Source organism: Elgaria multicarinata, chromosome 20 (genome assembly GCF_023053635.1).
Source record: "Elgaria multicarinata webbii isolate HBS135686 ecotype San Diego chromosome 20, rElgMul1.1.pri, whole genome shotgun sequence".
NCBI lineage: Eukaryota > Metazoa > Chordata > Lepidosauria > Squamata > Anguidae > Elgaria > Elgaria multicarinata.
This window is the reverse complement of record NC_086190.1, coordinates 10,149,608-10,293,786: the sequence shown is the minus strand read 5'-3', so window position 1 is coordinate 10,293,786 and position 144,179 is coordinate 10,149,608. Positions and strand designations below refer to the sequence as shown.

Below are 144,179 nucleotides of genomic sequence, written 5' to 3'. Positions count from 1 at the left end.
GACCCCCATGCTTTCCAACATCTACATGAAATCGCCGGGACACGTTAACCAGGGGTGTGGGCTGAGGCATCACCAATGACACGTAGCTCCACCTCTCCTTCTCAGCTAAACAGAGGTGAGGCAGTTGAAGCTCTGAACCAGCGCATGGGCAGAGGAGTGGGCTGGATGAGGGCCCAATAAACTGAGATTCAATCGAGACAAGACAGAAATACTGTTTGTGGGTGGCTCATCTATCCGGTTAAGTGACAGTCACCCTGTTCTGGAAGGGGGCTTCAGACTTCCTAAAGAGTGAGGTCTGCAAGTTGGGGACGATGATGGATCCGTCATTGTCCGCAGAGGCACAGGCTCCCTCGGGGGCTCAGAGCACCACCTTTTAAAGGGATGTTTTTACTTCTTCTTAGTTATTTTAAATATTATTAGACACTCAGTGATTTTAGTGATTTTCTCTCCTGCTGGTTTTAGTTTAGTATATTTATTTCTGTTGTTTGAATCTTGGCTAGTTTTATTCTGTTTTAATTTCTTATTATTTTAAATGCTTGAAGAACTTTGGGATTGGGTCCAGTAAAAAAGGAAAAAAATGAACTAAAGTAAAATAAAAGACAACTAAAATAAAATGGAAATAAAAAAAAATGATGACCTCAGTTGTTTTGGACTACAATCCCCATCAGCTCCAGCCAGCATCGCCGATGACAGGGGATCATGGGAGTTTTAGGCCAAAACAACTGCAGCTGTTCCTCCCTGGCCTAAGCTAATGAGAAGCTACTCTGAGCCACGGAGGGAGCCTGTGCCTCTACGGGCAACGATGGATCCATGACCATCCCCAAACTACAGACGTCACCGATTGGGAAGTCTGAAACCCCCCGCCAGAACAGGGTCAATGTCACTAAGCCGGAATGATGAACCACCTGCAAACAGTATGTCTGTCTTGGCTGGATTGAATCTCAGTTTATTGGCCCTCATCCAGTCCATTCTCCTGCCCGTGCGCTGGTTCAGGGCTCCAACTGCCCCACCTCTGTTAGCTGAGAAGGAGAGGCGAAGCTGGGCGCCATTCGTGATGCCTCAGCCCACACCCCTGGTAAACGTCTCCTGGTGGTTTCGTGTAGATGCTGAAAAGCTTGGGGGTCAAATAAAGCCCTGAGACACTCCGTAGTAAGACTGCCATAGGACAGATCCATCATCCCCTACCAGCACCTTCAAAATTCTTGGCAGGAGCGGGACCATCACAATAATGACTTCACATCCCAACTCAAGGCAGCCTTCCCAGAAGGATGGCATGAGAGGTCCAAGGGAGTCCACAGGGTTGCAGGTCCTCTGTCCTTCTCCTGGCACAGGTCCACCCAAGAGTGACCCACCCTCCTCTCAAACAGGAATTGCTGAACACCTGGACCCAGCCGTACATCCTCTCGTTAGATGAACGCTTCTTGGCTAGGGATGTGCGTTATCAGGAAATCCAGTCCTTTAAGGGCTCGTGGGATTTCCAATAGGAATCCGGGACATATGCTAAGAATTTAGGAATTTAGGCACATCCTCAGTAGAGGAATCAAGCGTGATCAAGATCACAAGTGTGCTCACATGTAATTTCACACAAGAATACCACTCTTAGTACTCCCCACAGTCAGCCATGAAATAAAACTTAGTACACAACAACGAAAACCCTCAAAACGCATGAAAGAGGGGCTGGCTCTGCTTCCTAGGGCACCTTCACTGACCTGGGATATCTCCATAAAGGGGACATGTACCTGTGTGTAACACAGTTCTAAGTCCAGGTCTGGCTCAATGTATTTTGCTGCGTGAAGCAATCCCAAAAACTGTGCCACCCCACACAACCCCCCCCCCGACTAGGTAATGCAACGATTACCAGTAATGCAGCAAGAGAACCAACAATGTCTTACCTTCCCAGACATGATGGGAGCAGGCCTGGTCCTCAAAGTCTGCAAGCATGGAAGCTAGGAAGGAATCTTGGTAAGGGGTGTTTAACCCTATCACTGCCAGCCATTGCTCCTCTAAACCACCCTTCCCCAACCTGGTGCCCTCCCATTTCCCAGTCAAACACATTAGCATTTACTTCTAATTAAACACACATAGGATTGTGTGATAAACCCTAAAAAAGGGCACAAACCAACTCTTTGCAATGAAGCACTTTGGGCAATTCACAACAATTAAAACCACAAAATGCATGAATGCTGGCCATGCCTGCTAGGGCATCTTCACTTAACCTGAGACATTCCCATGAAGGGAACGCTGCCTGTGTGTAACACAGTCCCAAGTCAGCGGTCCTCGAGAAGAGGAGGCAAAGAAGTCCACCAAGTTCCAGCACTTAGACCATAACGCTCTCCGTGAAGGAGGGTCCTTGGAAGGGCACCATAGCTAACCTGAGACATCCCATAAAGGGATGCAAGCTGTGTCTAACACAGTTCTAAGTCCAGGTCTGGCCCAAGGTGTTTTGCTCCCTGAACCAATACAAAAAATTGCACCACCCCACACAACCCAATAAAACATGACTAGGCAATATAACTATTACGAGTAAAGAAGCAACAGAACAATGTCTCTGATAAGTTGAGTTTTTAAGATTCTGCTTTCACACATGTAGAAATTATACACTTACCTTGTCAGAAGAGATGGGAGCAGGCCTGGTCCTCAAAGTCTTCAACTGATGTTAATGATCCTGTTTGGACGCGTCATTCCTATGCACAATTACCTTGCAGAAAGCCTGATTGGGAACTGAACACTGTTAAGCTTTATCACAAAGTTGGCACAAACAAACTCTTACAACCAAGCCCTTAGGTCTCTATGGGCCCTTCCACACGTCGTCCCCAGAGCGCATCTATTCGACCCCAGTGCACTCTGAGGACGATCGTGAAACTTGCCTATAAAAGAAACAACGAAAAGACGTCCTCCGCGCCCGCGCCGGCACCGGCGCTACCCAGCTTCCTGCTTCCCGCCCGGGACAGATAACTCGGCGGAAGAAGGCAGAGGAGAGAGCAGAAGCAGCTATCTCTTTAACCTTCTTCAAAAAAAGCTCTCCGAGCCGGCCGGGGAGCAGGAAGCTGGGCGGCGGCGGCAATGGCGCCGAGGACGTCTTTTCGTCGTTTCTTTTATAGGCAAGTTTCACGATCGTCCTCAGACTGCACTGGGGTTGAATAGATGCGCTCTGGGGACGACGTGTGGAAGGGCCCTATGTCTGAGAACTTCAAGCATAACTTTCTTCAGGATTGCAAGTCAGGATTGCTAACCTGAGATATCCCCATGTAGGGGGATGCAGGCTGTAACCCAGTTCTAAATCCAGGTCTGGCCCAAGGTATTTTGCTGCCTGAAACAATCCCCCAAACTGTGCCACCCCACACAACCTAATGAAACATGACTAGGTAATGAAACTATTACCAATAAAGCAGTAAGCGAACTAACAATGTCTCTGAGAAAAGATGTACATAGGACTAAGCTGAGTTTTTATAATTCTGCTCTCACACATGTACAAATTACACACTTACCTTGACAGAAGTAATGGGATGTGTCATTCCTAACTGAACACTGTTAGGATTTATCACAAAGTGGGCACAAACTCTTTGGTCTACTGACAACAATTAAAGGCACAAAATGCATTTTGAAATAAAATGCAGATAGCCAAATGTTGGAAGGGCGCAAAAGGTTTAAACTAAGGACGACGGTACAATACAGTATGGGAAAGAACATTTGCCAACTGTTGGAAGGATGCAAAAGGGTTTAAACCTAAGACGACGGTACAGTACAGTATGGGAAATAGCACTTACAGAGAAACATACTCAACATTTTAGACTATTAAGAAAGCAAAGGAAGGAGACGCTTATGCAACAGAATGCCGGTGTTTTATTATATTCACACAAACAAAATAAAAGTACCAACACAGGTTTCAGATGCTTTTATTAGGTTATGGTTTCTTAGGAGAGAAAAATTAAAGTACATAATAATAAAAAACAGTCTTCCTTTCTATTTGATACCTATCCTCCCATTAATTTATCTTATTTTAAACCTGCCTAATAATTAATGTTAAATTCCTACTGGGTATTTATAGTGTCGGATTCTTTCTTTTAAAGATATATAGCAATTTATTACTTATTCCTTGCTTTTAAGATTTCTGTATTATGGTGATATTTAAGTTTTATAATAAAATAATAAAATTCAATACAAAACAATAAAAACGTGCAATTAGGAAACTTGGTAAGGTGTATTTAACCCAATCACTGCCAACAGTTCCTCTAAAACACCTTTAACCAAGCTGGTCCCTCACCCACCATTTCACAGTTAAACACATTGCGATTTTCTTCTGTCCACTTTGCAATAAACCCTTAAAAAATGACACAAACTAACTCTTACAACAATGCTCTTCGGGCAATTCACAATAATTAAAACCTCAAAACACATTGCAAAATAAAATGCAATACACAAGAATTAAAACCATAAAATGTTTTGCAATATAAAATGTAAAAGCGCAGTCCTGGTAAGGGGTGTGTAACCCTATCACTGACAACCACTCAAATTCTAAACCAAACTTCACCAATCTGGAGTCCTCGCATTCCACAGTTAAATGCATTGGGATTTACCTCTGAATAAACACAAATACGACCTTGCGATAAACCTTAAAAAAAATGACACAAACCAACTCTTACAACTAATTTCTTTGGGCAGTTCTCAACAATTAAAACCACAAAATACTTTGTAAAATAAAATGCAGATAGCCAAATGCACATAAACAAATTTTGGAAGGATGCAAAACATTTCAACATAAGATGATACATTATAGCATGAAAAATGGCACTTTCAGAGAAACTTAATAAACTTTTTAGAGTAATGTGACAAAAGGAAAATGACACTTTTGCAACAGAATGCTTTTATTACATATACACAAGCAAAATAAATGCACACAGACAAAATAAATACACCAACTCAGGTTTCAGATGCCTTTATTAGATTGTTACATTAATATCTCAGGAGAAAAATAAAATAGAATTCATAATAAAAACATTTCTTTTGATTTAATATCCTCTCATTAATTTATATTTTAAATCTGCCTAATGACTAATGTTAAATGTGTACAGTAAATGCAATACACAACAATTAAAACCTCCATAATCCACGAAGACCATTGCTAACCTGTGACGTCCCCTTAAAGGGAACGCTACCTGTGTGTAACACAGCACTTAGTCAGCCAACCCATGAAGAGGAGGCAAGTAGACTGCTAAGTCCTTACACTTAGCGCATAACGTTCTCCATGGATGAAGGCCAGCCTTGCTTGCAAGTGACCATTGCTAACCTGTTTCGTCCCCATAAAGGGAACGCTACCTGTGTGTAACACAGCACTTAGTCAGCCAACCCATGAAGAGGTGGCAAGTAGACTGCTAAGTCCTTACACTTAGCACATAACGTTCTCCATGGATGAAGGCCAGCCTTGCTTGCAAGTGACCATTGCTAACCTGTTTCGTCCCCATAAAGGGAACGCTACCTGTGTGTAACACAGCACTTAGTCAGCCAACCCATGAAGAGGTGGCAAGTAGACTGCTAAGTCCTTACACTTAGCACATAACGTTCTCCATGGATGAAGGCCAGCCTTGCTTGCAAGTGACCATTGCTAACCTGTTTCGTCCCCATAAAGGGAACGCTACCTGTGTGTAACACAGCACTTAGTCAGCCAACCCATGAAGAGGTGGCAAGTAGACTGCTAAGTCCTTACACTTAGCGCATAACGTTCTCCATGGAGGGCCAGCCATGCTTGCAAGCGACCATTGCTAAACTGACACATCCCCATAAGGGGACATTACTTGTGTATAACACAATCCGAAGTCCAGGTCTGGCCCAAGGTATTTTGCTGCCTGAAGCAATCCCAAAAACTGTGCCACCCCACACAACCCAATAAAACCTGACTAGATATTTAAACAATTGCTAGTAAAGAAGCAACAGAACTAACAGTGTCTGAGAAAAGATGTACATAGGACTAAGCTAAGCTGAGTTTTTATAATTCTACTCTAACACATGTACAGTCTTGCACTCACCTTGTCAGAAGTCTTCAACTGATGTTAATGATCCTGATGAGATGCGTCATTCCTATGAACACTTACCTTGCAAAAAGCCTGTGGGCACAAACTCTTACAACCAGGCTCTTTGGGAAATTCACAACAATTAACCCCCCATGCATAATTATGTCGAATACATCGACACCTCTGGCAATTAAGCCAATTAACACCAGCTGTATGATTGTATCCTGGTGTCAATGCGATGGTGTTATCATTTACCTTGTTTACTGATAATGCAGTTGCAGCTTTTTGCAGTTAAATTTATTTTGACCTCACTGTTTACAATTATCCCACTATCTGTATTGTTCTATGTTGTTCCTCGCCTCGATCCAGAGGGAGAGGCGGTTAAGAAATAAAATTATTATTATTATTATCATTATTATTATATGGATTCCTGCATTGAGCAGGGGGTTGGACTTGATGGCCTTATAGGCACCTTCCAACTCTACTATTCTATCATTCTATGAGCCTGGAGTTATTTTTTTGTGAACTTCCCAGAGAGCCCCGGCTATGGGACAGTATAAAAACTTAAGAAATGAAATAAAACACAATAAATTGCAACACACAACAATTAACCCCCCAATTTGAATAGTAAAATCAACACAATACATAACAATTAAATCCCCAAATTGCATAGTAAAATAAAAAACAATACACAATAATTAACCCCTCAAATTGCATAGTAAAATCAAACACAATACACAACAATTAACCCCTCAAATTGCATAATAAAATCAAACACAATACACAATTAAACCATCAAAATGCATACTAAAACACAACACACAACAATTAAAACCACAAAATTTGTAATAAAATGCGCTTTTGCATATTATATTGCAATTAGGAGGCAAGGAAAGAATCTTGAGTTTACATTTTATATTGCAATTAGGAACCAATCTTGCGGTGTCCAGCCCTGTCTCTGCCAATGACGCCCTTTGAGGAACTCACAACAATCAAAACCACACAACAATTGAACCTCCAAAATGCATGTTTAAATAACACGCAATACACAGTTAAAACCACAAAATCCATAACAAAAAATGCAATAAAAACCACAAAATGCTTTATGAAATAAAATGTGCTTTTACATTTTATATTGTAATTAGGAAGCCAGGAAGGAATCTTGGTAAGGGGAGTTTAACCGTATCACTGCCAGCCATTGCTCCTCTAAACCACTCTTCCCCAACCTGGTGCCCTCCCATTTCACAGTTAAACACATTGGGATTTACTTCTAATTAAACACACATAGGATTGTGTGATAAACCCTAAAAAAGGGCACAAACCAACTCTTTGCAGTGAAGCACTTTGGGCAATTCACAACAATTAAAACCACAAAATGCATGAATGCTGGCCATGCCTGCTAGGGCATCTTCACTTAACCTGAGACATTCCCATGAAGGGAAAGCTGCCTGTGTGTAATACAGTCCCAAGTCAGCGGTCCTCGTGAAGAGGAGGCAAAGAAGTCCGCCAAGTTCCAGCACTTAGACCATAACGCTCTCCGTGAAGGAGGGTCCTTGGAAGGGCACCATAGCTAACCTGAGACATCCCATAAAGGGATGCAAGCTGTGTTTAACACAGTTCTAAGTCCGGGTCTGGCCCAAGGAGTTTTGCTGCCTGAAGCAATCCCAAAAACTGTGCCACCCCACACAACCTAATAAAACATGACTAGGTAATGAAACAATTGCTAGTAAAGAAGTAAGAGAACCCACAATGTCTTACCTTGTCAGACGTGATGGGAGCGGGCCTGGTCCTCGAAGTCTGCAAGCGAGGAAGCTAGGAAGCAATCCCAACCCCATCATCGCTGCTCTAAACCACCCTTGCCCTGGTGCCCTTCCATTTCGCAGTTAAACACATTGGGATTTACTTCCAATTAAACACACATAGGATTGTGTGATAAATCCTAAAAATGGCGCTAACCAACTTTTACAATTGAGCTCTGTGGGCAATTCACAACAATTCAAACCACAAAATGCATCATTAAATAAAATGAAATATACAACAATTCAAACCACAAAATGCATCATTAAATAAAATGAAATACACAACAATTCAAACCACAGAACGCATCATCAAATAAAACACAATATAAAATGTGAAAGCACATTTAGGAAACCAGGAAGGAATCTTGGTAAGGGGTTTAAGTTTAACCCTATCAGTACCAATCATTCTTCCTCCAAACCACCCTTCCCCAACGTGGTGCCCTCCCATTTCACAGTTGAAGACCCTATTGGCCCTGTTCAGAAGGCTTCTTAAACCACAGTGGTTCAGACTTTTTTGTTAACAAAAAAGCCTGAACCACCGTAGTTTAAGGCACCTCCTGAACAGCGTCATTGGGGTTTACTTCTGATTAAACACACGTAGGATTGCGTGATAAACGCTAAAAAAGTTACACAACCCAACTCTCACAATAATAACCATTCAAACCACAAAATTCATTACAAAATAAAATGCAACCCACAACAATTCCAACCCCAAATGCATCAGAAAATAAAATGCAACCCACAACAATTCCAACCCCAAATGCATCAGAAAATAAAATGCAACCCACAACAATGCAAAACACAAGAAACATTATAAAATGAAATCCCAGGCACTTAGCTCTCTTTGATGCAAGTAGATCAAGCAGACAGACAAGCTGAGAAGAGAAGTGAAAACGTACAATTACACACAAGAACAAATAAAACACTTAAGACTAATGCAAACTAAAACTTACTAATTGCAATATCCAAAGAGACACCTTTAGTTTTCAGATGTCCCTCAAACAGAAGCTGCATTTCAATAGGGCTTGTTGGCTCATTTGCTGTTCAGTACAACCAGGAGGAGAAGGGGAGCAAAGCCAGTGGCTCAAGTAACTCTCTGACCACCCCGGCCATAACTACAGCAGACTAGCCAAGAGAGCAGAACCCTATTTTATTCCTTTATTATATATTTATACTGCCCAACAGCCAAGGCTCTCTGGGCAGCTCAAATCATAATACACAAAATCAAGAATAACGATTTTAAAATGTCATATAAAACCAATGCAAGTTATAGTCCAGGGAAAGCTTGTCTAAACAGGTATGTCTTCAGGAGGCGTTTGAAGGAAGTTATATTTTCCGCCTCCCAAACTGCACGAGGGAAGGGTTTTCCAGAGGGTGGGAGCCGCTACAGAGAAGACCCTGCAGTTGAGGATCTTCATGATGACAGTCTGTTCTTCTTGGAATGAGAAGCAGGGCCCCCCTCTGATGATCGTAAATGTCACCTGTGTGTTGAGGCTTGCCCCCAAATGACAGCTTGCCCCCAAGTGGCAGGGCTGGTGGTGTTTTTTTAAATGAGCCTCTTCCAGGTGAGGCTCCGGCCCAATCCCCCCACCACACAGTCCCCAGAGGCAAACCCTTACCAGCCAAGCTGCAGATTGAAGCTGTCCAGGTCAGCAGGCAGGCCAAGCGAGAAGGCACTCTTGCTAGCAGGTAAAACACAGCTGAGGCAGAGGGCTGGGTGTCTCACGCTGCCAGTTGGGCCTTTGTGCTGCTCCCAGGAAGGAAGGACACGGCAGGGCTAGCTCTTTTATGAGCCACTTCCAGGTGAGGCTCTGGGCCAATCCAGCCACCACAGAGTCCCCAACAGCAAACCCTTAGTGGCCAGCTGCAGGTTGAAACAGTCCTGGTAAGCAGGCAGGCCAAGCAAGAAGGCGCTATGCCATGTGGTGGCTGTGCTCGGCTATGCCCCCTCGTGGTGACTGTGCCCGGCTATGCCCCCTCGCGGCGACTGTGCCCCCTCATGGTGGCTGTGCTCAGCTGTGCCCCTCGTGGCGGCTGTGCTCGGCTGTGCTCCCTTGTGGCAACGTGGCAGCTGTGCCCCCCCACAAGGCGGCTATGCCCAGCTATGCTCCCACGAGGCGGCTATGCCCCTAAGAGGCGGCTATGCCCGGCTATGCCCGGCTATGCCCCCACGAAGCGGCTATGCCCCCACGAGGCAGCTATGCCCGGCTATGCCCCTATGAGGCGGCTATGCTCCTACGAGGCGGCTATGCCCGGCTATGCCCCTACGAGGCGGCTATGCCCGGCTATGCCCCCACGAGGTGGCTATGCCCCCACGAGGTGGCTATGCCCGGCTATGCCCCCACGAGGCGGCTATGCCCCCATGAGGCGGCTATGCCTGGCTATGCCCCTACAAGGTGCCTATGCCCAGCTATGCCCCCACAAGGCAGCTATGCCCAGCTATGCCCCCATGAGGCGGCTATGCCCCCACGAGGCGGCTATGCCCAGCTATGCCCCCACGAGGCAGCTCTGGTTTTTTTTAAATGAGCCACTTACAGGTGAGACTCTGGCCCCACATGGCCAGTTGGGCCTTTGTGCTGCTGGCCACGGCAGGGCTGGTTCTTCGTTTAAGTCTCTCCCCTGCGCAAACTCTCCACGTAACTGAGGTCCTGGGGGAGACGGAGAGATTATGCGCACGCTGGCTCTGTTGCTGCAGCTGAACGGAATCTGGCTCGTTGGCATTCACAGCTGGCCCTTCCTTCTCTTGAGTAGACCCCTTCAGTCTCCGCCCATTCGATGCTTTGCAGCACTGAAAGCAGCTATTAAAAAAAGAAGGGGAAAAGAAACTTTAAAAGGACTGGTTCTTTCTCCTCATGAGCAGGCTTTTGCTCCTGAATAGAAATTTTCAGCCTCGAGCCTTTGTGTAGTCTGTAATGCTACAAAGTGGCATTAATATATAATATATATAGTGGCGAACTAGTTCTTCCAAAGCTGATTTGGAAGCGCTTTATGACAGTTTTGACAACTGTTGGGGCCCAGGACACACTGCATGTACAGGTTTCAAAACGTTTTCAAAGCGCTTTAAAAGCAATAGTGTAGATCCCCCCCTTTCTCACACAAACTAGGTGCTTTTCCTACTGAAGCAATGCCCCAGTCCTTAAACCCCTTTACCTCTTGTGTTTGGGAAAGGGGGAGGATTGGGCCCCTTCTGTAGCTGAAAGCTCTAGATTGAGGGAAACCAGGACTTGTGCTCCTTTTCTGTTAACTTTATTATTTTATTATATTTATATACTGCCCCATAGCCAAAGCTCTCTGGGCGGCTTACAAAAGTTATAAACAATGAACATTAAAAACAAATATACAAAATTTAAAATCACCAAAAGTTAAAAAAAAATACTCTGGAGCGCATGATTTTGACTGGGTGATTTATCTTAAAAGGGGACATGGAAGTTTTGGGGGTGGTGTGTGTGGGGGTCCCTGAGAGAGATTAAGGACTGAAAGTGTGGGGTGCAGGAGACAGCAAGAACTCCAGACCTGAGGGGACCCTAATATTTACTTTAGGATTTTCAAGATTGCTTGGTGGCAACTCTGAAGGACTACAAGCAGCAACAGTGCTTTTTTAAAATCACTGATTAAATCACTGATTAAAAATCCATGATTTAAAAAAAAATCCAAAAAAATGGATTTTTTAAATTTAAATTTGATGCTTTTGATATGTTTTTTGAGGAAAAATCTATCTAAAGATAGTTTTCTATTTAAGATACATTATAGTTCAAATAACCTTTGAACTATAATGTATCTTAAATAAGGATTAGTTTTTAACTACATAGCATGAGGCATTTTTAATTTTTTGGTAAATGTATTCCATGAATCCATTCACAATGTCAAGCTCTTCCAGAGGTTTCTGTAAGATTATTTTTCACCTTCCAATAAAGTACAGCAGAAAAGTGGTCAAATATGAATGATTAACCTATTAAACTGGAGACAGTTTACCTCACAATAATGTCATAATTATCTCTCTATGATGTGTTTCTAATAGTATCACCAAATATGATACTATTAGAAACTATTAGATACTATTTTTTTATATAACTGTAAAACAATTCTGAAAAGTTGCTATTCTAAAAATGAAACCTTCATCTGGTTGTAAATATTAAGCTTATACCAGCAAGAATTAGTCTTTGGTAACTCTGAGTTGTGTAAAATTTAGCAAGGAAGAGTGCACTTTTTTTTTGGGGGGGGGTCACCTCAAAGTCTTTCTGAGTAGTGATTTAAATCACCTACAAGCCTCTTAATAAATACTTTTTTCCCTTTCTTTTTTCTTTTTACCTCAGGCCATATTCCCTAAACCCTCACCCAGGTCCACCTAGCCTTCCTCTGGCTCCCAGCAATTGTGAGACTGAAGCCAGCTGTTATTAATTGCATTAATAACATTAATGGTTTCTTATTCATGGCAAATGCCTCTTATTTAGGGTGCCCATATGAAAAGGAGGACAGAGCATCTTTAACAGTTGCATAGAAAAAGCAATTTCAGCAGGTGTCCTTTGTATATATGGAGAACCTGGTGAAATTCCCTCTTCATCACCACAGTTAAAGCTGCAGGAGCTATACTAGGGTGACCAGATTTAAAAGTGGTCAGGGCTCCTGCAGCTTTAACTGGTGTGATGAAGAGGGAATTGCACCAGGTTCTCCATGTATACAAAGGACACCTGCTGAAATTCCCTTTTCAATACAACTGTTAAAGATACAGGGGCCCAGTCCTCCTTTTCATAGGGTCACCCTACTCTTATTTCAGGGCTTAAGGAACTCTCTTGTTCCAAAGCAGCTCTTTTGCCAGTGAGAAGTAGCGGCTCCATTTTGAGCCAGCCCAAAAAGCGAAGGCCTCTCCGTCCCCCCTTGGGAGAAAAGCCCAGGGAACAGGGCTGAGAGGAATCAGCAAAGGCTGGACCAAGCAATTCAGTCCCTAACAGACCTCTTACAAATGTATTCCCCAAAGGCAAAAGTGTGTTGTTTTATTTTAAATTTGAGCAGAATATGAATGCTGTAGAGCCAGAGTGATTGTTAGTGACACACCTGGTCAGTCTGCACACCTGTCTTTTAAGGCAGCCATGAGCATGTGAGGTCATCTTTCGTTAAAAGGAGGTTTCTGGCACCTACAGCTATTTTTCCCTTTGGTTAGATGGGATGGAAAGGCAGCTCAGTCTTTCTCCCATATCAAGTAGCATCGTTTCCAGGGCTTAGGACCCATGGCACTGCACTCCTCTGAAATGTATAAGTACCCTCAGGTTTGGGAGAGTCCAGACTCCCCTTCTTCCCAGAGGCATTTTATTTGTTTATTAAAACATTTACATCCCACCCTATATCACGAGGATCTCAGGGCAGCGTACAGATAAAATCATACATATAAAATAGAATAAACATACAATCCTAAAACAAATTAAAACATTAACATGTTAAAACCAATATGAAATTTTAAAATCCAATTAAAAGAAGACAGTGTGCCTTACCACCACCCCCCACTCCCTAGGGCAAGGTGCAACACTGCTGCTGAAGTCACCGAGACTCTCTTCCCAGAGGAAAGGCTCCTGCTGAAAGCACTAGGCTTCTTGCTTGCTAGAGCAAAATGCCATTGGTGGGTGTCTTGCCTCTTCTAGACAGGTCACACACACACACACACACACACATTTTCCTTCCTCTTCACTGGCCTGGCTCAGACAACACGCTAAACCATGCTGCTTAACCACAAAATGGTTAACGGAATGCATGCATTCCATTAGCCATTTTGTGGTTAAGCAGCATGGTTTAGCGTGTTGTCTGAGCCAGGCCACTGAGCTGCAACACACACTAGTTGCAGTCTATAGGAAAGGGCTTCAGCAAAGGGAAAGGTGTCTTGCCCTTTGGGGTTCCCTCCCCTCTTCCCCCTACATGGTGTGTGCATGAGTGTATGCTCTAAAAGCTCCATCACACCAGTTTGTGTTTGTTAACAAAGGACAGTACTTGCCCATAGAGAAAACATATTTGCCCATAAGGATCCAATGCAAACCACTTGCCCAAAGAAAACAATGGGACAGAATTCTCCATAGAGAAACCATACTTGCCCATAGGGATCCATTGCAAATTCTGTCCTATGTTTCCCTACGGGCAAGCATGGCTTCTCTATGGAGAATTCTGCCCTATGTTTCCCTATGGGCAAGTGCTTTTCCATGGATCCCTATGGGCAAGCATGGCTTCTCTATGGAGAATTCTGTCCTATGTTTCCCTATGGGCAAGTGCTTTTCCATGGATCCCTATGGGCAAGCATGGTTTCTCTATGGATATTTCTGTCCTATGGATCCCTATGGGCAAGTGCTTTTCCATGGATCCCTATGGGCAAGCATGGCTTCTCTAAGGAGAATTCTGTCCCATGTTTCCCTATGGGCAAGTGCTTTTCAATGGATCCCTATGGGCAAGCATGGCTTCTCTATGGAGAATTCTGTCCTATGGATCCCTATGGGCAAGTGCTTCTCAAAGGATCGCTATGGGCAAGCATGGCTTCTCTATGGACAATTCTGTCCTATGGATCCCTATGGGCAAGTGCTTTTCCATGGATCCCTATGGGCAAGCATGGCTTCTCTATGGAGAATTCTGTCCTATGGATCCCTATGGGCAAGTGCTTTTCCATGGATCCCTATGGGCAAGCATGGCTTCTCTATGGAGAATTCTGTCCTATGTTTCCCTATGGGCAAGTGCTTCTCAAAGGATCCCTATGGGCAAGCATGGCTTCTCTATGGAGAATTCTGTCCTATGTTTACCTATGGGCAAGAGCTTTTCCATGGATCCCTATGGGCAAGCATGGCTTCTCTATGGACATTTCTGTCCTATGGATCCCTATGGGCAAGTGCTTCTCAATGGATCCCTATGGGCAAGCATGGCTTCTCTATGGAGAATTCTGTCCCATGTTTCCCTATGGGCTAGTGCTTTTCAATGGATCCCTATGGGCAAGTATGGTTTCCCTATGGGCAAGTACTGTCCTTTGTTTTAGTACATCCCTTTGTTAATTAGCTCTTGCTTCCTAATCAACTGCCTTTAGATAGAGGAAGGACTACAAAAGTAGAGCCTCCAACTGCAGGAAGTGTTTACCTGAGACCTGAAATAAGTTTAAACATTAACACTGTTCTGCCTCTAAACCAGCAAGTAATATCAGCTTACAGTCACCAGAGAGTAGACAAAGAATTGGAAGCCCAGAATCCTGCGCAAGCTGCCTGTGTGAAGCCAAATATTGGTACCACTGAACTTTTATTTTTAAATGCACCTTTGGCTTCTCAACATCACAGGTGAAACAAACCCAGACAAATCCAAACAAATCAGTTTGCAGACAGAATGCTCACCCATGCCAACGCCCTAGGAGGCAGTGAGACAGATATATTTTTGTGCTTTAATAACCTTCCTTTGTTTAGAAAGCCTTGCAGACAGACTCAAGACTAGAAAGGTGTAAATCCTATTGATCTTAGTGGGGCTTACTTCTGAGTAGACATATTTAGGATTGTGCTGCAGCTCTGTTTTTAAGGTGACACAAGATATACACACACATACCCCATGTTTACCAAAAGAACAGTTTGCTGGTTACTGCATCATTTCTGCTTGAAAGAAAGGGGGGGGGGTTTAGACACCCTAATATAAGAAGGGGCAGATAGGAATTGTTTTAGGAAGCCCTCTGGAAAAGGTGCTACTGAATCCTTTTTAGCCAGGAAGGACCTAGGGCATTGCAATTTTCTCCTGATCCTGCTGGAGCCCAGATTTTGGGTGTGTGTGTGTGTGAGGAGAGAACACACAGGGGCCTGGTTCAGACAACCCGCTAAACCATGCTGCAGCCAGAGACACACAGTATCTCTCTCTTTAACATTTGATTTTAGCAGTCCTGTGTTGGTAGCAGTCTTAGTTATAGGGCTGATGGAAGGGACAAGTAATAACCCAGGCCAATGTTCCAGAAGACAAGTTTCAGAAGCTCTGGCAAATGCAGGAGGGATCTAGATAACAGGCACAGGGTCAACACACAGGCAAGGAAGCCAAGATAATGGCCCTGTTCAGAAGACATGTTAAACCATGGCTTTAACCACAGTGCTTAAACCTGTGGTTTAAGGTATCTTCTGAACAGGGCCATAGAGTCAGGCAAAGCAGAAGTAGTCCAACAGAGTTAGGCAGCCCAATACATACACAATCCAATAGCAGGGTCAAGCAGGAGTCTGAGTTGGGTTCAAGATGGGCGAAGAAACCAGGAGAAGTTGGGGAGAAGTTGTTTCCAGCAGCTAGCAAATGCTGAGTGCTGGGCTTTTCCTAATAACGGCTGATGAGCCACACCCAGACTCAGCTGCTGCTGAAATTCCCTCTTCATCCCAACAGTTAAAGCTGCAGGAGCTATACTAGAGTGGCCAGATTTAAAAGAGGGCAGGGCTCCTGCAGCTTTAACTATTGTGATGAAGAAGAAATTTCACCACGTTCTCCATATAAACAAATGACACCTGCTAAAATTCTGTCCTATGTTTCCCTATGGGCAAGTGCTTTTCCATGGATCCCTATGGGCAAGCATGGCTTCTCTATGGGGAATTCTGTCCTATCTTTCCCTATGGGCAAGTGCTTCTCAATGGATCTCTATGGGCAAGCATGGCTTCTCTATGGAGAATTCTGCCCTATGTTTCCCTATGGGCAAGTGCTTTTCCATGGATCCCTATGGGCAAGCATGGCTTCTCTATGGAGAATTCTGCCCTATGTTTCCCTATGGGCAAGCATGGCTTCTCTATGGAGAATTCTGCCCTATGTTTCCCTATGGGCAAGTGCTTTTCAATGGATCCCTATGGGCAAGCATGGCTTCTCTATGGAGAATTCTGCCCTATGTTTCCCTATGGGCAAGCATGGGTTCTCTATGAAGAATTCTGCCCTATGTTTCCCTATGGGCAAGTGCTTCTCAATGGATCTCTATGGGCAAGCATGGCTTCTCTATGGAGAATTCTGCCCTATGTTTCCCTATGGGCAAGTGCTTTTCAATGGATCCCTATGGGCAAGCATGGGTTCTCTATGGAGAAATCTGTCCTATGTTTCCCTATGGGCAAGTGCTTTTCCATGGATCCCCATGGGCAAGCATGGCTTCTCTATGGAGAATTCTGCCCTATGTTTCCCTATGGGCAAGTGCTTTTCCATGGATCCCTATGGGCAAGCATGGCTTCTCTATGGAGAATTCTGTCCTATGTTTCCCTATGGGCAAGTGCTTCTCAATGGATCTCTATGGGCAAGCATGGCTTCTCTATGGAGAATTCTGCCCTATGTTTCCCTATGGGCAAGTGCTTTTCCATGGATCCCTATGGGCAAGCATGGCTTCTCTATGGAGAATTCTGCCCTATGTTTCCCTATGGGCAAGTGCTTCTCAATGGATCTCTATGGGCAAGCATGGCTTCTCTATGGAGAATTCTGCCCTATGTTTCCCTATGGGCAAGTAGGGGTTCTCTATGGAGAATTCTGCCCTATGTTTCCCTATGGGCAAGTGCTTTTCAATGGATCCCTATGGGCAAGCATGGCTTCTCTATGGAGAATTCTGCCCTATGTTTCCCTATGGGCAAGCATGGGTTCTCTATGAAGAATTCTGTCCTATGTTTCCCTATGGGCAAGTGCTTTTCCATGGATCCCTATGGGCAAGCATGGCTTCTCTATGGAGAATTCTGTCCTATGTTTCCCTATGGGCAAGTGCTTCTCAATGGATCTCTATGGGCAAGCATGGCTTCTCTATGGAGAATTCTGCCCTATGTTTCCCTATGGGCAAGTGCTTTTCAATGGATCCCTATGGGCAAGCATGGCTTCACTATGGAGAATTCTGCCCTATGTTTCCCTATGGGCAAGTGCTTCTCAATGCATCCCTATGGGCAAGCATGGCTTCTCTATGGAGAATTCTGACCTATGTTTCCCTATGGGCAAGTGCTTTTCAATGGATCCCTATGGGCAAGTAGGGGTTCTCTATGGAGAATTCTGCCCTATGTTTCCCTATGGGCAAGCATGGCTTCTCTATGGAGAATTCTGCCCTATGTTTCCCTATGGGCAAGTGCTTTTCAATGGATCCCTATGGGCAAGCATGGCTTCTCTATGGAGAATTCTGCCCTATGTTTCCCTATGGGCAAGCATGGGTTCTCTATGAAGAATTCTGCCCTATGTTTCCCTATGGGCAAGTGCTTCTCAATGGATCTCTATGGGCAAGCATGGCTTCTCTATGGAGAATTCTGCCCTATGTTTCCCTCTGGGCAAGCATGGCTTCTCTATGGAGAATTCTGCCCTATGTTTCCCTATGGGCAAGTGCTTTTCAATGGATCCCTATGGGCAAGCATGGGTTCTCTATGGAGAATTCTGCCCTATGTTTCCCTATGGGCAAGTGCTTCTCAATGGATCTCTATGGGCAAGTATGGCTTCTCTATGGAGAATTCTGCCCTATGTTTCCCTATGGGCAAGTGCTTTTCCATGGATCCCTATGGGCAAGCATGGCTTCTCTATGGAGAATTCTGCTCTATGTTTCCCTATGGGCAAGTGCTTCTCAATGGATCTCTATGGGCAAGCATGGCTTCTCTATGGAGAATTCTGCCCTATGTTTCCCTATGGGCAAGCATGGCTTCTCTATGGAGAATTCTGCCCTATGTTTCCCTATGGGCAAGTGCTTTTCAATGGATCCCTATGGGCAAGCATGGCTTCTCTATGGAGAATTCTGCCCTATGTTTCCCTATGGGCAAGCATGGGTTCTCTATGAAGAATTCTGCCCTATGTTTCCCTATGGGCAAGTTCTTCTCAATGGATCTCTATGGGCAAGCATGGCTTCTCTATGGAGAATTCTGCCCTATGTTTCCCTCTGGGCAAGCATGGCTTCTCTATGGAGAATTCTGCCCTATGTTTCCCTATGGGCAAGTGCTTTTCAATGGATCCCTATGGGCAAGCATGGGTTCTCTATGGAGAATTCTGCCCTATGTTTCCCTATGGGCAAGAGCTTCTCAATGGATCTCTATGGGCAAGCATGGCTTCTCTATGGAGAATTCTGCCCTATGTTTCCCTATGGGCAAGTGCTTTTCCATGGATCCCTATGGGCAAGCATGGCTTCTCTATGGAGAATTCTGCCCTATGTTTCCCTATGGGCAAGTGCTTCTCAATGGATCTCTATGGGCAAGCATGGCTTCTCTATGGAGAATTCTGCCCTATGTTTCCCTATGGGCAAGCATGGCTTCTCTATGGAGAATTCTGCCCTATGTTTCCCTATGGGCAAGTGCTTTTCAATGGATCCCTATGGGCAAGTAGGGGTTCTCTATGGAGAATTCTGCCCTATGTTTCCCTATGGGCAAGCATGGCTTCTCTATGGAGAATTCTGCCCTATGTTTCCCTATGGGCAAGCATGGCTTCTCTATGGAGAATTCTGCCCTATGTTTCCCTATGGGCAAGTGCTTTTCAATGGATCCCTATGGGCAAGCATGGCTTCTCTATGGAGAATTCTGCCCTATGTTTCCCTATGGGCAAGCATGGGTTCTCTATGAAGAATTCTGCCCTATGTTTCCCTATGGGCAAGTGCTTCTCAATGGATCTCTATGGGCAAGCATGGCTTCTCTATGGAGAATTCTGCCCTATGTTTCCCTCTGGGCAAGCATGGCTTCTCTATGGAGAATTCTGCCCTATGTTTCCCTATGGGCAAGTGCTTTTCAATGGATCCCTATGGGCAAGCATGGCTTCTCTATGGAGAATTCTGCCCTATGTTTCCCTATGGGCAAGTGCTTCTCAATGGATCTCTATGGGCAAGCATGGCTTCTCTATGGAGAATTCTGCCCTATGTTTCCCTATGGGCAAGTGCTTCTCAATGGATCTCTATGGGCAAGCATGGCTTCTCTATGGAGAATTCTGCCCTATGTTTCCCTATGGGCAAGTGCTTTTTACTGGATCCCTATGGGCAAGCATGGCTTCTCTATGGAGAATTCTGCCCTATGTTTCCCTATGGGCAAGTGCTTCTCAATGGATCCCTATGGGCAAACATGGCTTCTCTATGGAGAATTCTGTCCCATGTTTCCCTATGGGCAAGTGCTTTTCCATGGATCCCTATGGGCAAGCATGGCTTCTCTATGGAGAATTCTGCCCTATGTTTCCCTATGGGCAAGTGCTTTTCCATGGATCCCTATGGGCAAGCATGGCTTCTCTATGGAGAATTCTGCCCTATGTTTCCCTATGGGCAAGTGTTTCTCAATGGATCCCTATGGGCAAGCATGGCTTCTCTATGGAGAATTCTGCCCTATGTTTCCCTATGGGCAAGTGCTTCTCAATGGATCTCTATGGGCAAGCATGGCTTCTCTATGGAGAATTCTGCCCTATGTTTCCCTATGGGCAAGTGCTTCTCAGTGGATCCCTATGGGCAAGCATGGCTTCTCTATGGAGAATTCTGTCCTATGTTTCCCTATGGGCAAGTGCTTTTCCATGGATCCCTATGGGCAAGCATGGCTTCTCTATGGAGAATTCTGTCCCATGTTTCCCTATGGGCAAGTGCTTTTCCATGGATCCCTATGGGCAAGCATGGCTTCTCTATGGAGAATTCTGTCCTATGGATCCCTATGGGCAAGTGCTTTTCCATGGATCCCTATGGGCAAGCATGGCTTCTCTAAGGAGAATTCTGTCCCATGTCTCCCTATGGGCAAGTGCTTTTCAATGGATCCCTATGGGCAAGCATGGCTTCTCTATGGAGAATTCTGTCCCATGTTTCCTTATGGGCAAGTGCTTCTCAAAGGATCCCTATGGGCAAGCATGGCTTCTCTATGGAGAATTCTGTCCTATGGATCCCTATGGGCAAGTGCTTCTCAATGGATCCCTATGGGCAAGCATAGCTTCTCTATGGAGAATTCTGTCCAATGGATCCCTATGGGCAAGTGCTTTTCCATGGATCCCTATGGACAAGCATGGCTTCTCTATGGAGAATTCTGTCCTATGTTTCCCTATGGGCAAGTGCTTCTCAAAGGATCCCTATGGGCAAGCATGGCTTCTCTATGGAGAATTCTGTCCCCTGTTTCCCTATGGGCAAGTGCTTCTCAATGGATCCCTATGGGCAAGCATGGCTTCTCTATGAAGAATTCTGTCCTATGGATCCCTATGGGCAAGTGCTTTTCCATGGATCCCTATGGGCAAGCATGGCTTCTCTATGGACATTTCTGTCCTATGGATCCCTATGGGCAAGTGCTTCTCAATGGATCCCTATGGGCAAGTATGGTTTCCCTATGGGCAAGTACTGTCCTTTGTTTTAGTACATCCCTTTGTTAACCAGCTCTTGCTTCCTAATCAACTGCCTTTAGATAGAGGAAGGACTACAAAAGTAGAGCCTCCAACTGCAGGAAGTGTTTACCTGAGACCTGAATTAAGTTTAAACATTAACATTGTTCTGCCTCTAAACCAGCAAGTAATATCAGCTTACAGTCACCAGAGAGTAGACAAAGAATTGGAAGCCCAGAATCCTGCGCAAGCTGCCTGTGTGAAGCCAAATATTGGTACCACTGAACTTTTATTTTTAAATGCACCTTTGGCTTCTCAACATCACAGGTGAAACAAATCCAGACCAATCAGTTAGCAGACAGAATGCTCACCCATGCCAACGCCCTAGGACGCAGTGAGACAGTCATATTTTTGTGCTTTAATAACCTTCCTTTGTTTAGAAAGCCTTGCAGACAGACTCAAGACTAGAAAGGTGTAAATCCTACTGATCTTAGTGGGGCTTACTTCTGAGTAGACATATTTAGGATTGTGCTGCAGCTCTGTTTTTAAGGTGACACAAGATATACACACATATACCCCATGTTTACCAAAAGAACAGTTTGCTGGTTACTGCATCATTTCTGCTTGAAAGAAAGGGGGGGTTTAGACACCCTAATATAAGAAGGGGCAGATAGGAATTGTTTTAGGAAGCCCTCTGGAAAAGGTGCTACTGAATCCTTTTTAGCCAGGAAGGACCTAGGGCATTGCAATTTTCTCCTGATCCCGCTGGAGCCCAGATTTTGGGTGTTTGTGTGTGTGAGGAGAGAACACACAGAGGCCTGGTTCAGACAACCCGCTAAACCATGCTGCAGCCAGAGACACACAGTATCTCTCTCTTTAACATTTGATTTTAGCAGTCCTGTGTTGGTAGCAGTCTTAGTTATAGGGCTGATGGAAGGGACAAGTAATAACCCAGGCCAATGTTCCAGTAGACAAGTTTCAGAAGCTCTGGCAAATGCAGGAGGGATCTAGATAACAGGCACAGGGTCAACACACAGGCAAGGAAGCCAAGATAATGGCCCTGTTCAGAAGACATGTTAAACCATGGCTTTAACCACAGTGCTTAAACCTGTGGTTTAAGGTATCTTCTGAACAGGGCCATAGAGTCAGGCAAAGCAGAAGTAGTCCAACAGAGTTAAGCAGCCCAATACATACACAATCCAATAGCAGGGTCAAGCAGGAGTCCGAGTTGGGTTCAAGATGGGCGAAGAAACCAGGAGAAGTTGGGGAGAAGTTGTTTCCAGCAGCTAGCAAATGCTGACTGCTGGGCTTTCCCTAATAAAGGCTGATGAGCCACACCCAGACTCAGCTGCTGCTGAAATTCCCTCTTCATCCCAACAGTTAAAGCTGCAGGAGCTATACTAGAGTGGCCAGATTTAAAAGAGGGCAGGGCTCCTGCAGCTTTAACTGTTGTGATGAAGAAGAAATTTCACCACGTTCTCCATACATACAAATGACACCTGCTAAAATTCTGTCCTATGTTTCCCTATGGGCAAGTGCTTTTCCATGGATCCCTATGGGCAAGCATGGCTTCTCCATGGAGAATTCTGTCCTATGTTTCCCTATGGGCAAGTGCTTTTCAATGGATCCCTATGGGCAAGTAGGGGTTCCCTATGGAGAATTCTGCCCTATGTTTCCCTATGGGCAAGTGCTTTTCCATGGATCCCTATGGGCAAGCATGGCTTCTCTATGGAGAATTCTGTCCTATGTTTCCCTATGGGCAAGTGCTTCTCAATGGATCTCTATGGGCAAGCATGGCTTCTCTATGGAGAATTCTGCCCTATGTTTCCCTATGGGCAAGTGTTTTTCCATGGATCCCTATGGGCAAGCATGGCTTCTCTATGAAGAATTCTGCCCTATGTTTCCCTATGGGCAAGTGCTTCTCAATGGATCCCTATGGGCAAGCATGGCTTCTTTATGGAGAATTCTGCCCTATGTTTCCCTATGGGCAAGTGCTTCTCAATGGATCCCTAAGGGGCAAGTAGGGGTTCTCTATGGAGAATTCTGCCCTATGTTTCCCTATGGGCAAGTGCTTTTCAATGGATCCCTATGGGCAAGCATGGCTTCTCCATGGAGAATTCCGCCCTATGTTTCCCTATGGGCAAGTGCTTCTTAATGGATCCCTATGGGCAAGCATGGCTTCTCTATGGAGAATTTCCCTATGGGCAAGTGCTTCTCAATGGATCTCTATGGGCAAGCATGGCTTCTCTATGGAGAATTCTGCCCTATGTTTCCCTATGGGCAAGTGCTTTTCCATGGATCCCTATGGGCAAGCATGGCTTCTCTATAGAGAATTCTGCCCTATGTTTCCCTATGGGCAAGTGCTTTTCCATGGATCCCTATGGGCAAGCATGGCTTCTCTATAGAGAATTCTGCCCTATGTTTCCCTATGGGCAAGTGCTTTTCCATGGATCCCTATGGGCAAGCATGGCTTCTCTATAGAGAATTCTGCCCTATGTTTCCCTATGGGCAAGTACTGTCCTTTGTTTTAGTACATCCCTTTGTTAACCAGCTCTTGCTTCCTAATCAACTGCCTTTAGATAGAGGAAGGACTACAAAAGTAGAGCCTCCAACTGCAGGAAGTGTTTACCTGAGACCTGAATTAAGTTTAATACATACATACACAATCCAATATTCTGTTCTGCCTATATTAAACATTAACACTGTTCTGCCCTATATTTCCCTATGGTCAAGTGCTTCTCAATGGATCCCTATGGGCAAGCATGACTTCTCTATGGAGAATTCTGCCCTATGTTTCCCTATGGGTAAGTGCTTTTCATTGGATCCCTATGGGCAAGCATGGCTTCTCTATGGAGAATTCTGCCCTATGTTTCTCTATGGGCAGGTGCTTCTCAATGGATCCCTATGGGCAAGCATGGCTTCTCTATGGAGAATTCTGCCCTATGTTTCCCTACGGGCGTGTTTCTCAATGGATCCCTATGGGCAAGCATGGCTTCTCTATGGAGAATTCTGCCCTATGTTTCCCTATGGGCAAGTGCTTCTCAATGGATCCCTATGGGCAAGCATGGCTTCTCTATGGAGAATTTTGCCCTATGTTTCCCTATGGGCAAGTGCTTCTCAATGGATCCCTATGGGCAAGCATGGCTTCTCTATGGAGAATTCTGCCCTATGTTTCCCTATGGGCAAGTGCTTCTCAATGGATCCCTATGGGCAAGCATGGCTTCTCTATGGAGAATTCTGCCCTATGTTTCCCTATGGGCATGTGCTTCTCAATGGATCTCTATGGGCAAGCATGACTTCTCTATGGAGAATTCTGCCCTATGTTTCCCTATGGGCAAGTGCTTTTCATTGGATCCCTATGGGCAAGCATGGCTTCTCTATGGAGAATTCTGCCCTATGTTTCTCTATGGGCAGGTGCTTCTCAATGGATCTCTATGGGCAAGCATGGCTTCTCTATGGAGAATTCTGCCCTATGTTTCCCTATGGGCGTGCTTTTCAATGGATCCCTATGGGCAAGCATGGCTTCTCTATGGAGAATTCTGCCCTATGTTTCCCTATGGGCAAGTGCTTCTCAATGGATCTCTATGGGCAAGCATGGCTTCTCTATGGAGAATTCTGCCCTATGTTTCCCTATGGGCAAGTGCTTCTCAATGGATCTCTAGTGGCAAGCATGGCTTCTCTATGGAGAATTCTGCCCTATGTTTCCCTATGGGCAAGTGCTTTTCAGTGGATCCCTATGGGCAAGCATGGCTTCTCTATGGAAAATTCTGCCCTATGTTTCCCTATGGGCAAGTGCTTTACAGTGGATCCCTATGGGCAAGCATGGCTTCTCTATGGAGAATTCTGTCCTATGGATCCCTATGGGCAAGTGCTTTTCCATGGATCCCTATGGGCAAGCATGGCTTCTCTGTGGAGAATTCTGTCCGATGGATCCCTACGGGCAAGTGCTTTTCCATGGATCCCTATGGACAAGCATGGCTTCTCTATGGAGAATTCTGTCCTATGTTTCCCTATGGGCAAGTGCTTCTCAAAGGATCCCTCTGGGCAAGCATGGCTTCTCTATGGAGAATTCTGTCCCATGTTTCCCTATGGGCAAGTGCTTCTCAATGGATCCCTATGGGCAAGCATGGCTTCTCTATGAAGAATTCTGTCCTATGGATCCCTATGGGCAAGTGCTTTTCCATGGATCCCTATGGGCAAGCATGGCTTCTCTATGGACATTTCTGTCCTATGGATCCCTATGGGCAAGTGCTTCTCAATGGATCCCTATGGGCAAGTATGGTTTCCCTATGGGCAAGTACTGTCCTTTGTTTTAGTACATCCCTTTGTTAACCAGCTCTTGCTTCCTAATCAACTGCCTTTAGATAGAGGAAGGACTACAAAAGTAGAGCCTCCAACTGCAGGAAGTGTTTACCTGAGACCTGAATTAAGTTTAAACATTAACATTGTTCTGCCTCTAAACCAGCAAGTAATATCAGCTTACAGTCACCAGAGAGTAGACAAAGAATTGGAAGCCCAGAATCCTGCGCAAGCTGCCTGTGTGAAGCCAAATATTTGTACCACTGAACTTTTATTTTTAAATGCACCTTTGGCTTCTCAATATCACAGGTGAAACAAATCCAGACCAATCAGTTTGCAGGCAGAATGCTCACCCATACCAACGCCCTAGGAGGCAGTGAGACAGTTATATTTCAGACAACCCGCTAAACCATGCTGCAGCCAGAGACACACAGTATCTCTCTCTTTAACATTTGATTTTAGCAGTCCTGTGTTGGTAGCAGTCTTAGTTATAGGGCTGATGGAATGGACAAGTAATAACCCAGGCCAATGTTCCAGAAGACAAGTTTCAGAAGCTCTGGCAAATGCAGGAGGGATCTAGATAACAGGCACAGGGTCAACACACAGGCAAGGAAGCCAAGATAATGGCCCTGTTCAGAAGACATGTTAAACCATGGCTTTAACCACAGTGCTTAAACCTGTGGTTTAAGGTATCTTCTGAACAGGGCCATAGAGTCAGGCAAAGCAGAAGTAGTCCAACAGAGTTAGGCAGCCCAATACATACACAATCCAATAGCAGGGTCAAGCAGGAGTCCGAGTTGGGTTCAAGATGGGCGAAGAAACCAGGAGAAGTTGGGGAGAAGTTGTTTCCAGCAGCTAGCAAATGCTGAGTGCTGGGCTTTTCCTAATAAAGGCTGATGAGCCACACCCAGACTCAGCTGCTGCTGAAATTCCCTCTTCATCCCAACAGTTAAAGCTGCAGGAACTATACTAGAGTGGACAGATTTAAAAGAGGGCAGAGCTCCTGCAGCTTTAAGTTTTGTGATGAAGAAGAAATTTCACCACGTTCTCCATATATACAAATGACACCTGCTAAAATTCTGTCCTATGTTTCCCTATGGGCAAGTGCTTTTCCATTGATCCCTATGGGCAAGCATGGCTTCTCTATGGGGAATTCTGTCCTATGTTTCCCTATGGGCAAGTGCTTTTCAATGGATCCCTATGGGCAAGTAGGGGTTCTCTATGGAGAATTCTGCCCTATGTTTCCCTATGGGCAAGTGCTTTTCCATGGATCCCTATGGGAAAGCATGGCTTCTCTATGGAGAATTCTGTCCTATGTTTCCCTATGGGCAAGTGCTTCTCAATGGATCTCTATGGGCAAGCATGGCTTCTCTATGGAGAATTCTGCCCTATGTTTCCCTATGGGCAAGTGCTTTTCAATGGATCCCTATGGGCAAGTAGGGGTTCTCTATGGAGAATTCTGCCCTATGTTTCCCTATGGGCAAGTGCTTTTCAATGGATCCCTATGGGCAAGCATGGCTTCTCTATGGAGAATTCTGCCCTATGTTTCCCTATGGGCAAGTGCTTCTCCATGGATCTCTATGGGCAAGCATGGCTTCTCTATGGAGAATTCTGCCCTATGTTTCCCTATGGGCAAGCATGGCTTCTCTATGGAGAATTCTGCCCTATGTTTCCCTATGGACAAGTGCTTTTTAATGGATCTCTATGGGCAAGCATGGCTTCTCTATGGAGAATTCTGCCCTATGTTTCCCTATGGGCAAGTGCTTCTCAATGGATCTCTATGGGCAAGCATGGCTTCTCTATGGAGAATTCTGCCCTATGTTTCCCTATGGGCCAGTATGGTTTCCCTATGGGCAAGTGCTGTCCTTTGTTTTAGTACATCCCTTTGTTAACCAGCTCTTGCTTCCTAATCAACTGCCTTTAGATAGAGGAAGGACTACAAAAGTAGAGCCTCCAACTGCAGGAAGTGTTTACCTGAGACCTGAATTAAGTTTAAACAGTAACACTGTTCTGTCTCTAAACCAGCAAGTAATATCAGATAACAGTCACCAGAGAGTAGACACTTCTTAGTAGACATATTTAGGATTGTGCTGCAGCTGTTTTTAAGGTGACACAAGATATACACACACATACCCCATGTTTACCAAAAGAACAGTTTGCTGGTTACTGCATCATTTTTGCTTGAAAAAAAGGGGGGGGGGGAGTTAGACACCCTAATATAAGCAGGGGCAGATAGGAATTGTTTTAGGAAGCCCTCTGGAAAAGGTGCTACTGAATCCTTTTTAGCCAGGAAGGAACTAGGGCATTGCAATTTTCTCCTGATCCTGCTGGAGCCCAGATTTTGTTTGTGTGTGTGTGTGTGTGTGTGTGTGTGTGTGTGTGTGTGTGTGTGTGAGAGAGAGAGAGAGAGAGAGAGAGAGAGAGAGAGAGAGAGAGAGAATGAACACACAGGGGCCTGGTTCAGACAACACGCTAAACCATGCTGCAGCCAGAGACACACAGTATCTCTCTCTTTAACATTTGATTTTAGCAGCCCTGTGTTAGTAGCAGGGCTGATGGAAGGGACAAGTAAAAACCCAGGCCAATGTTCCAGAAGACAAGTTTCAGAAGCTCTGGCAAATGCAGGAGGGATCCAGGTAACAGGCACAGGGTCAACACACAGGCAAGCAAGCCAAGATAATGTCCCTGTTCAGAAGACATGTTAAACCATGGCTTTGACCACAGTGCTTAAACCTGTGGTTTAAGGTATCTTCTGAACAGGGCCATAGAGTCAGGCAAAGCAGAAGTAGTCCAACAGAGTTAGGCAGCCCAATACATACACAATCCAATAGCAGGGTCAAGCAGGAGTCCGAGTTGGGTTCAAGATGGGCGAAGAAACCAGGAGAAGTTGGGGAGAGGTGGTTTCCAGCAGCTAGCAAATGCCGACTGCTGGGCTTTTCCTAATAAAGGCTGATGAGCCACACCCAGACTCAGCTGCTGCCTATTAGAGCTGTTAAGGTGGGTCAAAAGACCCCCACCAAAGACCCCCTTTCTGGGGAAAAGTGTACACCAAGCCCTCCTTGCTCATCCCTCCCTCTTCCCCGTTCCCTTCCCAAGAGTCATTGGAAACGCAGTCAGCAAGTTGCCCTGTACTTCTCAAGAACACAAAGAAAAGCCTAATCTGCCTGGTCAAATGCGGCAACTTACAAGTTACAACACCACAGCTTCTGAGGCTTGGACCCTGGATCCAAGTTGTCTTTTACTCAGACACCCTGGCGCACATGTGCTTGTTAGCAAAAACTCCTGGGATGCTTAGGGACTTATTACAAACCTCCATTAGAATTTTGGGGCTCCCCTTTTTTTTCTGGGGCTGCCCGACCGCCCAGTGCTTCCTATGGCCATTCTGAAGGAACCTAATGTGACCATGCGAAAAGTGCGGACCATTCCAATGGAGCACGCCTCCAGCAAAAACTCTTAGGATGCTTAGGGTCTTATTACAAACCTCCATTAGAATTTTGGGGCTCCCCTTTATTTTCTGGGTTTGCCTGACCATCCAGTGCTTTCTATGGCCATTCTGAATAAACATAATGTGACCATGCACAACCATTCCAATGGAGCACGCCTCCAGCAAAAACTCTTAGGATGCTTAGGGTCTTATTACAATCTCCATGAGAATTTTGGGGGTCCCCTTTATTTCTGGGGCTTCCTGTCTGCCCAGTGTTTTCCTATGGCCATTCTGAAGGAACCTAAAGTGCCTCTGTGCAATGTGGGGGCCATTCCAATGGAGCGTGCGTTCAACAGGGACTCTTATGGTGCTTACAGTCTTAGTACTAACCTCCACAAACATTTTGGGGGCTCCCCCTCTTTTTTGTGGGTCTGCCTGACAGCCCAATGTTTTCCTATGGCCGTTTTGAAACCAGCCTTTTGTAAGGTGTGGTCACTGTGGCAGGGCATATAGAAACATTTAAATAATGTTTGGCATGTTGCGACAAAAATCCTTTCTCATATTTGAGTGTTTTATAACTGGTGCTTATAAAGCAGTGTATAAAACTGTCATTACCCTCTTTTTATTGCATTCTGATTTCTCCTTGAAGTTGGGGATGATACCTAGAATCACAGTGTTGGGGGTCATAGTAGTTTTTCCCTAAAACCACTCTGTTAGTTTGTGTTTTGATTCTGTGTGGTTTTCTATGAAAACTAAATGTTTAACTCCTTTAGGTATTTTGATTTGTAGATGATCCCTAAACTCCTCCAATTATTTCCTTATTATTATTATTATTATTATTATTATTATTATTTATTTATATAGCACCATCAATGTACATGGTGCTGTACAGATTACACAGTAAATAGCAAGACCCTGCCGCATAGGCTTACAATCTAATAAAGTTGTAGTAAACAATAAGGAGGGAAAGAGAATGCAAACAGGCACAGGGAAGTGTAAACAGGCACTGGGTAGGGTGAAGCTAAACAGTATAGAGTCAGAACAAACTCAATATTTCAAAGCTATAGGGAACAGAAAAGTTTTTAGCTGAGTTTTAAAAGCTGTGATTGAGTTTGTAGTTCTCAAGTGTTCTGGAAGAGCGTTCCAGGCGTAAGGGGCAGCATAAGAAAAAGGACGAAGCCGAGTAAGGGAAGTAGAGAAGCATGGCATCAGAGGAGCGGAGAGCACGAGCGGGGCAATAGTGTGAGATGAGAGAGGAGAGATAGGCAGGAGCTAGGCCGTGAAAAGCTTTGAAGGTCAACAGGAGAAGTTTATATGAAAAGTTTCCTATGGCCATTCGGAATGAACCAATGCATTTCAATGGCCATTCGGTGTCCTTCGGTTTAGTATGTCCCTATAAAAGGCAGGAACCACACCAAGCAGTATATCGCACTATGAAAGTGGTATATGGGATGTGTCAATGGGCCCCAACAGTTGTCAGTGCACTTCAATTAGGGAGACCCTAGGAAAAGGAGGACAGGGCTCCTGTCTCTTTAACTGTTGTATTGAAAAGGGAATTTCAGCAGGTGTCATTTGTATATATGGAGAACCTGGTGAAATTCCCTCTTCATCACAACAGTTAAAGCTGCCCTCTTTTAAATCTGGTCACTCTAGTATAACTCCTGCACTTTAACTGTTGTGATTAGAGGGAATTTCACCAGGTTCTCCATATATACAAATGACCCCTGCTGAAATTCCCTTTTCTTTGCAACTGTTAAAGATACAGGAGCCCTGACCTCCTTTTCATAGGGTCACCCTAATTCAGTACCGCTTTAAAGCCGTCGTGTGGCTCCTGCCTTTTATATACTGCTTTCATACAGCTTTCATAGTGCAATATCCTGCTTGGTGTAGATTAGCCCCCCCCTCTCTCTCTCTGCAGTGGGAGGGGCACCGCTAAGGCCACAACTACACAGCTGCAGTAAAGAGTGATTGAGCCCGTGGGTCCATCTAGACCAAGCAGGATATTCCACTGTGAAAGCAGTATATGAAAGGCAGGAGCCACACGACTGCTTTATAGCGGTATTGAAGTGCACTGACAATTGTTGGGGCCCATTGACACATACTACCACATATCGCTTTCATACTGCTTTCATAGTGGTATATCCTGCTTAGTGGAGATGTGTCATGGGCCCCAATGATGGTCAGTGCACTTCAGTACCACTATAAAGCAGTCGTGTGGCTGCTGCCTTTTATATACCACTTTCATACCTCTTTCATAATGGAATATCCACATGGTGTAGAAGAGCCCCATGCCCGCAACAGCGCAGTTTCACAGTAGCAGGGCTGGCTCCCCTCCCCACCCTTGTACTCGGCAAAGTGCAACGGGAGGCCATGTTTAGTCCTCTGTTCTCATTACGCCCCATGCAACTTTCGCTTCAGCCAATCAGCGCTGCTTCCACCAGCACGCATAGAGGTCGCAAGAACTCCCAAACTGCACTGAATCCGCAACGACAGGAAAATGCATCCCAAAATGAGTTTGGGGTGGGGGGAATGGATTTAAGGGAAGAAACGGTAGCTACGGAGAGGGGTGTGCGTCATCTGACACGTGGGGGCGTCTATAACACGATTGACACGGGGGCATCTGTGTAGATATTCTCCCCAGATTTTGCATGTTTTTCCCCATTTTAAAAGGCTGCAATGCCTCTCCTAAACTTAGGGCCTTGCTAGACCTACTGTATTTCTTCGATTCTAAGACGCACTTTTCTTCCCATATAAACATCTCTAAAAACGGGGTGCGTCTTAGAATCGCGGGTGTGTTTATTATTTCTTGGAATCAAAGCTTTTTTTTTCTGTTGGTGGTACTGAAATTAGTGTGCGTCTTACAATCGATGGCGTCTTAGAATCGAAGAAATACGGTACCTGCAAATCCGTGCGGGAGGAGGGGCCAGCCTGAGCTAAAAGTAGTGCAGGCCGTCACCCCTGTCTACACGTAAGACGCGACGGGCTGCAGGAAGGACCCGTCGCATCCGCCATTTTTTTTTTTTTTAGTTCAAAGGGGCCATGTGCACAGGAACACACCAACGAGAAAGGTAGGGGTTGTTTTTTTAAAAGGGTTCCCTGCTCCCCCCTGATTCCACCCCCCCGGCGATCTCTGATCCACCCCACCCTCCCGCGATCTCTGATCCCCATCCCCCCCGGCTCCGTTTCCCCCCATCTTCTCACCCTGCCTTGATGGCCGCAGCATTCCTGTGGAGCGCTGTGCACCGTCCGCCGCTTTTCCTGGCTACTCGTGAGTAAATGTGGTAGCCAAGAAAAGCGGCAGAACAGGCTACACGCCCACGAGATCTCTGGAAATACCGGGCCAGAAGCAGTGCCGGTTATCCCGGGCCAAGGGAGGGTTTCCCCTGCCTGAGCCCGGGATCCCCTGTGCGTCATCTGGGCGCACAGGGGCCAGCCCAGGGCTCATACCGGGCTACCTCATTGTTATTATTATTATTATTATTATTATTATTATTATTATTATCATCATTATTATTATTATTTATTTATATAGCACCATCAATGTACATGGTGCTGTACAGAGTAAAACAGTAAATAGCAAGACCCTATTAGGCTTACATTCTAATAAAATCATAATAAAACAATAAGGAGGGGAAGAGAATGCAAACAGGCACAGGGTAGGGTAAACAGGCACTGGGTAGGGTAAAACTAACAGTATAAACTAACAGTATACTATATAACAGTATAACAGTATTGTCTAGCAAAGCCCTCAGTGTAAGAAAACAAAAAAACAAAACAAAAAACCACTCCCCGCATGTAGAAATCTAACATGCCAGGGAAAGGGCTAGGCCAGGGCCATTTCCCTTCTGGCTTTGTGATCGGCTGTGTTCATCAGGCCTCTCTGAACTGCAGAATGGTGCTTTAACGTAGCCTAAGTGTGGTTCTCATTGACTGGGAGAGTAACAAACAATGCACAATGTTCTCCCAGCTAGGAACTGGGGCGGGGGACTCTCTTCCTTTTGGAAACATCCTCCCCCCCACAGCTCCTCCTCCTCTAAGTCTGAATTGGGCAAGAGGGTCTGAGCAGTTGATTTATGCGCTCATTTCGCAGAAGCTCTTTGCTGGGCCGTCGGGGCGTCTGCTTCTGCTTCTGCTGCCGCTGCTGAAGAGCTGCTGAGACCAGACGAGTCACTGACCGTAAGTGTGATCCCCTAGGCTGCTTCCCTGCCACCCCACTCCCTGCCTCACCATCCTCAACCAATAATTGCTACTTCAATTTCATTCTTTTCTGGACTCAATTCCCTTCCAGTGCTATATTTGGAAGGAGATGTTGTGGGCTTAGATGGAGCGCGAACTTTTCTATCTGGCAAATCCCCCAAGGGCGGCATCCGCTCTTTCTCCAGTCATAGAAAAGGAGAGTTCATTTGTCTTCTCCGCGCTTTCTTAATCCCCGCGTTATGAAAGGAGAGGTTTCCATTTAAAAGGTACATCCTTGGCAGGGAGTTTGGATGAGCATCCAATGACATCCTTCTCCCCCAGATGTGACATGGATTCATCTATTTGGGGGCCTTGATGGAGCCCAACGGCGCAGGGAGATGGCAAATCTGCAGGGCTGGTGCAGCGTGTAAGGTCCTGCTAAGCTGACTTCCAGGTATCCGTGTAAGGTGGTAACGCTGCTCCTAAAGTTTGCTGAGTGTGGAATGTCAAGGGTTCCATTCTGAAGGATTTTGAGGGAGGCCAAACAGAATTTGGAGAAGGCTTGCGAAATTTCTCTGGGAACTCCCGCGCACCACTGGGGATGTGTGAATTAGCTGAACGTGATCGAATCACGTTTCTCTGATTCCACCGTATCAGACTATGTGCTCTGTTTTTTTTTCTTTCCACACATACATTCGCACATATTTTTGTGTACAATTTTCCAAATGTAGCATCGATTGTGCGCGTCTCTGAAACGTACGCAGTTTTCTCCCGTTGATTAAGTTGTGCTTATCGTCATTTTTCAAAAGTTTGCATTTTGCAGACATCGATCTTTTCTTCTGTGAATCACTTTGCACACTTGGAATTGTACAGGCTTCAACTACATTTGGGTTCTCTTTCGGTTGTAAGAGGTGCGAACTGGGTAAAATTGTTGTAAACCGCCCAGAGAGCTTCGGCTGGGGGGCGGTATATAAATGTAATAAAATAAATAAATAAATAAATAAATAAATAAATAAATAATAAAATCCTGGAAACAAATTTCTCACGCATCCTTAATTTCTGGCATGTCCCAGGAAAAGACATGTTGACTCTTCTGAGGATGCTTCCTCTCATTCTTGTGGCTTAGCCCATGATGGCCAACTGCTCATTCACGAGATCATTTTGACTGACTGCTGATGAACTGGTCTCACACACACACACACACACACACACACACACACACACACACGGCACAGGCGTGGAAGCATTCAGAAAGCTGATAATAAGCTTTGTTTGATGTATGATTTTTTTTTAAAAAAAAGACTTCTAAATTTTTAGCTTCAATTTTAATCTTTTCAATTCTATTCCTATTTGTTTGCTTTTTATTGTTTTTCTGGAGTTTGCACATGTGCCTAGCAGATGTTTTCTTATTAATTAAAGGCCTATGAAATTTAATAAGCAGGATAGGATTTCCCCTATTACTTTCCTTGCTTCCGTTCCAACCCCCTCTTCCACACAGCACCCCATATGACCTCCTCAATTCTGGCACCAGCCCTGGGAGTTGTGCGTCTGTATGTATGAGCACACAAACCATTAGAAGGATATTGCCTCCCCCCCATCCCCCCCCATCCCCACTCCTCAATTCAGGACATGGATTTGGGAGGGGAGCAATGTGTAACTTTTTCAATGCTGAGCTATTTCTTGTTCTGAATAAGCCCATCTGCTGGGACGGTTGCCCATTACTAACGCACACAATCAGAAATAGCGTGTGCTACAGTCCTGCTGCAGTTGCATCACTTCAGAATGCTTTCAGGTGCATGACTGAACACTTTCCCATTTAAAAACCAACCAACCTGCAAGTAGAAATCTAGCGTGTCAGGGTGAAAAACTAGTGAAGACCCATTCTCCTCGGTGATAGCTTTCCACAACATGGAGGAGGATTTTTTCTCTCTCTCCATGTGGGGGGGGGGGGGGATATTCCACATGACTGAAATGTGATAAGCGGAAGTGGTACAATTCCCAAGATTTTTTTCTGACGGAATAGATGTGAAATAAATCCCAACTACCTGCTTTGCATTTTACTCCAACAGGTGCTCCCCTACTGGCAGTGGCAACTCCTGCACCGATGGACAAAGTTCTCCAAGCCGCCTTTTGTGTATCTGCTGCTTTGCTTTTGCTTGGGGAACCTAACTGGGCAGGTGAGAAAAGAAAGCTCGCTCTCATCATGATGTGCTCTGTATTTTTATGACAGTGGGCCATAGCTCAGTCAGTGAGCCCATGCTTTATTAAGTATAAGGTCCGTCCAGGCTCAATGCCTGGCATCTGCAGCTGAAAGAATCCTGGGAAACAGGGCTTGGAGTATGTATCCCGCAGTCTGGGTCCTCCCAGAACTGCTACCGGTCAGAGAAAACCCTAGGCTTGGGCTAGAGGGAGCAGGTATGGAGCAGCCCCATCTAGTTGGAGAAGGGAGGGGGCCGTAGTTCTGTGGCAGAGTGTGGCGTTACACCCCACAAGTCAGTTCCCAAATGTATGTCTGCAGTTTGTAAGTCTGTGGTGAGTTTAGAATGTTGGTCTGAGTGGGCGGAGTTAGAATGTCTTGGGACGGGGAGGAGTGATATATAAGGGAAGGACGGAGGGGATTGGGGGAGACTTTTTAGGTACTCTTAAAGTCTTTCGTGCTCTCTGTGTTGAGGGTACTTAAGTTCTGGGAAATTGGAGGTTCAGGGTAGAGAGTGGTGTCTTTGGAGTGTGGTGTGCACATAGTTGATGTATATTAAACTAGGGGTGTGCACGGACCCCCCGCTCCGCTTCACTTCCAGATCTGCGATTTGCAGATCAGGCCACTTCACTCCGCCCCCGCTCCGCTCTGCTGCAGAGCTCCGGATCCGGATCGGAGCTCCGTTTCCCCCCCCCCCCATAGGCTTGCATTAAGCTTAAAAAGTATACAACTTTTTTTCTGTGAAAGTTAGAAACCTCACGTTTGGCACCATGACACCTCATGGAGGTATACACACGCATGCCAAGACTCAAGGCAATCCCATCATCCCCTGAATTTTGGGGAATTTATGAAAATCGGGCACCCCATTCACACCCCTTTCGATAGCTCCGTCAATTTGCACGTTAAAACCTCAAACTCGCCACCATGATAGCTTATCCAGGGACACACACGCACGCCCAGACTCAAGGCAGTCCCATCATCCCCTGATTTTTGGGGAATTTATGAAAATCCAACACCCCATTCACACCCCTTTCGATAGCTCCGTCAATTTGCACGTCAATACTGACAATAAAGAAAGCTCAAGAGTGATTGTGTGAGAGAAAGGAAAGCGTGTATGTGAATGGGTAGAAGGATTGGATGAAAGGTTTCAAAAAGGGGTTTTAAAAGTTTTATTTTGAAACAAAGCTTGTGAACTTTTTAAAAGAAATGTCAATTATTTTTTTATAACTACCACAAAAATCCCACGTGTCTGTTTGGCATATATTATCTGAAGTTTATACATTTAGCACGCACTCTGACAATAATTCACCTCCACACATATAACTCACAGTGTTTTATTTTATATATTAAAATCCTTCTCCATTTTAAAACCCCTTTCTCCACCTAGTTTGGAGGAAGGTGGTTTTTATCCCTTGCCTCAGGCGTATCAAGCGGTGGTGCTTGGCTTGAGCAGGGAGCAGCCACGGCCAGGCCAGGTGTTCAGAGCCTGTGTCGTGGCACACAGCCCCTGCTTTGCATGCCCAAGGTCACAGGTTTGATCCCCGCAAACGCCAGGGCTAGAAAAAAAATCCCGCCTGCGACCTTGGAGAGCCGTTGCTGCCAGTCAGTGTCGACAACACTGGGCTAGATGGACCAAAAGTCTGCTTCCGTATAAGACCGCTTCCTATGTTGCTGTGAGAAGCCATCACTCAGCTATAGAGCAGAAAGGTAGTCATAGGTTCAATCCCTGATATCTTGAGTAAAAAGGATCAGGTAACAGCTGATGGAAAAGACCCTTTCTTTTTTCTTTGTCTTTATTTGCTGGAAAACTGCTGACAGCCAAAGGAGACTATACTGAACTTGATAGGACAATGTGATTTTTATAGAAAATCACACATCTTATAATGGGTTTCTGAATGGCTACCAATTTTTAAAAAATGTTTGTCATGATGCATTTTATGCTGTCTTTTGTTGAGTATTCAGCTGTAAACTACTCTAATTACAAAAATAGAAGATTTGGATGGTCTTGATGTTGACGGTGATCTTGATGTTGATATCACACAGTTAACGTAGGAGAGGATCAAATGTAATCTTTGGATGAGAAAGTTGCTCGCTTTGACAGCCATGTGTTTCATCTTTTTACAAAAGAAGTGTGCTTTTATTTTATTCTTTGATTTGGGCATATTTTTCTTCTAGGAAATTAAATTCGCTAATTAATCAGTCAAAACTCATTCAGTCTAAGGTTTAGTTAATTGGATGACAGCCGTGCACCATGGACTGCAAAAAGGCTGAACTGGTTTGCCGTTTGGTGTGAACAGTCCGAGGTGTAACCTGAAACCTGTATGAGGCCAAATAGACTCCAACCCATTTACACCTGTGCCTCTTCCTCCACTCCGCCTTAAGAATCTGACCATGCAAACCTCCCCCCTCCCAGCTCTATTTCTAATATCTTGCCTGATGATTGTTTAGCCTGGAGAAGAGAAGATTGAGGGGAGACATGATAACACTCTTCAAATACTTAAAAGGTTGTCACACAGAGGAGGGCCGGGATCTCTTCTCGATCCTCCCAGAGTGCAGGACACGGAATAACGGGCTCAAGTTAAAGGAAGCCAGATTCCAGCTGGACATCAGGAAAAACTTCTTGACTGTTAGAGCAGTACGACAATGGAATCAGTTATCTAGGGAGGTTGTGGGCTCTCCCACACTGGAGGCATTCAAGAGGCAGCTGGACAACCATTTGTTAGAGATGCTTTAGGGTGGATTCCTGCATTGAGCAGGGGTTGGACTCGATGGCCTTGTAGGCCCCTTCCAACACTGCTATTCTATGATTCTATGATTCTATGAAGAGATCTGGTTATCTCAAAAGCTTGCCCACAGTTTGGATTGATCCTAATAACAGTATTGTGTAAGTAGATTTTGGATTTCTTTTTCTCAAGGACCAACATGGCTTACAAATGGTGTCCAGTTGTCCCTGAACCTGTCACCAATGTACCTCTCCCTCTTCCTTTTGCAATGGAACTTGAGGTTACCCAATTAAAATGATTGGCAGTGAATTTCAGGCATACTTAATGTACAGAACTTTACTGCCACAAGTTGTGGTGATAGCTACTAGTTTAAGCCCAGACGGGGCAGCTGTTGTTGTTTGTTCACATGCCTGCTCTGTTCAGGTACAGGACAGGAATAGGTATATAGGTGTCCAGGTATAGGACAGCACATAATCAAAGTAGCACATGAATTCACTATCACATGATGTAGTGATGGGCACCCATTTGGACGGCTTTAAAAAGGGATTAGTCAAATTCTGGAGGAGGCTACTAGTCCTGAAGGTTCTATACTACCTCCAGTATCAGAGGCAGTAAACCTAGGTACACCAGTTGCTGGGGAACATGGGTGAGAGGGGTTTTACCATGTCCTACTTGTGGGACATGGCTGTTTGGCCATTGTGTGAAGATAATGCTGGACTAGATCCAACAAGGCTCTTCTTATGTTCTCGTGGGTTTGTGTGTAGCCTTCCATCTTCACTCTTTGTCAGTTTAGCCCAGCTCATTTCTGGGTTTAGATGCTAGGTGGGAAGAAGAAGAAGAAGAAGGAGGAGGAGGAGGAGGAGGAGGAGGAGGAGGAATGAATTCCTGAAGTATTAAGGGTCTGTCAAAAAGTAAGATACCTACATGGAGCCCCTAAGCTAGAAGATAGAATATCTCGAAGTGCTATATGCTGGGGCGAAAGAAAAGAGCTGTTGCCATCGTGTCCTCCTTGGGAACGTTTCAGAAGCCATCCTTGTAGTCAGAATGTTGGACCAGATCAAGGGTGGGCAAATCTTTTGGCCCTGAGAAGCCAAAGGCTGCACGCAGGCGGACATGACCTCTGGAGCAGGAGGAGGCTAAAGGCCATTTGAGCAAGCCTGACTGGGAATACTGTTTCCCTACCACCATCAGCGGGGTCCTGGCTGCTAAAGCCTTCTCACGCTCAGCTAACAGCGGTGCTAGAGCACTGGTCCCCCAAACAACCCAGCTGATCAGTGGGTCCTTGGGCCTGGAGTAGATGGACATCACTCTGATCCAACCAGGTCAACGTTAGATTCTAGAGCCTCCGTGCAAGTTTGGAAGAAAGAAAGAAAAACAAGTCTGTGGTATAGCCCCTTCTCTGTGCTGCTTCAAGCACCACCTGAGAACAGCTCTTTTCCAGGAAGCCTTCTTCAACTAACCACCCACTGTTTTTATTGCTATTCTGTCTTAATTTGCTGTTTAAATGTTTTTATCTTTTTACTGATTTATTCCTATGTTCACTGCCCTGGAATCTATTTTAGATATGGAACGGTATATAAATATTGTAAATCACAAACAAACAAATTCTACATGTTTGAAGCATGTAAATTCAAGTATGTAAACACATACTTGAATGTGTCCACGTTAAAAGAAAGAGAGAAAGAGAGAGAGAACAACGTACACAACTCCCTGCATCTAAACAAATCCATCTCGTGAAGAAGACTAGATTATAAATCTTCCAAAGTCTGGGAGGCTTTCATGTGGGGGAACACTTACATTTAAAACCATGGCTGGCCCATTTTGCTGCATGAGGTAAAGGACAAGATGGCCTCCCTCTCTCCCCATGTACAGAAGCCAACTGGACTGCGAGTTGAATCTTATTTGAACATTGGGGGTGTCCACCGCCACAACAGAAGGCAGCAGGCTAGTTTAGGGGGTGCATGGCAGTGGCACCCAGAGCTCTGTCCAATGCCTCACCTAGAGTGACCATATGGAAAGGAGGACAGGGCTCCTGTAGGGTGACCAACTGTCAGGATTTCCCCGGATTTGTCCTGGTTTTTGTTCTTTCCATGGTGTCAGGGGGGATTTTCTATCATTTTCAATAATGTCCTGGAATGACACACCTTCCTCTTTAAGGCTGCCATTAGCAAGGCAGGAGGGAGTGACATGCTTTCTTGAGGCACGTCATTCCCCCACCCCGAGCTCCAATTGAGGTCTTAAAGGGGAAAGTGGATCATTCGTGGACATTATAGAAAAGGCCCCAATTGGAGTGGATGGTGGTGGTGCAGAATGAAATCCTTTCCCCTCCTCCACTCCAATCGGGTTCTTTAAGGTGGCGGGGGAATAACGTACTTTCTGCAGGACTCAGAAAGCTGCTTCCCCACACACACACTAGGTGTCCTCTTTGTTGGTTTCCCAAATATAGTCACCCTACCAAACACGAAGCTGGCACAGTTAACCCCACACACTTCCAACACACACCCCTCCCCACAGCATCTACTGCCTTCGTCCGCCTAACGGTAGGACCCAACCTTGCCTGGGATTGCTCCTCATAGAATCATAGAATAGCAGAGTTGGAAGGGGCCTACAAGGCCATCTAGTCCAACCCCCTGCTCAATGCAGGAATCCACCCTAAAGCATCCCTGACAGAGGGTTGTCCAGCTGCCTCTTGAAGGCCTCTAGTGTGGGAGAGGCCCACAACCTCCCTAGGTAACTGATTCCATTGTCGCTGCAATTTTTGTGTGGTATAGGTTCAAGAGGGCTGAATGACATCCTTCATTTATTTTTGAACGTGCAAATGGCCGCTCAGAGTTGGTACTTTGAGATTTGCATTCGTTCCAAGTCCATTCTAAACGCATGAACAAAGCAAAGGGGCAAAGGATGGTATAAGACTATCTCTCGTCTCTTATTTCACCTTCCTGTCCTGCTCGCACCCTTCACTCTCCTAACACTATACCTCTTACTCGCCCAAGAGTTTCTACTTCACTCGGTCGCCTTCGCCCGTTTTCGCTCACTGTGCCCTAGGCCTGGCATTCTCTTCCAGCGCATCTGCGAACCGCAATGTCGATCTCAGTTTTTAAATCTTATTTGCAAACATTTCTGTTCCCAAAAAGTTATAATCCGTAGTGTGACGATACTAGTTTTTATTATTTGTTTAATTGTCCCCCACGCTGGTTGGCCTTTCCCCTCCCTGTTCGTTTGTTACTGTGATTTTAGAATGTAAGCCATGTGGCAGGGTGTTTTGTATTCTGTTTTATTTTGTTCTGTACAGCACCATGAAAATTGATGGTGCTATATAAATAAATAATAATAATAATTCTGCTTTATTGTGCTTTTTAGGTCTGAACTTGACCTAAAGTCAGGCGTTGAAGATGTCAGTATTCTATTGGTAATTTCAAAGCTAAACTCTGGCTTAGCTTGGTGATTAGAGACGCTAAGGCTTTGGTGGAGAGAGGGGGTGGTGGTGGTAAAACCTGCCGGCTACAACTGCTTTGAGCAGCTCTGATTGACAAAAGTCATCCTCACGAACTCTCCCTGCCCTGCAAAAGAGATACTTTTGAAGGGATGTCTGTGCAAAGGAGCTGCGGTCTTGCAAGTGGCTGAGCTTTGATTTATTGACTTAGGTTTGGCAAAGCTTATTCCAATGCATTTGTAGAGAAGTTGTCTTGCAAAGTGTTTTTCTTTGATCTAGCAAGTCCTTGGAAAAAAATCCATAATTGCCCGTTCCACTGTTATGTATCACACCTGGGCAGTTTGAACTTCTGGGAAGAAGGGAAAACTTGGGCAATCAAGACTTTGGCATGTGTGGGAGAAATATCAGCTTTTAAATTGGACAGGTTCTGGCTTAGTTGGCATTTCCCAGAATTTAAAGGCTGCTTTTGTTCAGTGTGCCGGAGACGTTCTTGGAGCCTGACTTTAATTTGTACCCCACGGAGCAGCTCCCTCCCTTTCTCTGTTCCTTTCCTCTTGTCCCGGGGGCTGCGGCTGTTCTAAAACCAAACAACAAGCCTTGCTATTTGTTTGAGTGGCCTTTGCCAAGTTGTTCACTGAAGGAAGAGGGAATTGGGAGTTTGCCAGGGTGAGGAAGGCAGAGTTAGCCGCGGTTGTTTGCATTGTAGCGGCCCGGCTGTTGGCCGCCTTGCGATTCCACGGCACATATAACATGTGTGTAGTGATGGGTGAACTGACCCTGTTATGATTCAGAATTGGGCAGCTGAGCTAAAGGGTAGAGCCCCATCTTTGCAAACAGAACGTCTCAGACTCAACCCCCAGCATCTCCAGGACAGGTTGGGCTAAGAAAGACTCTTGTGTAATTCCTGGAGAGCCGCTGTGGTCAGTGTAGGCAATAGTGGTCTAAATGGGCCTGAGCTGGTATAAGGCGCCTTCCTGCACTCTTACTCACAAGTCAAGTGCCGTCAGCTTAGATGAAACTCGGCTCACCTACATTCCGAGCTTTCAAATCATGGCTGAATTTTAGCACATTGACATCACCAAAGTGCACCTCGGGAATGTGGCATGCCTTCTGCGATGTTGTTTTTCATCCCACATGTGTCACGACGCCATGCCTCATGACGCGTCCTTCTCTGGCAGGGTGGATTTGATTTAAATCAATTTGATTTAAATCACTATTTAAATCACTACTCACTTTCATGTGACTTCCCCCCCCCCCCCAAAAAAGGGCACTCTTCCTCGCTATATTTTACACAACTCAGAGTTACCAAAGACTCATTCTTGCTGGTATAATCTTAATATTTATTTATTTATTTATTTATTTATTTATTACATTTTTATACCGCCCAATAGCCGAAGCTCTCTGGGCGGTTCACCAGATGAAGGTTTCATTTTTAGAATAGCAACTTTTCAGATTAGTTTTACAGTTATATATATAAAAATACTGATTTGGTTATACTATTAGAAAAAAGAAAGGAAAGGAACTTCTCGTGCAAGCACTGAGTCATTACTGACTCTTGGAGGGACGCCAGCTTTCGATGACGTTTTCTTGGCAGGCCTTATAGCGGGGTGGTTTGCCGTTGCCTTCCCCAGCCGTTATTCCCTTTCCCCCAGCTAACTAGGTACTCATTTTACCGACCTCGGGAGGATGGAAGGCTGAGTCGACCTGAGCCAGCTGCCTGAAACCAGCTTCCGCTGGGATCGAACTCAGGCCGTGGGGAGAGTTTCAGCTGCAGAAACTGCTGCTTTACCGCTCTGCGCCACACGAGGCTCATACTATTAGAAAAACATCATAGATAATTATGAAATTATTGCGAGGTGAACTATTTCCAGTTTAATAGGTTAATCATTCATATTTGGACAACTTTTCTGCTGTACTTTATTGGAAGGAGAAAAATAATCTTACAGAAACCTCTGGAAGAGCATGACATTGTGAATGGATTAATGGAATTCGTTTACCAAAAAATGCTACGTAATTAAAAACTAATCCTTATTTCATTATGAATAACCTTTGGACTATAATGTATCTTAAATAGAAAACTCTCTTTAGATAGATTTTTCCTCAAAAAACATGTTATTAAAAAAAATCCGATTTAAATTTTTTAAAAAATCCAATTTAAATCAAAAAATCCACATGGGATCAGCGTGTTTCATTGCTGAATGTTTCTTTCTTTCTTTTTTTTTACATAAACATATTGATGCGCAGGAGTGCATCTTGAACACAGTACCTATCCCCCCTCCTTGCATTGCTGTGTGTCTGTGCTGGTGCACATCTTGGAGGAGTTACTAAAAAACAATAATCTGTGTCCCGTACCCATCTGTCCAGTCCCGCCCACTTCTCCCGATACCCATTCAGAACCGCCGTTACGGGGCACACGTCCTCCCGCAATGGCTCCCCTTTATTTGTGGGAAACCTCCCTCGCGTGTGCCCTGTGAGCGATGATCCCGGAAGCAATTATCCCTCTTCCATTGCGAAAGGGCTGTAGGTGTAGATTAGCCCAACGTGAAACTTAAACTGGATAAAATGGAAGTACTGTGGGTTGGGAAATCCACTAATCTGGAGGTTCAGATTTGACTCTGGATAGGGTAACACTTTCCCTGAAGGGTCAGGTACACAGTCTACGGGTGCTCCTGGTCTCACAGTGCCTATGGACTACTTTCATAGAGTCATAATTGAGTTGGAAGGGACTACAAGGATCATCCAGTCCAATCTTTCTACCAGCTTAGGTTGCTTTGGAAGCTGCAATACTTTCTAGAAAAAGCTAACTTAGCCACAATGACATATGGCTTGTTTATGGCCAGGTTGGATTACTGTAATGCACTCTACATGGGGCTGCCCTTGAAGACAATTCAGAAACTGCACTGGTAGAGAAGGCAACAGCTAGAACACTTGTGGGAGGTAGGTGCTTTGATCATATTACTCTCATGCCGTATCATTTTCATTGGATGCGTATTAGTTTCTAGGCCCAATTTAGGGTGCTGATTTTGGCCTTCAAAGCCCTAAATGGGTTGGGGCCACATAATGTGAAGGATTAAGCATTCAGGCCATGTTACTCCGCTTCTGAAATCTCTTCATTGGCTTCCAATTCACTTCAGAATCCAATATAAACTTCTCCTGTTAACCTTCAAAGCTTTTCACTGTCTAGCTCCTTCCTATCTCTCCTCTCTCATCTCACACTATTGCCCCGCTCGTGCTCTTCGCTCCTCTGATGCCATGTTTCTCGCCTGCCCAAGGGCCTCTACTTCCCTTGCTCGGCTTCGTCCATTTTCGTCTGCTGCCCCTTACTCCTGGAACACTCTTCCAGAACATTTGAGAACTACAAGTTCAACCACAGCTTTTAAAGCTCAACTAAAAACTTTTCTTTTTCCTAAAGCTTTTAAAACTTGATGTTGTGCAGACTTCTACTGTTACTTTCTACTGTTAGTTTTTCCCTACCCTGTGCCTGCTTACCCTACCCTGTACCTGTTTGCATTCTCTTCCCCTCCTTATTGTTTTACTATGATTTTATTAGATTGTAAGCCTATGCGGCAGGGTCTTGCTATTTACTGTTTTACTCTGTACAGCACCATGTACATTGATGGTGCTATATAAATAAATAATAATAATAATAATAATAATAATAATAATCCTCAAAGGCCCTACTTCCTGGCCCATCAGCAAGAGGGGTTAGGCTGGTGGGTATGAGCAAAAGGGCTTTCTCTGTGGTGGCCCCGCATCTTTGCAACTCCCTTCCCAAGGAGCTAACATATGGTCTCCTCAGTGTTGTCTTTGTTGTATTCTGTCTCTTTTATGTTTTTATATTTTGTGTATCATTTTTGATGTTTTAATCTTTTGTAAACTGTCCAGAGAGCTTCAGCTATTGGGGCAGCATTGAAATAATAATAATAATAATAATAATAATAATAATAATAATAATAATAATAATTCACCAACAACTGGCCATCAAATTCAACCTTATAAAACAACCTACACCATACTATACATAGTCACCTGAAACAATCTTGGAAAATGCAGATCATAAAATATACTGGGACAGAATTCATACTAAAAAAACAATATCTTGCAACCAGCCAGACATAACAGTCATAGACAAAAAAAAGAAAGACACACATACGTCATCGACATAGCAATACCAAATGACAAAAATGTTATTGAAAAGGAAGAGGAAAAGAGACAAAAAATATACACCACTGGCCGTGGAAGTCAAAGAACTATGGCAACAGGAAAAGGTCACAATTATTCCATTAGTCACATCAAAAAAACTATACAGAAAACTTTCAGAAACTGGGGGCGTTACTAGACGAGGCTCTAGCGCGCGTTACCTTCCGCAGCCACGTCGAGGCTTCCAGATGACGTTCACGAGGATCCGCCGTTATCCTGCGGTGAAGCCTCTTTCTCCCGACTTTAAAAAAGTGAGTTGTAGTGCGCCTTTTCCTGCTGTCCCGCGGTAATTCGGAGTACGTGTGGGAGGATGTGAGGTCACTGCGGTCGGCACTGGTCAGGAAAAGGCGTGCTAAGGGGGAGTGGTCAGCGGCTTCGGTCAAGCCGCCTCCGCCATTTGCGCGCAGTCCGGCAGCTGGGGCAGCGCGGCGGAGCGGCTTTTTTTTTTTATTTCCCCAGTGACAGTTTGCGCAGGAACGGAGGACCGCAAAAGTGGCTGGTGACTCCTTGCGGTGGGCAGCTACCGTGGCCGCATAATGGCGGTGCTGTACGCTGCAGGCTGGCAGAGGGCAGAGCTGTTTGTGGGCTGCTGCCATGGCTACGGCCAGATGTGGGTTGGCTCCTTGGGATGGGGCACAGGGCACAGAGGCGGTCATCGCCGCCGACACCTCAGAGGCATGATGGGAGATGTAGGCACAGAGTGGCCATGCAGACGATTGACCTCGGGTCATATGACACCCGCCACGACCCCCATCAGGAAGTGAGCGCATCAATGTTGACCCTCAACAGCACCAGCAGCACTTCGGCTGGCACTGGCACTGCCGCCGCTGCCGCCGCCAGGGCCGGCGGCGGCATCGCTGACGGCTGCGCAAGTTTGCGGTCTTTCGGACGTGCGCAAACCGTGCAGCGAGCGAAAAAAAAAGCCGCGGCATTCAGGCCGGTGTGGCTGCGCAACCGTGCTCGCGGCGGCAGCAGCACAACCGGCGCAAACTTCCGCCATAAATCGAAGGCAGGTGTGGATGATGAGGCGTCACGGCTGAACGGGAAAAGCCGCTTTCACCGCTCCTCAACGACGGAACACCCGGTACGTCTAGCAACGCCCTGGGCCTACCAAAATACATCCATTGGTGATCCAGAAAGCAGTTATAATTAAAACATGCTCGATTGTCAGGGAATTCCTGAATCTGTAAAAGACAGCATGAGTTGGCAATGTCCTCCATGTCCGTCTAGAAAAACCTCCATGAGTGAGAAAGAGATAATAATAATAATAATAATAATAATAATAATAATAATAATAATAATATCATCTGAAGACACATACATTCCACTCTGTATTTGGTGTTTAAAAATAATTATCTGCTGCTCCAGCTACGTGTGTGTGTGTGTGTGTTTAATTGTAATTGAAATTAGGACAATGTTCTTGTCCTAATGTAAGCTGCCTTTTGAAGGAGGCTATTAAATAGATAAACAAACAAGCCCACTAGCATTTTAAAACTGGCTTTTTAAGAGGAGGAGACAAAGAGAGCTTCAGCTATTGGGCTGTATAGAAATGCAATAACTAAATAAATAAATAAATAAAGGACCATCTATTAAGGATGTCAGTCAAAAGCTCAACCTCCATTTTCAGAGGAAAATGGTAGAATTGGACCGCCACTAAACTTTCACCTCAAATTGCAGTTATGTGAGTGGAATTTCTCTGGAAAGGTCTACCCAATTTGTTTGCTTGCTTTTACAAATGTATTCAATTTTTTTTAATCCTACCCTCTAGGGAGCTTGAGGTACCATTAGATAGTTGCTGGATTGGATCTAAAGCCAAATAAAGAGTAAAATTGGAGGATTTATAGACAAATATAAATATACTGTCTCTTGGTTATAGATATGAGGTAGCTTTATCTGGATTGATGGCCACTTCATCTTTGTCGTGTGAATTAACACAGGCCCTGTTCAGACAATATGCTACGCTATGTGGTTAAGCATTTTGAGCTAAACGTTATGGTTTAGCATGTCGTGTGAACCATTCCGAACCATAGTGGCTACATAACCATGGTTTAATCACGCTCACTAACCACTTGCTGCAAAAGTGTTAGCGGCTTAACCATGGCTTAGCGTGTTGTCTGAACAGGCTCACATTAAGCCTGGAGGGTTTAATGATTTCACTGATTCCTAAACAATGAGGGCAAATGCCCTTCACTAGCTGGATTTTTACGGTCAGGCTGTTTGGATTCCATCAGTTTCTGCTTCCTCCTTCTCTTTTTCCTACCACCCTACACTATCCCTTCTCTTCTTTCACATTCTTCTCCTTCAGCTTCCTCATTATTGCAATCACCAACTGACGTCCACCTAGCCTTGATTTCCCTTCCACTTTTTATGTTCACCCCATATTCCACAACCTCACACAAACATTTGAAGGATTTGGGGGCAAGCTAAAAGAGTTTTGTCAGGACTGGTCACATTCCTCACCTGTTTCTTTTCCATCCACCAGATGCCAGAGAGGGTAGGGTGACCATATGAAAAGGAGGACAAGTCTCCTGTATCTTTAACAATTGCATAGAAAAGGGAATTTCAGCAGGTGTCATTTGTATATATGGTAGGGTGACCATATTTGGGAAACCAAAAAAGAGGACACCTAGTGTGTGTGTGGGGAAGCAGCTTTCTGAGTCCTGCAGAAAGTACGTTATTCCCCCGCCCCCTTAAAGAACCCGATTGGAGTGGAGGAGGGGAAAGGATTTCATTCTGCACCACCACCATCCACTCCAATTGGGGCCTTTTCTATAATGTCCACGAATGACCCACTTTCCCCTTTAAGACCTCAATTGGAGCTCGGGGTGGGGGAATGATGCGCCTCAAGAAAGCATGTCATTCCCCCCTGCCATGCTAATGGCAGCCTTAAAGAGGAAGGTGTGTCATTCCAGGACATTATTGAAAATTATTGAAAATCCCCCCTGACACCATGGAAAGAACAAAAACCAGGACAAATCCGGGGAAATCCTGACAGTTGGTCACCCTAATATATGAAGAACCTGGTGAAATTCCCTCTTCATCACAACAGTTAAAGCTGCAGGTGCCCTGCCCACTTTTGTATCTGGTCACTCTAGTATAGCTCCTGCACCTTTAACTGTGGTGATGAAGATGGAATTTCACCAGGTTCTCCATATATACAAATGATACCTCTGAAATTTCCTTTTCAATACAACTGTTAAAGATACAGGAGCCCAGACCTCCTTTTTCATAGGGTCACCCTAAGAGGGGAAAGGGAGGGGGGAGGTCTGACAAGTGGGAATGGATAGTGCCTTTATCCCTTGCTTGTGAATTTCCCTGAGGAATCCGACAGCCAACAGACAGAGTCTGCGACACCCAGCTTGGAAAACGGCACATTTTTGTGATTTTGTTGTGGGCCCCAAGATGGCTCCTCATCCTTGAGGCCTGCTTTGGGATTTCAGCTCACACGCTGCACTACCCACGGTTGTTATTCCACCTTGTGCCCCTTTTCTTCGTAGCGCTTGTTCGGGGATTCCAACAAAAAAGATCCGCATCGGATTTGGGTGCCGTACAAATGTCGCTGTCACCAACTTTGGGCCGCTGCTGCCATTGGATTATTTACGGCCTCTTTCAGGAGGTTGGTGCGGTGGTGTGTGTGTGGTTTTGTTTTGAGCTCGGAGGCATCTTTGACAATGGCGCTTTGAGCACCCCCCATCCTGTACCCACAGTGGGGGGTGCTGACGGCTTCAATGGGGCTGCTTGTTTCCTTCCAAGGCTCCCGCACAGGTCTTCAGAAAGGAATCTGCAGGAACTCCCGCTGGCTCAAACGAGCAGATGCTGAATGGAACAAGAGAGCTCTTTTCATCCGTTCTCCAGCTCCCATGGAGAGCTGCCGTGGTGCGGGTAAAAGCCCCTTTTGTGGAGGGATAATTTAGAGTTTAGCCCAAGACAGAAGAGGTAAAATTGATGAACCTTTTATATATATATATAAACAGTGTAAAAAAAAAAAGAGAGAGAGAGAGAGAGAGAGAGAGGTTTCCATCGGCCAGAATTCTGGAATGTCCTCCTTGTATTTCCGCTAAGCAGGATGGTATTTCGATTCTCTCTAGCAAATGCTACCTGTAATGACGGCGACGGAAAGCCACAGGTTATTTTCAAGATGGAAATGGCTGTTTGCATATGGAGCCCACTAAATCCCTCCTCACGTCATTCAAACCAACCTAGATGTTCCTTCTACTCCCCAAAGGGAAAGAGTCTAGGGCCTAATCTACACCAAACAGGATATTGCACTATGAAAGCAGTATATAAAAGGCAGGAGCCACACCAAGCAGGTTATAGCACTATGAAAGTGGTATATGGTATGTGTCAATGGGCTCCGACAGTTGTCAGGGCACTTCAACACCACTATAAAGCAGTATTGTGGCTCCTGCCTTTTATATACCGATTTCATACCCCACTTTCATAGTGCAATATCCAGCTTGGTGTAGATTAGGCCTGCGTCTTCCCCTCTATCCATACTAGCTCCTCTTCAGTTGAAGGCAAGATGGTGGTGAAGGAACATAGGAAGCTGCCTTCCATCAGGCCAGACTCTTTGTCCAGCCAGCCCGGTATCAGGCCTGGCTGTAGACCAAATGGCGCCCCAGGTGAGGCACGCCTCCTCCATTTGGGGTGCTTCCAGGTGGCGGAAGACGTTTTGCTGCCTGAGGCCAAGAAAAAGATGGCGCCCATTTTCCCATTCCGTGTACAAAACCCCATGAGACTGGCAGTTGACTCTTCTTTTGACATGGGCAGAGGGACAGTATCTTTCACACAGCCTCCCAGCAGTCTCCTCCAACACCTTGCTGCCGCCTCCCAGCATCTGCCGCCTGAAGCAACTGCTTCGCTCTGCCTAATTCTAGGGCCGGCCCTGGCTCCTAGTGCTTCATATCAAAAGGCATTGCAGAGCCTTTTACAGATTTTCTGCAGATGGAAGAAGCAGTTGGCAAATATCGGAGGTCAACATCTCCCCCCAGTCCCTGCAAAATTCTGTGAATGAAGCGGAGTCCCTGTACCCGAGAGCTACAGCCGTGTTTACTTGGAAGTAAATTCCACCGTGCTCCGGCATGGGCAGCGGGCTCACATAGCTGCAACACCCTAACCCACGCGGACTTGACAGTTAGCTCTATAGAGTAACAGCCCTTTACTTCTCAGTAAATGTGGCTGAGAATGGGCCACATAGAGAGATTCCTCAGGGAAGCCTGGCAGAGCAGACCTGATCCGCCCACACCTTTCCTGGCCTGAAAGCTGGCGATCACGCCTCCAGGGAGGTGTGCAGGGGGGAGCATTTTGCACACGGCAGCTGCTGGCGCATTGCTCTGCGGCCAGAAAGGCCGAGGCAAACGGGGGAGCTGGAGGGGTGGCCCTGATCCCCACTGATGTTGGGGAAGGTGGGAAATCGGCAGGCCAATGAGGTGTCCTGGCCTGAAAGCTACGCCCAACGATACATCACCACAATGCGATTTTTAAAACTAACAAAAGTCGCGGTAAATCTCATTTACGAATATGCGCATTTTAGGGGATTTAAACCGACAGAGCTGCGAATGGACGGCTGCGTCATGTGACGAACAACGCGGAAGTGCGCAGCTCAGGCGAGTTATAGAGCCCATATGGATGTAGCCCTGGATGGGAGGTATAGAAATGTTCCAACGCCTATGTTTATGGGGGGCCTCATAAAGAGAGGATATCATTCACTAGATCTTCTTCTGTGAACTGTATGGCAGCCCTAGAAAAAAAAAGATTTCTTGTGCCCTTGCTTCGAGGAATGCCTGACGGAACTTTGGCTGAGCCGTTGTGTAAACTACTTGAAGATACGGACCCTTATAATCAAGTAGCCTTATTTGCAGTGGCTGCTGAAAAGATTAGAACAAGGCTCCTGAAAACTGTTGCTGTAGATTGTGCACATGATGAATTGATTTGAGTGGCCTGTTCAACTTTTTCCCCCCTCTGATTTGTTTCCCCTTTTGTTGCTGTTGCACCAAGATTGTAAAAACCTATGGTTATATACAATAAAAATGGGACGGACTGGACTGACATGTGTTAATTAACTTCCCCAATACCAGGATGTTTGTGTTCTGCTACAAACAGATTGACAAGGCTTACCCCCCTGGAAATTATTTATCAATGCTATATTATTATTATTATTATTATTATTATTATTATTATTATTATTATTATTTATATAGCACCATCAATGTACATGGTGCTGTACAGAGTAAAACAGTAAATAGCAAGACCCTGCCGCATAGGCTTACATTCTAATAAAATCATAATAAAACAATAAGGAGGGGAAGAGAATGCACCAAACAGGCACAGGGTAGGGTAAAACTAACAGTATAAAAGTCGGAACAAAATCAAGTTTTAAAAGCTTTAGGAAAAAGAAAAGTTTTTAGCTGAGCTTTAAAAGCTGCGATTGAACTTGTAGTTCTCAAAAGTTCTGGAAGAGCGTTCCAGGCGTAAGGGGCAGCAGAAGAAAATGGACGAAGCCGAGCAAGGGAAGTAGAGACCCTTGGGCAGGTGAGAAACATAGCATCAGAGGAGCGAAGAGCACGAGCGGGGCAATAGTGTGAGATGAGAGAGGAGAGATAGGAAGGAGCTAGACCGTGAAGAGCTTTGAAGGTCAGCAGGAGAAGTTTATATTGGATTCTGGAGTAAATTGGAAGCCAATGAAGAGATTTCAGAAGTGGAGTAACATGGTCAGAGCGGCGAGCCAAGAAGATGATCTTAGCAGCAGAGTGGTGATAAGAGTTGTACAAGTCATAACACTATACAAATTATTTAGAGAAAGCAGAAGCAATAAGATGATGAATGATGTCTAATTTTTAAAAATCCATTGCTTATTGTTTTATAAATGCTGCCAATCAGAGCAGACTATCCTGGGCTTAATCAGGGATGCAGAACCTCCATCTCACAGGCCTAATGCAGCCTGCAGATATTCCGCAACTGGCCTGCGGAGCCTTTGATTCCTCCAGGGGGTGGGGGTGGATTCCAAAGCCCACCCCCTGGAATAATCCTCACTGTTATGTCCGATCTAAAATTGGTGATAACAGTGGGGATGTAGGTGTTGGGGGGGGGGGGAACTCCCAACACCTGCCAAGTCCCTTTCTCCATGCACAGAGAAAGACGAAAATGGGTGTATTATTTATTTCATTTCATTTCTATACCACCCAATAGCTGAAGCTCTCTGGGCGGTTTATAACAATTCAGCACCATGTACATTGATGGTGCTATATAAATAAATAATAATAATGACATCACTGGGCCATGCCCACCGGTGTCATCCAGCCCACAAAGAGCCTGGTGGTCTTGGTGGGGGCAATTCTCCACCCTGTTTTGGTCCTGCACCCCTGGGCTAGATTTTATTATTTATTTTATTTATTTAAGGATTTTTATGCCGCCATTCAGCCAAAAAAGGCTCTCATGGCGGCTTACAAAAGTATTTCTTGACAGTCCCTGCCCACAGGCTTACAATCTAAAAGACATGACACAAAAGGAAAGGGGTTTGGGAGGGAGGAGGAGGAGGGGGAAACGGAAAGCAAATTCAGGCACTACAATCTTAGTTGGAAAGTTCAGCAGTTATAGGTGACAGCAGGAGGGAGGGGGCTCTCAGCTGGAGCTGGACCCAGGCACGATGGAGAGGTGCCTGGCTGCTGCTTCCTCCCTCACTGGTGGCCTCTGCAGAGACAGTTGGTAGCAGGAGGGAGGGGGCTCTGAGCTGGAGCTGGACCCAGGCATGGTGGAGAGGTGCCTGGCTGCTGCTTCCTCCCTCACTGGTGGCCTCTGCAGAGACAGTTGACAGCAGGAGGGAGGGGACTCTCAGCTGGAGCTGGACCCAGGCACGGTGGAGAGGTGCCCGGCTGCTGCTTCCTCCCTCACTGGTGGCCTCTGCAGAGACAGTTGGTAGCAGGAGGGAGGGGGCTCTCAGCTGGAGCTGGACCCAGGCACGGTGGAGAGGTGCCCGGCTGCTGCTTCCTCCCTCACTGGTGGCCTCTGCAGAGACAGTTGGTAGCAGGAGGGAGGGGGCTCTCAGCTGGAGCTGGACCCAGGCACGGTGGAGAGGTGCCCGGCTGCTGCTTCCTCCCTCACTGGTGGCCTCTGCAGAGACAGTTGGTAGCAGGAGGGAGGGGGCTCTCAGCTGGAGCTGGACCCAGGCACGGTGGAGAGGTGCCCGGCTGCTGCTTCCTCCCTCACTGGTGGCCTCTGCAGAGACAGTTGGTAGCAGGAGGGAGGGGGCTCTCAGCTGGAGCTGGACCCAGGCACAGATGGACAAATACAAAGCCCTTCCTTAAATCTACTGACCCTAACATCCATATATCTATATTGTAGGTTTTTTAAGGTGTGAATTGCAGGACAGTGGACCCACCATGGTGGCTGTGATACCATATTAATAGTCTGGTTTTTGTTTTTTACTTTCAGGAGCTACTGAGGATGGAGATTCCGTCAGCAAGGTGCGTATCCACCTCTCTGGGCATGGTAGCATTCTTGGGGTTAATTTTGTTTGCCAGTGTTCATGGCTGAGCGACAACATAGATAGTGAGGCCCTTCCGCTTGCGTCCTTTCATACAGAGAGAGTGAGACCGAGAGAGAATGTTCCCAGCAGTGCTAGGAGGAAGAAGTTGGTGTCTGTAGCATTGCTCAATTTGGGCGAATGAGCAATATTCGGGATTGCCAGGTTCTTCTAACATCATTTCGCAGCCCGTCTCCTGCCCCGTTTCCGTCCATATTTTCAGTCAACGCTTGTTCTGCATGAGCAGGAAACGTGCCCAAAATCAGCAGCTATCAAACAAGAGATTTGCACACATTTCCCCCAAATTTTCGCTAATCTAATTTGTCCAATTTTCCCTCATAAGATAAAACGGGGTTGATTCATTCTATAGAGGGAATTGGCTCAAATCAAACTAGGAATTGGAAATGAGACGAACACAAGCATGTGATGCAGATTTTTCAGCAGACGTGTGCTTGGGGCTTTGAACGAAGCATGCCTGCGTGTTTTGCAAGCAGAAATCAAATTCTCAGACCTACAAGGTTTTGATGCAAAGAATACATCAGAAGAAGTGTGTTCTTTAAAGTGGGTTGCGTTCTGAACTCGGAACATTTGGATGGTGGTGTGGGCAGCCTTCTCCAAGGCTTCTCTGCCACATCTTCGGGGCACTGGTGCAGCTGGGGCCAGGACACGGATTCGAATTCCAAATGGCCACCCAGAGATGGAGGCAGCAGCAAACTGGGAGGCAGCACCTGCAACATTGGCATGCCAGAGGCCACTGGGGCTAACACCTCTCATGGCAGCCTTCTTTTTTCTTATTTTTAAATCCATGTCCTAGGCGGGATCTACAGCACTGATTTATAACGGTATTGAACTGTACTCACAACTGTTGGGGACCAGGAGGGGATCTACACATCGTTTTGAAGGCTGCAGTGCGCCTGCAGTGCACCCCGAAACTCATTTTGTAGATCCTCCCCTATACTGGCCAGAAGAGGAGGAGGAGGAGGAGGAGGAGGAGGAGGCGGCGGCTCCGCATCGCCCCTCGCGGGGACGGGGCGAAAAGTTTCCGGGCTCGGCAGCTTTGCTGGGGAATCCAGCCGCGTCCTTGCCGCCGCCGCCGCCGCCCACCTTCCTGCCGGCCTCCTGCTGCCGGCGAAAGAGCCACCTGGGTCGGAGAGCTCGGCGGAAGAAGCCGCAGCCCTGCCTTCTTCCGCCAAACTCTCCGACCCGGGTGGCTCTTTCGCCGGCAGCAGGAGGCCGGCGGGGAGGTGGCAGCGACAAGGACGCGGCCGGATTCCCCAGCGAAGCCGCCGAGCCCGGAAACTTTTCGCCCCGTCCCCGCGAGGGGTGATGCGGGGCCGCCGCCGCGGCCTCCTCCTCCGTCTCTTCTGGCCAGGATAGGGTAGGATCTACACAATGAGTTTCGGGGCGCACTGCAGGCGCACGCAAGCGCCTTCACGACGATGTGTAGATCCCCTCCAGGACACATTTCACATACTATTTTCAAATTGCTTTTGAAGTGTTATATCCTGCTTGGTGTAGATCTAGCCGTATGAGTCTAGAGCCAAACACATGCACCAGTAAGACCATTAAGTCCAGAGTCCCAGTAGGTCCATGGTCTGCGATGACTGAGCTTCACCATTGCTTCTGGGAATGTGGGCAGTGGCTCTGGGGGGGGGGGAACAGCAGGAACATGCCAGCTGCCCTCCTGCTGCCTCCAACTTGTCTATTGGCACTGCCTCTTGACGTGTTGGGCCAAAGGTGAGAATAGCCCTTTTGTTCTTCTTACATGCTTGGTTTTGTAAGTTTCTAAAATGAAAAGAGGCGCTATTTCTGCTTCACCGATGCCCTTTCGAAGGGGACCCAGGGAAGCCCCCCCCATCTCTCACCCTGTTATCTCTCTCTCTCTCTCTCTCTTTCCCTCTCTGTGAGCATCCTGGGAACTCTCTCATAATGAGTCCTTAATTGGCTTCCAGCTGTTCTTCCCTTGTGACACAAATTGATCCTTTTGAAAGGATTTGTATACCTAAGAATTGCCAACATGATTTTCTAAAAGCATTTTCCATTTGGGTAGATTGTGTTGGCAACATGAATTAAATTGAAACGATTGGACTTAATTAAGGGAACATTGAAGAATAAAGTTGTGGGGGAAGGGGGCGGTACAGGGGAGGGGCTAACGCAGAAAGTCTCAGACTCCAGGGAGATGGTGTGAGATCCTTCCACCATGTTGTTCAGCAAAGGCTAGCTCCAAGATCAACACCAAAAATGCAACGCAGAGGGCCTGTTCAGACAACACATTAAACCATGGTTAGGCTGCTAACCCCTTTGCAGCAGATGGTTAGTGAGCATGTTTAAACCATGGTTAGGGAGCCACCAGGGTTAGTCATGGTTCACACGACACCCTAAGCCATAACGTTTAGCTCAAAATGCTTAACCACCGTGGCTTAGTATGTTGTCTGAAGAGGGTCACAGTCGGGCAAGATATAAGAATGCATGTCTAGAGGCGGGTACAAGAGGGAAGCTACATTTGCAAAACAAATTTGCCCTTGAAATTTACCAGAAAGCAAAAGTCAGGGGAAATTTGGAAGTTTGAACATCTTTAAAAAAATGCAGGGAAACTAAAAGTGTTTCAGTAAAACTAGCAGATGGGTGGGTGTGGTTCCCTTGTGTCTCTAGGCAATCACCAGGAAACTTGTTTTCTGGAACAGACTTGTTTTCTGTTGCTCCAGAGGGCAGATCTAGAACAGATGAGTTAAAGCCGCAGGCGCTATACTAGAGTGACCAGATTTAAAAGAGGGCAGGGCACCTGCAGCTTTAACTGCTGTGATGAAGAGGGAATTTCACCAGGTTCTCCATATATACTAATGACACCTGCTGAAATTCCCTTTTCAATGCAACTGTTAAAGATGCAGGAGCCCTGTCCTCCTTTTCATGGGGTCACCCTGTTTGACAGGGGCCAGTCTGCCTTGGGAGGTGGTGGGTATTCCCTGGAGGTATTGAAGCACAGTCTGGATGACCATTTCTCAAGGATGCTTTAGTTTTGTGGTTCAGAACCTCAGGCCTGGGTCAAATATGGCCGTCTATGGTTCCCCCAAAGGTCACGCCCCTCCCTGGCTCCACCCCCTTTCCCCCAACCACCAATCGTTTCCCAGCTTTTCTGCAGTTTTTCCTCCATTCTGAAAGATGGAAATGTCTCTTCTGGGGCTTATTTACTGGGTATAAGAACTTTAAGCTAAAATATGCCAGTATTGATGGAATTTAGACTCCACCTTTTTTAAACTTCAGCCACACCCCCTTTTGCCTTCAGCCACACCCACTATTGGGTTGTCACCTCCAAGATGATGATGATGATGATGATGATGATGATGATGATGATGATTATTATTATTATGTATTTATTTATATAGCACCATCAATGTACATGGTGCTGTACAGAGTAAAACAGTAAATAGCAAGACCCTGCCGCATAGGCTTACAATCTAATAAAATCATAGTAAAACAATAAGGAGGGGAAGAGAATGCCAACAGGTACAGGGTAGGGTAAGCAGGCACAGGGTAGGGTAAAACTAACAGTATAAAGTCTGCACAACATCAAGTTTTAAAAGCTTTAGGAAAAAGAAAAGTTTTTAGTTGAGCTTTAAAAGCTGCGGTTGAACTTGTAGTTCTCAAATGTTCTGGAAGAGCGTTCCAGGCGTAAGGGGCAGCAGACGAAAATGGACGAAGCCGAGCAAGGGAAGTAAAGGCCCTTGGGCAGGCGAGAAACATGGCATCAGAGGAGCGAAGAGCACGAGCGGGGCAATAGTGTGAGATGAGAGAGGAGAGATAGGAAGGAGCTAGACCGTGAAAAGCTTTGAAGGTTAACAGGAGAAGTTTATATTGGATTCTGAAGTGAATTGGAAGCCAATGAAGAGATTTCAGAAGCGGAGTGACATGGTCGGAGCGGCGAGCCAAGAAGATGATCTTTGCGGCAGAGTGGTGAACAGAAACCAACGGACTGATGTGAGAAGAAGGAAGGCCAGAGAGGCCACTTCTCTGAAATGGAATTCCTCCCTTGGGATTCTGCACTCCTGCTTTAGTTCCGAGATTGAGCATGGAGGAAGGACTAGATGTCCTTCAAGCAGTCAGAGTGCTAAATGAGCTGTAACTCCTTTAGGATTCCGACCTCAGAGCCACCAGCCTCTACTGCTTCCATGACTGGCTTTGACCTATGTGAATTTGGAGATTCATCCTCAGGTGAAACTTCTGAGGAAATTAGAGAGAAGCAGGAGTTTTAATCAGGGTGGGGAGATGTCTCATGCCCTGAAGCTTAATTTTAGGATGAACGGGGATCAATAAGTAAAACTACCGCAGGGCCTTTTTAAAAGCCTGATTGCAGCAAGTTCTTGAAAGGGGTCACAGTATTGGGTAGGGTGGGTTTAGCCTTTCTCTCCCCCACCCCTGTAAATACCCCCATGATACAACTAGGTTTGAAAAAAGTCCCATTTGGCACCACCTCCCTCCTCAACCCCGCGCTTTCCATCTCCTGGGGTGGCGTCAGGTCTTTCTCTCTCCCTCTCTCTCTCTGTGTGGCTTTTTTTTTTTTAAAAAAAAAATTGGTGCTAAGTTTCTACAATGTTTTCATCCACAGGACAGCGACTCTAAGGGAGCCGGTGGGAAGGAGCTGCCTGCAATGTATGTCACAACCATCTTGGTAAGGCAGCTCAGCGATCCTTATTCTGCAACTGAGCAAGTTGCTGGAAAGTGGCTAAAATGTAGGGTGACCCTATGGAAAGGAGGACCGGGCTCCTGTGTCTTTAACTGTTGTATAGAAAAGGGAATTTCAGCAGGTGTCATTTGCATGCATGCAGGACCTGATGAAATTCCCTCTTTATTACAACAGTTAAAGCTGCAGGAGCTTTGCCCTCTTTAGCTAGAGCAACCAGATATAAAATGACACCTGCTGAAATTCTCTTTTCTATACAACTGTTAAAGATACAGGAGCCCTGTCCTCCTTTTCATATGGTCATCCTACTAAAATGGCAATATGGGTGTGGACGCTAAAGGTGGATGGATTTTAAACATTTAAAGCCCTAAACGGCTTGGGGCCAGGCTATCTGAAAGAACACCTCCTCCCATATGTGCCTGCCCAGACCTTAAGGTCATCCTCAGGGGTCCTTCTCCGTGAGCCCCTGCCAAAGGAAGTAAGGCAGGTGGCTACCAGGAGGAAGGCCTTCTCTGCTGTGGCACCCTGGCTGTGGAACGAGCTCCCTAAGGAGGTTCGCTTGGCACCTACATTAGATGCTTTTAGACGCCAGGTGAAGACCTTTTTATTCTCCCAGCATGTTAACAGTCTATAAATAAATTTTAACTTGGTGTTTTAAATTTGTAATTTTGCATTGCTGCTGTTTTTATCTGGTTCAGCTTTTATATTGTATGTTATATTATGGTTTCATACTGTTGTTTTATACTTTGAATGTTTTTAATTTTTGTGAACCGCCCAGAGAGCTCCGGCTATTCGGAGGTATAGAAATGTAATAAATAAAATAAAATAAAAATAAACATCCCCCCCATTTCAAATGTTTGGGAAAAGACAAAAACCCTCCCAAACATCTGGATGTCTGGGGGGCATGTTCAGGGGTTTGACATTTCTTACATGTTATATATGACATGGTGAGGATTTATTTTATGTTTTTTCCCCTTTCATTTTCAGCTTGAATTATTGGAGGGGGGGGGATAGGATGGCCCTTAATGAAATTTCAAACACATCCACTTCATACAATTTAACCAAACCATGCTCCCAGTACTCTTCTAATATTAGTAGTGAAGTGAGTCAGAACACAAAGCTTGGGGCCCTCTGCCCTGTGTAATTCAAGCACTATTCAGCCCCCTCTTCCAGATATCCAGAATTTTAATCTCTGAGTGATGATGGAGGTGTTGGTGATGATGGGTGAATCTCGTCAATAGTTCACATGAACACTCAGGCACAGTGTAACCCAGAGATTGCCTTGCTACAGCTGGTGACGTTCATTTTGAAGCCATGATAACATATCCTACAGAATATATATTTTCTTGTATGTATCTAACCCAAAGCACAAAACTTTGGCCCATAATGAAATTTACAAATAGTATGTATAGTATGGAGGCAGGGCTATCCAGCCTAAAGGAAGTCAAAACCATACTTAAGTTCAGCTGCAATCTGCTGCTTGTTGGAGCAATGTACAGACAAGCTTGTCTGGCTTCCAGCCCCAGCATCACTTGGAGGTCTCCATGGACCTCTTCCCATTACTGCCTTTCAAGGAAACCTGACTTGATCCAATATAAAGACCGAGTCCATAATCGAACCCGGTAACTCATACTTCATAGCATCGACCAACACGCAGTAGTCACTGTGACAGAGGCAGAATAAAACAGAGATAGATTTTGGCTATTTTCAGGATCGGGCGAAGAACAAGGATAGCATGGTGCAAAATTCAATGGGGTTCCTCTGTGCTTCCAGCTTTCAATTAAAAAACAAAACAGCAACTCAAAATGCCCTGGAACAACACATCTCACTGTAGCAATGTTCCAGAGCATTATGTGATTTTAAAAGAGAGGGCTACAGCACAGAGGAACACTAATGACTTGCTTCCCATTAAATGCAAAAGAGAAGTAATTTGATACTGTCCCTCCCCACATGAAAAAAATATGCAAAAAGTTCCCTAACTGATGACACAACTACAGAGGCCAGAAGTGAGGTCAGGTGATCCATAAAGCTCTGCTTGTAGGTGTGATGTTTCGTTTCACATGTGCTTGGTGAAGGGTCTGGGTAACAGGCCTATGTGGGCATGTTCTTTTAGCTAGGTTTCCCTTGCCTCCTCCATAGGAAGACCCCTACGTGATGGCCAGAGGCACCGAGCTAGAGGGATACTGCATTGACCTGCTGGAGAAGCTTTCTCAAATGCTGCATTTCAAGTACAAGGTGGGCGTTGTGAAAGATGGGAAGTACGGAACCTTGAGTCCCAATGGAAACTGGACTGGGATGATCGGAGAGGTGGTGAGGAAGGTAGGATTTCTCCTGAATGAATCCTCCTTAAACTAGGAGGGTGGGGCACCAGCACAAGTGTTGCGGGTCAGTGGGTGCGGGTGTTGTGTGCATGCGTGTGTGATGGTGTGCAACCAATTTGGCATGATGTATGCCCACCCCAATGAAAAAAAAAAGGGCACCTATGAAGTTGTTTGGGATAGATGTCTTACCAGTTTGAAAACAAAGATGTATTGGGAGGAATCCACACAAAAATGCGTACAAGTTTTTAAATGATGAGGGGTCTGGAAACGAAGCCCAATGAAGAGGGACTGAAAGAACTGGGCATGTTTCGCCTGGAGAAGAGAAGATTGAGGGGAGACATGATAGCACTCTTCGAATCATAGAATCATAGAATAGTGGAGTTGGAAGGGGTCTGTAAGGCCATCAAGTCCAACCCCCTGCTCAATGCAGAAATCCACCCTAAAGCATACCTGACAGATGGATGTCCAACTGCCTCTTGAAGGCCTCTAGTGTGGGAGAGCCCGCAACCTCCCTAGGTAACTGATTCCATTGTCGTACTGCTCTTACAGTATTTGAACAGTGCTATCATGTCTTCAAGTCCTTGAAAGGTTGTCACTCAGAGGAGGGCCAGGATCTCTTCTCGATCCTCCCAGAGTGCAGGACATGGAATAACGGGCTCAAGTGACAGGAAGCCAGATTCCTGGCTTCCTGTCACTTCCTGACTGTTAGAGCAGTACGACAATGGAACCAATGACCTAGGGAGGTTGTGGGCTCTCCCACACTAGAAGCATCCAAGAGGCAGCTGGACAACCACCTGTCAGGGTTGCTTTAAGGTGGATTCCTGCATTGAGCGGGGGGTTGGACTAGATGGCCTTATAGGTCCCTTCCAACTCCACTATTCTATGATTCGGCTAATCCCCTTTTAAATATCCAAGTTTAAATGTCCATTGCTACAACTCCTGGTAGCAAAATCCTCAGCTTAACTCTGCACTGTGTGAAATAGTCCTTCCTTTTATCTATCCTGAACCTGCCACCACACAGCTTCATTGGGTGAACCTGAGTTCTGGTATTATGAGAAATATCCACTTTCTCCTCATGATGAACAATTGTATACACCTCTATCCTGTTCCCTTTTACCCTTTTTCTAAGCTGAAGAGCCCCAAATGCAGTAACCTTTCCTCATAGAGTTGCTCCAGGCCCTTGTTCATTTTGGCTGCCATTTTATGTACCTTTTCCAACTCTACAATATCCTTTTGGGTGGGTGGGTGGGTGTCTGTGTCCATGGACACTGTGCCAGAAACAGTCCACCATGGAGGGCTCATCAGACATCATCTCCTCTGCTCTCCCGACAGGAAGCAGACCTTGCCGTTGCCCCATTAACCATTACCTCAATAAGAGAAGACGCTGTCGACTTCACTCAACCATTCCTTCACACCGGCATTGGCATTTTGCTTGAAAAGGAAACGTCCCTCGAGGAGGCCTCCATGTTCCACTTCCTGACCCCTTTCAGCAAGGAGATGTGGGGCGGCATCCTTGTGGCCTACCTGCTCTCCAGCCTCTGCTTGTTCCTTGCCGCCAGGTGAAATATCTCTTTCCCCTTGTGGGTTGTTAGGAGGTAGAAGCAAATGGCCATTTGAACCAAGTTGGCATTTACCATGGTGTGCTTGTAAACATGGTAACACCCAGTTGTGAATTCACAAAATAATCTTCACAGAGCTTGGGTTTGTTGTTGTTTACCGTGCCTGCAGCTGTACCTACACATTCTTACACTGTACCTCGTGTGTGTGTGTAAAATTACAATTCTCCAGCTTTTAGCAGGATGATAAGGAGAACCCAATTCGCCAAGAAGTTGCATGCAATCACCTCTTGGTAAATGGCCATACCCACCTTAGGGGGGTAAGCCCCCAAATACACCACCCCCCTTTGCAGGTGGCAGAAATGAGGGACCCATTCCAGTGATGGGGGAGGCTGCAAAAAGTAATTCAAAGGTCTATGGAGGAAGGTAGAGGACTTACCTTGCTTTTGCCTTCTCGTTGGGAGTCCTCCTGGACTCAGAACTAACTGGAGAAGCCCAGGCAGAGGCTAGGAGTACATGGCAGTGTTGACAATCCTGGTCTAAGTGGACCAACTCCATATAAGGCAGCTTCCTTGGCTCCTACGTATGTACTAGTAAGTCTAAAATTACCTAACTGCACAGAATTAGATTGTAAGCCTATGCGGCAGGGTCTTGCTATTTACTGTTTTACTCTGTACAGCACCATGTACATTGATGGTGCTATATAAATAAATAAATAATAATAATAATAACCTGGGGGTGGGTGGGGTTCAGCCAATTGCTTTGAGTAGGGTGACCATATTTTGGAAACCAAAAAGGAGGACAACATGGTCACCATGTTAAAATTATTTTAAAAAAAATAATTTTAAAACCTCAAACTTTTTTTAAAAAAATCCTAAAACTCAATGGATGGACAGATCTTTTTCAAACTTAGCATAGCTAAAGTCCTCGTTAAGAGCAATCATGGTGCCATTTTATCTCTTTATCTTTAAAAATAACTTTTTTTAAAAAAAAATTAAATCCTCAAATTTTAAAAAATTCCTAAAAATCAATGGATGAACAAATCTGTTTCAAATTTGGTATGGCTAAAGCTCTACCTAAAAGCTATTAGGGTGCCAACTTTCAGCTCTTTATCTTTAAAAATGACAATTTAAAAAATAATTTTAAAACCTCAATTTTTAAAAAATTCCTAAAAAATCAATGGATGAACGGATCTGTTTCAAATTTGGTATAACTAAAGCCCTTCCTAAGAGCTACCATCGTGCCAAGTTTCATGTCTTTATCTTAAAAAATGACGGAGTTATAAGCATTTTTGTTAATTCCCATTAGAGCTGCTCTTTGGAAAAATCCGGATTTCCCCCCCTCCGGATTTGTCATCAAAAACCCGGGCAAATCCAGGCAAATCCGGTCATATGGTCACCCTAGCTTTGAGCAAGTCTTTCTCACGGTGCCATGGACATCAAAAGAGCCCTGCTGGATCAGACCATGGGTCCATCTAGTCTGGCATTTGGTTCACCCTGGGGCTGAGCCATTCTTTCTCTCCTGCATGGAGCACCCAGCTTGGGGAATTCCTGCATTGCATCCAGAGGAAGGTGAACGATGCCCTGTTTTTTTCCCTTTTCCTAGAATGAGCCCCTGCGAATGGGATGGAAATGAAGAGAACCGTTTCACGTTCCTGAACAGCCTGTGGTTTGGAGCAGGGTCGTTCACCTTGCAAGGTAAGCCGCCTGAGGGGGGCGCGGCCTTTTGATGCTAGCCTACAGGCTATTTGGGGCTACCGCAAGATCAGGCAACCCTCCAACAAATGGGGGAACCCTGGCCTTTTCTTACCATGGTAAGTGCACAAGCCAAGGGGAGGGCCATAGGGTGACCATATGAAAAGGAGGACAGGGCTCTTGTATCTTTAACAGTTGTATTGAAAAGGGAATTTCAGCAGGTGTCATTTGTGTGCATGTCGCACCTGGTGAAATTTCCTCTTCATCACAACAGTTAAAGCTGCAGGAGCTATACTGCAGCTATACTGTGACCAGATTTTAAAGAGGGCAGGGCTCCTGCAGCTTTAACTGGTGTGAGGAAGAGGGAATTTCACCAGGTTCCCCATATATACAAATGACACCTGCTGAAATTCCCTTTTCAGTACAACTGTTAAAGATACAGGAGCCCTGTCCTCCTTTTCATAGGGTCACCCTAGCCATAAGCCTCCAAACTCAGAGGCTTACGCCCATTCAAAGCAGAAGGGAGGGAGGGAGGCCGGGAAGGCCTGAGGATTCGGCCTAAGCAATCCCCGCCCCTCCCTGCCCTTTCTCTTCCCTTCGAGGCCGCCTTTGCAACCTTGGAGAGGCACCTGGTGCAGGTCTCTCTACGCCAGCTGAGAGCGGCAGGAGGGGGCAGCGCGGAGTCCTGACTAAGGATAACGGGCTCAAGTTACAGGAAGCCAGATTCCGGCTGGACATCAGGACAAACTTCCTGACTGTTAGAGCAGTACGACAATGGAATCAGTTACCTAGGGAGGTTGTGGCCTCTCCCACACTAGAGGCCTCCAAGAGGCAGCTGGACAACCCTCTGTCAGGGATGCTTTAGGGTGGATTCCTGCATTGAGCAGGGGGTTGGACTTGATGGCCTTGTAGGCCCCTTCCAACTCTGCTATTCTATGATTCTATGAGTTACCTAGGGAGGTTGTGGCCTCTCCCACACTAGAGGCCTCCAAGAGGCAGCTGGACAACCATCTGTCAGGGATGCTTTAGGGTGGATTCCTGCATTGAGCAGGGGGTTGGACTCGATGGCCTTGTAGGCCCCTTCCAACTCTGCTATTCTATGATTCTATGAGTTACCTAGGGAGGTTGTGGCCTCTCCCACACTAGAGGCCTCCAAGAGGCAGCTGGACAACCATCTGTCAGGGATGCTTTAGAGTGGATTCCTGTATTGAGCAGGGGGTTGGACTTGATGGCCTTGTAGGCCCCTTCCAACTCTGCTATTCTATGATTCTATGACCGTAGGATTGTCCTCTCATTCTATTAATCCATTCAAGAGGCAGCTGGACAACCATCTGTCAGGGATGCTTTAGGGTAGATTCCTGCATTGAGCAGGGGGTTGGACTTGATGGCCTTGTAGGCCCCTTCCAACTCTACTATTCTATGATTCTATGACCGTAGGATTGTCCTCTCATTCTATTAATCCATTCAAGAGGCAGCTGGACAACCATCTGTCAGGGATGTTTTAGGGTGGATTCCTGCATTGAGCAGGGGGCTGGAGTTGATGGCCTTGTAGGCCCCTTCCAACTCTGCTATTCTATGATTCTATTAGATCAAGTGGGCTTAAGTTAACAGGAAGGTAGTTGTCGGTTCCGTGATCAAACTGCTCTTTCCATCAAGAGGTTTCTGCTGTTGTTCAACGCATTCCCTAGAGGCCTCCCATGCTGAGGGTCTTCATGCAGGGTCTGCACAGCCATCTGTTGAGGGTCTATAGCTCTGAACTTCCTGCACTGAGCAGGGGGTTGGACTAGATGGCTTTCAAGGCCCCCCTCCGCTTCTGCGAGAGTCTTCCAGGGTCACCACCAAAGGAAAGCCGTTCAGTACCTGCCCCCCATCACGAAAACAACACCACACACATTTATACATGGAGCAATGGCATTGAGAAGGCTGAAATACTACATTTCATGTAGTATGTTAAGGAAACGAATTGCTGTCCCCAATTTCCTTTCACGTTTTTCATTTCATTTCATTTTTTGTATAAAATAAGAGAATTTTAAAAGTTAAAAATATTGCCATGTATCGTGTGTGTCAAATACAGCATCTCCCAAAATGGCACCCTTCAGATGTGTGCAACTCCCAAAATTCTTAACAAGAATGGCCATTTTTTAAAATACTGTTTTTAATTGTTAGTTTTTGATTATTTATTTTTCTTTTTATTGTTTTATGTCATTTATTTTTATTTGTTGAATTTGTAAAGAATATTTCTGTTTTTCATTATTTTATGTCGTTTATTTTTATTTTTTACGTTTTATTTTTTAAAATATATTTTGATTTTTCATTATCGTTTTTATTGATTGATTATTTAATATTATTGTTTGAAAATGAAATAAATAAAATCAATATTATTTTCATTTCACTCCTTTCTTTATTAATTAAAGTAACTTCAAAAAAAAAATCTTTCCCAGGCCTAACTGGTTGTTCACGAAATACTGGCTCAGTTCAGACAACACATTAGTCAACTCCACTCACCGGTTGGGTTTTTAGGAGGTGCTCCTCACACAGCATGTTCTAGCTCCACCGTTGTGTGACCGTGGAGTTGTAAAATCCATTGCGACTTTTGATTGACAGTTCCTCCATCCTCTCTCCTGCCCTGGTCCTCCTGATGGTATCCCATCAGCCATTGCTGCAAAAAAACAATCCCGGTGGCTCTCCTTTCACCACTCTTGCCAGGGAATTCTGTCGCAAGTGGGAAAAGTCAACACAACGCAACAGAGAACTCCACAGAGCACAACACGTGCTCAGAGGAGGGCAACCAGGATGATCAGGGGTCTGGAAACAAAGCCCTATGAAGAGAGACTGAAAGAACTGGGCCTGTTTAGCCTGGAGAAGAGAAGATTGAGGGGAGACATGATAGCACTCTTCAAAGACTTAAAAGGTTGTCACACAGAGGGGGGCCAGGATCTCTTCTTGATCCTCCCAGAGTGCAAGACACGGAATAATGGGCTCAAGTTAAAGGAAGCCAGATTCCGGCTGGACATCAGGAAAAACTTCCTGACTGTTAGAGCAGTACGACAATGGAATCAGTTACCTAGGGAGGTGGTGGGCTCTCCCACACTAGAGGCATTCAAGAGGCAGCTGGACAAGCATCTGTCAGGGATGCTTTAGGGTGGATTCCTGCATTGAGCAGGGGGTCGGACTCGATGGCCTTGTAGGCCCCTTCCAACTCTGCTATTCTATGATTCTATGATTCTATGAACACACAACACAATGGTTGTGCAGGAACTCTACTCTACACAGCGTGGATATTCAGCGTGGAGTGTTTTCTTTCCCTCCAGAGAACACATTTCTCATCGGTGCTGTAAAAACTCCACCGTGGAGTTCTAAAACCACCGTTGAAAAACGTGTTGTCTGCTCTGAGCCACTAATACAAGTTTTGGATGTCTGCTTCAAAATTTTTTTTTAATTAGGAACCTAGTCTTCACATTAGTGCAGAGAAGGGAAGGGCCATCGCTCAGTAGCAGGGCGCCTGCTTTGCGTGCAGAACTGCGGGGTCTCCAGGTAGGGATTGAAAAGTATCTTGCCTGAAACCTGGAGAGCTGCTGCCAGTCAGTGTCAACACAACTGGGCTAGATGGACCAAGCTTCCAATGTCCCTAAAAGGAGTGTCCCATCTGCCTACTAAGACTGTGGCCCAGAATAGTTCTCCAGCTGCAAGGGAGTAAGTTTAACTAAAAAGCAGTCTCAGCAGTCTGCATTCCCAGGCCTTCAGCACCTTTGATGCCGTCTCTGGTGGTGGTGGCTGCTAACCCTCTTCTTCTCTGCCTTTGCAGGCACAATGCCCCAGCCCAGGTCTCTCTCCGTACGGATAATTTCTGCCATCTGGTGGCTGTTTAGCATTGTGCTGCTGACTGCATACATTGCCGGCTTCAGCTTCGTTTTGGAGTCAGGATCCGAACAGCTCTCCATCCAGAACTTTGAGGATCTGGTGAAGCAGAGGCAGCTGGAATTCGGCACCATGGAGGGCTCGTCCACCCTCATGTACTTCAAGGTGTGCTGGCCAGGGCCCTTCTGTCGCTCGCAGACGCAAGAATTGGAGGGCTGGTGTCACACATGCAAGCATGTTGCTCATGACCTCATCCCTTGAGGATATTTGTATTTATCATAGTTACGTGCTGTTGTGTTGTTATTGGTGCTAATTTTACTTTATAAAGCAGGCAGGGGAGGGGAACTTTTTCCAGCCGGATCAAATGCACTGGGTGGAAGGAACATCATCATTATCATCATTATCATCATTATCATCATTATCATCATCATCATCATCATCATCATCATCATCATCATCTTTTAGACCCATCATTGTCACTTGAGGCTCAGGTGACCTCAGTGACACGGAGTGCCTTCTACAAACTCCGGTTGGTGGCCCAGCTACGCCCCTATCTAGACAGGGATAACCTGGCTTCAGTTGTCCATGCTCTGGTAACCTCCAAGTTAGACTACTGCAATGCGCTCTACGTAGGGCTGCCTTTGAAGACGGTTCGGAAGCTGCAGCTCATGCAAAATGCAGCGGCCAGATTGATTTCGGGAACCAGAAGGTTCGACCATATAACACCTGCTCTGGTCCGCTTGCACTGGCTGCCTGTATGTTTCCGAGCCCAATTCAAGGTGCTGGTTTTGACCTATAAAGCCTTACACGGCTTGGGACCACAATACCTGACGGAACGCCTCTCCCGACGTGAATATACCCGGTCACTACGTTCAACATCTAAGGTCCTCCTCCGGGTGCCTACTCCGAGAGAGGCTCGGAGTGTGGCAACGAAGGACAGGGCCTTTTCGGTGGTGGCCCCCAGACTGTGGAATGATCTCCCTAATGAGGCTCGCCTGGCGCCAACGCTGCTATCTTTCCGGCGCCAAGTTAAGACTTTCCTCTTTGCCCAGGCATATGGCGGCACATCCTAATTGCCCACATGTTTAGTTTTTAAATCGGTTTTTAATGTTTTATGTGTGTATGTTCTGTGTTTTAGAGTTTTAAATTTTGTACACTTGTTTTTACCTCAATTTTAGAATTTCTGTAAACCGCCCAGAGAGCCCTGGCTATGGGAGCGGTATATAAGTGTAATAAATAAATAAATAAATAAATAAATCATTATCATCATCATCATCATCAACACAATATTTATATACCGCTCAATTATCTAACACAGATTCCAGAGTGGTGAACATAGGTATAAACAGTAAAAGAAAGACGATTAAAAAAGCAAATTAAGATTGTTCAATTTAAAAACAAAGGACCCAGAAAAACAGTGGCTAGTCAGTTGAGGAAGGCTTTTCAAAACAGAGTTGTTTTGGGGAGGCGCCAGAAGTAGCCTAGCGTTGGCGCCTGCCTGACCTCCAGGGGCAGAGAGTTCCACAGAGAAGGGGCCACTACACTCAAGGCTCTTCTCTTGGTGGATTGAAATCGGGCCACGGTCTACGTGGAACCACCAGGAGCATGCCCTCCGATGACCTCAGTGATCGGGCAGGGTGGTAAGGGAGAAGGCGCTCTCTCGATTTTCCTGCCCCCTCCTTCCTATGGCAGCACCCCCCCCCCCAAAAAAAAATGTTTCCAAAAAAGTCTGGAGGCCCTGCTATATGGAGTGAGCTGTGATGAGGGGAGTCCTCAAAAATTGGACAGAGGGACCTTCTGCAAGAAGAGCCTTTCCACTTATGGAAGGCGGATCCTAGATCCAACTCAAGGGACCTGTTGGGAAAAAAGAGGTGGCCACCGTACTCAGCACCACGAACATGGCTGAGTACATGATGATTCAAATGCAGGATTTTTAAGGGTGAAGAACTCAAAGCCCTTGGCCAGGATGGACAAATCTGCCAGTTTCAGTTTTCCCCACATTCCTCTTGTTTTAAATCTTGCATTCCATTTATGTAGAAATTGGGGGATTTCAATTAAGTTCTTGTGGCGCAGAGCGGTAAAGCAGCAGTTTCTGCAGCTGAAACTCTCCCCACGGCCTGAGTTCGATCCCAGCGGAAGCTGGTTTCAGGCAGCCGGCTCGGGTTGACTCAGCCTTCCATCCTCCCGAGGTCAGTAAAATGAGTACCCAGTTAGCTGGGGGAAAGGTAATAACGGCCAGGGAAGGCAACGGCAAACCACCCCACTATAAGGCCTGCCAAGAAAACGTCATCGAAAGCTGGCGTCCCTCCAAGAGTCAGTAATGACTCAGTGTACTTGCACTAGAGGTTCCTTTTCTTCTTCTTCTAAAAAAAAAATGAACCTCACTAGCTTCTCGCCCCCATCCTATTGACGCCCCCACCTGTGGCTCTTTTTAACTCCAGTGGCTTGTTTACACACACAAGGGACACATTTGTGTGCAAAGTGGGCTGCCTCTGTCCTTCCTTGTGCAAGTGAGATATTGTTGTCGCTGCAGAATTCCAAGAACCCGATCCAGCAGATGGTCTACGAATCCATGAACAAGAAGAAGGACACAGTTTTTGCAAAGAATTACCAGGCAGCAATTCAGCGTGTACTGGATTCAAATTACGCTTTCATCGGAGAGTCCATCTCTCAAGATCTCGCTGTTGCCAGACACTGCAACTTGGTCCGCTCTCCGGAAGTCCTAGGGGCCCGGGGTTTTGGCATTGCTACACCAAAAGGTAAGATAGCAAGTGTTAATGTTTTTGTCTGAGATGTTCTTCATTGCAGTCTAATTGGTTTTAAGCAATCGTTCTGCCTTTTGGTCTTGAAGTTTCCCATTACTTTGGCATGTGCTTCTAGCCATGCCTGCTGGTTCTCTTAGATATTTCAAATTACTCCTAGATTTTGAATCTCACTATGGGTAGAGTTTGATTTGGTGAGCTGGTCACCGGTACACCTAGGGGTGACCATATTACACCAACTTTAAAATCTCTTCACTGGCTGCCAATTAGTTTCCGGGCAAAGTATAAAGTGTTGGTTATCACCTTTAAAGCCCTACATGATTTGGGTCCAGGCTACCTGCGGGATCGCCTTCTCCCGTACAATCCGCCCCGCACACTCAGGTCCTCTGGGAAGAATCTACTTCAGTCAGCAAAGACTAGGCTGACAACCGTAACCCAGAGGACCTTTTCTTCTGCAACCCCCAGACTCTGGAATGGCCTGCCGGAGGAGTTTCGTTGGCTTAATACTCTCTCGGAGTTTAAGACAGCCATAATGACTAGTCTCTTCTGGTAGGCCTACCCAGATGAATTTTAAACCTAAGAATTTTAAGATGTTGTGACTGTTATTTTAATATTGTGTTGGTTTTATTTGCTCTTTTAACCAATTTTATGTATTGTATTGTATTTAATGTTCCTCGCCTTGATCCAGAGGGAGAGGTGGGTAATAAATAAATAAATAAATAAATACTGTATATGATGATGACAATTATTATTAAAGAAATGTATTAATGTAATACAGCCTACCCCAAACTCATGCCCTCCAGATATGTTGGACTACAACTCCTATAATCCCTAAGTATTGGCTATTCTGGGTGGGGCTTATGGGAGTTGTAGTCCAAACCATACGGAACACATGAGGTTGAGGAAGGCCAGTGTACCACCTTTATTAGGACGAATTAAAATGTCTTAAGACAATCTGGGAGCTCTTGAATTCACCTTTACTGTTTTACTCTGTACAGCACCATGTACATTGATGGTGCTATATAAATAAATAATAATAATAATAATTTTCTTCTGGTCAGATATTAAGCAAAAGCAAAAATTTAATTAAAAAAAAAACCAGGGTCAGGGATGGGGGGAATAAAGCTTTCAAGGCATGATAGAAAAGCCAAGGCTGCAGTTTGAAATATTTATGGTGAGATGGAGAATAAGGTATTACGCAGCCTTAATTTGGTTAGGCTGCAAATAGTGCAAAACAGAATGTACCAAGAGCTCTGGGATAGAGAAGCGTTGGCCTCTGTCCCTTTGAAAATATAAACAGCACTTATTCGGATCTGGTTTTTTAGCACTAATTGGAACACAGCAGTACCTCCTGAATGTTTAATCTGTTGTCAGCCTGGCACCTCCAGTTTGTCTTGAGACTATTAGAAACTGAAAAAAATGGACTTTTACACCACGCACCTCATCTTCCTCACTCTCCTTTTGGGTTTTCACTCCAGCTTAACCACAGAATTCTGACACACTCAAAGGTATAGATGGCTGCCCCGGGGATGGCGGGATGGGTTCAGTTCACATTTAAATGCAAACTTTTGTACTTTGCACTTTCAAATCACTTTGCAAACTGAAACTCAGTTGTCCTTCAAAATTCACACTTGTACACATTTTGCAATGGAGTTCTCCAATTTTTTAAAAAAGAAAAATGCACGTAAAAATGTGCATGTTAGAGATGTTCAAAGATGTTCATTCAAATCGTGGACTGAAATTGAGAGGTTCACCCATCCCGACTTGAACACTTGCTCACAGCTTTCTGGCATTTTGCATTGGTCCTAATGAAGAGATTTATGTTTCAGATGCTGTGTAAAATTTGGCATTGACTCATTTCGGGTTTTTTTTTTTTAAAAAAAGAAAACGTTGGGCACATTAGAAATGAAATGAAATAAATAAATATGCTATGAGGAAGACTTGGGGAAAATAAGTGAATAATACCTGATGAACCACTGCACTAAGCCATGATGGTTAAGTGTTCTGAGCTAACCATGATGGCTTAGCATGTCACCTGAATGGTGTTTTTCCTCACCATGGTGGCTACATAACCATGGTTTAACCACCCTTACTGACCATGCAGTGCAAAGGGTTTAGTGGCCCTAACTGTGGCTTCGTTGTCTGAACAGGCCCCAATGGTTAACCTTGGTTAACCAGGCGCTATTATAGAGCTCCTTGGCAAGAGGAGCCAAAACAACTCTGCCGCTCCTACTGGATCTCTATGGTAGAAATGGGTGATCTCAGCAGTGCCATCCATGTGCATGGAATCAAATTGTCATGGTTCAGGACAACTGCAAATAATTGCATTTTTTGGCCAGTTTTTTTTTTTTACTATTGATGTTTTTGGAGTCTTCCAGAAGGTTAAAGTTAAAAAAACACACCAGCTGCTGCAGCTCTGGCCCTGTAACATTCTGCCTGATGTTAGGTGGTTAGGGAGCAGTTAGGTTAACCATGCTGCAGAGGGTGGTTAAGTGGTCGTCTGGCAGTGGCACACGTAGTAGTTCGTGTTGACCACTATGCAGAGCAGTTAGCCTGACCACCCTTCCCCAAGTGTCATCTGAACAGGGCCCATATGGTGGTCACCAGACTCCATACCTGAGCAAAAACACTCTTACTCCTAATCTTCCATGGCTAAATTGGCATGGATTGGAAATTGGATATCTGCCTTCTATGCGAAAAAGGGCTCCTTCAGTCTGCAGGAGGCTCTGCTCCAGGAAGGTGTCTTGGCATGATTTTGGGATTTTTCTCCTCTTCCCCGTGCACCATGGCATCCCCTGACCTTCTGTGCAGCATTTTCAGGTGTCTGGAGGGGCTTCTTCTTCCAACCAAGTTACACATGCTTAACTCTGGATCCAACCCAGAGGGGTGGGGGAGAGAATAACCGCCCAGAGAGCTCCGGCTATTGGGTGGTATAGAAATGTAATAAATAAATAAATAAATAAATAACACACATTATCCAGTTTCTAGCCTGGATTTGGGTGTGCACAGCCCTCTCCCGAGAGGTAAGGAATCCTTCTTGGTTGAGCCAAGAAGGGACAACTTCTTTACTATTCCATGTTTGTTCTTAGGATCCTCCTGGACTAATAAACTGTCGGTGGCTATCCTGAAACTTGGAGAATCTGGTGAACTTGATTACCTCCGGAGCAAGTGGTGGGAAAGCAGTTGTTCCCAGGAAGGTCATGACCAGTGGAGCCCCCTGAAACCGCAAGCTCTGGGAGGGATCTTCCTCATACTTGCACTGGGCCTTGTGTTGGGAATGATTGTCGCTGTGGTCGAGTTATCCAAAAAAAGTCGGCGCACAGCTGAACAGGAGAAGGTGAGCTAGGCATCGCACGCGTCTGATGTGGTCCACAGGTGCTTATGCCAGGATGGATTTGTTGGTCTTTAATGTGCTTCAATTTTTGTGCTGCAGTAGATGAAAATAGCAAGCCTTTGCATGTGGGATGTCTTGACACCTTTTCAACTTATTGAACTCTGGCCATTAAGCTAGCCATACCACCGGTCCTCTGCATTCCTGTTATCGTCAGGTTGCAACAAGGTCTGGTTTGGTTCACTAGTTGTTTTGTGCATGGAAAGAGGTTCTGTGTACCTGGGAGAAGGTGATTTGCTTGTATAACGTGAATGGCCCAAAGGTTCCGTATTCTGATGTTCTACCCTTGCCTTAAATTGCGAAGATTAAGATCTTAAAGCTGTTGTCAGTGTCTAGATCTCTAGGAAGCAGGTTGCATTTAAATTAAGGCTGTGCTTTAAAGCAGCAAGAAAAATGGTTGAATATTCTCCCTTTTTCTTTGTTACCATTCCTGCTTCCCGAGCTGGAAGTAGGCAGTATTTTTCCTCAGGAAAACAAGAGCATGATGGATTTCTCCTTCACAGCCCTTTCCCCATCTTTTCCTTTCGTAGAAATCCTGCTGCCCTGTGTTCACAGAGGAGTTGAGCCAGCGATTGCGGACGAGAGAAGTCAAGAAGCAAGAGAACGCAGGGAGAACAAAGCCGTGAGACGATGCAGGCGAAGCACGAGGCCAAACTTTAATGAACTTCCCCCTGCTTAGTTCTCTCCGACTGTGCATTCTGTAGCAAGGCTCCCTTGAGCGTCTCATAACAGTAGGGGATGTCTGGGGAAACCTAGTGTAGCTTCCTTGGAATAACAAATCCTAGAACCCTAACCCTCTCTCGCTCTACGTAACATTGCAGGCAACTGAAACGTTCAGGGGACTGCAAGTGCCTGGGTTCTGGACTCCAATAATTCTAGTGTTCAAGGGTGCAGGTTACTGATTTCTGTAAATTGCAAGCCTTAGCAAGATGACCAGGGCCAGGAGTAGTCATTTGGAAGCTTAGAAAAAGCTACACAAAGCAGCGTTCACAGCTTTAGGTGAACAGCAATTCGCTGTGTATGTGCGCATTGAGGGTGGGGGGACGACGACACAGAGTTGAACGTAGAACTGAGCTTCCTGATTCCTTTTCAAGAGCAAGTTTCTAGCCCCTAAGAGCATGAAAACATTTGGGAAATGCCCAATACCATCTCCGAGGGATTGCTGAAGAGTGGTGCAGCGCTTCACTCACCTTGCTCTTCTGCGAGAGCAGCAGGAGCAGAGCGAAATTACGCAAATTTGCTTGGTGTGCAGAATTTATGCAGGTTACAGCTTTTTCTTAGCCCAGAATTTGATTTAGGGTGGAGTACATGCCGCCCTAAAAGTGGCCCTCTGTTACCCATTCAGCCACGCCATTAACAAGTTATTCAAGGTGGAAAGCCGCCCCCCCCCCCCACTTCCTGGCATTACAAGGTACGTCTTGCAGTTGAAGCTTAGAAAGTGAGTATGGAAGGGGTTAACAAGGGTTGCTTCTACCCATGACAGCTGTGCAGCTTTCTTAAGGGGCTCCAAATCACATTGAAGTTGGCAGATTCCAGCTGGCTTATTCTGTGCTGGACTGGGTCCAAAAAGTGCCATCAGCTCTTTGTTTGACCTAAACTAGAACCTCAAAGGTGTGCATTTGAGCTTGCTTGCAAACGGCAGCAGAGTGACGGGCGTATCCAGGGGGTGGGAGAAAAGGTGTCCCGGGTGGGGAGGGCTCACCCAGCTTATTTCAGGTGAAGTTTACTGAGAATTTCAAAATAAAAGGGCAGATTAAGTTAGGCAGCAAGCTAGTGTCACTCCAAACAAAAGCAAAGACCACCCACCACCCCAGGGCTAGTCTTAAAGATGCTGTATCTCAACACGTAGAAATCTCGTCTACAAAACCCTCACTCCCAAGCCAGCCAGATTTTCTTTTAAGAAGGGGGACAGCCAGCTTGCGTGACAAAGAATTAGCCGTGTTTTTATGTATTACAAATCAACTAAATAAAAACGAGTCGTGACCAAACTGTCTCCCTGTATATCTACTCTTAGGTCAACACCTTCCATTTCCTAAAGGGTAAGCAAGAAAAAGGACTTCCAGGGGCTAAAGGAAGAGACGGAGAGCTTAAGTCTTCCATCAGCATTTTGGGGAGGAGCTTTTAATTTAATTTTTTAGAAATGCTGGACATCTTGTGAGGTTACAGCCTTATGAATCTTCATCTGTGGGGCTGCAGGATAAAGGATATCTCCACCCTTCCGCACTTTGTTAGGGAAGATGCCATTATTATTATTATTATTATTATTATTATTATTATTATTATTATTAATTTATATAGCACCATCAATGTACATGGTGCTGTACAGAGTAAAACAGTAAATAGCAAGACCCTGCCGCATAGGCTTACATTCTAATAAAACCATAATAAAACAATAAGGAGGGGAAGAGAAAGCAAACAGGCACAGGGTAGGGTAAACAGGCACAGGGTAGGGTAAAACTAACAGTATAAAGTCAGAACAAAATCAAGTTTTAAAAGCTTTAGGAAAAAGAAAAGTTTTTAGCTGAGCTTTAAAAGCTGCGGTTGAACTTGTAGTTCTCAAATGTTCTGGAAGAGCGTTCCAGGCATAAGGGGCAGCAGAAGAAAATGGATGAAGCCGAGCAAGGGAAGGAGAGACCCTTGGGCAGGCGAGAAACATGGCATCAGCGGAGCGAAGAGCACGAGCGGGGCAATAGTGTGAGATGAGAGAGGAGAGATAGGAAGGAGCTAGACAGTGAAAAGCTTTGTAGGTCAACAGGAGAAGTTTATATTGGATTCTGAAGTGAATTGGAAGCCAATGAAGAGGTTTCAGAAGTGGAGTAACATGGTCAGAGCGGCGAGCCAAGAAGATGATCTTAGCAGCAGAGTGGTGAACAGAAACCAACGGACTGATGTGAGAAGAAGGAAGGCCAGTGAGAAGAAGGTTGCAGTAGTCCAACCGAGAAATAACCAATGCATGAACAAGAGTCTTGGCAGAAGAGACAGACAAAAATGATCGAATCCTGGCAATATTATACAGGAAAAAACGACAGGATTTAGCTACTGCCTCAATATGAGGAATAAAGGAGAGCGAGGAATCAAATATAAAGCCAAGACTACGAGCTTCCTTGACCGGAGTAAGCGTAACATTATTGACAGTAAGAGAGAATGAGAGATGAGGAGAAGGTTTAGGAGGAAAAACAAGCAATTCAGTCTTTGCCATATTAAGTTTCAAACGACGATGAAGCAACCAAGCTGAGATATCTGAAAGACATGCCGAGATACGATCGTGGACATCAGGAGAAAGATCCGGAGTATCAGCCCAGTGTGGCAATTCCCCATTCCAGCCCACCCAACAGCTGCTTGGCATCTGGGTCTCTCTCCCTCGCTTTCTACATGCGTCTGTCTAGCCCAGGAATGCCCTAATGTCACGTGACTCTGAGCCGAAGTTCAACATGCCTCTGCATGCACTCCATTCCAGCAAGAGGGACCTGTCTCGGCCTTGGCAGCCCCACTGTATGGTGAGGAGGTGGCAGAAAGAAAGAGGGAAGGGGGTGACCGACTCATAGTTGGCCCTACTCGCTGCTGTCTTCAGCCCGCGCGCCATCAACGTGCAGCCCTCAAGGGACAAGCCATGAGGGAATGTGGGCCTTGGCAGGAAAAAAGCTTGCCCTTCCCGGGTCTTGCCCAAGGGCAGGAAACCTGGTGCCCTCCAGGTGTCTTGGAACACAGTCCCTGTAATCTCTGACCATCCTGATTGGAGACAAGGGGAGTTGCAGTCCAAACATCTGCAGAGCACCAGGTTGCCTAGGCTGGGGCTAACTCTATGTAGGTGTTCTACCTGTGTGTAGGTGCTAGATGAAAGAAGGGGGAGTGGGGAGAAGTGCACGTGCTTCCCCTCCCCCCCCCCCATATACACACACATATATCAGGGCCTTGCTACCTTCCATAGGCAGAAGGCAGCAGAGAGCTTCCAGGGACAGAGGAGGGTTTCTGCTGTAACCATCCACCGACTGTGGCCTCTCCCACACTAGAGGCCTTCAAGAGGCAGCTGGACAACCATCTGTCAGGGATGCTGTAGGGTGGATTCCTGCATTGAGCAGGGGGTTGGACTTGATGGCCTTGTAGGCCCCTTCCAACTCTGCTATTCTATGATTCTATGACTACACATGCAGAGGGCTTTTCTCCACTCCCCATTCTTGTCTGTAGGCCATATTTGTGCTTAGGATACCTGCATATTTGGGGGGGGGGGGGCATGTGCCGGGGAAGGCTGTGCTGGCATGTTCACTTGTGCAGCCCACCTCTCCTCTAACTGGTCAAGGATCTCCTTTAGCATGGCTGGATTACGCACACTTTTGATTTAACGCTCCCCGCCGTTGATTAAGCAATAGACTGTATGTATGTGAGCGATTAGGTGTGCTTGCTAAGGATAAGTCGCTCCTGGAAAAACTTCACATTCCAACTTTAAAATCGCCCAAGCCGGCTAGCATTACATCCATTTTCATCTTAGCAATGCAATATTTAGAAAAGTCATTGATTGGCAGGCCTCAGAACCCATGAGGCTGGAATTCGTTCGCTCCGCTTTTTGTCAGCATGTTAAAAAGTGTTCAGTTCCTGCCCCCCCAAGGTAACAGATCAGGTGAACATAACCCTGCTGTATTGAAACAATTACCTAGACCAGCTTTCCCCAACCTGGTGCCCTCCAGATATGTCCAACAGCAGGTTGGGGCATACTGACCTAGACAAAATTAAGTATCTGTAACACAATGGAAGGAACAAATGGTGCTGCAACCATTAAACAATGACCTGCTTCCCTCCCTGATGATTGCTTCAGGTTCCTGAAGCAACTCTCTCTCTCTCTCTTACACGCAAACACACACACACAGGTTGTTCTAAGCAAAAACACAAAACCTTACTCACTCAGAAACCAGACTGCTTTCAGCTCTTTAAAAACTCTATTTGGTATCTGCCACGTAATGGCTGGCGTATATTTAGGCCAAAATATAAAAAGAGATTTAATTGACATTTAAATATTGCAATACAAATGTCTCACAGAACAAAAAAGAAAAGAAAATCAAGTCTTTTCCCATCACAAATACTGCAGCATTAAAATAAACACTTACCCCCCCCCAAAAAAAACCAATATGAGAGATAGATGTCACTTTAAGTCACAAAAGCACAATATAAATACAGAATTGTGTGTGTGAACTCATTTTCCCTGTGGTAATAAAAATACATTCTTTACAATTAGAAGTAAAACTAGTGCAAGTCCTGTTCCGGCAGCCGCCGCACCCGGCGCTCTCCCCCTTCAGTCCCTCCTGCTCCTCGGCGGCATCATTTGAGGGGCACCTCGTACTTGAAGATGACGCTGAAGAGCTTCCCGCCGAGGCGATCGGCCAGCCAAGAGTTCTTGATGACGGCGAGTTTGAGGCTCTCACACTTGAGGGCTGCATAGTAGTTGGTATGGATGGCTCGTCCCATCCCTTCGATGATGACCAGATCCGTCTTCCGCTCCCGGACCAGGTTGGCCAAACCTTTGTCCAGACGGCTGCGAGAAGGAAAGAGAAAGGTTCAATCTAATCAAAGCCATATAGGCCTCCAGATGTGTTGGATGACAACACCTATCATCCCTAATCACTGGCCAGTCCGGCTGGGGCTGATGGGAACTGTAGTCCAAACCATGTTGAAGGCATCAGGTATGATTAGGCTACCAGTAAGAGGATGTTACTTCCTGACATTGAGCAGGGGGTTAGACTCGATGGCCTTGTAGGCCCCTTCCAACTCTGCTATTCTATGATTCTACGACTGTTAGAGCAGTACGACGATCGAACCAGTTACCTAGGGAGGTTAGCGGGACAGAGGTAGCTGGACAGCCCCCTGTCAGGGATGCTTTAGGGTGGATTCCTGCATTGAGCAGGGGGTTGGACTCAATGGCCTTTTAGGCCCCTTCCAACTCTACTATCCTATGATTCTATGTCCGAGGCCACACGGGGCATCCCAAGGACGGCAGTGTTTTAGTACTATGATCAGCTAAGCCAGGATCTATTTTGGCACAATATAACCCACACAAGCTGTATTTATATTTTATAAAGAGTCTACACGGGGAGTGCGCAACAAAATGTTGCAGTGCACGCTAACCTCGTAGGAGGTGTGCTCCTGTCCAGTGTTCTAGCCACCAGCCAGGCCTCCTGTGAGCAGCTCAAGACGGGCACACCGCTCCCCACCCTGTCATCCATTTTCCTTCTTCAGCTAATACTCAATGTTCCATGACTGCTGGCCCTGCTCAATCCTCATTAGGTTGTTTTGGAGTGCGGTGGGTTTTTTTTAAAAGCCTGTTTTGTACTTCCGTAACCTAAGAGTTCCTCAAAGTATGCGGAGACCTCCCTCGGTTTCTCAGTGCCCCTCTTTATTTATTTATTTAAGGATTTTTATGCCGCCATTCAGCCAAAAAAGGCTCTCACGGCGGCTTACAAAAGTGTTTCTTGACAGTCCCTGCCCACAGGCTTACAATCTAAAAGACATGACACAAAAGGAAAGGGGATTGGGAGGGAGGAGGAGGAGGGGGGAAAGGAAAGCAAATTCAGGCACTACAGTCTTAGTTGGAAAGTTCAGCAGTTACAGGTGACAGCAGGAGGGAGGGGGCTCTCAGCCGGAGCTGGACCCAGGCACGGTGGAGAGGCGCCTGGCTGCTGCTTCCTCCCTCACTGGTGGCCTCTCCAGAGACAGTTGACAGCAGGAGGGAGGGGGCTCTCAGCTGGAGCTGGACCCAGGCACGGTGGAGAGGTGCCCGGCTGCTGCTTCCTCCCTCACTGGTGGCCTCTGCAGAGACAGTGGGTAGCAGGAGGGAGGGGGCTCTGAGCTGGAGCTGGACCCAGGCACGGTGGAGAGGTGCCCGGCTGCTGCTTCCTCCCTCACTGGTGGCCTCTGCAGAGACAGTGGGTAGCAGGAGGGAGGGGGCTCTGAGCTGGAGCTGGACCCAGGCACAGTGGAGAGGTGCCCGGCTGCTGCTTCCTCCCTCACTGGTGGCCTCTGCAGAGACAGTGGGTAGCAGGAGGGAGGGGGCTCTGAGCTGGAGCTGGACCCAGGCACAGTGGAGAGGTGCCCGGCTGCTGCTTCCTCCCTCACTGGTGGCCTCTGCAGAGACAGTGGGTAGCAGGAGGGAGGGGGCTCTGAGCTGGAGCTGGACCCAGGCACGGTGGAGAGGTGCCCGGCTGCTGCTTCCTCCCTCACTGGTGGCCTCTGCAGAGACAGTGGGTAGCAGGAGGGAGGGGGCTCTCAGCTGGAGCTGGACCCAGGCACAGTGGAGAGGTGCCCGGCTGCTGCTTCCTCCCTCACTGGTGGCCTCTGCAGAGACAGTGGGTAGCAGGAGGGAGGGGGCTCTGAGCTGGAGCTGGACCCAGGCACGGTGGAGAGGGGCCTGGCTGCTGCTTCCTCCCTCACTGGTGGCCTCTGCAGAGACAGTTGACAGCAGGAGGGAGGGGGGCTCTCAGCTGGATCTGGATCCAGGCACGGTGGAGAGGTGCCCGGCTGCTGCTTCCTCCCTCACTGGTGGCCTCTCCAGAGACAGTTGGTAGCAGGAGGGAGGGGGCTCTGAGCTGGAGCTGGACCCAGGCACGGTGGAGAGGTGCCTGGCTGCTGCTTCCTCCCTCACTTTGGCTCCGTATCCGTTGGCACTCACCATCTGAATGGGCTAGTGGAGAATCTAGGACAGGGATGGGTCAACACGTGGCTCGTATCCCACAAAGTGCCTCCGCATTCCCTACTCCAGCCTCCGCCACTAGCATTTGGGGGCGTTGTGGTGGCCAAAAAAACCCACGGCCGCTACAGAGGCTTAAAGAGACACATTTCGCTTGAAAATGTGTGTTGTTTTCAGCCTCTGTACACAGCTCACACTCCTGTGTTGCTTTTGACAAAACCGAAGCAGCATCGAAGGCCAGAAATGTGGTCCCACCATGGCTTGCAACACATTAAGGAACGTTGGGATCCATCGCTGCACCACCATCAGCAACTTCAGCCCAGCTGTTCCTCATGCGTTACAATGGGAAACGCCTTCGGCCCCTCAGTGGCATCTACAGATCAGAGCCTTTGGGTTGTTCTACCACCCTCAGCTGTTCATTGGATGCCCACCGAGGTTGTGGCGCCCCTGCCTTTGGCATTCTCTCCTGCCTGCTGCACACCTGGCGCAGTTTCAGCACCAGCTGAAAATCTGTTTGTTTGAACAAGAATTTGATGGTTTTGATGTCTAGCTTTGTTTTTTATTGCAATTCTAATTGCCGATTTGATGAATATTATTAAGGAATATTTTTAATAAAAACAACAGGAATGGAGAGAAATACGTGGCAAGCCGCAGGAAACTATGTTTTGGAGGCCTGCTGCAGATAGACACCGACAGCCTGATTCTGTCAACTCAAAGCTAGGCCACTGTTGGAAAAATCACAAATATCCCAATGTGTGAAGTGAAGCTGGTGGGGGGGGGGGGGGGGACAACCGCCTTTGTTTGGGACTCTTCAAAACAAAACTCCCCCCCAAAAAATGCCAGAGGGGGAAGCCAAAACGAAAGTGAGATGCAAAAACAAGCCCGTCTGCTTTGAGCATGTTACACTTGTTAGAAGTATTTATTTTTTATTAAGAAAACGCATAGATTAAATCAGGCATTCCGAGAGCACACTGACAGACTGAGGTGGGCGTCAATCAAAGGCCATGTGCACAAGTCTGGCTCCGCTGGACCAGTGTTAGGGCTTTTCCGCCTTTCTGTTTTCAACGAAGTACTGCTCCCCCATTCTAAGTTTCTCTTGTGACTATGAAACTGGCGCTCATGTATTGATTCCGTGGGAGTCAACCACATTCTACATTTCACGCTGCCATTTCAGACAGACGTTTTCACAGACACGCTTGCAGTAGCTGTTGTGTTCTTAGCAGGGTGCTAAATGATCAATCTGCGAAGGGGGCAGCTTACAACAGGCACTCGTGGACAGGGCTCTGGTTCACTTCTCTACTGTACGTCCTCCATCATTGCCCAGAAGTAGGCACAAAGCCAGAAAGAATTCTAGGTATTACTAACAGGGACTGGCCGACGAGACCACATTACGCCAGTCCTTTTCCAGCTTCATTGGCTGCCAGTCCAGGTCCAGGCCCGATTCAATGTGCTGGTATTATCATTTAAAGCCCTAAACGGCTTGGGGCCAGGTTATCTGAAGGAACGCCTCCTCCCATATGTACCTGCCCGGACTCCAAGGTCATCCTCAGGGGTCCTTCTCCGCAAGCCCCTGCCAAAGGAAGTGAGGCAGGTGGCTACCAGGAGGAGGGCCTTCTCTGCTGTGGCACCCCGGCTGTGGAACGAGCTCCCTAAGGAGGTTCGCTTGGCACCTACATTTAGATGCCAGGTGAAGACCTTTTTATTCTCCCAGCATTTTAAGTCTATAAATAAATTTTAACTTGGTGTTTTAAATTTTTAATTTTGCATTGCTGCTGTTTTTATCTGGTTGAGCTTTTATATTGTAGTTTATATGATGGTTTTATACTGTTGTTTTATACTTTGAATGATTTTAATTTTTGTGAACCGCCCAGAGAGCTCCGGCTATTGGGTGGTATAGAAATGTAATAAATAAATAAATAGGTCAGGAGACCCCACTGGGCTGCTCCAAAAGGAAGGCCAGAGCAATAGCTACCCTACTTACTAATAGAGAACTCATTCGCCAAGTTTCACCATGTTCAGAAGACAAGCGAAGCATTTTGAGCTAAAAGTTATGGCTTAGCACAGTGGTTCCCAACTGGTGGTCTGTGGACCCCAAAGGGTTTGCATAACCCACCCAGGGTGTCCGTGGAACCATTCACATATTCACCATTCATTTCTGGAGTCCACTGACGACGAATTCCTACCAGAAGTAAAATATAACATCCCTGAGCACCTGCGACTAGCTTCAGAGATTACTTCCCTGCACCTAATCCTGAAAACTCATGAATCCTTTTGAATGCGGTGATGTACAACTAACAACTCTCTCTGCGGAAGAGCGGGATGCACTTGTTGACGTGACTTGTGATGGTTCATTGAATTCATTTTTCAAAGAATTAGACTGGACCAATTCTGGGTGAAGGTTTTTCCTGATTATAAGGAGTTAAGTGAAAAAGCTTTGAAACATCTAGTTCCCTTTTGTTCCACACATCTTTGTGAACAAACATTTTTGACTTTTTGTTATATGAAGAACAAGCTCGATGTTGATCCAGATTTGAGATTCAAAGTTGGAAATACTGAACCGGATGTGGAAGGGATTGTTCAGGACAAACAGAGGCGTGATTTCTCCCATCACATTTAGGTTTAGTAGCTGCTAGGCATGTCATAATTTGTTCAACTGCAAACTAGTCGTTAGTAAAGTTAAATTCGTCTTTATATTCCTAACTAAATCATTGCCATTTTTGCGTGGTAATATCACAAATTTTATGGTCTGTTTTTTAGTATACCTAAATTCCTTTGCTTATTAGGGGCTACCCCTTTTCTCCAAAAAATTGCTTCGCACAGGTAACTACCATAGAGATAACCATTTTTTTCAGAAGTAGGGGGTCCATGGCTCGGCATTTGAAAAACAAGGGGTCTGCAGTACTTAGCTAATTGGGAACCAGTGGCTTAGCGTGTCGTCTGAACTGTTCCTTTCCATGGTGGCTACATAACCAAGGTTTAAACACACTCACTCACCATTTGCTGCAAAAGGTTTAGCGGCCAAACCATGGCTTAGTGTGTTGTCTGAACAGGCCCAGTGAATACAGCAAAAATGGCACCACCCCCATATAAGAGGGGGGTATCAGAAGGCTTGGGGGGAACCGCTTTAAGGAAAGAAAGAACCCTACACACCCAAAAAGAAGCTCAGTGAGGACTGACTAGACAAATATACTAGCATCAGAAGCTCTTCACAATTCTTTGTGCTTTTCTTAAGCGTTTCAGCTGCTTTCTAAAGATGGGTAAGTGCAGCCCTGGGGCCCAACGGACAGCAGGAGCAATAAAATAAAGCAAATCCAAGCGACACAGAGAAACCAAACCTTCTCTCACTCACTCACTCACTCCCACTGGGTACCTTTAGCATTGGATCTCAGCAGAGGTGCCGGGAAAATGCTTATTTCTCAAGTACGATGCATAACTTCTGGCACAAGCTGCAGCCCCTGGAGGAATCCCTGCTATTATCTTAAGATTTGATATTTGAAGGGGATAGGGGGAAATTTGATATTTGAAGGGGGTGGGGGGGGGAACGGCGTGCTCAGGAATCCCTGCTGCTGTTTTCAGCCGGAGATAACAGCAGGGACAGAGGCGGGTGGGGGCGCTTGTGAAAGACAGGGGTGCAAACCTCTGAGTTGTTGCTATGTGATTTCGATGTCTGCCTTCCATGTATGCTCTATTGTGTTTCAAATCTGCTGTGCCAGGCCTGGGTGGGAGTCAGAGAGCTGGTGGCTGCTGGCCAAGGTCGTTCCTGCCTAGAGCCTGTGTAACTCCCACCACAGCACCTGGAGGTTATCAGGGTGGGTGAGAAGCTAACTCGTTTCAGCTGTGGGAAAAGAAGGTGGGGAGGGGTCGACAGAAGACCGGGAAGGGCACCGGTTGGTTAACAAGGGTCATGGGGCTTGGGGGCCAAAGAAGATAAAAAGCCCCATGAAGAAGACCCTCCATCTTCCGTGGTGGTGCGTGCGTGTGTCAAGTGGGAGGATCAGGTCCAAGGCAACCAGGGGGGTTGCCCGGAGTTAGAGAGGTTTTTTATGTTTTAAAGTGTGGGGGCATCTTGGAGAGTGCCTTGGACTGCAAGAAGATCCAACCAGTCCATACTCCAGGAAATAAAGCCAGACTGCTCACTTGAGGGAATGGTATTAAAGGCAAAACTGAAGTACTTTGGCCACATAATGAGAAGACAGGATACCCTGGAGAAGAGGCTGATGCTGGGGAAAGTGGAAGGCAAAAGGAAGAGGGGCCGACCAAGGGCAAGATGGAGGGATGATATTCTGGAGGTGACGGACTCGACCTTGGGGGAGCTAGGGGTGGCGACAGCCGACAGAAAGCTCTGGCGTGGGCTGGTCCATGAAGTCACGAAGAGTCGGAAGCGACTGAACGAATAAACAGCAATCTTGGAGAAGGCCAGCCATCGTTTCAGCTGGGTGTGGGGATGTTTGACTGTTCATTGGGGTAATGGCTAGTTGCTAGAACTTTCCCCCACCTTTTTACCTCACTCCCTTCTCCCAATTCCCTTTCCCTTTTAAAGGCTATTTACCGACCAAGGCCCTACGGGTTAGTTTTTAGTGTTGGCAATAAACTTGCTTTGGTCCCGAAATGAGTGTTTGTGTGTTATTCCCTGAACATCTGGCTCATCCCGGTTGTGGGTTGCTTGGGAGTTCAGGACGTTTAGTCCAGGAGCCTACCTTGCAGGGCTGTCAGGTGGACCCTGACATCCTCTACAGGCCTCAGCTGGCGCTGGAAGGAGCAGCCATTCTTCCAGCGCTGTCCCAGTCCTTCCACATGGCATGCTCTGCCCTCCAGGGGACAGCGAATGCGGCATGAGCTGGGAACACGGTGGCGTCGGACGCCTGCTTGGGAAATGCTCCCCATCCCTCACCCACCCAGCCTAAGCGCAATAGGCCAGGCAAGAAAAGTCCTTAGCCCCTGCGCCTATTCATCTGAAACATGGCAGGCTTGATACCCTCAGAAGGAGCGACTGTCCCTGCTTGCAAAATCCATCCAATTGTGCCAAGATTAAAAAAAAAAAGTTGTTGGCAGTTCCCTTTTAAAAAATATATCAAAATGTTAAGGCGCCTAGCACAAAACCCTGCACCCATCCATCTGAAATTTGCTGGGCATAATTTGGCACAAAAGGGCAAATTTCATCCAATTCTGACAAGACAAAAAGTTATAGCCATTTGTTGATTTCCAGTGATAGTCAACTGGAGGCATGAAGATTTGAATTTCCGAACTGGAATCCAGATTCAGATCTGACTTGAAGTGGGCTGCCTCCGAATCGGTTCGAGCCTAAATAGGGTGTTTTCTGAATCATCAAAATGGGGTCTGAACCGAATTTTGTGGTCTTTGCACAGAGCTAGAAAGCATGGACTCACTGCCCCCTGGTGGACAGAGGGGGAGAGATTCTCCCATGGTGGAGAGATTCTACCGCGCTTGTAGAATCATAGAATCATAGAATCGTAGAGTTGGAAGGGGCCTATAAGGCCATCGAGTCCAACCCCCCTGCTCAACGCAGGAATCCACCCTAAAGCATCCCTGACAGATGGTTGTCCAGCTGCCTCTTGAATGTCTCTAGTGTGGGAGAGCCCACAACCTCCCTAGGTAACTGGTTCCATTGTCATAATGCGCTAACAGTCAGGAAGTTTTTCCTGATGTCCAGCCGGAATCTGGCTTCCTGTAACTTGAGCCCGTTATTCCGTGTCCTGCACTCTGGGAAGATCGAGAAGAGATCCTGGCCCTCCTCTGTGTGACAACCTTTGAAGTATTTGAAGAGTGCTCTCATGTCTCCCCTCAATCTTCTCTTCTCCAGGCTAAACATGCCCAGTTCTTTCAGTCTCTCTTCATAGGGCTTTGTTTCCAGACCCCTGATCATCCTGGTCGCCCTCCTCTGAACACGCTCCAACTTGTCTGCGTCCTTCTTGAATTGTGGAGCCCAGAACTGGACACAATACTCTAGATGAGGCCTAACCAGAGCCTAACCTCACGCAATTTGGAAGCTATACTTCTATTAATGCAGCTCAAAATAGCATTTGCCTTTCTTGCAGCCATATTGCACTGTTGGCTCATATTCAGCTTGTGATCTACAACAATTCCAAGATCCTTCTCGTTTGTAGTATTGCTGAGCCAAGTATCCCCATCTTGTAACTGTGCATTTGGTTTCCATTTCCTAGATGTAGAACTTGGCATTTATCCCTATTAAATTTCATTCTGTTGTTTTCAGCCCAGCACTCCAGCCTGATATACAGCAGAAAGACCTCTTACCTGAGGTCCAAGCAGGGTGAACTTGAGCCTGTCTGTACCAAGAGCAACTTCTCTTCCTTCAAGGCAGATCTAAAGGGAAAAAAGATCCATAATCCTGAAATTGTTATCAAAGTTAACATGCTGCGAACATGAAAGGCCTTGTCTTAAAAGATATAAGGTTTATTAATATATTATGCAAACTTGATCTTGAATATCTCGGCACAGAAAACCAAAACGCTAGTTTTTATTTAGCAAAGTAATGTTGCATTTAATTCCCAGATCTTCTTCATGCGTCATGGGAGTGAAACGTTGGCATCTCAATCACCCTGTCGCTTCGGGCAAGTTACTTACTTCTTTAATTTATGAAGTTTTACAGTCAGACATTAACGCTTTGTAAGATGCAATCGGTGATCATTAGAAATATTGTTTCTATTAGACCTTCTAGGTGCTAGATTTGCCTGATTATAAACAGATAAAAAAATTATGAACAGATACAAAAAAAATGTTTTTGTAAACCATCCTGGGAATATGATTGGCGTGTGTAATGAAAAATACTTTCAACAAACAATACTGTTAAGATTTCCAAATTCAACTCTTAAGTATTACAGTGTATTTTATATTAATCCATCATTGTAGTGAATTTTGGTTAATCAATAAAAGCCTTGGAAGGAATAAAACAAAATGTTTTTACCAGATTTTTGAAACTGCAGATTAGTTTAGATTAGTCCACTCAAGGCAGCTTACATGAATTCTGATCCTCCTCCTTCAATAAACCATCAGCCCTTCAAAATTTGCAATTAGGTCTCATATCATCATTCTTTTCACTCTGAGGGGTAGGGGGGGATTGCGGGGGGGACACACACACACCCCAAACCAGTCCTCACCGAATCACTGCATCTGTAGCTGCTATCTTTTCTGTGACCAGCAAGGACTCGCTGTAGGTTACATCGTTCAGAGCAGGGCCTGAGTTACAAGCCAATATAACCTGCAGTATGGGGAGAAAAAGGCAAAGGCATTTTGGGAAAGTAGGACTGTTTGAGAGATCTCATAAAGTAGGGCGACCCTGTGAAACGGAGGACAGGGCTCCTGTATCTTTAACAGTTGCATAGAAAAGGGAATTTCAGCAGGGGTCCTTTGTATATGTGGAGAACCTGGTGAAATTCCCTCTTCCTCACACCAGTTAAAGATGCAGGAGCTATACTAGAGTGACCAGATACAAAAGAGGGCAGCTTTAACGGTTGTGATGAAGAGGGAATTTCACCAGGTTCTCCATATATACAAATCACACCTGCAGAAATTCCCTTTTCAATACAACTGTTAAAGATACAGGAGCCTTGTCCTCCTTTTCAGATGGTCACCCTATCATACAGACAGCCAAACAGGGAAGCTTATCAACTCCCACGTTTTAATTGGAACGTGTTTCGAAGGTACGCCAGATTCTGGCTGTGCAGTGACATTTTTTCTGGTTCTGTAAGCACTTGCACCTCCTAGCACAGAGGGTCCGTTCCCTTTCGTTTAGGCAGTAGAGAAATGTCCTAACCACATATCCGGAGTCAGCAACTTGAGGGCACTCAGTCTCTCTGCTTCTTAACATAAAGAGACATAACGAGACACTATTGACACCATTATTATTATTGTTTTTTTGCCCACAACAGTCTCTTGAAACTGGTGTAATATTAGTTATTTTGACCTACCAACGGCACAGAGAGAAACAGTACACCCAGATAATGACATTACTGCAACCCAGACATCCCGGAATTATTTAAAATGCATTCCTAGTTTCACCTAGTGGACTTTGGAGTATATAATAGTTTACTAAATCTGGAATTCTCCCTGGCCATTTTACCCTTCCAGCCTCTGCCACCAAGGGATAATCCTCCGCCAGCAATGCAGCACAGGGGGTGGGTGGGTGGGTGGGTCATAGTGCTGCTCCCTTAAATCTCTAGTTATTTGGTTTCCTTTGTCCCTGCAGACATTTCTTAGTTGCCTTTTCCTTCTTCTTAGGCTGCAACCTTGGATTCATTTTAACATGGATATAAAGTTTCACTGAAATTAATGAGATTTACGGCCATGTAAAATGCCTAGAATTGGGATACCTAGTTTCTTTACCCAAAAGTTTATTTTGGCTGTAAACACACTGCCGCGCCATCCCTTTTGTGTGTGAGATCTGCTGCCTTCATCATCCGAGTTCTCTTTAGTTTGTCAACTACTGCCTAGACTGAGACACCTGAAATGGCAGACCACGCCCTCGCTGAAGTCTCCCAAGCCCACAAGCCTCCTCCACCACCAGATGCCCTGCAATGGCACGGCCTCGAAAGTTACAGCTGTCAAAGTATAAACCTCTCAATCTTCCTCTGCCATGCTACTTGCAAATCCAGTTATTTCCCCTATCATAGCATCATAGAATAGCAGAGTTGGAAGGGGCCTACAAGGCCATCGAGTCCAACCCCCTGCTCAGTGCAGGAATCCACCCTAAAGCATCCCTGACAAATGGTTGTCCAGCTGCCTCTTGAAGGCCTCTAGTGTGGGAGAGCCCACAACCTCCCTAGGTAATTGATTCCATTGTCGTACTGCTCTAACAGTCAGGAAATTTTTCCTGAAGTCCAGCTGGAAACTGGCTTCCTGTAACTTGAGACCGTTATTCCATGTCCTGCACTCTGGGATGATCGAGAAGAAATCCTGGCCCTCCTCTGTGTGACAACTTTTTAAGTATTTGAAGAGTGCTCTCATGTCTCCCTTCCATCAAAGAGTTCGAGAATTTGGCCCTTCCTGCCTTTGGCTAAAACCTCTCACATCTTTTCCAAGTTTTATCTACTTGCCCTCCACCCAGTAATCCAGTTCACCACGATAATTTTGAACGTTTAGTTTATCCTCCACAGGGCTTGCAATCCTTCCCCATTTGCGTCTTTTGTGAATTTTAGAAGTGTGCTGCACATTTCTTCACTGAAGTAATTTATGAAGTTATTGGACAGTCCCAGGCCTAGGACCAGCCCCCATAAAACCTCATAATGTCCCTCTCCAATTACATAGAGAGATTTGCGAAAAGAGTAAATTGCCTCACTCCTGGTCTCTCTCTCTCTCTCTTTCTCTCATCTGGTTTGTATGTCCCTTTCCTCCTTGTGGGGCAGCAAAGTCCACAAAATTTTGGGGGGCTGCCATTAAAATAAGACCCGAAGTCCTTTGTCTTTAGCCTGTCAGTTCAATTTGCACATTGGTGTCTTAAATATTGAGTTTGTTCTGACTCTATACTGTTAGCTTCACCCTACCCGGTGCCTGTTTACACTTCCCTGTGCCTGTTTGCATTCTCTCTCCCTCCTTATTGTTTACTACAACTTTATTAGATTGTAAGCCTATGCGGCAGGGTCCTGCTATTTACTGTGTTATCTGTACAGCACCATGTACATTGATGGTGCTATATAAATAATAATAATAATAATAATAATAATAATAATAATAATAATAATAATAATAATAATAATAGTGGCTGGTGTATGTAACTTTTATCATGTTTACTCTGACAATTTTACCGGTTCTGTTGTGTCCTACATAACGGCTTGTGTCTGTTGCACATAAATTTATATTCTATTCTATACCCTGTAGCCGCCACCAATAGGTTTAATATAGGATAGTTCCTTCCGCTTCATCTATAAGGAACTAGGCCAAACTTGCCGGAATACAGTAATCATTACCCCGATTACTTCATAGAATCATAGAATAGCAGAGTTGGAAGGGGCCTACAAGGCCATCTAGTCCAACCCCCCGCTCAATGCAGGAATCCACCCTAAAGCATCCCAACAAAGACGATTTGCAGGGCCAATCAAGCTGGCTGGAGACATTTTACCTTTAAGAAGTCACCGTAATTCAACTGACCTCTGTGCCCCTACAGAGCAGCTCCCTGACAAAGGGGAAGACGCCCAAAATGATGTCTATTCCACTGTTATCTGCAAAAATTAAGGCACATTTATGAGGGGGGGCCTGCAAAGGAAAAGAAAAAGTATCAGAACAACTGACAGGTTGAAGATGTAAGTTAAATATGCACACAGAGTTAAGACAGCACAAACCCATCCCTCCCTAAGGTGTTAGAATGTTTTGCTAGCCCTCTGGGAGCCCCTTCAGCTAAGCCAATTTTGCTTCAGAACGCGTCATCTCTGGCCTGGAGCAAGAGAGGTTCATCAGCTTCTTTGGGGCTTGCCTTTTCCTTGAATCCCACGAGGAACAGGCCTACTTAGTCCAAAGACACGGCACAGCCTGGAAGGGCACCGCCATCCACCCACTTTTCCTCTTTACCCCATGAAGCAAGGCGGAGGGAGGGGGCCTCCAAGCCAAATTTAAAGGTGTGACGTGGGCTGGGTTCACCATGAAGCACCTCACCAGAGCCCCACAGGTCGAAGCATGTAGCAAGATGAGGAGCAGACCTCCGTCTGCTGGAAGGGGTCCATTTGGCTCTTCCTCTCCCTGAATGGTTTTTCCTATTCAGCTTTTAAGAACTGGTAGTGGAGTTTGCTTTTCCCCTTCTGTGACTGGGTTCAGACAACACTGTAGTCAACGGTGGGTTAAATAGTCAATGGTTGGTTACTGTGTCATCTCTTGGGACTTTTTCACGCCATGGCTGGTTATTCGGCCAAAAGAACCAACTCAAACGCTGTGCAGAGTTGATTATTTGGACAACCGTTGGTTACCGTGTTCTGTTTTGAGCACCGCTATTTCATCGCACACAATTGATTATTTTGGGGGACTATAGGGTCCCCTGGCAACAGCAACCAAAGCAGTGGTAGGTGCTTTGATTCTGTCCTCCAGCCAGAAAGAGGGGAGAGAGGGGGGAGGACGTGACAGTCAAACACACCATAGTCAACTCAACGCTGGCCTTAATCCACACCACAGTTGATTATAATCATGTTTTGTGGGGCGTACCCCCTCGATAATCAACCGTGGAGTTGGCTATTAACCCACCATTGACAATTGTGCTGTCCACACGCAGCCTGTGTCATGCCTTTTAGACCGTAAGCCTGTCAGCAGAGACTTTCTTGTTTATTGATAATACGGAACTTGCTCTGGGCGCATTTTTGGCAGAAAAGCTGGGTAAAAAGGCTCTAACTAAAATACTGTATTGACCGGCGTATAAGACGACTGGGCGTATAAGACAACCCCCAACTTTTGAGAAGATCTTCCTGGGTTAAAAAGTCATCTTATACTGGGCGTATAAGACGACCCCCAACTTTTGAGAAGATCTTCCTGGGTTAAAAAGTCATCTTATACTGGGCGTATAAGACGACCCCCAACTTTTGAGAAGATTTTCCTGGGTTAAAAAGTCACCTTATACTGGGCGTATAAGACGACCCCCAACTTTTGAGAAGATCTTCCTGGGTAAAAAAGTCATCTTATACTGGGCGTATAAGACGACCCCCAACTTTTGAGAAGATCTTCCTGGGTTAAAAAGTCATCTTATACTGGGCGTATACGACGACCCCCAACTTTTGAGAAGATCTTCCTGGGTTAAAAAGTCACCTTATACTGGGCGTATAAGACGACCCCCAACTTTTGAGAAGATCTTCCTGGGTTAAAAAGTCATCTTATACTGGGCGTATAAGACGACCCCCAACTTTTGAGAAGATTTTCCTGGGTTAAAAAGTAGTCTTATACACCAGAAAATACAGTAAATATCCACGTTTAAATACTTCAACCCCACTGCTATTTTGACAGCCCCGGTAATGATCTGGTGACATTTCCCCACACACCCCTTCAATCCACTCGGCATCTGGGTCATATTAATCTTTATGGGGCCTTTCTAATGCGATACTTTATAGGTTCAGTGAGCTTCACAAATGACAAAGAGGCTGATATTTCCAACACTGAAATCTCTAACTCTCCTGCTTCTGAGCAGTGGGTTCCATGCACTAAAAAAAAAAAAAGGAAAAAAGCATCTCGCATTAAGAGATAGGGAAGGGGCGAGCATTCAAGAAGGTTACGTGCTGGGGCCCTATTTCAAATGAACGGGAGGCTCATTTGAGTCTGATCTGGATTTGAGAGGGAGGCTTCGCTGCTTCAATGGATTTTGCGGAGTTAAGCAGCATCATAGAATCATAGAATAGCAGAGTTGGAAGGAGCCTACAAGGCCATCGAGTCCAACCTCCAGGATCACTGCTGGAGATCCTGCTGTCCCGAGGCTCCTTGGCAAAGAGCTGCTGCTTCCCTCCTCCAGCCATTTTGGGCCATGCAGCCGGTTAAACTCTCCCTGTTGAAATTCCACTGGATTCCATAGGCAGATTGAGAGATGTTGGTGGTGGGGAAACCATCAGAGATTAAAGAATATTAAAGCCACGCACCTTCCTTGCAGGCTTTTAAGAAGGCCTTAAAAATATTTTATTTTGCCATGGCCTTCGCCTGATGAGTATTGTTTTTGCTGTTATTATTATTGCTGCTTTTCTTGTTCCTGCTGGTTTTATTGTTTTAATTGCTGTTTTGTTGCTTTTCATATTTTATTGCAAGCCGCCTTATGAGGGCTTTGCCCTGAAAGGCAGCCAAGAAATAAAATAAATAAATAACGTATTCTTTACGATCACCTACGACACACCTCAGGACCTAGTGAGAGCTCACAAAGGAGGCGCACAAAGACATGATGGCTTTCATGGAGGACTCATGAGTGTTCGCCATTCACCTAGGACAGGGAAGAGGCACCTGTGGTCCTCTGGACGTTCGCCCATTCACCTACGCCCGAGCAGGAGCAGAAATTTGAGTCAGTCCTGAAGTTCAGGGTTCTGGCCATTCTGCTGCCTGGACAATGTCTCCGCCCCACTCTCCAGGGTCAGCGCTCGAAGGAAGCTTTGCTGCACTATTCAGTCATCCGTTTCTGCCTTGAGCAGGGGGTTGGACGCGATGGCCTTGTAGGCCCCTTCCAACTCTGCTATTCTATGGTTCATCTGTCCCCCCTCATAGAGATGGCTGAAGCAGGTCGCTGTGTGGCCGGGCTGGCCCTGAACGCTGATGGCCTTCCATTCATTCTGGGGGAGCCTGCCCCTCACAAATCTCTCTCCTCTCCCCCCCCCCCGCCCCCACTTTTCTTTCACTACATTGTTAGCACAACCACCTCCATTTTTAACAGGAAACTGTAAAGTAGCCATCAAATTGCAAGCAAAATGTCATGATGTCCTGTATGCGAGAATGTCTCCTTGAGTGCATCCTTCTTATCTAACATAAACAAGAGCTCTGGCTCCAAGTGCTGCTGTGTCAAAGTTAACTTCTGTAACTTACTGTCAGGCCAAAGGTATTGTTTACAGAACAGAGAGAACTGTTTAGCATAATTAGCTATGCCCCAGTGTTATGTTCTGATTGGTTAATGCTGCAACAGGGCCCTGCCCCTTGCAAGCTCAAATACTGTACTGTATTCCCTATGTCTTTTGTCTGATTGCTCCCTTTGACGAGACCAGGCCTTGATTACTAATCAATAAAGCGCTTTTTGAACCCTCTGTCGCTGGAATGGTGGAGTCGTGCTTAAGGGCTGTTTGGATTTCGTCCTTGGGTGAAAAGAACATTGATCTAACAACATGACAAATCGCGGTTTCTTACTGTCTTAGCTATGCTTTTCGTCAGCTCTTGGAGGAAGTCATGGACTACAGTGGGCAAGGCAGGGTTTATGTGGCGCTCATTTGTAAAAAAACAGCACCAATATAAAATTTCAAGAAATAGTCATTTTATAAGTTGCAGTGCAAAGTTAACCTTGAACTAGGGTATGCAGCAAATGGGTCGTATGACTTCCCATGCCACAGGCCCAAAGCCAACCTGGATCTGTTCAGCTTGCCAAACAGATCTGATTCTTAATATACTTGGACCCGACACCACTTTAAAAACAAAAACAAAAAAACAGCAACACTGATCGGAAAGATTTCAGATTTTGCTAAGGTAAGACAAACTCCAGAGATTCTGCCAAAGGGAGATCATAGAATCATAGAATAGCAGAGTTGGAAGGGGCTTACAAGGCCATCAAGTCCAACCCCCTGCTCAATGCAGGAATCCACCCTAAAGCATCCCCGACAGATGCTTGTCCAGCTGCCTCTTGAAGGCCTCTAGTGTGGGAGAGCCCACCACCTCCCTAGGTAACTGATTCCATTGTTGTACTGCTCTAACAGTCAGGAAGTTTTTCCTGATGTCCAGCTGGAATCATAGAATCATAGAATAGCAGAGTTGGAAGGGGCCTACAAGGCCATTGAGTCCAACCCCCTGCTCAATGCAGGAATCCACCCTAAAGTATCCACGACAGATGCTTGTCCAGCTGCCTCTTGAATGACTCTAGTGTGGGAGAGCCCACCACCTCCCTAGGTAACTGATTCCATTGTTGTACTGCTCTAACAGTCAGGACGTTTTTCCTGATGTCCAGCCGGAATCTGGTTTCCTTTCACTTGAGCCCGTTATTCCGTGTCCTGCACTCTGGGAGGATCGAGAAGATAATGGATCGAGATAAAAGATTATGACCTGGTTCACATGTCAGAACCACCCAGGGGTTGTCGGGGAACAAGCGGGCACACTGCCTCCCACCCACTTGCTGTTTCCACTTTGCATCTAGTTTAGAAAACAACCCAAGAATGTCCTGCTCCTGGGTTGTTCAGCGTGACGTGTGAACTCGGAACTTTGGATTGTCGATGTGGAAGCAACCCAGAGTTTTAACCCATGGTTTGTTGTTGAGTTTAAAAGAAAATAAGAAGTTGACACGTATGACACAAGTTGAACACGTCTGAAGACTTCCTTTGCGCAAATGTGTACTCTTCAGTTGTTAAAGCGACAGGCTGCACATACCTTGAGCCGTTCCAGCCACTCATTGTAGGAATCTTCAAGCCAGGGGCGTTCTGCAAAATGAAAATTTTAAACATTGGCTCATCGCCAGTTCTGTAGGCGGGCAAATTCAGAGCAATGCACGGTCGGGCGGGGAACCTGCTGAAAGTTTCTTCCACTCAGTGGGAGGCTTAATGCCAGGACGCTCCGGGATACATTGATGGTGCTATATAAATAAATAAATAATAATAAAAATAATAATACCTGCCTGGAAACTGCAGAGCGGAAGAGAAGAGGGCACTGGCCTCTGTCACTGGACTAAGAGCCACTGGGAGGCTGCACTCCCTATTCCCTAGGAGGAATATCACGGCAAGAGGAAGGGCAGCCTGGCCCCATCTAGGGGGCACAGAAGGAGGAGCTGGCTTCCCACTGCCCCGGCAGAACGGAAGGAAGCAGGGATCTTTCACCAACCCCCAGCCAGAGGACTAAAGACTGCTGAGCCTTTGTGTAGCCCCATTCAGACAAAACTCTAAACCATGCTGCTTAACCACAAAATGGTTAATGGAATGCATGCATTCCATTAACCATTTTGTGGTTAAGTAGCATGGTTTAGAGTGTTGTCTGAATTATTATTATTATTTATTTATTTATTTATTTATATAGCACCATCAATGTACATGGTGCTGTACAGAGTAAAACAGTAAATAGCGAGACCCTGCCGCATAGGCTTACATTCTAATAAAACCATGATAAAACAATAAGGAGGGGAAGAGAAAGCAAACAGGCACAGGGTAGGGTAAACAGGCACTGGGTAGGGTAAAACTAACAGTATAAAGTCAGAACAAAATCAAGTTTTAAAAGCTTTAGGAAAAAGAAAGGTTTTTAGCTGAGCTTTAAAAGCTGTGATTGAACTTGTAGTTCTCAAGTGTTCTGGAAGAGCGTTCCAGGCGTAAGGGGCAGCCGAAGAAAATGGACGAAGCCGAGCAAGGGAAGTAGAGGCCCTTGGGCAGGCGAGAAACATGGCATCAGAGGAGCGAAGAGCACGAGCGGGGCAATAGTGTGAGATGAGAGAGGAGAGATAGGAAGGAGCTAGACAGTGAAAAGCTTTGTAGGTCAACAGGAGAAGTTTATATTGGATTCTGAAGTGAATTGGAAGCCAATGAAGAGATTTCAGAAGTGGAGTTACATGGTCAGAGCGGCGAGCCAAGAATGGTGTGTGTGTGTGTGTGTGTTTATATTAAAACAACCTGCGGTCTTGAGAACCCTTCTATTGAAAAGGGAAGCATAAAGGCTTCAAAAATAAATAAATGCTCTGATTTTGCCTCTCCGTGCTCAGAAAGTGCTTGAGCTCTGATGGATGAGTGAGGCAGTTGCGGCTTGCTCAAAATAGCATGTTGGAAAGACGACCTAAAGTTGCAACACGCGCTCTTGGTGTGGGGGCAGTCTGAGCTCTTCCAAGACCACAAAGGCACGGCAAAGAGCCGGCAGAACTTGACTGAGATTCTGGTCCAGCAGGCAAAAAGGGTGGGCAAAACTAGTTGCGGTTCGCGACTGACCTACCTGCAAGAGCCCTAGCCAAACGCTTAACAAAGCATACAAGTCCTCACGCACACAGTTAAAAAGAAAATGCAGCCTATCCGAAACATCCATTTTAAATTTACAAAAAAAGGTAAGCAGCCTCTAACAGAGAAGGTAAAGAAAAATCTATAGATCGAAGCATAGGAAACCGCCTTATAGAGAGTCAGACCCCATCAGTATCGTCTATCCCAATTAGCAGGGGCTTTTCAAGACTTCCCCAGCCTAGCTGAAGATGCTGGGGATTGAACCTGCGACTTTCCGCCTGCAAAGCTTGCGTTCTACACCGAGCTCTATCCTCTCCAGGAAAGAAGGAAAGGAACCTCTCTTGCCAGCACTGAGTCATTACTGACTCTTGGAGGGATGCCAGCTTTCGCTGACGTTTTCTTGGCAGGCCTTATAGCGGGGTGGTTTGCCGTTGCCTTCCCTGGCCGTGATTCCCTTTCCCCCAGGTAGCTGGGTACTCATTTTACCGACCTCGGGAGGATGGAAGGCTGAGTCGACCCGAGCCGGCTGCCTGAAACCAGCTTCCGCTGGGATTGAACTCAGGCCGTGGGGAGAGTTTCAGCTGCAGAAACTGCTGCTTTACCGCTCTGCGCCACACGAGGCTCTTCTATCCTCTCCACAGGCAGCCAATTGGGGAAAAACAAGTTAATGTTTTGGAATCCCTAGAGAACATCCAACAGGTTTCGTTTCTCCAAACATTTGGGCTTTGCAACACCAGGAGTTTTGGTCACCTAAATTGGCTGGAAGACTCAGCTGATGAAAGGTGAGCCAGGAAAAGGTGTTCCAATATGGCGGAAGTGGAAGGAGAGTTTCATGCAGGGCCCAGAACTATGGATGATGGAGCGGTGGCACCAACAGCGACTGTGTTCTCAAACACCTGCATGGAAGAGCGTCCCAAGAGGGTTGCGTCCCAAGGCTCACATCTCAGTTTGCCCACAATGATGGGTCACCCTTTGCCCAGAACTATGGATGATGGAGCGGTGGCACCAACAGCGACCGTGTTCTCAAACACCTGCATGGAAGAACATCCCAAGAGGGTTGTGTCCCAAGGCTCACATCTCAGTTTGCCCACAATGATGGGTCACCCTTTGCCCAGAACTATGGATGATGGAACGGTGGCACCAACAGCGACCGTGTTCTCAAACACCTGCATGGAAGAGCGTCCCAAGAGGGTTGCGTCCCAAGGCTCACATCTCAGTTTGCCCACAATTATGGGTCACCCTTTGTCAGCAGCTGCAGCCTCGTCCCATGGCACCCTTCCTGAGATGCATAGCTCTCCCAGCAGCATGCCAAAAAGAAGGATTCCCACCCAATACCTTGCAATTTCTCCTTGGCTTCTTCAAATCCAAACTGCGGCTCTGTTTCGAGAACGCTGGTGTCAGGAGGAGGAGGGGGGGAAGGAAAAACAGGAACGCTGTTAGATCCTACAGAGGTGCATTGTTCAAACAGCACTGCAGCTGTACAAACACGTACTACCCATCCGGATTTTCTTTTTAATATATATCTCAACAGCTGGCTCCAAAAGGGAACAGTAGATGTACTGTACTCAGTAGGGCAGGCGTTCACATTTCGGAGCAGAAAGGAAGAGCACTTTTGCAAGGAAACGGGTCGACATGCAGATGAAACTGCCTTTGTTCAGCCCACTATGGCCTAATCATAGACTCACAGAATAGCAGAGTTGGAAGGGGCCTACAAGGCCATTGAGTCCAACCCCCTGCTCAATGTAGGAATCCACCCTAAAGCATCCCTGACAGATGGTTGTCCAGCTGCCTCTTGAAGGCCTCTAGTGTGGGAGAGCCCACCACCTCCCTAGGTAACTGATTCCATTGTCGTACTGCTCTAACAGTCAGGAATTTTTTCCTGATGTCCAGCTGGAATCTGGCTTCCTTTAACTTGAGCCCTTTATTCCGTGTCCTGCACTCTGGGAGGATCGAGAAGAGATCCTGGCCCTCCTCTGTGTGACAACAGAGGGACAATCTGGGCTGGCAGCAGCTCTCTGGGGTCTGGGGCAGAGGCCTGGCCTATCTGGTCCTTCTGAGTTGAAATGCTAAGGACAGAGGCCAAGACCTTGTGCATGCAAAGCAGGCAATCGCCCAGTGAATTATGCTCCCTCCCTTTAGTATCACGCAAGAATGAGATTTGACAAGAAACCAGGAACGGCAACTTAGCCCCCCTGCCCTGCCCTGTGGACATTCACAGCGGGAGCGAGAGAGTTACAGAAAGTCACAGCTTTGGAGAAAGAGCCTGAGGAGCAGGAGAGAAGACGGCCTCTGGGATCGGGACAGAATGATAGCCTAGGGCAGCCTTCCATAACCCAGATCTGCCAAGAAGTTTTGGACTACAGATTACATCAGACCGAGCCAGCATGGCCAATGGCCGGGGTGATGGGGGTTGTAGTCCAAAATATCTGGCGGGAACCAGGCTGAGGAAGACTGGCCTAGAAGATGGACGTTGCCCCTGAGAGGCCAGTGGTCTGTTCAAAGTGTGGAATACAGATGGCCCCACCTAGAAGCACCAGTCACCCCACAGTTAGAGAGGACGCATCACTGGCCTCGCCTGAACTAGTTCAGCCATCCCGATGAACCCATTTCCCACTCGTCGTATCCGAAACCGAACACACAGTAAGTTCTTTATTAATCTTATAAGGAGGAACTAGAAACGTTAAACTGAAAATATAAAACTCTATCTATTGGGTTGCAGCCAATGCAAGTCCTGCTTAGAGTAGACCTACTGAAATGAATAGGGCTTAGGTTAGACCAACATTCGTGACAACCCATTGCTAATAACTGCATTTAGAGTCTTTGTGAGATTGATACAAACATCAGAAAAGGAACCCGCCTTCCCTATTTAATCATGGATGATGTTGAATTTGCTGCACACCAACACGATTACTGGAACAAAACCAACAAGCATTTGCAAGATGGCAAAGCATGAGCCATTAGTGCACATGCTATGAGAAACAGATGGGACATTTAGGGAGCAATTCTATGTCCCCCAACCACCGTCTGAGGGGAAACAGGATTGTTCAGTTTCTGGGCTCCAAGGTCAGAAACGGGGCTCTGACCTCGTAGCCGAGGAACTGTGTTTCCTGCCCCCAGCCCTCGTAGGCAGTGCGGTTCTGACCACATCTCCGTGCTTGGAAACAAGAGCACGGAGAAGGGGAAAGGGGGCATTCCCCAGGGTAGGCTGCCCCAGCTTCCTTCCCTCTCCCTCCAAAGCACTAGATGGGCCTTTAAAAAAAGTGCAAAGAACTTTAACACCTACTCTGAGACTGCTTTTGCTCCCCAGTCAAACACATTCCCTGCAAGAAGTCCTTTCACCAGAGCAAACTGCCTCTCCTCCCAGCCTAAAGAATCCAAGGATTCGATTACACTCTGATAACATTTTAGTGCGATGCCGTTTTCTTTCTGCTTCACCTGTGAGAGAAAAGAGACACAAGACAGTGTGTTCAGAGCGAAAGGGAAGAAACGGACTCCTTTATCACCACCATTACTCCCCAAGATCACCTCTCCAAATTTTCGCCTTTAGTTTATGGCTTCCAATGGGACAATCAATCATGATTAAGGTTAGTAAGAAAATCTCAGAGAAACTTCTCTCAGGATGATTTCTTTAAATTGCTACAAATGCAGACAGGGGAATTGTCAATGGCTACTAGTCATCAAGGCTATATACTACCTCCAGGATCAGAGGCAGCAGGCTCTGAATACCAGCTGCCGGGGAACACAAGTGAGAGGATGCTTTTGCACTCATGTCCCATCATGGGCTTCCCAGGCACATCAGGTGGACCACTGCAGAAAGCAGGATGCTGGACTAGATAGGCGCCTGGTCTGATCTAGAAGGGCTCTTATTTATGTTTGCATTTATAGAGCACAAAGGCAAGTTCTTCTCTACAAAGCAGCAATGTATCTTTGATGCCAAAATTCAAATCCCTGTGAGCTGGATACCATTTGTCCCATATACCTGTACGTTTTAATCATAGAATAGCAGATTTCGAAGGGGCCTACAAGGCCATCTAGTCCAACCCCCTGCTCAATGCAGGAATCCACCCTAAAGCATCCCCGACAGATGCTTGTCCAGCTGCCTCTTGAAGGCCTCTAGTGTGGGAGAGCCCACCACCTCCCTAGGTAACTGATTCCATTGTCGCACTGCTCTAACAGTCAGGAAGTTTTTCCTGATGTCCAGCTGGAAACTGGCTTCCTTTAACTTGAGCCCATTATTCTGTGTCCTGCACTCTGGGAGGATCGAGAAGAGATCCTGGCCCTCCTCTGTGTGACAACCTTTTAAGTATTTGAAGAGGGCTATCATGTCTCCCCTCAATCTTCTCTTCTCCAGGCTAAACATGCCCAGTTCTTTCAGTCTCTCTTCATAGGGCTTAAAACCTGTCAATGGAGTTTCATAGCTGAGGGAGAGGATCCTGTTTCCAGCAGTAAGTACAGAGCCAGGGTAGATCTGGGTGTCCCTAACGTAGTTCCTAATAGTCAGGCTAAATCCTTAAGAGGTTTGAAGGTCCAGATCTTTGAACAATACAGAATTTGTGGTTGTATTTTAGATTTCATTAGGTTCGATGTAGGTAGAATCTGCCTTCTCCTGTAGTTTGCGAAATAAACAGTTTGTTCAGCTTTCAGCTCAGCAGCGGTTACACGAGGTTTCCATCAAGCAGCAAATAATACACCAAGACAGAGATATGTTGAGACTGGCCCTGTTTCGTTCTGACAACCATGTCAGAGGACCCTGGCTGAGTTCTGAAGAACCATGTATCGAGTTCTACATGCCCAAGTCAGCATGTGTCTTACAAACTGCTCCAGTCCCACCTTTAAAATCAAATTCATGGTATGTTGTGGAGGTCTGCTCTTGAGAGGGAAAAAGAAGTCCGACTGGGATCATTCAAACCCTTAAGTAGACCTTTTAAGGTATTTGGATCTCAGCCCTTACATCAGTGGTTCTCAACCTTCCTAATGCCGCGACCCTTTAATACAGTTCCTCATGTTGTGGTGACCCCCAACCATAAAATTATTTTCGTTCTTCTCTACACGATCCATTGTCATGGGATGGTTTGCTAATAATGAAAATAATACGTAACAATAGCTTTAATAATACAAAAGATGATACATGACATAGTTCAGTCAATACAGTTTCCTAAGACCATCGGAAATATGTGCTTTCCGATGGTCTTAGGCGACCCCTGTGAAAGGGTCATTCGACCCCCAAAGGGGTCCTGACCCACAGGTTGAGAACCGCTGCCTTACATTGAGTGGATCCATTGAAAAGAAATGTCGAAAGATGGAAAAGCAGCTTTCATGCCATCAAACTGATAAAGGATTCCCCCCCCCCCTTTCAACATGCAATGGAAACATCTGAGCCTCTTTGGGTGTTTATGACAACACTGTAGTTCAGTATTAAGCAGCATTCAGACTGAAAGCGCACCGCCGTCAGGAAACGCAATGCAAACGACACATGACGGCTTGTGTAACATTTCCCCGGATGCCCTCACCCCAACAGAAACAGAGTCTAGGTACATGCAACCTCTTTTGTGCATATTAACTCCACTCTTGTGACCTTGCCTTTCCGTCTTGTACTGATGGAAAGCTATTCAGGGCAGGAACCTGCCATGGTAATTTCATATAAAGATATAACGCTGTTACTGATGAGAACAAGAAGATCTCAAAATCAATGCTGCTGGCGCACAGCAGGAAAGTTGAACATACACTTACCTTGGAATAGGGATCTGGGAAGTTGAACTCATTCAAACAGTGTTCTCTTGTATCCAGCAAACTCCTAACTGTTAAGGTGCCATAGGCACTGCAAGAGAGCAAAGGGGAGCGCATAAGTCAGCTGCCCCAAGGGGGAAAAGGAGCTGTAGCTGTCCACTACCTTGGCCCAATTCTACTCTCACAGGATAATTAATTGCAAAATCTGCTATACTACTTAACGGTGGTTTCCCACCTCATATCGCTGTCACTGCAGAGGCCACCAGTGAGGGAGGAAGCAGCAGCCAGGCACCTCTCCACCGTGCCTGGGTCCAGCTCCAGCTGAGAGCCCCCTCCCTCCTGCCACCAACTGTCTCTGGAGAGGCCACCAGTGAGGGAGGAAGCAGCAGCCAGGCACCTCTCCATCGTGCCTGGGTCCAGCTCCAGCTGAGAGCCCCCCTCCCTCCTGCCACCAACTGTCTCTGCAGAGGCCACCAGTGAGGGAGGAAGCAGCAGCCAGGCACCTCTCCACCGTGCCTGGGTCCAGCTCCAGCTGAGAGCCCCCTCCCTCCTGCTACCAACTGTCTCTGCAGAGGCCACCAGTGAGGGAGGAAGCAGCAGCCAGGCACCTCTCCATCGTGCCTGGGTCCAGCTCCAGCTGAGAGCCCCCTCCCTCCTGCTGTCACCTGTAACTGCTGAACTTTCCAACTAAACTGCTGAACTTTCCTTTCCCCCCTCCTCCTCCTCCCTCCCAATCCCCTTTCCTTTTGTGTCATGTCTTTTAGATTGTAAGCCTGTGGGCAGGGACTGTCAAGAAATACTTTTGTAAGCCGCCGTGAGAGCCTTTTTTGGCTGAATGGCGGCATAAAAATCCTTAAATAAATAAAAAAAAATAATAAAAAAATATCTGTCACTACTACAGAAGTTCAGATACGATGCATAGAGTAAGAGAATGATGCATCCCTCTCCAAATGAAGGAAGTTTATCAGACTGAAAGGAATGATTGAAATTCCTTTAAAACATGCAGCTAAAGGTTTATAGTTTAGGTGTGTGAGAATGCATAGGGGAGTGTGTGTGTGGCTCAGTTCAGACAACATACTCCTCAACAGTGGTTTTATATCACCATTGAGAAATGTGTTGTCTGGCCGGAAAACTCCATGCAACAGTGGAGATTTTTTGGAAAACACTCCATGCAGAATATCCACACTCTGCAGAGGAGAGTTCCTGCACAACTGTTGTGTTAACCGTTGTGTGGTGGGCTCTGTGGAGTCTGTTGCTTTTATTTACTTAGACATTTGCATCCCACCCTATATCACAAAGATCTCAGGGTGGCATAGAGATAAAATCATACAACCAATATAAAAGAATAAATATACACAGCGAAAAACAAATTAAACCATTAATAAGCTAAAACCAGTACAGATTTAAAAACAGTAAAACCAATTAAAACAATTACCCAGATGAATGTGAAACCAAGATTTTTAAAGATGTGTTGATTTGTTGGACTAATGTTGTTTCTCGCCTCGATCCAAAGGGAGAGGTGGGTAATAAATCAATAAATTAATTATTATTAATAATAATAATTAAAACTACGCTGCACTGAGTTGACTTTTCCCACTGGCTACAAAGGGTTCCCTGGCAAGAGCGGCGAAAGGAGCAAGTACCGCTTTAGGAGAGGCGCCGGGATTGTTGGTTTTTTGGCAACAATGGTTGATGGGATACCATTGGGAGGACCAAGGAAGGAGAGAGGGCAGAGGAACGGTCAATTAAACATTGCGGTCAATTTTACTCAACTCCACGGGAGTCCACAGTCACACAACGGTGGAGTTAGAGCATGTTGCGTGGGGAGAACCCCCTAGGAACTCAACTGTCAAGTGAAGTTTTCCCACTGAGTTGACTAACGTGTTGTCTGAACTGAGCCTGTGTGTGTGTGTGAGAGAGAGAGAGAGACAGACAGACAGAGAATGTCCACATGTGAAGTGTAGGATAGCTGTACCCACTTTAGTTTTAACCCTGCCCACTTTTTTCCTTTTGTTTTTGCCAAGGTAGCATCTGTAGCATGCAGTTCCAAACCCACGGTTTAGGACCATGCAACTCCTTCAAACTCAAAGACACAGACACACATGCACGAGATGTGAAATGAAGTATTACAGCACAGGCCTGGAGAGCTACATTGACAGAAAACTGTCTGAGGGAAGCAGGTCTTTGCTGTTATCTTCCTCCCAGTTAATTGACCATTGTTCAACTGTAAACATATCCTGCTAGACTTCCAGTGACTAACACGGAATCCACACCAGGGCAGACTAACTCAGCAGATAGAGGGGATTAAAGGTGTGGATTCAGGATACAAGCAGGGTGATCAAAGGGGTTTCGGCTGAGAGGGAGGGGGGAAGAAGGAGCAGGGATTTTGCTACTTAAACTCTGTGTATGCTCAATAAAGTCACTTGGGTCACCTCAACCCTCAGAGTGCGTGAGTATTTACTACAGTGAAAAGAAAAGATAAGCAAAGGGTTAGAAAAAAGCAGCTAACCATTTTTTGGTGTGTTTGTGTGTGTGTGTGTTTAAAGGAGGAGGATGTGATACGGGTTTGTTTTGTATGTTAGGTGAATAAAAACAATCCAGTTAGCAGAAGAAAAGCCCTTAAGCAAAGACGTTAGACTTAAAACTTTTTGGTTTTGCTTCCTTGGAAGTGACCTAACTGGACCCTGTTTTGGGAGCCTGGAAGCCAGCGATGGCGGCTGTTAAGCAGTAACTCCATGACTGCTCTCTTATCTTCTGGAACATGAACGTGGAAGAGATCAGAACTAACAACCGTGTAAAGCACACTGCTCGCTTGAGATAACTACTAAACCACAACAGTAGCAATTCATGCAACATTTTACGTTTGCAATCTACAAAACTGGCCCCACAAATGGAATCCATTCTAGATGTGACCGCGGGAGGAGGCTCACATACACCCAGAAGTGTTTCAGGTGCTCACAGCCTTGGCAGGAGGCACCAGATTCCAGCCACGCCCCTCGCTGTTGCCATCCCCGACTTACAAAGGCTGCTGCCTCAGCGTCTGAAGCTTATCCCAGTACTTCTGTCGGAATTTCTCCGCTCGCTCAGCTGCGTCAATAGAGTCTGGCTGGCTGGCCGCAGCACGCTTTGCAACCTGGCAAAGGGACAAGGAAGCAGAGGGGGTGATGCCGAAGACGTGATTCTGCACTCCCAACTCCGAGTGGCTTCATTGAGAACAGAGACAAAAGCGTGAGAGGCAGGGAGGCACAGAGAACGTAAGAACCGGGGCCCTCGCGGACAGCAAAGCTGCTGGATTCGGTTAGAACAGTTCCTCTGGCTTAAGAGAGCAGCTGCCCCCCCCCACCAAAAAAATCCCCCAGACTCAAGATGCCAGGAAGAGATCACTGAGAATTATAAAGACTTAATTTATTCCTCTCCAAAGGTCCACAAATGCTGGTTTAGCTTACCAGCTAGCCTCTATTTCCATTTAACGTCAACCCCTTCCAACATGTGCAGAGGGCTTGTGACAGGGGGGAAGTGTTCCCTTATTTGCACTGGTTCGAGAAAAAGAAAACAGCAGGGAGGGATCGTAGCTCAGTGGCCAAGCACATGCTTTGCAATCAAGAGGTCCTGGGTTCAGCCCCCAGCATCCCCGGGTGGGGCTGGGAATGACCGTTGTCTGAACACCTAGAGAGTTGGGACAAAGAGTACTGAGACAGATGGGCGACTGGTGGGTCTTGATATAAAGCAGCTTCATAAAAGGAGCCCTGCTGCCGGATCATAGAATCATAGAAGCATAGAATAGCAGAGTTGGAAGGGGCCTACAAGGCCATCGAGTCCAACCCCTTGCTCAATGCAGGAATCCACCTTAAAGCATCCCTGACAGATGGTTGTCGAGCTGCCTTTTGAAGGACTCAAGTGTGGGAGAGCCCACCACCGCCCTAGGTAACTGATTCCATTGTCGTACTGCTCTAACAGTCAGGAAGTTTTTCCTGATGTCCAGCTGGAATCTGGCTTCCTTTAACTTGAGCCCGTTATTCCGTGTCCTGCACTCTGGGAGGATCAGAGTGCAGAGACCAAAAGTCTGTCTTCGCCCAGCAACTTGCCCTCTCCCCCACCCCAGATGCCTTCCTAAGTCTGTATGTCGCTTCTTACTCTCTCCAAACCGCGGTGCAAGGGAGAACTCAGAGGAAGGAATGGGGGAATGGGGGAATAGGAATCCTCCTACATAGGAGGAATAGGAATCCTCCCTATGTGCTCCAGAAAGCACGGGACATTTGCCTCTTCAGAACAAGGGTCTGGCTTTCTCTTCTCTGCCACCCTTCATAGTAGCTTCCAAACATGGAAATCGCAGACATACATCACAAGCAGGTGCCAAGAGAGGCACGAAAGAAGTGCCTTCCTACTCCACACGATCCTAAAAATACGCTTAAGTACAAGATTTAAGAACGAGCCACTGAATATCCAAAAATGCTCTTGTAGAACCAGCAAAGTCCCACAGAGACTCTGTGGCCCCTCCTAAACCTAGGCAGAGATGCGTTTTATGAGTAGTCCTTACCCCATCCAAGGCCTCCTCAAAGCACGAGAGCCAATATTTCCTGGCCATGGCATCATCGGTGAGGTCCACCGTGTCAGGGATATAAGCGGAGGGGTCCTTCAGCAAAGGAAGGTTCACAAGCGGCCGCTCCAAGCGATCCATTTCCAGCATGTCAAACTGGGAAGGAAGAGGAAGATTGTGAGGAGGAGCACAGGAAGAACAGGCCAGACGTTCACCCTGTGCAAATCATTGAAACATGGAATCATAGAATAGTAGAATTGGAAGGGGCCTATAAGGCCATCAATTCCAACCCCCTGCTCAATGCAGGAATCTACCTTAAATTATCCCTGACAGAGGGCTGTCCAGCTGCCTCTTGAAGGCCTCTAGTGTGGGAGAGCCAACAACCTCCCTAGGTAACTGGTTCCATTGTCGTACTGCTCTAACAGTCAGGAAGTTTTTCCTGATGTCCAGCCGGAATCTGACTTCCTGTAACTTGGGCCTGTTATTCCGTGTCCTGCACTCTGGGAGGATCGAGAAGAGATCCTGGCCCTCCTCTGTGTGACAACCTTTTAAGTATTTGAAGAGTGCTCTCATGTCTCCCCTCCATCTTCTCATCTCCAGCCTAAACATGCCCAGTTCTTTCAGTCTCTCTTCATAGGGCTTTGTTTCCCTGCCTGCTGGGCCCAGGGATAACTTGGAAAAAGCACTATGCTTTAAACACCTTAACTGACCCTAGCACAACGACACGACCACCTGGAAGCCCTGAGTAGAGGAGTCAAAGGATGAACCAGCCCTAAGAGAGGAGCCTTAGAAAAGAGGGGCATTTCAGCATACAAAATCCTTTTACAGGATCTAAACACACATGCACACATAGTGCACAAATCTATATTCAGAGGTGCGGGGGGATGACGAATACTGGGACGGGCAACATCTGTGGGCGTGCGGCTCTGCTGGGCACCTTCTCCTTGCAAGTCCTGCTTCTCACGGCTGCACGGGGACAGGGGATACAGCGCCCCCCTAAAATTCCTCCTGGGGTATGCATGTGACTCCATGGGCCACTGTTGCTCACCCCTGGATTAAGAGCTGAAAAGGGCTCTTCCTTCAACCCCATATGCGCAAGGAACTGCACAGGAGCCAAGATCTTTGAAAGAAAAGTGCTGCGTGAGTTTTATAGCGCCTGAAAGGGGCACTCCTGCTTTTAGCGCCTGCCGGGGCTTGCAAAAACAAACGTTGGGTTGCAATACACGCCAGGGGGTGACGTCCAGGTCAGTGGGCCGAAAGCTAGGCAGCCCTGTCCTACAGGGACTCACTGTGCCACTCCTTTCTCGCTGCATGGGGCAGATATCAGGCGATGTGCTCATGAGCCCAGAACTGCTGGCATAGTTTTCTCCCCAGCTGTACAGATTCGGATCTAGGAAGAGAAGGGACAGGAGGCATAAACTGAAAGCAGGAACATATAGAAGAAGGGCTCCTCACAAGTGCCAAATGCCAGGCAGAGTTCCCCCCCCCAAAAAAAAAAATAAAAAGGTCAGCAAATGAGCCAGACGTTTCAGGCAAATCGATTCAGTTTTCCCATAACGGACACGTTTATTTCCGGATGGAAAACGGCACGCGACACAAAACCCCAAGCTGAACGGAGTCAACGGCGCAAGGAGGCCGGCACTGACCCTTGGCAGCGTTAAAGCTGCGACGTGGGGTGAACTGGGATCGCTCCTGACAAGCGTCTGGAAGCTTTTGCTCACTGTCTGGCTGCCAGAGATGCCAGACACAGCGGCTTCCCCATTGTGTAACTGCTTGAGAGCTCACCCAGCTAGCAATTGTTAAGTATGGTGAATCAGATCGGGGAAGGAGGGGAAGAGAGCAAAGAGGGTGAACGGCGACTGAACCCACCCATTCTCCAAAAGAAGGTACAGGCATGGGTGACATGTCCTTGGGGTGGGGGGGACAAGCAAAAGGGAGCCTTTGCATAGGCAGACAACCAAACTGGCAATCCTATGTGCTGTTGGCAGACTACCCCAGTCACCACCGGGCCTTGTTAGGGGGGGGAGAGGTCATGGCTGGAGGCCCAGCGGCTCCACCGCTCCGTCTTTCCATGCAGAGGCAAAATCAGCAACGTCTGGCACAAGCGCGTAGGTCGAAGAGCTGGCCAAAGCCTTTAAAACCCACCCGAGTAAATGGAGTGAAAAAATTGGGAATTCTGTGCCCAGAAATCTAATAAGATCATTTGCGGGGGGGGGGGAGGAGGGAGGGAGAGAACGTGGCTTACTTCTTTTCTACCAGGGGGTGGGAAACACAGACTCCCTGCAGGTCCCTGAACGTTTCAGAACACTGCAGTTACAAAACGTAGTCGTTGCTGTACTTACTGTCTTGTTCGGCTCCTTTTAAAAATGCCCCAATGGCGCCCAGGTAGCCTTCGTGTCTCAGGAACAAGGCCTGAACCTCCCCCTGCCACAATATGAAACACTGTGTTTGGATGGCCCCTGATGGCTAGCATCTCTTTTGCATGGCTACATTCACAGTTCTAAGAGGGCAAGGACAGAAAATATGCGTAACACGGGCATCACGCGGAAAGACCTTGTTGCATGCCAACATAATGAACTCTGCGAGGCTATAAGTACAAGCGGCTGAAATGGGCTTTCGGCGTCCTCCGCTTACATCCAGGGTGAAAGGGGAACGCAGGGGGAAGTATTGCAGGGGATACGTTAAAGAGCCCAAAAAACACTGGCGAGGACACTGAACCCCTCTCCCTAATTCCTCCCGGATCAGCCATTTCTGCCTGGAAAGGCAAAGGACAGAGCACGTCACTACCAACGTGTCCTTCCCATTGCGTTTTGAACCATTTTGGGCCCATCCCCAGAGAAAAACCCTGCTGCACTATTAATCCACATTGGCTGGACTCTTCCTTTAACAAACCTGAGAGAGGTATAGCAGAAGAGCACACATGGGCAGTAGAATAGTTGCGGGGATAAATATATGTTTGTACTGATGGTGGGGGGCGCTTAGACGTCTTCAAGAGTCTGAGAATCCCTGGGGTTTAGAAGGCTTTGAAGACCAAGAACAATTCCATTGCGATCCAAACTGGGTCATGCTTCATGACTGCTTGCAAAAACGTGTGTTTTTAAAAATGCCAACGCTCCAGACCAGGGAAACCTTTTTTTCTGTCAATGGCAGCATGTAAGGAGGGGGCTACATGATGGCGGTTGGGGGGGGCTGCTTTCTTTTTCTGCCACTGCCACCCCCACCGCCCCTCTCTCTCTCTCTCTCTCTTCCCCACCCAGCAAGGGAAGGACAGATCACTCTTGCTACAGATATGAACTGCCGAGGGCTTTTGACCTCAGTTGCCCACCTTTGGACTAGAATGGCTCAAATCAATGATCCTTAGGGGCTTACAGCATGAACTCCTTCATGTACGTTTGGATGAAAGCCCCAATGAGTTCAAGGGGACTTATTCCAAAAGTAGTGTGAACAGGGTTGCAGCCATAGTTCTTTGCTTGCACATCTGGATTTCTGCCTACCCCTGCCTACACCCACCCACCCACAGTTAGTTATTTCCAGTGAAAATTGAAGCTGCCTCCTCCTCCTCCTCCTCCTCCTCCTGATCTCTCATTTACTACAAGATTCCCGAAATAATCAAGTTTTCACTACCTTGGAGAAGAAATTAATACTGTAAGTGATTGTGCGCATGGTAACAGGGTGTCCCCGAATGAAAAACCCTCCAAAGTATATTTTGTTCAGGTTGTGGAGTTTGGCATATAGGCAAGCCAGCTGCCCAATGTCATTGCTGATCATGTGCAGTAAACTTTTTGCCATGTCTTCTTTGGAAAATTCTAAAAACAAGAAGAAATGGAGAGATTAGACGGATGGACGCACCGAACAGGATGCTCGTAAACGGGCCTAAATCCAGTCCAAGGGGAACTCATGTGTTTTTCTAGAATGCATCATGACTGAATCCATCGGTACCTCTGGCGCTAGGTTGCTTATGTCTATTTACGTTGCACCCAGAAGCATCAGGAGACTAAGGCTACTCTGTTTGAAGCACGAGGGCAAGTCAGGCCACCAATTTGGATGGCTTTAAAAGGGGGTGGATAAATTCCTGGAGGTGAAGGCTATCAATGGCTACTAGCCCTGATGGTTGTGTGCTACCTCCAGTATTCGAGGCAGGAAGCCTGTGTGCACCAGTTGCTGGGGAACATGAGCAGAACATGGGCTGTTGCACCCATGTCCTGCTTGTGAGTTCCTAGTCAATAGCTGGTTGGCCACTGTATGAACAGAATGCTGGACTAGATGGACCCTTGGTCTGATCCAGCATCAGGGCTCCTCTTATGTTCTTGGGACAGCAATACACTGAACATACACATGCATGCTTCCAAGGGGAGCAGGGAGTCATCACTGCACAAGCACCTTTGTCCGCCGTGGCAGACTTCCCAAAACTGCTGGCTATTAGGTTTCCACTTAGCCCAAGAGTCTGGTAGGCTCCACCGTACACGTCTTTCACCAACATGTCGACGTTCGTGTGCTGTCCCTTTGAGGCAAGCTGCAGCAACTCATCAAATTTCTAAAACAAAACACAAAGCAACCCCCCACCAAAAAAAATGTGTCACATGAGCATCTCAACAGAGCGATCATTCTTCTCCACACCCGTCGTTCCGCACTTCATACTCAGGACCTAGGCACTGCCACCACCCTTCTTCTAAGCAAAGAGGCATGAACTATTTGCAGGGATAGTGCAAGCTCTGTCCAACTCCACCAAGCCTGAGGTTTGCAATAATAATAATAATAATAATAATAATAATAATAATAATAATAATAATAATAATTTTATTTATTACCCGCCTCTCCCTCTGGATCGAGGCGGGGAACAACACTAAATAAAATATGATACATAAAATGTTAAAAGGGCATATTAAAATAACAATCACAGCATCTTAAAATTCTTAGGTTTAAAATTCATCTGAGTAGGCCTGCCGGAAGAGACGAGTCTTTACAGCTGTCTTAAACTCAGAGAGAGCATTCTACAGTGGTGGCCAAAATTGGGGACGCTTTTTGAAATTTTCATGTTTTGCGACTTTGCACGCTTATAGAAAATGTTCTGTTTCACGAAATTCAGATGTTTATATATCAGTTGAAAGACCTGATTCACGTAATACAACAATCCTGCTTCTTTTCCTGGGTGTCCAATCGACTCTTTTCTTTGGTGCCGTTGCTATAATGTGTGATAATATGTGTTCGGCTAAAACCCATTTAGGGTAGCCACGAATAAAATTTGTAATATTTGGTGCCATTTATGATGGATGTACGTACACTTTTAATTTGAGAAATATTTCAAATATTCACACCATCTCCAATTGCGCTTCAGTTACAGGACAAACAGCAAAACTGACTTTCCCCAACTTGAAACATGACGTATCGCAGCTACTGCCATGTGATTGGTCCCCAGAACAAGGACTGCGATTGGCCAGTCGGGTTTGCAATTCCAATCCGCTTCTTCACTCAATCACACCTGTGTTTGTTTTTAAGACTAAAATAAGCATAACTTTTTTTGTACTCCAGATATTTGCATGCTGGTTTTTGTATTGAATTCAGCATTAAACTCTCTTTCAATTGATATATAAACATTTGAATTGTGTGAAACAGAACATTTTCTATAAGCATGCAAAGTTGCAAAACATGAAAATTTCAAAAAGTGTCCACAATTTTGGCCACCTCTGTAAGCTGATGAACCTCCTCCGGCAGGCCTTTCCACAGTCTGGGGGCGGCAGAAGCTTTATACGGAAGTGGTCAACCTGTGTCTAGACCGTACCATGTCAGGTGAGGGCTCACGTGACTAAATGCTTCTCTATCCAAAAATAAACAAAATAGATTATAAGAAACTAGTACAACAGGAAGAACACTAGAATATAATAACCCTTTCCTCTGACGTGCTAGCTAGTTTCTTTGTATGCCTCCCTGAGATCCCAGTGATATAGGGCGGGATGCAAATGTTTTAATAAATAAATAGTTTGTTGTATGTGTATGCTGGGGGTGGTAAGTGTGATTTTTTAAAAGGGTCATTTCAGTCATGGTCCCTCGGTTGTGGAATGTTCCCTCCTCCCAACCCCAAAGAGTCCTGCTTGGTGCCCACCTTAATTTGTTTTGGGCACCAGGGAAAGACGTTTTTAAAAATTTACCCGGCCTTTTATTTTTAATCTCTGCAATTTTAGCGTAATGCTGTCGCTCTGTGAAATTTAACTTTCCAAATTCAGCTGCTATTGCTGCGTTGTTTTTAAAATTATCTGTTTTGGTTTAAAGCTGTTTTATTTGCTGCTCTGATGAATTTCTGTTTTATTGGCATTGCGATTTTTTAGAATTTGCTTTTGTTTTGTACGTCACCCAGAGAAACATTGCGATCCGCAACTGATAGATGGAATGAAGTTTTATATTATACATATACATGGAGACTGGGTTCGGATGACACAATAACCAACAGTGGGTTAAATAGTCAACTGTGGGTTATTGTGTCCTCTGTCATGAATTTGTTATACCACAGTTGGTTATTCAGCCGGAATAACCGATGCTGTGCAAAGTTGATTATTTGAACAACCATTGGTTATCGCTTCATGTGTCGGGCACCGTTGACTATTTTGTAGCACACGGTTGGTTATTTTCAGCAACTACAGAGTGCCCTGGCAAGTGCGACCAAAGTGGTGACAGCCACTCTAGTCCAGCCGGCAAAACTCGCAATGGCTGATGGGATACCAGCGGGAGGACGGGGGGGGGGGGAGAGAAGGGCATGGGATGTGTCAATCAAACACACCGTTGACTAATAGTCAACTCGATGTTGGCCTTAATGCACACCACAGTTGATTATAATAATGTCATGTGGGGAGCACCCCTTCGATAATCAACCATAGAGTTGACTATTAACCCACCACTGACTAGCGTGATTGTGGCTGCTTTCGGACAACAATCTTATGGACCACCTGAAAGTGGTGAAGACCAGATACAGGTTGACCATCTTTATAAGAACATGGCCTTTGGCCAGGAGCTTTTACTCTGGCTGTGGGGGAAGGGAGCAGAGGGCACCAACTTATCTACTCTAAGAAGTGGCAAAAAAATATTTTCCCTAACACCACATCTATGACACAATGAAACTGTAACCTTCAGTATTACCTTTGTTTTCGTAAGCAATGCTCCAAGACCCCAGAAAGTTCCACCTCCAATTGAACTTCCGCCAATCCATTCAAACTTATCTTCCGTTTCCACCTATTAAGTGCAAGGGCCAAGTTATCATACACAGGTAACTGCTGTAATATTTACATAAACACATCTTTATTTCAGTAGTTGTCTATTTGGGCTTGTTTTTCTCCCAGGAAGATCATATGGACTGGAGGGCTGGTTGGGATGAGGCGGATGGAGGAATAATGCCTGGCTAGGCCATCTTGGCCCTGTGGGGAAGAAGAAGGACCGAGGGGACAGGAGCAGGCAGAAGTAACATCAGGGCCTGCTCCTGCTGGACTCTTCCCCCACCCCCACAGGGCAAACTGCCATCTTGGCCCTGTGGGGAAGAAGAAGGACCGAGGGGACAGGAGCAGGCAGAAGTAACATCGGGGCCTGCTCCTGCTGGACTCTCTCTCTCTCTCTCTCTCTCTCTCTCTCTCTCTCTTTCTTTCTCTCTCCTCCCTCCCTCCCTCCTTGACTCCTTTTCCTTGTGTGTCATGTCTTTATTAGATTGTAAGCCTGAGGGCAGGGACTGTCTTTTTTGCTAAGTGTAAGCTGCTCCGAGAGCCTTTTTTGGCTGAGGAGCGGGGTATAAGTATGATAAATAAATTAAAAAAATAAATATTAGAGATAAACATCATCAGAAAGTCACTCAGCTGATTAGGGGGATGCTAGGACTTCCTGAAATTACACAACACATTCTAGATGATCAGCACAGATATTAGAGATTCCACACACATCAATTCGTAAAAACATTTGGCTCCGAATGCCAGTTGCCTGGGAACGTAGAGATGAAAGGACGCACGCCCTTACCTCTTGGGGTCCAAGTCAACATTGCATATATAATTCAAAAGGTGAAGAAACAGGGAGATCTTCAGTTAGAGAGAATGAAGGTGGAGACATAAGGAGCAAAGTCTCACCCTTTATCTTGTAGATCAAGTCCAGAAAATTTACAACGGTCATTCAGATGGACAACCTACCTGCCAGGTTCATACATGTACAGTCACTACACAGATTTTACATACCTTCACTATAGAAACGCCAGAGCCAATATTGACTAGCAAATAAGGGAAAATATGTGGGTGGTTCATCTGAAATCTGAACTCGGGGTCAGCGTCCTTCATGTATGCAAATGCTTCATGGGGGATGTTCTTTAGCACAAAGTTGCACCCCTTAATTAGACAGGTCATGACATCTTCTTTATCTAACCTAAAAGGAACAAAAAATAAAAACTCAAAGAGAAGCTCTTAGAGAAAACCTTATCACTGGCATCATTAGGAGTCACAGAGCCCCAACAGCTTAGCTCAGGTTTCTTCAAAACCAAGAGAGAGAAAAGTTCCAATTCCTCCCCGCTACAACAAATCCTCTACCCTCACTGTAAGAGACGGGCCATAGCTCTGTGATAATTGGGTGCATTTGGACAACACAATGGTCAATGGTGGGTTAACAATCAATGCCAGAGTTGACTATCTAGGGGGTACTCCCTGCATGGCATGATTATAAACAACCATGGTGTGGATTAAGGCCAGAGTCAAGTTGACTATTAGTCAACAGTATGTTTGATTGACACATCCCATGCCCTCTCCCCCCCCCCTCAGTCCTCCCGCTGGTATCCCATCAGTCATTGCTGCCCAAAAGTGAGTTCTGCCAGCTGGGCTAGAGCGGCAGCCACTGCTTTGCCCACTTTTACCAGGAAACTCTGTAGTTCGCCGAAAATAACCAACAGAGTGTGACAAAATAGTCAACGGTGCCACATGACATGATAGCCAACGGTGATTCAAACAGTCAACTCTGCACAGCATTGGTGATTTCAGCCAAAAAATAACACAATAACCCATCGTTGACTATTTAATGCACCGTTGGTTATTTAACCCACCGTTGTGTATTGTATCGTCCGTACCCAGTCATTGTATGTAGAAGGTCCCAGGTTCTATCCCCAACATCTCTGGGTAGGGCTGGCAAAGTCCCCTGTCTGAAACCATGGAGAGCCACTGCCCATCAATGTAGACAACACTGAGATAGGAAGTGGAGTTAAGACAGGTTGTCGAACAGGTGAACATATTTTGCAGTTCCCCCTCAAATTGCAAGGGGTTCATTTTGCAGGGTTGGAGTTGATATCTTTCACAACCCACCCCCAATCTCTCCCTTACCCCCCACCCCCCCACACAGAGTTTTTGGCTCAGCCTTAATTTCTAGGCCCATACGCACCCACGTTAGTCATCAGAGACGTAAAATAAGGCACCACCCCACAAAAATATTCATGAAGTCTCCCTACTTGGACACCATGATTCTCTTTCACTGGTGAAAGTAAACTGTCTCTTGTAAGGTGTTTATGCATTCAGTTCATCTTGCTTGGCCAATTCAGGAGTGGAGCAGCCCACTTTTGACTGGACCATTTACACTTTTCACTCAACCTTACTTCCTTTCATCTCTAATGCAATCCATCTCTCTTGAACTACTGACCCATCTCATTTTGTAAGTAACATTTCTCGAACCTGGCCTTTTCTTCTTTCTGTACCTAAATACATATCTGCTGAGGATAAACATTCACGTATTTCATGTTGTGGAATCTGGCCTATGCAAATTTATGCCGCAATGGCCCTGTTCGTTTTTTTTTATTAACAAGAAGCCTTAACCACCATGGTTTAAGGTGTCTTATTATATTATTATTATTTATTTATATAGCACCAGCAATGTACATGGTGCTGTACAGAGTAAAACAGTAAATAGCAAGACCCTGCCGCATAGGCTTACAATCTAATAAAATCATAGTAGAACAATAAGGAGGGGAAGAGAAGGCAAACAGGCACAGGGTAGGGTAAACAGGCACTGGGTAGGGTAAAACTAACAGTATAAAGTCAGAACAACATCAAGTTTTAAAAGCTTTAGGAAAAAGAAAAGTTTTTAGCTGAGCTTTAAAAGCTGCGATTGAACTTGTAGTTCTCAAATGTTCTGGAAGAGCGTTCCAGGCGTAAGGGGCAGCCGAAGAAAATGGACGAAGCCGAGCAAGGGAAGTAGAGACCCTTGGGCAGGCGAGAAACATGGCATCAGAGGAGTGAAGAGCACGAGCGGGGCGATAGTGTGAGATGAGAGAGGAGAGATAGGAAGGAGCTAGACCGTGAAAAGCTTTGAAGGTCAACAGGAGAAGTTTATATTGGATTCTGAAGTGAATTGGAAGCCAATGAAGAGATTTCAGAAGTGGAGTAACATGGTCAGAGCAGCGAGCCAAGAAGATGACCTTCGCAGCAGAGTGGTGAACAGAAACCAAGGGACTGATGTGAGAAGAAGGAAGACCTGTCTTCTGAACAGGTCCAATGAATTGGTTATTTCACAGGACTCTGTTTTGTCTTGCCACAGGTAGCCATGAAAGTGGCCATTTACAAGTCTAGCTAAGGCTCCACCCTCTCTGTAACACTGTTGATGTCCACTGCCCCAGAGTCTGCATCTACAGGGCCCACGAAATGTAACGCCCTCCTCTCCTTCTAACCCATAAATTCAAAACGAAGCAACTCTCCACCACCGTTAAATAAGCTTAAAAGTCTACTGGCTTTCCTTTACTAAGTTAAGAGCCTCGTGTGGCGCAGAGTGGTAAAGTGGCAGTTACTGCAGCCGAAACTCTCCCCACGGCCTGAGTTCGATCCCAGCGGAAGCTGGTTCTCAGGCAGCCGGCTCAGGTCGACTCAGCCTTCCAAGGTCAGTAAAATGAGTACCCAGCTAGCTGGGGGAAAGGTAACCGCGACTGGGGAAGGCCATGGCAAACCACCCCGCTACAAAGTCTGCCAAGAAAACGTCATCGAAAGCAGGCGTCCCTCTAGGAGTCAGCAATGACTCAAGTGCTTGCACAAGAGGGTCCTTTCCTTTCCTTACTAAGTTAGTTTATGTCACATTTATGTGTAAGTGCTGTACCTGATTTATTTACACACAGAATTACAGATTGAGGTTTTCCTTCTCAGTCGGCTCAAAGAACCTTATCAACTTCATAGCACAATCCTATACATGTCCACTCAGAAGTAACTCCCAAAGAGTTCAATGGGGCTTCCTCCCAGCTAAGGGAGGACAGGGTTACAATCTCACTTGTTCATTGGACAAAGTTACTCTGCTTATGACATAATGTTAGTCTTAGGCCTTATAGTAATCATCTAACAGTTAGCTGATTAATTTTTTAACAAAACACACAGATGAAAGTTGGAAGGACATAAATTGGACTCCCAAAGCAATGGTTCTACTTTGCTTCACAGCACTGCCGGCATTGTTACCCAGTGATCAAAGCATGCCCCATCAAGTCTAATAATTCTCCACACAAGCAGCTTCTTCGCATTTCCACTTACTTTAATCCCAGCTTCTTCTCAATAAGGTCTTTGAATTTGTATGCACCCCCTCCTGTAGCTTTGATCACTTTCGTTTCCGTGTTGACGAGATGGTCTTTGATGAAATCCAGGCAGGTTTCGATATAGGCATTCTCAAACTTAATGAAATGCAGCCGAGCTGTTATCTCCTCCTGAACAGTGATTTCGTACGGGGATTCATGTTCTAGGTCCTTTGGGAACAACAACAAAAAGACGCAAACTACTCCCAAGGTTTTCAATTTTTTATTATTATTTTTACTTTTCTTGCCAAGGCTCCTCCTCTAAGCAAGAAAGTTAATTCAGAGGTTGCTGTTTTAATGGAAATTAACATCTTAGCACCCTGGCATTGCATCTACTATTGCAATGTTGACACATTCATAGTCACTTTGGGCCACTTCAGATGGTTAGTGAGCTTGTTTAAACTATGGTTATGTTGCCACCAGGGTCAGGACTGGTTCACACAACACACTAAGCCATAAGCCACTAAGCCACTAAGCCACACTAAGCCACTAAGCAACAAGGGAGAGGGCCTTTTCAGTGGTGGCCCCCCGACTGTGGAATGATCTCCCCGATGAGGCTCGCCTGGCGCCAACATTGTTATCTTTTCGGCGCCAGGTCAAGACTTTTCTCTTCTCCCAGGCATTTTTAACAGCATTTTAACAGCATTTAACAACGTTAAGTTTGTTTTTAATGGACCCCACAATTGTTGTTTTTAAATGGATACTGTTGTTTTTATACTGTTTTTATGTGTGTGTGTGTGTGTGTGTTTTTAAATTGTATACTTTAAATGTTTACTATTTTTAAATGTTGTAAACCGCCCAGAGAGCTTCGGCTGTGGGGCGGTATATAAATGTAATTAAATAAATTAAATAAATAAATAAATAATGTTTAGCTCAAAATGCTTAACCACGGCGGCTTAGCGTGTCATCTGAACAGGGTCTTTGAGTATATTTCAATAGAAAAGTGAGAAATAAATGAATAATTATTATAATAACGACAGCAGCCATCATCAACATCAACATCTTACCTTTCCTGACTGATCAAAAGATCGCACCCTCGCCACTTTATGTTGCACTGTTGAATAATACGCCAATTTGGCCAAAGATCCACCTGCCAGCAAATAAAAGACAATAGGTGTGAGATAAAAGTTTGGATCTGTCTATAGGATCACTACTGGAAGTGCAAAGACCTTTTAAAGCTGGAATATAAATAAAGAACCATGGGTCAAAGCATCTCAAGGTATATATTACTCCCCACACTCATGCCTCAGGACAGGGGTGGGAAACCTGTGGCTCTCCAGATGCTTTTTGACTCCAACTCCCATCAGCCCCAGCCCAAGGCCATCAGGAGATGGTTCCTCTTACTCTTACATATTCAACTGGCAGGTACTTGGAGTGCCACTTCTGGAACTCCCTGCTAGATAAAAGAACCGGTTCTCTCATTTCAGGAAGATGGGAAAAACTGGGGTGGGTCTTCAAAAGCAATTGCAGAGAACTGAAGGTTGTAGTATTCCCATCGACAGTTTGCAATACTTGATATTTTGTATTCTCGTTTGCAGTGGTAGCATTTAGGACACAATCCTATGCATATTTAGACAGAAAACAGTCCTTCAACTCCCAGGATTTCCCACCCAGCCAAGATTACATTCTTAGGAACATTTCAAATACAATTTTATTCTGTTAGTTGCTTTATTTAACCTCATAAAGAATAGTAAGCAGGACAAAAATGTAACATTTTTGTATTCCTAACTAAATCATTGTCATTTTTGCGTGGTAATATCACAAATAACACAATTTTTATGGTCTGTTTTTTGTGACCCGCCCAGAGAGCTCCAGCTATTGGGCGGTATAGAAATGTAATAAATAAATAAATAAATAGTATACCTAAAATCTTTTGCTTATTAGGTTTGTTGTTTATTCGTTCAGTCGCTTCCGACTCTTCGTGACTTCATGGACCAGCCCACGCCAGAGCTTTCTGTCGCCCGTTGCCACCCCTAGCTCCCCCAAGGTCTATTTTCTCCAAAAAATTGCTTCGCACAGGTAACTACCATAGAGATAACAATTTTTTCAAAAGGAGGGGGTCCATGGCTTGGCATTTGAAAAGCAAGGGGTCTGCAGTACTTAGCTAATTGGGAATCACTGCCGTAGACAACATGATTCACTTTTGCTAAGACATGGAGGGGTTTGCAGGTTTGGCGCCTACCTTATTTTATGTATTAATTTTCTAGATTTTATACTGACTTTGTTTGAGGGAGGGAACTTTCTCAAGATCAATCACCAAACACCTTTTTTTTTTTTTAAAGGTAAAGCACTCACAAATGTCAATCAAAATACAACAGTGGTTCTGCACAATCCAAGGAAGGGCTGGACAATCTATGGCTTTTAGCCTAATTTCATGCGGCCCTCAGCAAGAGGGCCTTGAGCAGTGTGATCTGCCCTTCTGCAAGGCAGAGAGAGAGAGACAAGGGGGGAGAGGCCTTTGCACGTTTGGCTTTGGCCCCACCCACCAATGGCATATTTGCCCCACCCACAAATTACCCCCAAAGAATGTGGCCCTTGACCAAAAGAACCCATCCCCACACCCGCTCCAAAGATAACAAGGCAGAACCAGAGCACAACCAGCCAAAGTTAAGCACATTTCAGCCCCGCGGGTTTCAATGGGAGAGAGTTAATCATGTGCTTATATCTGCCACTGAAATCAGTGAGACTGAGGCCTAGTCCAGCCAAATCATTGCAACGGTTATGGCTTAAGCGTTACCCCGTCCCCTCCTCTCCTCTCCTCTGGCACACACCAGAAAAGGAGAGGAGAAGAATCCTCTAACGCCTGTGGTTTCTGATCTTGGCTTGTTTCACTAAATCATAGATAGGCCTGGTTCAGACAAGACACTAAACCATGCTGCTTAACCACAAAATGGCTATTGGATTCCATTAACCATTTTGTGGTTAAGCAGCATGGTTTAGCGCAGGGGTCCCCAACCCCCGGGGCCACGGGCCGGTACCAGTCCGTGGCCTGTTAGGAACCGGGCTGCGCAGGTAAGCTGCTTTCACCCACCCCACCCCCACGTCCACCCCACTGTACCTGGGCGCAGGGCGCCATCTCACCTGCCCAGCCAAAGCAAAGCCAGGATGCTGGGGTGGGGTGGGCAGCTTCGGAATGGCGCGCCCGGCCGGAAGCCACTCTGGGAGAGCAACTTCTGGGTGTGCTGTTCCGAAGCCGCCCGCCCCAGCATCCCGGCTTCGCTTCGGCTGGGCGCCTACCCAGCCAAAGCGAAGCCAGGACGCTGGAGTGGGGGGGGGCATGGCTTCTCCAAACCATCTCCTCAACCCCCACCCCACCTGGTCCGTGGAAAAATTGTTTCCCACGAAACCAGTCCCTGGTGCCCAAAAGGTTGGGGACCGCTGGTTTAGCGTGTTGTCTGAACAGGGCCCCTGTTTAAACTAGCTGCAGTTCTCAGTTCATCTGCAATAACTCATTGCCAGCTAGTTTAAATCAGGAAGCAGATGCTTGGTTTAGCCATGCATCCAAAAGGGCCTTCTACTTAAAGGGCTTGTTCCCTAAGGACTTAAGCTATTCAATGAAATAGTCAAGCGGGCCTTTAGAGGGAAGACAAGGGCGATGTGAAAGGATAGGCTATATTCGAGTCAAAGCCTATGAAGCACACCCTCTCCATAGGAAAGAGATGGTATCTGCTAGTTCTCATAAACACTGTTGGGCAATGCTGAATTTATTTCCTTCAGTCCTGACTAATCTCCAGAAAACTGCTGAAAAAAATGCTGAAAGGATTTCCCCTCCTCACGCCAGACTTGCATACTTCCTTTGGAAAACACAGGCAGGAAATTAACACTTTCCTGGCTTTTGTTTATTTATTTATTGCATGTTTATAGCGCCCAATAAATAAGCTTCTAAAACCTGCATAGCAATAGGAACTTCTGTCTCAGAATGTCATCCAAAATTAAAAAGAGAAACAGCAGACGCTTCGCCTTTTCCAGTATTTGAAAGAGAAAAACATTGACGTTACTGTGAATCAAGGGATGCACGTTACGATAAGCCAAAGCAGTGAGGAAATTGAAGACGCGGTGAGGAAGCAGGGGAGTGGGAAATTTTGCTCCCGCGCCCCCCCCTCCCCACTGCAATAACATTCTGTGCATGAGACATGTGATGGCACAATAAACCCTTCATCTAGAAGTATCCCGGGACTTCTCGTGAAACACAAATTATGGATAATGAAAGGCACGCATTCCAGCTCAGTGACAATGCCAAAGCAGTATTTATCTAGGGCAGGAAAAGCAGCAATATGCTAGGACCAAAGTAAGCATCTTTTTTCATCTTAAAATAACAACTCTGGGGAGAAGGCGGAGATCAGGACTGCGGTGCATGGAAGATGGCTTTAACTCTTCACACACACCCCTGCACTGCAATCCCAACAAGAGTCATAATCCCTGAAGCTCCTGTCTGATCAGAAGGAAAGCTGCTATTTATAACAGTCACAGCGTCCCTCCTAGGTCCATTGCTGCCTTGGAGGGGGAGGAGTTAATCGGGACCGCCATAGGGCTAAAGGATTAACCTCCCCTTCCCATGTCCTAAATTGGCCTCCTCCCCCAGCTTGTATTTTTTAAAAAAAAAAAAAACACCCCAAAACCCAGACCTGTTAAAAGCATTATATGTAAAGCATAGCTTTGCCCTTGTAGTACCTTGAAGATGAAGAATTTGTAGTGGTCTAATCTTTCAGGGACCAAAACCCACTCCATTAAATGCAAGAAGTTATTAATCATAGAACAGCAGAGTTGGAAGGGGTCTACAAGGCCATCGAGTCCAACCCCCTGCTCAATGCAGGAATCCACCCTAAAGCATCCCTGACAGAGGGTTGTCCAGCTGCCTCTTGAAGGCCTCTAGTGTGGGAGAGCCCACCACCTCCCTAGGTAACTGGTTCCATTGTCGTACTGCTCTAACAGTCAGGAAGTTTTTCCTGACTTCCAGCTGGAATCTGGCTTCCTTTAACTTGAGCCCGTTATTCCGTGTCCTGCACTCCAGGAGGATCGAGAAGAGATCCTGGCCCTCCTCTGTGTGACAACCTTTTAAGTCTTTGAAGAGTGCTACCACGTCTCCCCTCAATCTTCTCTTCTCCAGGCTAAACATGCCCAGTTCTTTCAGTCTCTCTTCAGAGGGCTTTGTTTCCAGACCCCTGATCATCCTGGTTGCCCTCCTCTGAACACGCTATGAAAGTTTATGATACAACAAATGCATTCCTCTTTAAGGTACCACAAGGCTCTTGGTTGAATTTTGTCCATCTTAGCCATTCTACTACGATACCAAGATTAAACCAGAATGCAATGTACAAGAATATCATGCTAATTTGCCAACTTGTTGAGAAGCAAAAACACAATACTGCAACCAATCTTCTAAACACCCACTTAACCTGGGTCACCTGGGACAAGTAAAAATTACACCTAGGCAACCAGGCAGTAATAGACTAGAAGAGAATTGGTTCCCTTTTCTTCTTCCCCTTTCACGGGTATGGGCAGGTAGCTGAATAACCAAGATTATTGTGCACTAGGAATTTGTGGAATTATTTGTAAGGCATACCTCGACAATTTCGACTCGTGTTACAAGGCCTGTAGTGCCTTTCATCCCGTTTTCTACGAGTGCTGAGAGGGAGTAGCTAATTCTTCTCCACTGACTATAAAACATTTTCACCCCAGTCATTTGGGAAGGAGGCAAGAGGAGTACTGAAAAACTGAATGAAGGTGGTGCTGTAGAAAAGGCATGAAGCAGGGGATGAGACACATGGAACAGAATTCCCTTATTTAACCCCAAAATCTAGACGTCTAGTATAGTGATTAGAAAACCAAGCTATGAGCCCTAAATCAGACTTCATCACTCGCATGAACCCCCTGGTCTCCCGGTTACACCATCCCAATCTGCAGTACAGCTATAACAATACTGGCTGGTTTGAAGGGATTACTGAGAACACATGTGAAGTGCTACAAACACTCTAAAAGCCCCATGTACACCAGCCTTTCATTTAACAACTAATTCCACACAGGCTGATGGTGGAGAATGGAACACAAAGTCGGCAGAGAGGGATGGGTTGCTCCTCCCCGGCTCAGTCAGTCCACTTGATACAAGGTGGTAGTGGTGGTTAAGGAAAGGAAAGGAAAGGAACCTCTCGTGCAAGCACTGAGTCATTACTGACTCTTGGAGGGACACCAGCTTTCGTTGACAGGCCTTATAGAGGGGTGGTTTGCCGTTGCCTTCCCCGGCCGTTATTACCTTTCCCCCAGCTAACTGGGTACTCATTTTACCGACCTCGGGAGGATGGAAGGCTCAGTCGACCCGAGTCGGCTGCCTGAAACCAGCTTCCGCTGGGATCGAACTCAGGCCGTGGGGAGAGTTTCAGCTGCAGAAACTGCTGCTTTACCGCTCTGCTCCACACGAGGCTCGGTGGTGGTTAAACTCACCTGCTAAGTGGCTCCTAGCTTGATTTTCCATGCTGAGGGAGCTTCCCTTCCTCTTCAGCCAGCATGGAAACACAAAATGTTTGCGTGATTTTATTTATTTATTTATTTATCATACTTATACCCCTTTTGTGGCCTTATTTACAAGGCTAGCAAATGCCAAATATTATTGATATTAGCACAGCATTTGAGCACGCTGATGGTAAGAGAAAAAAATGTACTGAATAGCACATGCCTGATTGGTTTGTTTCAGCTGCAATCCTGCAAACGGATCAACAGGAGCTGCCCCCGAGTATAAATGAGTCAGGTGTAAGAAAACAGACATCTTGGGCCATGCATTCAATTTCCATGCACAACCTCTGCCCAATAATAACTTGTATAGCCAGCGAGACTTAAGAGGAGAGATTACAGAGAAAAATCTGATCACGATCAATTCCATACTTCCAATAAGATGGCAAAGCCAAGATAACTACCAGGCTGCCTTCTCGCTACCCTGTTTCCCCGAAAGTAAGACATCCCCCGAAAATAAGACCTACTTCCAGTTTTGCCTCTCGCTGTAATATAAGGCATCATCCCCCCGAAAATAAGACCTTTTTTTTTGTTCAACAATAAATGTGTACCGTATTCTTCTTCATGGAAAAATAAGACATCCCCTGAAAATAAGACCTAGCGCATCTTTGGGAGCAAAAATTAATATAAGATACTGTCTTATTTTCGGGGAAACACGGTATCAGCTGCCTCTGCAAGAAAGGGAACAGTTGGGGAGACAATGTTACTCTTCCTCTGGAGGTGTATTCGGCTTGACGCAAGGAAAGCGTTGCAAGGAAGACACTGGAGTAAGCCACTCACAGAAAGCCTCATTTCGGCTTTCTCAAGCAGGACTAGAAATGTGTCTTTTGAGACGCTTCCCCATGTTCTTCCGGGTTTTTTTCTCTCCAGTTTTCATAGAAACCTCTGTAAGTATGGGATTAGATAAAGCAACTTGGGCATCTTAGCGCAATTTTACTCGATCAACTGAATTAGTGCACTAAGTCACAGGAAGTTTTTTTTAAAAAAATTGCCCTTGTTTGTATTTGAAAGGGACTACACTAAATAAAATCCTTTTTAAAGCTGGAGAACTATTTTTCTATCTATTGTGACACTGGTCTGAAGATGTAAACACACACACACACACTCTTTGCAACATGTGATAACCGATTTGTTTTAAACTGGCAAAATCCAGTTATAGGAGGGTTTTCCCCCCTCTGAAACTGTTCTGGACACCCACTGAGGGATACTCTTGTATCTGAGGTTTACAGCTAATCCCTTTGCTTTAATTCCACTCTGACCCAGTGAGAAGAGAGCACGCTGAAGCATTAACCCACATTTCCAGTTAACGTTGTGATAAACAAAAACGACTCCAACCCTTTTGGAAGAATTATAACATACCTTGGTATGAGAAAAGGGAAAGTGCCGTCTCAAGCATGCGCCATTTATTTTAATTATTCATTATTTATTTATTTATTTATTGAAAACATTTGTATCCCGCCCTATATCACTACGATCTCAAGGCAGCGTGCACTATGCACTATGCAAAGCATGTTCTGAAGTAGACTTTGTCTATTTCTTACTGAAGAGCCTGAATTACAGACAATTTTAAACTCGGAAAAAATGAGGAAAAGAAAAATATCTCTCTTTACAACGCAACTAATTCCAAAGTGAAAGAAAATGAGATTCTGGTTTTGAAACTTCACAAACCAGAGCTTGGGCCATTCTTCCAACTAACAAAACATGAAAGTAGAGTTATTTATACCTCTACTTCCATCTTTTGTTTGTTGGAAGATTGGGAAAGACACAGAATGCCTGTTTTCTCCTGCTTGCTAAGCAACCGTTCTGAGTAGCAATAATTACATGCAATGACATGTCATTTCTAGTACATTTTAATTCAGTTTAGTAACTCTTATGACAATTGACATCTTTCTGGAACAAGTTTTGTAGCTTATTCCCATTCAAATTCACAGATGCGAACCCACGGAGAATACAGAAACGGTCCTCCGTTTTAGACAGGCAATGCTGGTATGAGAGATTTACAGGGATATAACTAAGCCAACTCTTGGCCAAGCCCTGAATCATTCCTAACCCTGTCTCCCTCAAACACAAAACATGGAGAAAAGAAAAATCAGAGAGAAATGTAGGATGCAATACTGATAAATGCAGACTAGTTCTGTCGGCTGCCCCCAACCACGCATACCACGTCTCCCATTACACCTCACCCTACATCTTATGAGTGTCTACTGTCTGCTTCCTGGCCTACAGCACTCTATGGGAAATCATCCATCTATTTCAGCCATGGATTGCTAAATCCCTCCCCAACCCCATCACTATGTTAAGTATGCATCTGCAAACTACTCTGAACACCGAAAAACATTATATAAAAGGAAAGGAAAGGAAAGGGACCTCTTGTGCAAGCACTTGAGTCATTGCTGACTCCTAGAGGGACGCCTGCTTTTGCTGACATTTTCTTGGCCAACTTTGTAGTGGGGTGGTTTGCCATTGCCTTCCCCAGTCGCAGTTACCTTTCTCCCAGCTAGCTGGGTAATCATTTTACCAGCCTCGGAAGGATGGAAGGCTGAGTCGACCTGAGCCGGCTGCCTGAGAACCAGCTTCCGCTGGGATTGAACTCAAGCCATGGGGAGAGTTTCGGTTGCAGTAACTGCTGCTTTACCACTCTGCGCCACGCGAGACATGGCATTTATACATGGTATTTGAAATGACTTGCATACATTATCTTATAGTAGTAATAAAAATAATACTACAAAATCATATATGCAAAGCCCTTTGAACCCTGAAAGCATTGTACAAATGCTAAATAAGAAATTGTGGGAAATTATGGAATAGCCTCCAAATGGAAGTTAGATCATAGAATAGCAGAGTTGGAAGGTACCTATAAGGCCATCAAGTCCAAACCCCTGCTCAATGCAGGAATTCATCTTAAAGCATCCCTGACAGATGGTTGTCCAGCTGCCTCTTGAATGCCTCCAGTGTGGGAGAGCCCACCACCTCCCTAGGGAACTGGTTCCATTGTCATACTGCTCTAACAGTCAGGAAGTTTTTCCTGATGTCCAGCTGGAATCTGGCTTCCTTTAACTTGAGCCCGTTATTCCGTGTCCTGCACTCTGGGAGGATCAAGAAGAGATCCTGGCCCTCCTCTGTGTGACAACCTTTCAAGTATTTGAAGAGTGCTATCATGTCTCCTCTGAATGTCTCTAGTGTGGGAGAGCCCACAACCTCCCTAGGCATGGATTCCATTGCTGTAGTGCTCTAACAGTCAGGAAGGTTTTCCTGATGTCCAGCTGGAATCTGGCTTCCTGTAACTTGAGCCCATTATTCCGTGTCCTGCACTCTGGGAGGATCGAGAAGAGATCCAATTTTTGTGAACCGCCCAGAGAGCTTCGGCTATTGGGCGGTATAAAAATGTAATAAATAAATAAATAAAATCCTGGCCCTCCTCTGTATGACAATCTTTTAAGTATTTGAAGAGTGCTATCATGTCTCCCGTCAGTCTTCTCCAGGCTAAACATGCCCAGTTCTTTCCATTTCTCTTCATAGGGCTTTATTTCCGGACCCGTGATCGTCCTCATTGCCCTCCTTTGAAGCCCCTGCAGCCCTCCTCTGAAGCCCCTCCAGCTTGTCTGCATCCTTGTCAACACCTGCCCCTCGCCTGCTCTTAAATGGACTTTTCAATCTATTTTATTCATGTATTTATTCATTTATTCATTTTAAAAATTGAGTCTTGGTTTAGCTTTAGTTCTGCTGCTGCTTGCGTGGTTTTTATGAAGACGTTTTATGATGCTGTTGTTGCTTTTTACTACTGTGCTCGTTCCAAAATTGTTCAGCTTTTTTTAGGTTTGGTGAGAGGTATTTGTAAAGGTGGGAGAGCGACATCAAATAAAAAACTAACAAATGGCCTATGCCACTTATACAGTACTTTGGTCTACAAAGTGCTTTAGATACACCATCTTGCATTAATGAGAATACCAGACCACACAGAAAGGCAAAGTGCTAAAAGCACATATGAAACACTAAATAACACTGTTATTATGACTTTGCATTTCTGCAGTGCTTTCCATTTTCAAAGCATTCTACATGCACGACCTTGCATTATTATTTACTCGATGTTCAAACACCTAATTCCCATTTCCAGAGCAACAGTCTACTCCTACACTCCCAATGGAGAGGAGTCCCATTCCGATGGCCATGTGCCCCCTTTTACAGTGGACTGTCCTCTATTGAAAGGCTACCTTGTTGCTCAGCCAGTTAGCAGTTCTTGAACAGCAGGCAGGTCCCCTAATTCAGAGTCTTCCGTACAATTGCACGATGGACTTATTTATTATTTGAATCATAATAATGGTTTTGAAATTTGTATCTATACCTATAAATTAGCACATACACATTATGCACAAAACAAAGACCCTTTTTTTGGGGGGGCAGTTCTGAAGTGGCCAATCTGAGTCCCACCTGGCCCTTATTATGACCTTGGCCAGATACACCAAGAATTGCATTACTCTCACTGCATGAAGATCTTAAATGTAGCAAAGAAATTAAGGAACTGATAACGATTTTGCTGACAGCTTCAAGGTTAACCGTAGCTAGGAACTGGAAGACTCAAGGTGATTATTGTATTGAAGAATGGTATAAAGAAGTGTGGGATATTGCTATTAATGATAAATTGACTTGCAATATTAAAGTGAAAAGAGGTATAGTAAAAACGAATGATTTTGAGGGAATCTGGAAAAAGTTCCTAGTATTTGTGTTATCTAGGGGAAGCGGGAAAACACCAACAGAAGAAGCTATGAGTTTTATGCGGCAGGGTCTTGCTATTTACTGTGTAATCTGTACAGCACCATGTACATTGATGGTGCTATATAATAATAATAATAAGGAATGAGATCCCGAGGTGGGGGGTGCACTTTTATGTTGAGTGTGATTATGTTCAATAGAGTAAGCCTGAACATACGATACTTATTAGATTGTAAGCCTATGCGGCAGGGCCTTGCTATTTACTGTTTTACTCTGTACAGCACCATGTACATTGATGGTGCTATATAAATAAATAAATAATAATAATAATTATAATAATAATAATAATAAGGAATGAGATCCCAAGGTGGGGGGTGCACTTTTATGTTGAGTGTGATTATGTTCAATAGAGTAAGCCTGAATATACGATACTTATTAGATTGTAAGCCTATGCGGCAGGGTCTTGCTATTTACTGTTTTACTCTGTACAGCACCATGTACATTGATGGTGCTATATAAATAAATAAATAATAATAATAATAAGGAATGAGATCCCGAGGTGGGGGGTGCACTTTTATGTTGAGTGTGATTATGTTCAATAGAGTAAGCCTGAACATACGATACTTATTAGATTGTAAGCCTATGCGGCAGGGTCTTGCTATTTACTGTTTTACTCTGTACAGCACCATGTACATTGATGGTGCTATATAAATAAATAAATAATAATAATAATAATAATAATAATAAGGAATGAGATCCCGAGGTGGGGGGTGCACTTTTATGTTGAGTGTGATTATGTTCAATAGAGTAAGCCTGAATATATGATACTTATTAGATTGTAAGCCTATGCGGCAGGGTCTTGCTATTTACTGTGTATAATCTGTACAGCACCATGTACATTGATGGTGCTATATAAATAAATAAATAAATAATAATAATAATAAGGAATGAGATCCCGAGGTGGGGGGTGCACTTTTATGTTGAGTGTGATTATGTTCAATAGAGTAAGCCTGAACATACGATACTTATTAGATTGTAAGCCTATGCGGCAGGGTCTTGCTATTTACTGTTTTACTCTGTACAGCACCATGTACATTGATGGTGCTATATAAATAAATAAATAATAATAATAATAATAATAATAATAATAAGGAATGAGATCCTGAGGTGGGGGGTGCACTTTTATGTTGAGTGTGATTATGTTCAATAGAGTAAGCCTGAATATATGATACTTATTAGATTGTAAGCCTATGCGGCAGGGCCTTGCTATTTACTGTTTTACTCTGTACAGCACCATGTACATTGATGGTGCTATAATAATAATAATAATAATAATAATAATAATAATAATAATAATAATAATAATAATAAATGTTATTTTGTGTTTATGTACTATGTTTTTTTTCATTTTTGTTAATTGTATTGTTGTAGGTAAAAATCAATTAAAAATTATTAAGAAATAATAATTATGACCTTGGCCACCCCTCTTCCAAGGGGCGCCCCACAATTCCTCCTTGCAGCCTCCTCCCCGGTGTGGCTGCTGCCTTCACCCCTCTCCCCACCCGCACATCAACCCCATCCATTCTTCCTAGAATAGAGGCTTCCACAATTGGGAGGGGGGGGCAATAGCTATTGCCCCTCCCCGCCCCAAACGAGGCATGGGGTCGTTAGAAGCCAGGGGAGACGGTCTGAAGGAACCTTGTTTATATCATCTCTCTCCTTCCACCCCCCCACTCCCCGCCCGAGAAGGCTTCTCAGCCAAGCGGGCACGTTGGGATTTGTAGTCTTTCGCCCGGCGCCACCTTAAGTAGCAGACGAGCGGGAGGACTACATTTCCCGTCGGGCTCCGCGCCACTCGGCCCTTCGCGCGGCACGCCGGGAATTGCCGTCCGCCTTCCCCTCAGCGGCAATGGGCGCCTATGGGACGCAGGACTCCATCTCCCGACGTGCTTCGCGCGGGGCCTCAGCTGCCCCCCCCACCCTTCCTCCTCAGTGCCTCAGAGAGATTGTGGCGCTGACTGGAAACGGAGGGAGGCGCCGCCGTGGCCGCTCCGAATCCCGACCCGGCCCAGCCCGCTCACCGATGTCGATGGCGAAGCGCTTGGCGTTCTCCATGTTGCGGAAGATTTCGTCCGGCGGGAGGGTGATGCTCTTGTCCAGGCTTCCGCCGACGACGCCTCCGCCGCTGTTCCGACCACCGCCTCGCCCGCCCCGCTCCGCCATTTTGGACGCATCGACCCGCTCGCTGCGTGCCCGGCCTCATTAAGCATGCAAATTTATGCGCATAAGTTTTGCGTGTTAATGCCAGGGAGGCGGTGCTACAGGGAGGCGAAGGCGCCGCATACATTGAAAGGGGAGGCGGTGGCCACGCCCACCAGGAGCTCCGCCCACGCCCCGCCCCCTGAGCCGTCGCACTTCCTGGCCAGGGCTGCGATCCCAGATGCGCTTGCCTGGGAGTAAGCAAGCCGCGTGGAGCCTCCTGCGGAAGCGTGTGCAGGATCGCAAAGTTAGGATGCCCGTCGACAGAGGCTGACTAGGCAGTATTATCGTCATTATTATTATATTTTTATGTTATATAATATTTATATTATATTATTATTATATTTATTTGTATCCCGCCTTTTGCCCAATGCTGGGCCTCATAGGTGCAGTACTAGGGTGACCCTATGAAAAGGAGGGCAGGGCTCCTGTATCTTTAACAGTTGCATAGAAAAGGGAATTTCAGAAGGTGTCATTTGGATATATGGAGAACCTGGTGAAATTCCCTCTTCATCACAACAGTTAAAGCTGCAGGAGCCCTGCCCTCTTTTACATCTGGTCACTCTAGTATAGCTCCTGCAGCTTTAACTGTTGTGACGAAGAGGAAATTTCACCGGGTTCTCCATATATACAAATGACACCTGCTGAAATTCCCTTTTCTATGCAACTGTGAAAGATACAGGAGCCCTGCCCTCCTTTTCATAGGGTCACCCTAACAAATGACACCTGCTGAAATTCCCTTTTATTTATTTATTTCTTTATTTATTACATTTTTATACCGCCCAATAGCCGAAGCTCTCTGGGCGGTTCACAAAAATTAAAACCATCATAAAACAACCAACAAGTTAAAAATACAAATACAAAATACATTATAAAAAGCACAACCAGGATAAAACCACGCAGCACAATTGATATAAGGTTAAAATACAGAGTTAAAACAGTATAATTTAAATTTGAGTTAAAATTAAGTGTTAAAATACTGAGTGAATAAAAAGGTCTTCAGCTGGCGACGAAAGGAGTACAGTGTAGGAGCCAGGCGGACCTCTCTGGGGAGCTCATTCAACAACCGGGGTGCCACAGCGGAGAAAGCCCTCCTCCTAGTAGCCACCTGCCTCACTTCCTTTGGCAGGGGCTCACGGAAAAGGGCCTCTGTAGATGATCTTAAGGTCCGGGTAGGTACATATGGGAGGTACAATACAACTGTTAAAGATACAGGAGCCCTGTCCTCCTTTTCATAGGGTCACCCTAACAAATGACACCTGCTGAAATTCCCTTTTCAATACAACTGTTAAAGATACAGGAGCCCTGTCCTCCTTTTCATAGGGTCACCCTATGCAGTACTGAACTCAGGTTGGGGCAAGTGCTCAGAGGATGCAAGAAAACGGGGGCATGGAGCGCGGGGTGTGTGTGCTAGGGTTGCCATATTCTGAATCCACAAAACCGGGACAAATTTTTTTGGGGTGGGTGGGGAAGGAGCTAGGATTTTTTTAAAAAAAAAACCACTGGGCAATATGTAAAGGTCTAGGGAAAGAAAGAAAGCTATCTAAGCATTAGTTATCTAACACTGCAATCCTATGTGTGTCTACTCAGAAACAAATCCTATTAAGTTAAATGGGACTTCTTCCCAGGTAAGTATGCATACCCTGTTTCCCCGAAAGTAAGACATCCCCCGAAAATAAGACCTACTTCCAGTTTTGCCTCTCGCTGTAATATAAGGCATCCCCCCGAAAATAAGAACTTTTTTTTGTTCAACAATAAATGTGTACCGCATTCTTTTTCATGGAAAAATAAGACATCCCCTGAAAATAAGACCTAGCGCATCTTTGAGAGCAAAAATTAATATAAGACACTGTCTTATTTTCGGGGAAACAGGGTAGGATTGCAGCCTAAAGCACTTAAGCACCTGCAAATAAATATAGGTGCTTAAGTGCTTTAGGAAAAGAACAGTTTAAGGAAACAAAACAGAAAAAAAATGACACTAAATTACGTTTCTCCACTAGTTCTCAAAAGCTAGAGGAGACTTCACTATGGAGACTTACACTCCACCGAGCAGGCTCAAGGCACCATTTCGGAGGGTGGAATTCCTCCGGCCGGCTGGAACAGGAATCCGGGATTCTTGACTGACTGGCCGGGACATTTTGGAAATGCTTGGAAACCGGGACAGTCCCGGTTTTCCGGGACGTATGGCAACCCTGGGGGGTGGGCGCACGTGGCCCTCTGAATATGTAGGCCTAAAAATCCCATCATTGGTCAGGGGAGATGTATGCAAAGAAAGAAACCGTGGAGAGCTATAAGTCGTGCACCCCCCCCTTGTCACAGAGAAACGGGAGGCAGGTGTAAGCCTGTTCAGTGGAACCTTGAGGGTTGCAGAAGTACCATATGCGTAAGGAGGCAAACCTCCCCACAAAAGAAATAGTCCACTGAGGACTGAATATGCTCAGTAGCCACCGAATGATGGTTAGAAAAGGAGAATGGAAAGCTGGCGGTGCGGGAATGGAATGGAGTATGCTGGAGGAGGATGTGGCTGGCTGGAGCTGTCAATGGAGCCCTTCTGTTAGGAGGGGAAGCTGCCTTGACCTTCATGTTGCAGGCCTCCTTTCTCAGTTAAAAATCAGTCAGTGCCCACAAGGTGGCAGCACAAGGCAACGTGGCGACATGTAAGGAGAAATTTGAACTTGTGAAGCTGCCCTTGTACAGCAAAGCAGTGCGAAGCGGCCTTCTCCTGGGCCAGACTATTTGTCCATTTAGCCCAGTCCTGTATACTCCGATGGGCCTCTTTCCCACCTGTGCTATCTCGGCTCGTTCAGCTGGCGATTGAACATACAACATTAAGGCAGGGGAGGGGATCTCGTGGCCTTCCCGATGTTGTTGGACTCCAACACCCAGCAGCCCCAGCCACCAGGGCCAGTGGTCAAGGTGTTGGGAGTTGGACTCCAACAACACTGGAAGACCACAGGCCCTCCCCCACCCCTGCCTTAAAGCATATGCTGTGCCACTGAGCTTTGATCCTTCTAAGCTAGTGCATGAAGTTGCTTAATGCCACATCAGACCCCTGGCCTACCTCTCCTGTGACTGCCTCCTCTGCTCTCAGAGGAGAGGGTCTTACCCAGCCCTGCATCCTGAGGTCTTTTGGGGGAGAAATGGGTTGAATGTAGGAGCTTTTACATTTGTTCTGCCAGTGAGCCATTTTAACTGCTGCCCTGATCAGTAGGTTAAGATATACGTTTCTCCTCTTCTTTGTGCCACAGGCAGGTGGGGAATCATAGAATCATAAAATAGCAGAGTTGGAAGGGGCCTACAAGGCCATCCAGTCCAACCCCCTGCTCAATGCAGGAATCCACCCTAAAGCATCCCTGACAGAGGGTTGTCCAGCTGCCTCTTGAAGGCCTCTAGTGTGGGAGAGCCCACACTACCTTGAACATAACATGGAGTGCTTTTCATTGTGCATAGAATGTCTTTCCCCCACCTCTGGCTAAACACAATCACCTGCCACACATCTGGGATTAGGGGTAAGGGCCTGATTCTTATGCATAGTGTTAATCATGACTTTATTGCCCTCTGTCATGTGGATAGTTTACTAAAGTTGCAAATCTGTGCACACTTACCTTAGAGCAGTGGTTCCCAAACTTTTTCAGGTAACCGCCCCCTTGGTTCCACAAACTCATGCCCAGTGCGCCCTACCCTACCCTATAAAAACAGTTATTCAGAACAGTGGTTTTCAACGACCCACTAAGGACGATAATAACAAAATTCAAAACAGTAACAATTAATTGAATATTTATTCAAAATCCGAAGCACCCTCCACAGGCTTGCCGAGGGAGGGCGGGAAAAGAGAGCGAACGCCTCTGTTTTGCAGCCGGCGTGGCAGGGCACACCCAGCAGGGTATGTCTCTTCATTAGCATTTTGGTGTTTTGGAAACATTTCAATTCACTGTTAAAAGGACTTTTCTTAAACGGTATTAATACATGTGTGGATTCTTCCCCTATATGGCTTGGGACCAAACTACCTTCTCCCATAAAAATGTCCCTGGGTTTTAAGACCTTCTGGAGAGGCGTTTCTCGGAAAAGACCATCTCGAGTGCCCCCCTACCACCCCTTTGCCTCTTAGCGCCCTCTACCACCCCCTTGCCTATTAACGCCCCCTATGCAATCCCACCCAATCCAAGGGGGCAGTACTGCCCACTTTGGGAACCACTGCCTTAGAGTAAGTCCCACTAAAAACAATGAGAGCCAGTGAGGTATATTGGCTTGAGTGTTGGACTGGGACTCGGGAGATCTGGGTTCTAGTCCCCACTCGGCTATGGAAGCTCACTGGGTGTCTTTGGGCCAGTCACAGATTCTCAGCCCAACCTACCTCACAGGGTTGTTGTGAGGATAAAATGGAGAGGAGGAAGATTATGTATGCACCTTGGGGTCCTAGGAGGGAAAAAGGTGGGATGTAAATGTAATATTTTTAAAACACACCCACACACACTATGAGACTTATTGCTGAGTAAGCATACATAGGATTGGGTCATAAAGCAACCTGCTGTTCAAGACCAATTGCTCAGAAAGTCCATCAAATTCAAAATAACTCATTGAGTACATTGAGATGTATGTAAACCAGTTTATTCTTATTTAATATTATTATTAGTTACTGTGCAAAAGTTTCAGAAATGCCAGCCATGGCTTCCAACAGATTACTGATTCTGTGCATCTCATAACAATACAATGTCATCCTCTGAGGACAGTAATCAACAAAGATTAATAGACCATATTAGTTATGGTACCACAAAAAGTAAATACAATTTATACAACTTGCCTTTCACAAAAGACTTCATTAAACATTTCATGTAAAAACAAAACAAAACTCAGCACTATGGGCTGTTACTTCTCTTCCTATGAGGATACAAAACCATGTCTCTGCCTTTATAAAAAGCATTTGTTCAACATTTCGAACACAAACACTCTGCCTTGAAGAGTCAACCGATACCGAAGAATGTCCTCTACTATTGTCACAGCCATAAAAGCATTTTCTTGCCAAGCTTTTTACAAATGTTGTAGAACTTTATTACAGCCATGATACAAAGGTTGGATTTTTCAAAAGAATCCCTGCATTTGAGGGCGCAGCTAAAGAGCAAAGGTTTCCCAGATTATATTTCATGGAATCATAGAATAGCAGAGTTGGAAGGGGCCTACAAGGCCATTGAGTCCAACCCCCTGCTCAATGCAGAAATCCACCCCTACACTCTCCAGACCTATATATCACCTTTACACCACTTTAACTGACATTTTACCTAAAGAATCCTGGGAATTGTAGTTTAGTGTGAATGCTGAGAATTTCCTCCCAAGCTTTCATCACAGTTCCCAGGATTCCCTATGAAGAGGTGATATAGTTACATATTGCTCCAGGCACTACAATTGGGTTGGGGAGTGTGCACATTGGGAGAAAATCGCTCCTCTGTTCTGGACCCTTTTGGGGAGAAAAAAATCCGCCTCCAAACTTCTTAGAAGTTACTTCTTTTCAAACAAGCAAGCATACAAACCTAAAATCCCAAATAACGCAATCCTTTTTCACTACCCCACCCCCAATAAGAATAAAACCCAGCAAGGTTAGGAATTATTTGTTCCCCTTGGGACAGCTATATGGCATTCTCCTAATACAAGGATGACTTGTCTATTCTTTTAGAATGGATCTCTCTCTCCGCAGGGCGGGAGCACTTTATCTTTCTCAATGAAGAAGGCATCAGACAGCGAATGCCGTAGCATATTTAAAGTGGAACATATTCGTCCCTACTTGTCAGAGGAAAGTTGGAGATGAGTACAGCACATCACCAACGCCTCTGGAAGGTCTTACACATGTCCAAAAGTGACCACTTCCTCTCCTACCAAGGCCTCCACAGGTTGCAGGCTGGCTTTTTGAGGGATCCCTTCTGGAGCAGAGGAGGGGTGGAAGGAGGAGACGTGTCCTTGGAGGTCACTGCCCAAGGCTTCCGGAAGTGACTTAATAGCTTGCTCTGGGTTTCGGAATTCGCCGAGTGCACGGCTAGGAACTGCAGGACTTCATTCAGGCAAGAAGAATAACCTTTGCTGTAATCCTGGGTTACGTTGGCAGAAGGAGGAGTCCTTGCTAAGAAGAAAGAGAGGAGATTTAGAGAGGAGGACGGGCAAAGCAGAGTTTGCTCCTGGGATAACACGCAACAGCTATTTCAGTGGTGGGTCTACCCTGCAGGGCTAGATCTACGCTACTACTTTATAACAGTATCGAAGTGCCCGGATTACTGCTGGGATATAGTAAACACTCTATATGCAGCTATCATGGTGTTTTTCCCCCTGCTTTTTATTCCACATTATCCAAAACACCACAAGAAATGTCATTGTGTGTCCTAATGTGCAAGATGGATATAGCATGACCATGATGATATGACCCAAGGTGTTGCAAACCTGTTTGATAGCCGCTCCCCCCTCCCCGGGGCATCTTGGGAGCTGCCATTCCATGAGTGGGGCCGGGACAGTCATACTTTGCAGGCCATGCGTGCACCCTGACCAAACTACAATTCTGTGCAGGAAGCCACACGCTGAAGCTGGTATTAAACAGGTAACAGATTTGTAGCACAGATAGACCAGAAAGGAGTCGGACCAGCACTCACTTTGGCTGTATTTCAGGTAGCTGACTGTCATCTCCAGAACTTCGGCTTTCTCCAGCTTGGCGTGGGGCTGGTGCTGCTGGAATTCCTTTTCCAGGAGCACTTTTAATTGCTCGATGCTGCTGTTGATGCGGTCACGGCGTAACTTCTCCACCAAGGGTTTCTGCAGCTGTGAGGTGACAAAGAAAGAAAAGAGAAAGTTAGCGACCACCGTGTCCCTTCCCTTCTGCGTCCTCTCCGTTCACAGGGCAGGATCTGGACATTCCCAGCGGGATAATAGGAGAACGCTTACTCTGTTTTTCTCTTTGGCTGCCTGGATTTCCAGCGAGAGAGCGTGGATGCCGGGGGGTGCCATGATTACGCTGGGCACACTGAGCCGACGGTTTGGCTTCAGATGTGTTGTGTGGAAGAGAAGGGGACAGGGCCTCTATTTATACCCACGAGCTGCATACAAATGTATGGGTCCAACGCGCCTCTGACTTTCCCACACTCCCTGGCCAATCGAGGCCTTTCTCTGGGACAATAGGGGAGGCATCTATTACAGCATGGTAAATTGACTGTGAATTGCCTCAGGATAATACCCCATTCCCCAAGGAGCAGGTGGACTGGGGAGCGTGGGTCACAAAGGAGACCAGCTTCAAGAAGGATGAGACAGGAACGTGGGAAAGGCCCAGCGTCCATTATCATCCAACTTGGGGGGCTGATGCTGAGAACGTCAACATCTCAATATGCTGCCCTTTTCCCAGGCTGCGGCAAAATTAAGTGTCAGAGATGAAGGCTTAGGAAGTGTGTGTGTGTGTGTGTGTTCAGACCCCCCCCCCCAGCCTTTCCAGCTTGCCTTTATCCAAAGGAGTTCTTTGAAGGGGTCCGGGGAGGGGGGGAGCAGAATTGGAGAGACGACCTTTTCATTGACATTAAAGTGTGCTTAACTGAATATAGTGCAGGTCAATTTTCAGAGGATGGCAGCCAAAATTTTAAAAAAACCATATGTTCTGTTTTGAGGGGTGGGTGGGAATCGTTGGAAGACCGTGCATCCGAAAATACAGCCTGACGTCCTGTTTTCCCCCCCACGATGACTTTTATCGATCCATCTTTTATTTTTTTAAAAAATGCTTAGTTTTGTGTAAAGAAAAAAAAAAGTTTGAAAACATGCATGGTGAATTTTAAAATGTGTGCTCTTTTGGAGAAGGTCAACATTTGTTGATTGCACACTGAAAGGGGGAAGTTCTGGGTTTCTATGACTGAGTGTTGCTCCTGCATTCAGTACAGTTCCTAGCACTTGGTGCTAAAGAATCGTTAACAATCGCACCAGCAAGAATAACTTTATGGATAAAAGATAAGAGAATTGGGAGATAATACTATCATAGGCTATTGTATTGATGCCAATTTAAGATATATCTTGACTCCCAGGCCTTAATCCTTATTTTATATGTGCATGTGTGCATAGCTTGTATTAAACCCTTGAAGGGTTTAACTGGGGGGTGGGGGGAGATAGCCTCAGTTTCTGCTATGTAAAATGGGAACAATTGCAACCTGTCTGAGATCATCACAGAGACCATAGCTGAGATGTGAATTGGAGAATATTTTACACGTTTAATGAGTGACAGAAGTGAATTCATTCAAAAGATTACTAAAAAGAAAAATCACCATCAGAGATTTTATAACCCGTGAGACCATTTTTAAGTGCAGACTAGAGCCATGTGCAAAGTGCTTCTTGCAATTCTCGTTATTTGTGGGCACTGAAACTGGACGGATCATTTTACCAAATTTCTCCACAGGGTGGAACTCACTATTGGCAGTGGCTTTACTGCAAATTCTTTCTTTTTTTCCTAAGGGTTTTGGTGGTGGTGGTGGTATTTTATTTTGGTTTATGTTTTTGCCATTATAAATGGCGGCAATTGTGTTGACAGTCTGGCCACCATTTTGCATCCTCAACAATGTCCTGCCAAGAAGAAGAAATAATAACAACAATTCATACATACAAGACAATCCCTCGTAATTGACCAGACATAACAGTTACAGACAAAAAAAAAAAAAAAATACACTACCTCATTGACAATGCAATACCTAATGACAAAAGAGCGAAAAATATTCACCACTGGCTATGGAAGTAAAAGAACTATGGCAACAGGAAAAGGTCACAATTATTCCATTAGTCACATCACTCACAGGCATCAAATAAAACTATAACGAAAACCTTCAGAAAATGAGTCTACCAAAATGCATCCACATCAACATCCAGAAAGCAGTCATACTTAAAACATGTTCAGTTGTCAGGAAATTCCTGAATCGGTAAAAGACAGCATGACTTGGCAAAGCCTGTCATGTCCATCTAGAAAAACCACCATGAGCCGGAAAAGAGGTGGTGGTGGTGGTGAATATTAGGAAAGAATTCTCCAATTAGCCATGTTTTCCCCAGGAGGATGAGGGAAATAAAGTCAGAAAATTTCTAAACAAATAATAATAAAAAATATGCCTTCTAAGAAATTTCAACTCAAACCTGTCCAGTGGTTAGTTTCGGCCCAGGCTGACCCATGTAATATCAGCGGCATCTTCCCTCCCTTGAAAAATAGCAGCTTTGGGGGTAGGATTTTCACTGGGACAGCAGCATCCTGATTGGATTCTCCTGCAGCTAATATTTTAAGAACAACAGCACCAGCAGAGATGTTAAATTTGATCATAATATGGCCGTTAGACACTGCCAGTCTGGATATCTTATTTTAATCGAGTTGTTGGGTAGTTGGGTTTTAAAGGGAATACTGCAATGGTATTTATAGGAGCAATTTTCTATCATCCTGGAGTAAGTGAACTTTTAAAATTGCTATTTTTGTTTCATGCCTGATATTGGCTTCTGTATAACTCAGTACCTTACACACTTGGACAAATGTTGCTCCAGGCTGACTTTGCATAATGTTCCTGCTGCCAAATTAAGCGAAGTCTGAGCTTCCTGACAAAAAGACTTCTGTACAAAGCTGCACCTTCCTAACCTAATAGATGTCAATCCAACTTCAGACCATCTGACAATGAGTACTGTGTAATGTAAAAGCTTGCACTTGCTGGTCCTAACAGAAATGGGCATAATGATAAAAATGTGTGCTTCACCATTGACGTTTCAGAGACAAATTCTGTGCAAAGCGGGTCACAGTGATTGGTGTAAAACTGGAGGGAGGGTGTTGATGTGGAAAGTTTCCCGAGGGGAAGGGAACTTCAATGGAATGTACAGTTTGGGAGAAATATGACGTGTGGGTTTTCTGGTGGCTGCATGCCAGTCGCACAAATGCGTTGGGGGGCTCCCGAGGGTGCCCTCGCCCCCTTCATCAAAGTATTCTCCTTCCCTCTTCCTCCCCGCTCCCACCCCCACCCGGTGCCTGCCAGATGGCGCAAGAGGCATCAGCCCTGTGATCAGGCACACGTCTTTTGTTGACAGTTTAACACCATGAATGGGGTGACGTGTGGGAAACGGAGATTTGTGGGCTCACACCGTCTGAGGTGAATGGGGAACCAGGCAGTCATGCCCCAAACTTCAACCTCATGTGGGGTGGGGGTTTACACACTCTCAGCTACTCTCCCTCCCTTGCGGTTTTCAAATCTCTCCCCTTCTATGTCCTCATTGGTGCATCAAAGCAAGGAGACTTTCTTCATACACTGTGGTGGTTAATTCCTCCCCAAAAGAGATCCAGGGGGTTCAAATCCTCACCCCTTTGACCCCCATCTATACGACAACGGGATTGCTCCTCATTAAAAATAAACCCGAATTTTCGCTGATT

The 144,179-nt window shown here is 45.9% G+C and overlaps 2 protein-coding genes across 3 annotated transcripts; one reads left to right on the top strand and one right to left on the bottom strand.

Annotated features, from left to right (window-relative positions):
* The first annotated feature begins 32,821 nt into the window (after positions 1–32,821).
* Positions 32,822–75,235, top strand: LOC134411643 (probable glutamate receptor). Its single transcript, XM_063145529.1, has 11 exons — positions 32,822–32,924; positions 34,994–35,101; positions 53,908–53,939; positions 58,602–58,664; positions 60,816–60,995; positions 62,330–62,556; positions 64,159–64,250; positions 68,053–68,270; positions 70,639–70,864; positions 73,957–74,204; positions 74,789–75,235. The coding sequence occupies exons 2-11, from the start codon at positions 35,029–35,031 to the stop codon at positions 74,882–74,884; spliced, it is 1,455 nt and encodes a 484-aa protein (XP_063001599.1). The 5' UTR covers positions 32,822–32,924; positions 34,994–35,028; the 3' UTR covers positions 74,885–75,235.
* Positions 75,236–79,170: 3,935 nt separating this feature from the next.
* Positions 79,171–133,805, bottom strand: PANK4 (pantothenate kinase 4 (inactive)). 2 transcript variants are annotated; one of them, XM_063145189.1, is made up of 19 exons: positions 133,609–133,770; positions 121,321–121,403; positions 120,276–120,484; positions 116,973–117,156; positions 115,900–115,992; positions 113,152–113,305; positions 112,396–112,577; positions 111,114–111,195; positions 110,061–110,161; positions 108,772–108,927; positions 107,255–107,367; positions 104,238–104,325; positions 101,791–101,942; positions 99,843–99,898; positions 96,970–97,019; positions 92,053–92,157; positions 89,067–89,167; positions 88,204–88,272; positions 79,171–79,782 (listed from the first exon to the last, which is right to left on the bottom strand). In XM_063145189.1, exons 1-19 carry the CDS (start codon positions 133,748–133,750, stop codon positions 79,569–79,571), a joined length of 2,334 nt encoding a protein of 777 aa, XP_063001259.1. In that variant the 5' UTR covers positions 133,751–133,770; the 3' UTR covers positions 79,171–79,568. The 2 variants fall into 2 exon arrangements, with proteins under 2 accessions (XP_063001259.1, XP_063001260.1); XM_063145190.1 differs by lacking the exons at positions 120,276–120,484; positions 121,321–121,403 and having other exon boundaries at positions 133,609–133,805.
* Positions 133,806–144,179: the final 10,374 nt, after the last annotated feature.

Coding starts and splice junctions, on each gene's coding strand:
- LOC134411643 (XM_063145529.1), top strand. CDS start 35,029: ATGGACAAAGTTCTCCAAGCCGCCTTTTGTGTATCTGCTGCTTTGCTT. Junction 53,940..58,601: donor ATGGAGATTCCGTCAGCAAG/GTGCGTATCCAC, acceptor TTTCATCCACAG/GACAGCGACTCTAAGGGAGC. Junction 62,557..64,158: donor TGCTTGTTCCTTGCCGCCAG/GTGAAATATCTC, acceptor CCCTTTTCCTAG/AATGAGCCCCTGCGAATGGG.
- PANK4 (XM_063145189.1), bottom strand. CDS start 133,750: ATGGCGGAGCGGGGCGGGCGAGGCGGTGGTCGGAACAGCGGCGGAGGC. Junction 110,162..111,113: donor AAAAGGAGCCGAACAAGACA/GTAAGTACAGCA, acceptor TTCTCTTCCTAG/ATCCGAATCTGTACAGCTGG. Junction 89,168..92,052: donor TGCTCTGTAGGGGCACAGAG/GTCAGTTGAATT, acceptor CCCATACTGCAG/GTTATATTGGCTTGTAACTC.